Genomic DNA, 125,470 nt, shown 5'->3' with positions numbered 1-125,470 from the left:
GGAGATTTCTTGCATCGCTGGGAATCGGGTTTCCCCCATTGCCCCCAGGGCATTATGCACCCCAGTGCAGCTGTGAGGAGCGCCGGGCCTTCCATCACATTTCCAGCTGTCCTGGGCTGGCAGTGTCCCTTCCTTTCTCCTTGTCTGAGCGTTTCCTGCTGCAGCAGCACTCCGACACGCAATGCCCCATCGCCTGCAGCGGGTGTGTGTCCCATTTCCCAGCAAGGCCAGCACTGGGTCAGGGCCTGGTCGCTGCCTGCTGGCGGAGCTGCTCCTTCCCACGGCTGCAGCTTGGAGATGCTCACTGCTCCCCTGAGCTGCTCCTGTCTGTGCACGGCTGTGTTCTGTGCTTCCAGCTGTGGCCTCGCACTCAGAACCTCGGCAGCAGGTGCCAAATACCAGCTTTCATTTGTCAACTCAGGGAGAAGCAGAATGGGGGTGACGGACCAGGGCTGAGGCTGAGCCCTCGCTGTCCCCTCTGCAGACCTCATTCTTCCACCCTGGGTGCAGCCCAGCAGCCTTTCTCAGGTCTGAAGCACCCAGGGCATGTGGGTCTTGCTTTCTCTCCCCTTTTCCTTAATCCCCTCAGCTCCCTGCAGGACAGCATCCTCCCATTCCAGCCCACATGGCAGCGTTGGCTCCCGACCATCTGATGTCTCCCTCTGACCCAAACTTCTCTGCTCTCTCACAGATAGGAGAGCTGAAAAGCCATCGCCTCCCTCTGCTCCTGCAAGCTGCTGCTCACGTGGCTCCCCGTGCTCCTGGGGGGTCCGGGAGGACATTCTTCCTTGTGTGCACCCTAAAAGCGAGGTCTGCCTCATTAGATTATCGCCGAGAAATCACAGCCAGATGGTCCACCATCAGCTCCTGCAGCTGAAGGAGCCGAGGGACTGCAGGTTCGAGCGGCTCCCCTTTATGTAATGGCACAGAGGCTGCAGGAGATCCGTTCTGTTGCTCTGCCGATGAGCAGTGGATCTTTTTTCCTCCTCATGCTCTGTGATTGGCAGGACCCGCTGCTCAGTGCTGTCCTCAGGCAAAAAGATGGTAAATAAATCACTGATTTTTGTGCTGTGTTCCAGCAGGACGCATCGCTCCGGGAAGGACCTCGGAGGGGCCGGGAACCCGGCGCCATTTCCATGCCCTCCTGACCCCAAAGGCCTCAAAGCACTCAGCGTTCACTGCTGGTGCTTCCACGTCATTTCTGATGCGCTCGGCTCCGCGGCACACAGACAGCAGCCCCAAAAAGCTCCTCTGAGCCGAGCCTCTCTTGTGGCTGGGAGCAAAGCTGCGCTCCTCGGGAGGACCCCAAAGATGGGAGGGTGCTGCAGCCCCGCGTTGTGCCTTCGGTCCGGGCTGCGGGGCGAGGAGCCGGCGTGGCCCGGCTGTGCATCTCCGGTGCCGGCCGTCGGTGCGAGGAGCGGGCAGGGAGAGCCCTCTCGTGGCTGATGCGGGGAGGAGGGCGCTTGGGGGAGAGAACGGCGGCGTGGGAGGGTCGAACCGGGCTGAGGAGTTCCGTGTGGGCCTGGGAGTGTGGCCGGGATGGGCATCCCGGTGAGGGACGGGGGGGCAGGGGACAAGGGGACAAAGGGGACGAATGAGCATCTCAGTGATCCCAGGGGACAAGAGGGCAACAGGGATAAATGGGATCAGGGGAATAAGCATCCACACGACTCCAAGAGATGGGGGACCAGGGAGCAAATGGGGCACAAACTCAAGATGGACAGATGGGACCAGTGGGAGGAGCATTTCAGTGACCCCATGGGACAGGGTACCAGCAGACAAGAGGACAACAGGGATAAACGGGACCAGGGGAATGAGCATCCCAATGACCCCATGGGTCAGGGAACCGGGGACCAAGGGACAAGAGGACGAGGGGATAAATGGGACCAGGGGAATGAGCATCCCAGTGCTGGCCCCAAGGGACAGGGGACCAGGGGACAAACGGGACACAAAGACAAGAGGGACAAATGGGAGCAGGGGAATGAGCACATCAGTGACCCCATGGGACATGGGGACGTGTGGACAAGGGGAAGGAGCATCCACATATTCCCGTAGAACAGAGGAGCAGAAGATAAGGGGAACAAATAGGACCAGGGCATTGAGCATCCCAGTGACACCAGGGGATGAGGGGGACAAGTGGAACCAGAGGAGAGCGCATCCCAATGACCCTATGGGACAAGGAACCACAGGACCAGGGGGACAGATGGGACCAGAGGAGTGAGTTCTGTCTGGCCCTGGAAGTGTGAGGATACGTCAGATGTGAGCGTGCAGCTCTGCCCAGCCTCGTGCTGCTCAGCCAGGCTCACAGAAAGGCAGAACCTCACCGATTTTCCAATTCTTTATTGTAAATAAATCTGTGACACTGCAGGAGGCATTGCGGGGTCCGGGCGGAGGCACCCGCTGACCCCCAGCACGGGTGAAGCAGGCACGCGAGCAGGAGGTGAGGTGTGCTGCGGGGCCCTGGGGTCAGCTCACCCCATCCCTGGGCCATCCCCCAGTCCTGGTGGCACTGCGGGGCCGTACAGCATTAAAATCATTAAGAAAAAAAAAAATATTTTTATATATATATATATATTTATATATATGTTCACGTCCCCAAAACCGGTGACGAGTGTTGGGACGGGGACATGGGGCTCCTGTGGGGACGGCGGTGTCCTCTCGCAGGCACTGCAGCTGTGGGGACATTGTGGTGACAGATTGAGGGACGGGGGGTTGGACCCCCACACACCTCTCCGTGCTGCCCAGCTCCCCACAGCCCATCGCCGTGGCCATGGGGCTGCTGTGTCATATGGGGACGCCACCACAGCTGAGTTTGGGGACGTCCCATCCTGCTGCCATCTCCACCCCATGGTCCTGGGACTGCCACTCGTGGTCACCCCCATGCAGGCAGACCTGGGGACACCTCCTGTCCCACTGCTGACCCCAAAGCAGGAGACACATATGGGGGGACGCTGCCACCCCATCGTGGGTGTGGGGTCCCCGCTGTGCTGTGTGTCATCGTGGGGCTGCGGTGGGCCCTAAGTGCTCCGTGGTGGTGTGGGATGGATGGCCTGGGGTGATGTGGGGCCACAGGGACAGGGGTGACACGTGCCACCCCCTTGTCCTGAGGGTGACACGTAGGACATGTGAAGTGCCAGGGGGACCAGGGGGGCAGAAGAATGAGCATCCCAATGACCCCAGGGGACAAGGGACCAGGGGAACAAGGGGGACAAATGGGACCAGGGGAATGAGCATCCCAGTGACCCCAAGGGACAAGGGACCAGGGAACAAGGGGACATGGGGTGACAATCCCCTGGGCTCACCCTGCCCCCCAGCCCCATAGGGTGGCTCTGATGGTGTCCCCATATTGGGGTTCACCTTTTGGGATGGGGGAGATAATGGATGGGGGATGTCCTTGACCCAAAGCCTGGCACCTGTGGGTGTGGGACCCCACTGGTGGGGACGTGAGATGAGGGGGGACAGAGGTGGCTTCCAGGCCCTGCTCTCGGGGCATGGAGGGGACAACTGGCCTGGTACTGGGGGGTACTGGGGCATACTGGCCTGATACAGGGGGTGCAGCCCCCAGAGCTGGAAGATGTTGACATGGAGTGAGGAGGGGTTCTGACCCCCCCCCCCCTCCCCAGGGCCATGTGGGGTTGGGGGTCCTGTTGTGGCCCCCCCGGGTACATTCATGGCGGTGCAGTGACCCCAACCCCAGAGGGCCCGGGGGTTCCGGACATTCGTGGCGGTGCAGTGGGGTCGGGGGGATCCCCCCGTGCTCTCCTCCCTCCTCGGGTGGACCTGCTCAGGCCCCCCCGGACCTGCAACACAGAAGTGAGGAGCGCTTTAGTGCAGGGGGGTGACACGAGGTATGGGATGGAGGGACACGGGGGACACCAAGCCCCAAAGAGCCCCCCCCCGCCCCACTGGGCTCTTTGGGGTGGGCACAGAGATGGAGACAGCACGGGGGCAGCCGGACAGACAGTGACACGGACAGACGGGCGGCGGTTCCGGCCCGGGGGGGTCACCGCTGCCGCCGGACGGTGATGGTGACGAGGAGACGACGGGGTGGGGGGTTACACTCCCTGCTGCGCCGGGTCGTACCTTCCGCGGCGGATGTTCCTGGGGACAGGGGGGAGAGGACGGCGGTGTCAGTGTCCCCAGTGTCCCTCGGAGCCCCCTGACCCCCAGGGGACAAGGAGGACAAGTAGGACCAAGGCAGTGAGGATCCCCATGAGCTCATGGGACGAAGGAATAAAAAGGACAAAGGGGACAAGGGACATGGGGTCAAGGGGGACAAGTCGGATCGGGGGAATGACATCTCCATGACCACAGGGGACAAGGGACCAGGGGACAATGGGGACAAATGGGACTGGGCAAAAAATGTCCCAATGAGCCTGGGGGGCAAGGAGACATGGTGATGAGGGGCACAAAGGGGATTGGGGGAATGAGCATCCCAGTACCCTGTGGGACAAGGGGACATGGAGACAAGGGGATAAACGGGACCGGGGGATGAGCATCCCGATGACCCCGCTTACTTGAATCCCCATCCTGTGCCACCAAGGACGATGGCAGCCACCAGTACGGCCCCGGCGATGGACCCAATGATGATGTTGGTGCCACTGGGACCTGGGACAGGAGGACAGGGACATGCGTCAGAGCTGACATGGCCATGGGGCGCCGTGGGGAGCGGGAACAGCACCACGTGCCCCCAGCAGACCCTTGTAGCGCTCCGTCTCCCCGGTGGGTTTGGGTTCAGGAATGGGGTCGTAGACGCTGCAGTCCTTCCCCGTCCACTCAGGCTGACAGATGCATTTCCCCTCATTGCTGCACACCTAGGAGGGGATGGCGTCACCCCTTGATGTCACCCCGTGTTGTCACCCTGTGCTGCACAGCCCCGTCCCCACACCTCACCCCGTGCTCAAAGCAGATCTTCCCATCCCCGCTGCCAGGGCAGGAGCTGAAGTTGAAGGCGGTGACCGGAAGGCATTTGTGGTCGAGGCACAGCATGGCAGGGCCGCACGGCGTGCCGTCCTCCACGTAGCTCAGCTCTGAGCCATCCGCCAGCTGCACGTGGCCGCCCCTGCAAGATGGCAGTGGGGTGACATGGGGATGCCATCAGGTCCATGTTCCTATCCCCAAAGGGGTGGCAAGGGGACACCGCCACGTCCATGTCCTCATATCCAGTGGGGTGACGTGGGGACACAACCGGGTCTATGTTCCAATGCTCAGGGTGGTGACACGATGAGAGGGGGACAAAGAGACCCCACTGTGTCCATGTCCCCATGTCCCCATCCCCAAGGGGTGACACACAGACCCACTGCATCTGTGTCCACAAAGGAGTGACACAGGAACCACACTGTGTGCACTGTCCCCATCCTGCAGGGACCCTGCCATGTCCTTGTCCCATCTCCCAGGGAGTGACACGACAAGATGACACAGGGACAAGAGGACCTTCCCATGTCCACGTCCCCAGGGCTGTGACACGGGGGCTCCACCACATCCCCATCCCCAGTGAGATGACATGGGGACACCGCTGAGTCCACTCCCCAAGACGGTGACGCAAGGACCCAACCATGTCCACGTCCCCCAGGGATAACACAGGGACCTTGCTGCCACCTCCTCCCTGTCCCCAGTGGGGTGACACAGAGACCCCGCTGTCCTTATCCTCCAGTCTGTCCATGCCCTTGTCCCCAAGGCGTGACCCAGGACCCCACTGTGCTCACGTCCCCATCCCTAAAAGCACACCACCACGTGCACTTGTCCCCAGTGGGGGTGACGTAGGGACCCTGCTGAGCCCCATTCCCCAAAGGGGTGACACCGTGTCCCCGTCCCCGAGGCGGTGGCACCCACCTGCAGTCCACGTAGCGGTTCTGATGGAAGAAAGTGGTGGTGGCCACCTCCCCGCTCAGCTCACCCAGCCGCGGCGTCCCCGAGATGTTGGCGCACAGCAGGAACCCGCACAGCACGTCCCTGCCAGCAGCAGGGCGGTGACACCGGGTGACGTGGGGAGGGGACGTGGGGTGCTCAGTGGGGTCACTCACTGCTTGTTGCACTGCGTCCACCCCGCGCCCTCGCGCCCGCAGTTGCCCCTCTCGGTGCCCTCCACGTTGAGTTTCTCGTAGCAGAAGCGCTCCGCGGAGCCTGCAGTGAGCGGTGTCACCTGCTGTCCCCGATGCGGGGAGGTGGGTGTGGGGTCTGGGCACTCACCGCGGCCCCATAGCGCGTTGCACTGCCGGTCCCGGGTTTTACAGCGCCCACCATAGCAGCGGCCCTGGGAGTGGTTATAGGGTCGTGATTGGCACCCATGGGAGTGATGATAGGGTCATGGTGGCACCCAGGGGAGTGGTTATAGAGGCATGGTGGCACCCATGGGAACAACGATAGGGTCATGGTTGGCACCCATGGGAGTAGGAACAGGGTCATGGTTGGTACTCATGGAAATAGTGATAGGGTCATGGCTGGTACACATGGGAATGGCTATAGAGTCATGGTGGCACCCTTGAGAATGGCTATCAGGTCATGGTGGCACCAATGGGAGTGAAGATAGGGTCACACTTGGCACCCATGGGAGTGGTTATAGGGTCATGGTGGCACCCATGGGAATAGGAATAGGATTGTGGTTGGTACCCATGGAAACAGTTATAGGATCATGGCTGATACCCGTGGGAGTGGTTATAGAATCATGGCAGCACCCATGGGAATAGGAATAGGGTCATGGCTGGTACCCATGGGAGTGGTTATAGGGTCATGGCTGGTACCCATGGGAGTGGTTATAGAGTCATGGTGGCACCCTTGAGAGTGGTTATAAGGTCATGGTGGCACCCATGGGAATAGGAATAGGGTCATGGTTGGTACCTGTGGGAGTGGTTATAGAGTCATGGTGGCACCCATGGAAGCAGGGGTAGGATCGTGGTAGCACCCATGGGATTAGGAACAGGGTGATGGTTGCAACCCATGGAAACAGTTATAGGGTTATGGGATTGACAATCATGGAAGCATGGCACCCACGAGCACTGCGATCCCATGGATGTGCCATACCTACAGTGCCACTCACCTGCTCATTATCACAGAAGTACCCGTCCAGTTTGTGGAGGTTGGGGGGACACTGGGGGCAGGAGAGGACACTTGGGACCCCGCTGTACCCCAGTGACCCTTTTGTGCCCCCATAATCCTACTGTGTCTCTACTGTGCCCCGATGACCCCACAGTACCACCATAGTCACACTGTGCCTCCAGTGACCACACTGTGTCCCCAGTGACCCCATTATGTCTCTCATGGCCCTACTGTGCCCCAATGACACCACTGTGACTCCCAAAGCCCCACTGCACACCCAGTGACCGCACTGTGCCCCCATGACCCCACTGTGCCCCCAGTGACCCCACAGTGCCTCAATGACCCCTCTCACCTGGCTGGAGTCCCCAGTGCATGTCTCAGGGATATCACACTCATTCACCGCCTCCCGGCAGGACACACCACGTGGTTCATACTGGGGGACAAATCCCACATCAGGACCTGACCCCACAGACCTCCCAGCACCCCACACCGTGCCCCCATAGCACCTTGCATCCCTTACAGCACAGCCCGTCGCTGCACATGGCGTCGTGTGTCAGCGTGCACTTCTTGCAGCAGTTCCCTCCGCTCCTGGCACACTCCTGTGGGGCGGCACGGTGCTCAGTCCCACCCCGGCCCCATAGCTGCCCCCCATGGCCCTGACCCCGCTCACCGTCTGCGATCCGCAGTCGCACTCCTCTCCTGCCTCCACAAACCCGTTGCCGCACTCTGGTGGGTCCAGGAGCTGTGGGGAAGGGCTGTGGGGTTGTCCCTTCCAACCCAACCATGACCCCAAGGGACTTCCCACCTCATTGGTGCCCATTGGCCCCATCGATGCCCCAGGGACTCCCCACCCCATTGATGTTTGTTGGCCCACTGATGCCTCAGAGAATCCCCATCCCACTGATGTGTTGGCCCCACTGATGGTCCAGAGATTCCTCCACCTCATTTATGACTGTTGGCCCCACTGACCCCCCAGGGACTCCTCACCCCATTGATGCACATTGGCCTCGTTGATGACACAGGGACTCCCCACCCCATTGATGTCTGTTGGCCCCATTGATGCCCATTGGCCCCGCTGATGCCCCAGGGACCCACCACCCCACTGATGTCTGTCGACCCCATTGATGCCCGTTGGCCTCATTGACACCTCAGGGACCCTCCACCCCATTGATGCCTATTGGACTGTTGACGCACTAGGGAGCCCCCGCCCCCCTGGTGCCCCATTACCTTTAGGGGTTTGTTGAAGAGGCAGCTGCCACCGCCGTCCTGCAGGAATTGGTTGTACTCATCAATGCTGCAGCGGGAGAACTTCCGTGGGAGGTAGTACCTATGGGGGGACATGGTGACACCGGGTGGCTGCCATCGCCCCACAGGTGGCACCTCCAGGGGTGGCCGTGTGCCACGTGGGGGCAGTGCTCACCTCGTATCCCAGTGACTCCCCTGTGCCCCCATTGACCCCGCTGTATTCCCACAGCCCTGCTGTTCCCCAGTGACAACACTATTCCCCCAATGACCTCACTGTGCCCCTACAACCCTGCTGTGCCACCATAGCCTCACTGTGCCCACTGACCCCGCTGTGCCCCCCACCATCCAGCTGTGCCCTAATGACCCCGATGTGCCTCCCACCATCCAGCTGTGCCCCAATGACCCCCCCGATCCCACAGTGCTCCCAATGACCCCTCTGTGCACACATGGCCCCCCTGTGCTCCCAATGACCCCATCGTGCCCTCCACCACCCCACTGTGGGAGCACCCCATGGGTGGCACCTCCTGGGGTGGCCGTGTGCCACGTGGGGACAGCGCTCACCCCGTGTCCTCCATGATGCAGCCCAGCCACGCATCAGGGCAGCGGCAGTCCCCTATGGGATGGCAGAGCACTGCGGTGCCAGGGAGGGGACATTGTCCCCATGGGTGCCACCCCTGTCCCCATTGCTACCTGCTGATGCGCGGTGCTTGTTCCACATCATGCCCACATTCTGCCCCAACGTCTGCGCCAGTGTCACCGCCATGGCCGCCATGTTGCCATACTGCAATGGGGGCAGTACAGTCATTATGGGATCTCCAGTGGGGACAACGTTGTCACCATGGGGTCCCATGCCCACCATTCATTCTACACCCACATCACCCACCTCGTTGACCCCACCAGCGCGCCCGGCTGAGCAGATACCCCCAACGAAGGCGGTACCGCTGCGGCTGCTCTGGAAGGTGCGTCCCCTACAAGGGATGGGGCAAATGGGGATGTGGGCATGTGGCCATGGGCTGGGCTCCTGACCCCATGCTCACGAGAAGAGGTGGATGGCGTCGCTGTGCTCCTCGCGCCGGTGCCGCATGAACTCGTTGAGTGTCCCCATTGAGTCCTCCTCCATGCGGATGCGGTCCCCTGCAGCCCACGTCTCCATGGCCACCAGCACGATGCGGGTGTTGAGCTGCTCCTTGTAGATCTGCAATAGCATGGCCATGGGGTGCTATGGGGCACAGTGGGGCACGATGTGCCATGCGGATGGCAATGGGGTACACCATTCTATATGGATGGCAGGGGGGCACAGCGTGCCATGGGGATGGCAGTGGGGCACAATGGGGTACAATGGGGCATAACGCACAGTGGGGATGGCAATGGGGCACTGTGTGCCATGAGGATGACGATGGGCTCAGTGTGCCATGGGCACAATGGGGCAAAGTGCACAGTGGGGATGGCCATGGGGCACAACGCGCCATGGGAGCAGCACCACAGACAGCACCACGCTCAGCACCCTATAGATGGACCCAGAGTCCCCACCCCATGGATGGATCCACGCTCACCATGTCAGCCAGGTTGACCACAGACTTGGCGAAGTTGCTGGTGAGCACCACGGATCTGCGGAGCTGTAGGAACTTTGGGGAGCAGGGGGTTGGCGGCTGCCCCACTGCCATCCCTCTGCCCCACATCCCTACCAGCTGATGGTCGTTCACCACGGCCAGCTCAATGTACTTGGTCTCGCTGTGCACTGTGTGCTGCGCCCGACGCACCTGCGGGTGGGGAAGGAGATGGGCAGTGCCCATGGGGATGTATGGGACAAGGAGTGGGGTTTGGGAGTTTCTGGTCCCATTTCATGGCTGTGAGCCCCAAAGCATGCTCCTGCTCCCAGCCCCATGTCTCCAAATCCATGCTGCTGTTACCATCCCCGCTCCCCTGTCGCCAGTCCCGCGTCCTCTGTACCCAACCCCATGACCTTGTCCCCAACACTATATCCCTGTCCCCAGTCCTGTACCCCTCTCCCCAGCATGGTATCCCTATCCCCAGCCTCATGCTCTTGTCACCAACACTGTATCCCTGTCCCCAAACCTGTGTTCTTGTCCCTGTTCCCTAATCCATACCTTTGTCCCCAGCCCTGTGCCCATGTCTCCAGCCCTGTACCCCTGTCCCCAGCCCCATGCCCATGTCCTTCCCATGTTCCCACCACTCACCTGTCTCCGCCGCCGTCGCAGCCTGGCTGAGCTGCCTGATCCAGATTGTCCCACAACACCCAGCATGCAGCCTGCAGGGAATGGGGACAGTGGGATTGGGGCACTGGGCACACTGGGGATGCCGGACAATGCCAAAGCACGGTGCTCACCTGGCAGGGCGCAGCTTGGGGTGCGCTGGATGAGATGTGGCTGGAGACCCTATTGCAGGGAGAGTCACCAAGACCTGTGTCCCCATGTCCCCAAGGCCACGTCCCCCGTAGTGGGAAAACTGAGGCAGGGTGAAGGTCCCCACTCACCTCTGCGTGCTCAGTGCCTGCTTGGGGCTCAATCAGAAATATATCCCGTCCATCTGAGAAGACCCCACTGCAAGGGAAGCCCCAAGAGGTTCTGCCCACAGCCCTGCTCTGTGAGTACAGCTCTGACCCAGGGTTGGGGTTGGTACTCACTGCAGCCCCCGGCAGCTGGAGAGCGCTGCGAAGGAGCGGGGCAACCCACGGACCCGGCCCTGGTAGTAGCAGTGCTCGCCTGTGCCCTAAGAGAGGGGACAGGGCTGAGGCCATGGGGCACTGCTGCATGGTGTGGCATGGCACCACATGGCACCACATGGCACCACATGGCGCAACACGGCATAACACGGCACGACATGGCACGACATGGCAAAACACAACATGGCATAACACGGCATGGCACAGCACAACTTTGTACAACACACCACAATGTGGCACAACACAGAACAACATGGTGTGGCATGGTACAGCATGGCATAACATGGCACAAGATGGTATGGCATGACATAACATGGCACAACGTATCACAACATGGCACAACATGGTATGGCATGACATAACATGGCACAACATATCACAACATGGCACAACATGGTATGGCATGGCACAGCATGGCACAATATGGCACAACGTGGCACAGTATGGCATAACATGGCAGAACACAGCACAACATGGCACAGCACATCATGGCACAACATGGCACGGCATGGTATGGCATGGCACAGGATGGCATGGCACAGTCTCACCGTGCTGCTGCTGTTCTGCCCGACGCCGAGGTGCCGCTCCACATAGTGTGAGGCGAGGAGGTGGCTGTGGGGACAGCAGTGGGGTGAGGACAGTGGGGGCTGCCCTGCCACCCTCTCCCCGCTGTGCGCCGTGCGCTGCACATCGGCCATTGGGAACCCAACCCAAGGGGACACCGAGATCCACCACCTCTGTGCCCCATCCGCATTGAGGAAGGCTCCCACCCGGCCCCATAGCGACGCCCCATGTCAGGGGTCACCCCACACTCACTGGTTGAGCTCCAGGTCCAGGACGAAGGCTGAGCCAAAGGCACGTACCATGAAGCTGACCTGCGCCAGATGCACCCCCTGCATGAGAGTGGGGTTGGCGTTGGGTGCATGGGGCCACCCCAAAGTGTGGCTCGGCGGCACGTGGCACGGCACCGGATCCACCTCCCCAGCCCCGAGTGAGGGCCATTCATTATTCACAAGCCGTGTACCCACACGTGCACCTCCGGAGCTGAGCTTTAATGGGAACCCATTAGGGTGATGGGAACGGGTGATGGGAACGTGGTGCACTTACGGGGCTGCTTCCTGCTCCAGACTCATTCCGGACCCTGGTGTCCAGCTGATGCTTCAGGACCTCTCCACCTGCGCTGTGCCCCACCAGCCTGCTGGGATGGGTGACCTCGGCCAGTGCCTGTCCCTCCAGCCAGCTGGACTGTGGGAGCCTCTGCTGCGGGGTGCTGGTTTGCGGGGTGGCACCTGCGGGGCCTGTGGGCCAGGAGTGGTGGTTGGTGATGGGACCCCTGAGTTGGGTGCCCCAAGGTCAGCAGTTGGGTCCTCCATGGTCAAGAGCTGGGTGCCCCATGGATGGGGGTTGGGTGCCCTCTGGTTAAGGATAGTGTGCCCCATGGACAACGGTTGGGTTCCACATAGACATGGGCTGAGTGCTCCATGGTTAAGGATTGGGTGTCCCACAGACAAGCGTTGGGTGCCCCATGGTTAAGGCCATAGGGCCCTGATGGATGTGGAGGGACCATAATGGGGACACATCCTGGGGGGACCAAGGCGACATGGAGAGGCAGCGCCAGGGATGCATCTGGAGGGACCTGGGGTCGTGGGGACCTGGTAGACATGGTGGGGACTCAATGGGGACATGCTGTAGAGGGGACCTGAGGCCATGGGGACAGAGAAGGGCTTCAATGGGGATGTTTCTGGGAGGACTCAAGGCCATGCTTTGTCCCCAAAGGGACACCTGGGGGACAGAGAGGGGCTGTGATGGGGACATGTCCTGGGTAGACCTGATGCCATGGAGACCAAGGGAACACGAGGGGGCTGCAGTAGGGACATATCCTGTGGGACCCAAGGCCATGCTGCATGCCAAGGAACACCTGGGGGGCATGGAGGAGCTGTGATGGGGACATGTTCTGTGAGGACCCAAAGCCACAGCAACCTTGGGATCTGGGGGACAGGGAGGGGACACGATGTCCTGGAAGGGAGCTGAGGTCACGGGGACCTGGGGCACTGCAATGGGGATCTGTCCTGGGGAACCCAAGGCCATGCTGCATTCCCAAAGGGACACCTGGGGACCCAGGGTACGCAGAGGGGCTGCGATGGGGACGTAAGGCCTGCTATGTACACACAAAGGAGACACCTGGGGACCTGGGGGACATGGAAGGGCTGAAAGGTGGACACGTCCTGGGGGTGCCGAGGTGATGGGAACACGGAGGGGCTGTGATAGGGACATATCCTGGGGGACCCAAGGCCATGCTGCATCACGAAGGGGACACCTGGGGACCGGGGACACGGAGGGGCCCCGGTGAGGACGGGTCCTGTGGGGGTCCCGAGGCCGTGGGGACGCGGAGGGGCCGCGATGGGGCCGCGTCCCGGGGTGGGGGCACAGCATCGTGGCTCTGCGTCCCAGGGGACGCCCAGGGGACACCCGGGGAACACAGACGGTGGGGTGCGGTGCGGTACCGCCGCATCCAAACACCGCAGCGGTGGGGCCGGAGCGTCCGGGGGGGTTTCGGAGGAGACCGGGATGGACCGGAGCGGTTCGGGAGGGGACCGGGGGGACCTACCTGCTCTCGGGGTCAGCGACAGCAGCGCGGCCAGCAGCCACCCCCAGCCCCGCAGCGCGCTCATCGCTCCCGCATCATCCGCCCCTCCGCCCCCCGGGGCCGGGGATGGAGCGGTGCGGAGCGGAGCGGTGCGGAGGGGCCGCCCCCACCACCCGCACAGCGCTGCACCGCACCGTCCCCGTCCGCAGCACCGCCCCTCCCCCTACCCCCCCCTCCTTCCTCTCCCCTCCCCCGGCGGCTGCGGATGCGGCGGTGCAGCGGAGCCGCCCCCGGCGGTAATGGGGTGCCCCACTTTTAGGGGATGCTGCGGGGAAACGCACCATTTTGGGGTGGTTTGGGGGTAAGCGATGGATTCCCGCCGATCCCGCAGCAGTGCGGGGCGCCATGGGAGGAAAACGGGGTGCTGAGCCCGCGCCACGAAATCCAAACGTAAACCCACATTGAAACACATTTGGTGCGGATTGTGTGGGTCAGCCCACCCCCCCCCCAACCCCATATACCTGAGTGACCCCCCCACCCTAAGCCTGCCGAACCCAGGATAGAGGGCAGCCGTGCACCCCCACGGAGCAGAGCACTGCAATCCCCTGCAGTTCCTTTGCTCCCCCCCCAACCCACCCATAAATTCACGCTATTCAGAGTTTGACACATCCCACCCAGCACACCGCTCTCTGCTCTTTCATTTTATTAAAAGTTCACTAAAAACAAAATCAGCTTAGTGGCAGTTTAAAACATCTGTAAGCACACCCACCCCAACCACAACCATATCCCAGGGGGAAGATGCTGAGGGCTGAGGATGGCGAGGTCACAGCCCATCCCACGGATCCCAACAGGAGAGAGGCACTGCAGACCCCAATGGCTTCGAGAAGGGTGCACTACTGCCCTCCTGCTGCTCTGGGGTGATGGAGTGAGCTCAGTGCACTGCTCTGTGTCCTTCTCCCAGGGGCTGGGGCAGAAGGTTGCATCCTATATCACTCCCCAACCGCCAGAGCTCAGGGCAGCAGGCACTAGATGAAGATGTGAGGTGTAGGGCACCACCCAGCTCCCACTGAGGGGCTGGGGAACAGCCAGGAGGCGGTTAGAATTAGTCCAGCTGCCAAAAAAGGTCTGAAATAGGGGGAAAGGCAGCTCCTCTCCCTGCACAGCAGTTTCTGCAGCTCCTGTCTGACTCTGAGTTCTGCCGCAGCACCAGGCAGAGCTGTGAGTCGTACCCACTGTCCCGCAGGCTGGTGTGTGTCCTTTGGAGCAGATCCCTGTCCACAGAGCAGATCCTGCTGTCCTGGGGCAGCGTGGAGAGCAGTGGGACATCCCAGTTTGACTCAGAAGTCATACCAAAGTTATGGGAAGCTGTCGTGCTGTTGTGCTGAGGGGTCTGCAGGAACACAGGGCACCGAGTGGGGTCGGCCCCCAGCTCCACTCGAGGCTTCTTCCCCAATGGGGTGGGCTGAGCAGGGCACAGCGGGCGCTTCCTGCACACCCCTCCTGCCTGCAGAAGTCTGTGGGGTTCAGATGGAGCAGCAGTTGCTGACCTGAATTCAGCAGACAGTCCAGAAGGGCAGCTCCCACTCAGTCCCTCTGCTTCTTTGGGATTACCGACCCCGTTCCTGGGCAGGCAGGAGGAGCACCCCTTGGTGTCGGGGCCAGGATCAGCACTCAGCAGCCCCACAGCCCCCTGCTCACACTGCCGCCTCTCCTCCCCCAGCACTGCTGTCAGCACCTCAGCTCCTGCAGCACGTTGTGCTCGAGGCATTAAGTGTTCATCTGTCAGGCAGGGCAGCGGCACCCTGAAAAGAACCATCCATTAATGATCCATCTCAAGGCCCAGTAACACCCTCCCCGCAGCAAGATGAAGCTTTTTTCTTGCAGTTCAGGAAGCTAGGAGCCCTTCCTTGGGCAATTTCAGACTGGTGGAGCTCAGTGCATGATGACAGACACACAGTGTACCTGGACAGCTGCCCTGTGATGCTGTTGGTGAGCTGCATGATGACACGATCCACCAAGGCGTAATGAGAGTCATCCAGGGCAAAGCATCTGTGCTGTGGGCTCTGCAGGTGCTGGAAGGAGGAAAAGGCCCTTTGGCAATGCTCATCCTTTCACAAGAGGGATATGTGCAGGATCAAATGGTTCTCACAGCTTATAGGGTCCCACATAGCACACAGCCCTCACTGGACAGCCCCACTGCTTGGAAACAGCTTTAGGAAATGTAGGCAATGCTGTCACCCCTGGCTGCTTATAGACAGTGTTCTGTTCCCATAGACACCTGATAATAAGGGGCTGTGCCTGTATCTAACAGCAGCCCACAGCTTTCCCAGCAGTTAGTAAAATGCAGATCCCAAATACATGCTGTCTATCACTGAAGGTTGGGATCTGGAAGCCATGCTGGTGTTCTACAGGAGATAAAACCCTGTTCTTATCTCTTTGATCAGCTCATGTCCCCCAGCTGCTATGGAACAGCTCACCTTACACACCAAGTGGAGGGTTACATCTTGGAGGCTCTCCAAGACCCACAGATGAGCATCTCATGATCACCAAAACCACTTCTGGCCCAAACCAGGAAATCTGAGCAGCTCTAAGGCTTCTGCCTGCAGGGCAGATCCAACCACATCAAGGCCAGATGAATCCCCTCTCCTTCCAAAGGGACTGTACCAACAACGGGCACACCATGATCACCCACTGCATTGTGCAGTCCCCATAACTGCTGGGATGAGCCAGGATGTGGCTATGCCTTTACCTTCTGCAGCTCTTCGAAGGTCTCCTGGCAGCACTCACAGAATCCCCTTTTCTTTTTTGGCACTGCTGTGGACTGGAGGCTCTTCTCCCCATTGCTGCCCTCTGTGCAGCCCTCCACGGCCCTGTAAGGTGACAGCAAAGCTCTTCCCTGCCCTCCAGCAAGCATCCAGCTCTTAGATCTGGAGCCAAGGACACAGCACTGTCTTTGAGCTACAGATACTGAGCCCACAGCAGGTCTCCTCTGACCCCACAAGTGTTTCTGTAAGCTCTGTTAGCCATCAGGATTAAAAGCTTGCACTGAAGTGGCTACAACCTACCTGGCCCTGCAGGAATTGGAGAGATTCTTTGGAGGCTCGAAGGGGCTGCAGCCCTTGGGTGCCAGGAGGTTGAGGCCAGGAAAGCTCTTGAACTGGTGGTGGAAGGGCCGGAATTGCCTGGAAGAAGCAGATCAGAAAGCAATGGTGGCATTATCAGAGCTGTCCCTCCCTCAGATGGGTATTTGATATACTATTTGACCCTGCAGTCACCTTAAATGTTGTCTTCAGAACAATTAATTAGTGCTCTGAGCACTGTTAGAAACACCACAGAGTTCCAATCCCCCCGGGCCAGGTGCTGTAATCAAGTTACAAGTTCTGACCTCCTGTGCTTTAATCTCTTTCCCCATTTCAGAGGGCTCAAGCAGATTAAGTGACCTGCAAGGATCAGATGTGGAATCTGAGCAAGGAAGTAACTGCTGCCAGGTCTCATTGAGCACCTTTTCCCCAATGACAAACAAACCATAAAGATTATTTATCTAAACCCCATTTGCTTTCTCTTGGGAAATGCCATGGAGAACATCACCTTCCTTCAAAGAAGCCACACTCTGCCCTGGGGACAGAATATCTGCCATCCCACAAGTGAGGAGAAACAGTAAAGGGTTCCTCCCCTAGGAGTTCTAACATAGTTTGGCTGTGATATTTGGAAAGATCCCACTTACCTGCTCTGGTCCTCAACCTTCAAAAAAGGGGGCTTCAGTTTTCCTGCTGGAAAGACAGCTGGGTTAGGAGTGACCCTTCGCCAAATTCATAGAATCATTGAATGGTTTGAACTGGAAGAACCCTTGAAGGTCCTCCAGTCCAACTAGGGACCCCACAGGGCCACCCACAGCCCCACCAGGAGTGCAGAGCCCCTCCAGCCTGACCTTCCCTGCCCATTCATTCATTCCCCAACAGAGCTGGGCTGTAGAGCCAAACTCATCAGTACTGCTCACAACTGTGAGCACCACACCTGAAAATCCAGGTTGAGAGCTGGTTAAGAAACAAACTCCAAGGTGTTCCTGCTGGCAACCTGCCTGATCCTCAAACCGACTCCCTCATGCCTCCCTTACTGCCTGAAGGGGGAGGTTTTGCTCCCTTGCAGCTCAGTCGTATTTTCTATGAGGAAGTTTCAGCCTCATTCTTCCAGAATGCTGAACCCACCAGTCCTCAGCAGCACATTCCTCGAGTCTCAGCCCTGAGCTTGCATCACCCCTACGTCACCGAGGCAGCTATTTACGTGCACGATCAATGCTTCTGCGTAAGTGCTGGTGGCAGAGGGCTGAGCGGTGACAGCTGTCATCACACATCCCCAAGAAGAGCTCAAAGTGTGCCATGACCACGAGTTCTGAGCTTGCAGCATGCAATCTGCCTTATCTGACAACTTCTTGTACCCTCCCCCCCCGCAGCACCTTTTCCCCAAGACTGGAAAAATCATACTGAAAGAATCCAGGTTGGATTCTGTTCTATGATGCTCTCCAATAAGCTGAATTAAAGAGTCACAAACCAGCCTGTATCACCAGTGCCAGTCCCAGCACCACACCTCACTCCTGCCTAATTGCAGACGAGAACCTGGCCTTCCCAGCCCCCTCCCTGGTTGGTGCCTCAGCTGCATGTTTCAGCCTAGCAGAAATGAGTGGGTTGTGAGGAACGTGCTCTCCACTGGAGGATGCATTATACTTCAGAACTTTGCTGGAGCCAGCGGGTTGAGCAGTGCCAGCAGCACAGCTGCTAAGAGCCTTGGGATGCTGGGAGTAAAGCTGCAAACTGTTTGTGGGGTTTTAAGAACACTGCCTGTATTCGAAGGCATAGCGCCCTCAGCTGCACACAGACAAGGAGCTGCAAAAACTGCCTTGGTCAGTCACCATATTTTTGTTTGTTGAATTTTCAGGCAGATATTCAAATTCTGAGGTTTCTTCAACTGGCTCTGAGTGTGAACGTGCAGGGAAACAGCTTCCAGGCCTACCTTTGTGAGCTCTTTGTCCAGACATGGGGCACTGTGCCTGGAGGAGAGAATGACACATTCAGTATGGGAGGCAGTGCAGGCAGTGGCAATTTCTGATCCCAGAGCAGCAGTGAGATTACAGCACTCACCCACCATTCCACCGCCTCTGCACTGCAGACTGTACCCCCCTCTTACCCCCCCTCCAATATTTTGGCTGTCAAGTTACCTAGAGGTACTTCAATATGATATCCAAGTTGCTGCTCTCATCTTCTGCCCTACCTTTACATTGACCCCTCCATTAGATGAGAGATTGATTTCTCAGAGCTACTGAGGTGTCCTGAGCACCTCCAGTTGGGCTGAATTTAGGTCACTCACCTCTGTCCTCTGCTTCCGTGCTCCCGAGGCAGCACGCAGCAGCTGCTGAGCATACGACAACATTTCTGTGGGGTGGGCTGTCAAGGAGCTCAGCAAGGCACAGCATCACCACTACACAGTTAATGCACCCAAGAGCGAGCCAAGGAAGAACTGGTGCTCTGAGGAAGGCATCCCATCCCATCTCTTGGCTTTAAGCCTCTGCAGTAGTGGACACTACCAGGAATTGTTCAGCATGTGGACGTTGGGAAGTCCTGACAGATTTGCAACAGTGCTACAGCTCAGAGCTGGCTGCTCAGGGATGGGTGCTCACAGCCTCCGCCGCACATCCAGACGAATGCAGCCACAGCAGTATGTCACTGTCATGGCACACTCAGGAACCTTTTACTCCAGACCTATTATTAGAAGCACAGTTTCATCATCTGTCTGTCCCATTACCCCCTTCGCCATCCATCACCGAGGCAGGAAGCACCTTCCAGCACAGGTCTTCAACCAGCAGCACCTCCTGATTAACCAAGTCCTGCCATTATTACCATCTGTATTTCCAGGTTGATTAGTAAAAATGGTGAATTCAGGCACTGACTGAGCTATTAACATTTCCAATAGTCAGTACTTTACAACATACTCTGCATTTGCTACGGTGAACGTGACAGTAGCATGTTCTATGCATGCAAAGCATCACTAAATACCACATATTCCTCGTAATTCCTCTCATCTTCCATCCCGCACTCACTGTATCCTTTCTGCACAGCCTCTCTCTAAAATAATAATAAATTCACAGATTCCCTGAATTCCAGCATAGCAGAGAAGGATACCATCCACGTGCACAATCTGGACTCCCCACAAGCGAGCGTTGGCGAGGATGCTGCTGCCACTGCAGGTGTCCTGTGAAAACAGAGAGGTTTGGCAGCAACAAACCCAGTTCAATGAGGTTTTCTTGTTGCCCAACTGACAGGTCGAAGTGTAGGAGTTATTAGCATGTGAGCGTCAGGGCATAGAAGGTTCAAACTCATCTCTACCTACCACAAGTCAACAGGAGAACGTAGCTCAAATTTTTAATTTTCACTATTGTGTGAGCTTCCTAAGTGGTCACTGACAAACTCCACTGCTCCAGCAATGTGGCTTTAGCTCTGAAATTTCATGTAATTATGGTTCTGTGTTAACAATTCTCTTCTGTAGAGCAACCAGGTCGCTGGGACAGACCTTAGGAGCAGCTAACAGGGAAGGATGGTGTGGTTCTGTGAAGAAGCACCGCACAGCATTCTGCAGAGCCACCAACTCCATAGAATCATTGGACAGATTTGTACCTTTACCAGCCCCAGTCTGCTCCCCTCAGCAGGAGGGGCTGTGAGAGCACCTGGCACTGGTTCTGCACTGATCAGCAGTCCTTTGAACACTCAGCTCAAGGAAAGCCAGGCCACGTGCTGCTCACCTGATTCTTCATGGCCTTCTGCAGCAGCTCCCTTCCCCTGCTGATCAGGGCCTGCAGAGAAAGCAGCCAAGCATTATGTTCCAGCAAACAGCTCCCGGGCAGCAGCAAGCTGAGGACAACGAGGCTGCCCAGCAACAATGATTTCTAGAGATGCTTGCTCTGCTGAGGAATCTGGCCAAGACTTCATCTCAAAGACAGCAGGACTTGCATTTCCAGGGAACACAAACCGCAGACACCCTTCACATCCACAGTAGGCAGCCAGTCAGCCAAGGCTTGGCTTTTATTGAACAGCTTCAGAGTGAGCCAAGAGGAAGCAGCAACTTAGCTCTGCAACCCCACGTGCCAAGAGGCTGGCAGGGGCTAGAAATGTCCTTGCTAGTCCTTCCTGGGGAGCCAGCTGCTGTGCCCTGCACCTGTGCCTGTCAGCACACAATTACAGCCTGCAATGGTTCTGAAGCAGATTTGTTTTGCTTACATTCCTGTTGTGTTTTTTTTTTTCCTAGACATACTCCTGCATTGGGATGGACTGCCTGTTCTGCTGGAAAGCCAGCAAAGCCCTCAATTTCCTCTGCCATTTGAATAGATACCCTTTGCTGCTAGCTCAAAGCTGTGACATGCACGTTAGAGGGAGAAAAGCAGCACAGACACCAGGAACATTGGTACAAATGAGAATGGAGCAAAAAAAAAGAACACAGTTGCTCAGAGCAGCAACAGACACCTTCCAACACTGGGTGTACTCTATAAATTCCTTGGGATAACGTTTGGGTTGGCCTTAATCTAAATAGCTCTTACAGTGTCTGGTGGCTTCTGCTGAGGTCTGGTGTGGTTCTCTTTGGAGGAGGAAGGTGTTGAGCTCTGGGCTTTTGTATCCTTTGCAGTCACATTGCCCCTTTTCTCAGCCCAAGCCCTGGCTCTGCTTCGCTTAGCTTCTTTTTTGCTGGACACCACATAGCTGACTTCTTTGCTTAGGAAGCTCTCAGTCACCTGTAGCAAAAGACAGAACAGAGCAGCTCAGAAATACTCCATCAACACAAAGACCTTTGCACACAAGGCAGAATATGAAGAAAGGATAGAAACCAAGAAGCACATTTAGGGCACTAACAACAGGCTTAGCAGAAGCTCAGTGGAAAGAGAGAGATATAGGGTATGAAGTACACAGGAAGATACAAATCTGTGCAGCCTGAAGTCACAGCTGCTAAACAAGGCCATCCTGCTGCCCCACAGAACGCAGTGCCACAGTGGCATTGCTCACTGCCCTACAGCAGTGACTTATGCTGCAGGATACAAAGGAGGCTGCAGGAAAAGAGTGCCTCAACGTCTCCCAGTGCAGAGGTTTGGGCTGTGACTGTTGACAAGTGCTGCACCCAAAGCATCTCCATGAAAGGGGAACGAGAACTCTGCTACAAGGACTGCATTTCAGGGGGAAGTGACACAAGATGTCTGATCAGAAGCCAGAGGGACAGTCAAAAGGATAAAATTATTTCCAACTACAGTGGTAGCTGCACAGAGAAATAACCAACCACTGGGAGTCTATCTCAGACTGGGAGACGTGAAGTGAAGAGACTTGGAGAGCATTCCTCAGAGGGTTGCCAGCACATTCAGGCAACGATAGAAGGAAGCCATCAAGTTTAAGCATGAGTATATGGTTGAAGAAAAGGGAAAAAGTGCAAGTCAGCCTAGCTAAGCACCTAGCCAGCCAAAGCAAAATCCTAGGGCAAGGTCAACAGAATGAAAGTGTGAGAGCAACGCAAAGATCTTACATCTGCATGTGCAGGACAAGGGGAAACGGTTTCCAATTCAAACAGAGGAGATTTAGATTGGATATAAGGAAGAGGCTGTTTACAAGGAGGATATAAGGAAGAAGTTTTTTACAGTGAGGGTGGTGAAGCTCTGGCACAGATTGCCCAGAGAGGTGATGGATGTTCTGGAGATGCCCAGGTCAGGCTGGATGGGGCTGTGAGCACTGATGAAGCAGTGGGTGTCCCTGCTCACTGCAGGCAGTGGGACAGGTGGCCTTCAAGGATCCTTTCCAACTCAAACAATTCTATGAAACAGTGATGGACTTAGAATGGATGCTTTGGTGCACATAAGACCTGTGCCACAGAGGAAACAGTAGAAAACAGACAGCAACAGCTCAGCCACAGCAACATGGCTGTTTTGGCACCTCAGGGTCCCTCTGGCACCAGCAGGGCCACGTTCAGGTGGGTCTGGAGACCTCCATGGAGGAACCCTCACACCTCCCTGCTCCCTGTGGAAGGGCTCAGTCACCAGCACTGTAAATCATAGATTCTTTGAAGTTGGAAAAGAGCATTAAGATCACCAAGTCCAACTTCAACCCATCTCTACCATGTCCCCTAACCCATGTCCCCAGTGAACAGCTTAGGTTGGAAGGGACCTCTATGATCATCCAGTCACAATCTCTTGCCATGAACAGCGTTGCTGCCCACCAGCTCAGGCTGCCAGGGCCCATCCAGCCTGGCCATGAATACCTCCAGAGATGGTGCACCTATGGCTTCCCTAGGCAGCCTGCAGCAGCACCTCACCACCCTCTGAGTAAAAAGTTTCTTCCTAACATCTTACCTAGATCTCCCATCTTCCAGCTTAAAGCCATCCCCCCTTGTCTTATCTCTATCAGACTACGTAAAAAGCTGGTGCCATTCAAGTATTGGAAGGCTGCAATGAGATCTCCCCAGAACCTTCTTTTCCCCAAGAGAAACAAGCCCAACTCCCTCAACTTTTCTTCATAGTAGAGATGCTTCAGCCCAGAGCCTCACAAGAGCAGAGGGGGCATTCACCTCCTCCCCCTGCTGCCACCCCTCTGTTGATGCAGCCCACAATACTGTTGGCCTTCCAGGCTGCAGGCACATGCTGCAGGCTCATGTGCACCTTTTCATCCACTGGAATCTCCAAGTGCTTCTCTGCAAGGCAGCTCTCAAGCTCTTCTCCCAGTCTGTACTCTTATCTGGGTTTGCCCCAGTCCAACACCCTGAACTTGGCCCTGTTGAATCTCATGGGTTTCTCACGTGCCCAGTCTTCAATCCTGTCCTGGTCCCTCTGGCTGGTGTACCTTCTTCTGTGGTGTCAGCTGCACCACTCAGCTTGATGCTGTCTGCAAACTGCTGAGAGTACACATGATCCCATTGTCTTTGCCCATTGTCTTTGCCCATTGTCTTTGCTGTTGATAAAGGTGTTGAAGAGCACTGGTTCCAGATGGACCCCTGGAGGGCACCACTCATCACCGCCTCCACTTGGACAAAGCCATTGATAACAGCCCCGTGGCTGCAGCCACCCCCCAACTCTTTATCCTCTGAACAGTGCAGCCTTCAAACCCATCTCTCACCAACAGAAGGATAAAGGTGTGCTGTGGGGCTGTGCCAAAGGCCGTGCACAAGCCAGGTAGGTGACATCAGTTGCCCTTTGTCTGCTGATGCTGGTGCTCCATCAGTGAAGGCCGCAGACACACCAGGCACACTCTGCCTTCGGTGATTCTGTGCTGGCTGTCTCAGATCACCTCCTCGCCCCACAAATGCCTCCAAGTGCCTTCACGTAGGATCTGCTCCATGGCTTCCCAGGCGCAGAGGTGACACCTGCCAGCGCGTGGCTCCACAAGCCTTCCTTTCTCCCTTTCTCATGGCAGTCCCCAGGTGCCACATCTCGAAGTTCCATTACCGAGGGACAGTGACCCCCCCCGCGCAGCCCGTACCATCGCACCGCCGCTACCTCCAAGCACAAATTGCTCCCAGCGCCCAACCTCCCCCTCCCCTTATCCAACCCAGCGCCCCAGGCCCGCCCCTCCCCCACCCCCGAAGGTTCCTACGACCACAGGCGGGAACTCCCCAGTGCCGCCCCTCAGGACCCCCAGCCCCTCCGCAGCGAGGCCGACTCACCCCGCCAAGGTGCCGGATGACCTCCGCCAGCTCCCTCGCCGCCCACCCGCTGGGCACATCCAGGAAGAAGGTCCGCCCGCGGAGAGGCCCACCAGGAGCCGCCATACCGGAGGGAAGCCGCCCCGTGGCGCTCCGCCGCCGTTTAAATTTCCCCCCGACCCGCTCCTAACGGCGCTCACTACGGTGGCCGTGAGGGCCGCGCGCCCCGCCACAAGTTTCACCCTCTCCGGCCGCCGTAGCTTGGCTTTTTGCGCATGCGCCACCGGAAGTTGCTCTGTGCTCGTGCGCCACCGGAAGGGGTGAAGGCGCTGCAAGATGGCGGCGCCCAGCGTGGAGGCGGCGGGGCCGGGCGGTTTCGGTACCTGGCTGGCGGCCCGGCTCGAGGCGCTGGGGTTGGACCGCGCGGTGTACGGGGCGTACATCGCGGGGCTGCTGCGGGAGGAGGAGAGCGAGGAGGAGCGACTGGAGGCGCTGCGCGGGGTGCTGGCGGCCTGCCTGGTGAGGGGCTGGGCCGCGTTCCCCGCGTTGTGTGGGACGGGGCCGCAGCGGGAGGATATAAAGTAATTATGGAGCGTCCGAAGGAGGGCTACGGAGATTCGCCATGGGGAAATCGTGCTGAAGCAAAGTGGTAACTCACGAAGGTGTCACGAATGTGGGGTGGATGGGGGGAGAGCAGTGCAGTGCATGCTGTGCACTTTTAGGTCAAGTATCTGCCACAGCGTCCTCGTAATGGGGCTTAGGGATGGGTGAGCGGGCAGTGGGGAGGGGGGGTGAGAAATGACTGACCGGCAGAACTCAGAGTGCTGACATCAGTGGCACACAGTCTGCTTGGAGGCCGGTGCTGAGCTGTGCTCCCCACGGGTCGGTGCTGGGCAGTCTTGTGCAGCGTCTTCATCAGCGTTGTGGATGAAGGAATGGAATCCATTCTCAGCAAGTTTGGTGATGGTGCAGAGCTGGGAGCAGTGGCAGACATGCTGGAAAGCTGTGCTGCCATATAACAAAACCTGCACAGGCTGAGAGTTGCACAGAGAGGAACGTGATGAGGTTCCTCAGTTCCAGATTCACAGGGATCTTCTAGAGAAGTCCCGTGGAGGGCCACAAAGGTGATTAAGGGTCTGGAGCTGTGTGAGGAAAGGCTGAGAGGCTGGGGACTGTGCAGTCTGGAGAAGAGAAGGCTGAGGCAACAGGCAGAAACTGGAGCACAAGAATTTCCACACTAACACAAAGAAAAAGTTCTTTAGTGAGAGGGTAAAGGAGCTGTTAGGTTGTGGAGTCTCTTTCCCTGGAGATATTCAGGATGTGTCTGGACTCACTCCTGTGCAGCCTACTGTAGGGAAGAGCAATAGGATAAGAGCTGATGGCCTCAAGTTGTGCCAGGGGAGGTTCAGATTGGGTATTTGGAAAAATTATTCTCAGAAAGAGCAGTGGTACATTGGCACAGGCTGCCTAGGGGGTGGGGAAGTCACCATCCCTGGAGGTGTACAAGTACTATGGAGAAGTGACACTAAGGGATGTGGTCAGTGGGCATGGTGGGGGTGGGTTGGGTTGGGTTGGGCCTGGGAATCTGGGAGGTCTTTTCCAACCTTTCTGATTCTTTGGTTCTGAATTAATATTCACAAGTATGGAGTGCTGAGTAGTTAATGCGTACTGGTGTTCATCAGCAGTCTGCTCAGCTGCTGCCACTGGTTTTCTCCCAAATGGTCCATGCAGAAGCATAAAACACAACAGGAATTGGTCATTACAATCAGATTTTTGTTCTTATAACAATAATTCCTTCTGTTAAATGACTGCTCACCATTTAAAAATCATTCTTCCTAAAATACAGAGCACCTGTTCACTACCTTCCATCACTTCACCGCCCTGCAGCTCCAGCAGTGCTGTTGTTTCTAAAAGAAGTATAGCTCTGTCAGTGTAGCCCTGTGGGGGGACCAATAGGAGGAGCAAACACCAAATATTGGCACTGCCATTGGCTGTCTTACATTCTGATCTCTCCTCTTTTCCCTTTAGTGCTGAGATGCCATTTGTGCTGTCACCAGTCTCATATGCATTTGCTTTTAATGCAGTGTGTGTTCAGGGCACTCCCGTGTCTTCCGTCTTTCTCCTGACAGGGCTGACTCTTGCAGCTGAGTTATGCTTCACTCACAAGTTCTAACTTGGTTTGATTATCTACTATTTTTCTAAGATGTTTTTTTTTTGCCTCTTGAACTCTCTGACATTCTTTTATTTCGTGTGCTTTTACTGTTTTTGTAGACACTGCTTATTTCTGTAAGCAGACTTTGAAGCAGTTTTCATTTGGTTAATTTGGGGCTCTTCTTTCTGACTCTTTTCTCTTTGATCTGTATACAAATTCCAGGCTTTCTTTTTGTTTACCTTTGCCATCTTCACTAAAAGAAATTTCATGCAGCCTCTGTGCTCATGTCCACGCTCCTCAGTGCTGACCCTGTCAGGCATTAGTTTCCTGACTTTATTCAAACTCACCCATTTCAAATCAAGTACTGTTTCTGTTCTGCTCTTCATCTCAGACTCTGGGTCACTTTGTTCTTGTGTATTTTCCAATTATTTTTCTTGTGTTTACTAACCTCTAAAATGACAAAATTCCTTGTTCTTTTAGAGAATATTAGGTGAAAATTGTTGTATCCACAGCAACCTGATCTACATCAGCGTTAGGAGCATCTGTTCTTTGGCTCTGTACATGGAAAGTGAGTCTCCCATAGGCTGTGATAGGTCCTTCTCCAGAGTGGGCTGAGCTAGGAGGGTTATTTAGTGAATGCCCTGTGTGCTGTGCTATTACCTCTCTTTGTTTCCCTTTGTGTCGACTTTTGCATTGTGTATTTCTTTTCTGTTGCTTCATTCACATCCATTTGCATGCTGTCATCTTGGTCTTTATTCCTTTCAAAATACGAAGCCCCCATAGTGCCAAGGCTGAGTTATTGTTCCTTCATCATGTTTCAGGAATAACTGGAATGTTTCATTTTTGTTCTTCTCTTGTGATATGCTACACTGGTACACAAATGCTTGATTTGTTTCTTACTGCTCAGATCCTCATTAGCAGGTACAGATGTTTGCCATCATCGTCAGTCTTCTTGCAGTTTGTTTTCCTTCCTGCTTACCATTGTTCCTTTGTCATTCTCTACCCAATTTTCTTCCTCCTGGATACTGAAACGAGGTGTGTAGGAGTGTCTTTCCCAGCCTTCTTTCCTGGCTGAACTTAAAGCTGCTGACCACTTTCCCAGCCCTGATTCCAGTGTGCTCAGTCTTTCAGTGCTCAGGGCAGCCCATCCACCATGGGATTGTAGGGCTTGGGAGAGACCTTTGGAGACCATTGAGTCCATGCTTGCATGCTTGATCTTAGCAGGTTAAGCATCCTGCCCTCTGGGTTTACTCTGCTTAAAAGCAAGGGGTCATCTTAACATGGTGTGTGGCACTGATGTGAGTCACAAACACTTCATTCTTCTGCTGTTTTGCACATCACCTTCTCTGCCACAGCCTCGAGCATCCTGCACGTCCATCCTAATAGTGTCTCCCACTTCACCCAGGGACCCCCTTCCCTGTGCTGTGCTTGTGGTCTCCGTGCTTGGCACTTTGTGTGGTGGTATTACTGTGTGGGTTCTTCTGTCACCTCACTGTTATTTTGTGCTTAGCTGTGGGAGGTTTGGTGGGAGATCTGTGCAGGGGTTTGGTGTGCTGTCTTTGAGATGCCAGTTACATGCCAGGCAGGGTAAGATGGAGAAAGACAGCTGAGGCCAGGCTATGGCATGCCTTCATAGGAAATTCTCTTCTGGGCAGAGGGTATGGAGCAACCTGCAGTCTTCAGAGCTCACATTTGGCATAGATGGGGCAGGCAGAGGTCATGGGCAGTAGAACAGGTCTAGTTGGGTTAACATTGCTTTGCTGCCTAATTTGACCCTTACACACAGTGCTGCTGCTGAAGGAGAGCAGGGAGGCTGTGCTGTTTGTGTAGCAGTCGGGTCTGCCTCTAGTCCTGAGCTGAGCCAACAGTAGGTGCATCTTGTGCATTGTGCTCCCAGATTAACAAAAGCCCCACTGTGCCTTTCATGGTAGATTTCATGTAAAAGCTGTATCACCTGAGCCTGCTGGTGGGTGTTCTGATCCTTTGCAGCTGGTACTTATATCTGATTTGTGCTCATTTATAGCAGACCAACTCTGTTCCAAGACTGAGAAGTCTCTTTTCCCCCACTAGGAAGAAGATCTCTTAAACGATGTTTGCAGGGAAGTAGTCGAGAAGTGGTCTGAATCTCAGGTTGTTGACGCCAAAGAGAAAAAAGAAGGTAGTGTTGCTGCTCACTGTGCCTTTCCATGTGGTATGAGTGCTGTGCAGGGCTGGGCCAAGATGAGAGCTGTGTGTTTGCTCTATTAGGAGTTAAACTCAGCGCTGCTCGTTGTTTGCAGAGCTGACTTGCTTCTCATTGCTGTGGCTTATGTACTGTTTTGTCTTGAAATACGAACAAAGCTGAGTAGTTTCACTTAGGGCTGCTGCTAGTGTTCTGCTGCTCTCTGGGCTCATAATCCTGCAGAGGAAATAAGTTTTAGTTGTTTTTCTTTTTTCCTCTGGAGCACAACAAAATCCCACACTGAGAGATGTGCAGATTTAAGTGCAGCACATGGCTCAGTGATCTTCAGGGCTGCATTGTCACGATGTAACGTCCCATTTGGCTAAAGCCCTTTTTTGTTTGCTTTGCATTTTCTTGTTGGTTTTGGTGCAAACAGAACGCTGTCACTGCCCAGTGTTGTGCTGGAAATAGTTGTCCCCATTGGGCCCTTATTGTGAACCCTGCATTTATGTTGCGCTTCTCTTGACCAAATCTCAGTTACAGCACACAGCTGTTGAGTGTCTTTGCCTTAAAATTCATAGAAGCAATCTGTCCTTGGTCTGACTTTGCCTTTGGCTGAGGACAGGAAAATGTGCTCCTCTGTGTGTTAAAAAATAACCCCCTTTTTGTAGCGAAGGCATGGGAATTGCTGAAGACGCTGCTGGATCCCTCTGGCTCCTACCATTGGTTTTGCACAGTAAATGAGGGATTTTTCTTATTTGGCACAGAAAGATGAGAGCAATGTGTCCTTCTAGCCAGGTTGTTAGAAATGTGACTCTACAGGAGGATACATCCCAAATGAAGTCCCACAGCAGCAGTGTTGGAGCTTAATCTTTAAGGTTCCATTCCAACCTGTTCTGTGATCCTAAGTCAGTACCCATTTGTAATTTCTAGAAAACGCGTATGGGGCGTTCGCTCTTGGTAGAAAGCTGAAGTGTTTGAAACACAAAACCTGAAGGATATCTTCCAGCTTTTAAATGGAGCACAAAAGCAAACCCATGCGGAAACCTGGTGTGGCAGCTGCCAGCAGGGCTCTCACTGCTGGAGTGCTGACTGATGCTCTGACTGTTTTTGGCAGATGAGGTCCAGGCGATCGCCAGCATGATGGAGAAGCAGGCCAGGATCATTGTGAAGCCAAAGGAGATCTCGCAGGAGGAGAAGCAGAGGAAGGCAGCCCTCCTGGCCCAGTATGCCAACGTGACAGATGAAGAGGAATATCCTTTTCGTGTTTGTTTAAAATCACCTTCCTAGCTTTGCAGTGTCTGGTGGAGGAATTGGAGAAACTTGTCCATCTTTTTCCCAGTGAAGGGGCTTCCATGGCAAAAAGCATGGGAGGTCCCAGCTTAGGGAGTTAAACATTGGGTATTATGCTTATCTTGTTCTCAAGCATCAGTGTTTGTTTTCAGCTTCTTCCTCCTGGCCTGGTAGAATTGTTATCTGACCGGTTTTGATCCAAGTGACTACAAGAGCACAAATCCATGAGCAGTGTTCCCAGTTCCTTAATTCTTTCACTGGCGATGATGAACAGGACAGCTCCACTGCGACAGCAGTCAATATTGGATCAGAAAAATGTATCCTTTGAATTCTCTGAGTTGAGAGTTTTGGGAGGATGGCAGCATCTGCTGCGAAATTCCCATTCTTTCTAAGACTGATCCTTTCCTTTTCTCTCCTTCACGCCTTCCTTTCCTCTCCTGTCCTCTCTGAAGCTTCACATAATGTTACTGATACAGATAATTTTCCCAACATCAGTTTAGTTCCGAGTGGTGTCCAGAGAAGCAAATCACGTCAGGAATCATTTTAAGTGAAATTGAAACAAGACTACTGTGGTACACTTAGTTGTGTGTACACTTAGGGCATGGTTGCTGAACCAAAGACCACATATTTTTGTTGGTGTTATTTGGAACATTCGTGCAGCTCTGCAGCTGGCAGTTTCATGTGGAAGCAGGTTTTATCACAGCACAAGCAGAGGTTCTTTTTCCTTTCTACCCTCCTCATTTTACTTCCAGATTGTTTACCTACTTGGTGAGAAAACAGAGAGGGGAGTCAGAAATGTTCCTTGTCTTTGCGCATCACCTTTTGTAGAGCTGGTGACTGAGGGATTTCTCTCCCTGCAGAGCTGGGAGAGAAATGAGCAGCTGAGATCTGTTCTAGGTGGACTGTGGCTGATCCTATAGAGTCAGTGTATGGCCCCAAACCACCACTGAAAAGAGGAAGCTGTGTGTTCAGACCACGTTGTCTGCCCTTAGCTCACTACCAGCCCTGTTCCGAAACACCAATGTGGAGGATGTCCTGAATGCCAGAAAGCTGGAGCGGGAGCTGCTGCGAGATGAGTTCCAGAAGAAGAAGGAGCAAGACAAACTCCAGCGAGAGAAGGACAAGTTAGCCAAGCAGGAGCGGAAGGAGAAGGAGAAGAAAAGAACACAAAAAGGAGAGCGGAAGCGATAGCTGGGGTTTGCTAGTTGGACTTCAAGGGGATACAATCAGTTATGAATATGGTGTGTGTTTAAAAAGCAGCAGAAATTCTGGGCACGTGGCTGGTGACCGGTTCTTTGGAAGCATTTCCTTTATTTTACGTAGCAAAAAAGAAATTTCAAGCACCTCTTAAACTCAAGTTTTGCCATGTGCTTGTGGTGTCAAATGTCCCAGTCATTCTTGTGGCCAGTGTTGTACCAAAGAACAGTGAAGTGATGATGTTTGTGTTTCAAATTGATCAGTTTTACTTCTAACTAGTTAAAGCAAAGCAAGATGTAGGAAAGGGCTTCTGAATGGGCTGCATCCATGGACTGCAGCAACACCATGTTACGACTTGAGAACAGAGCAAAGCCCCTTTTTGACACGCAGTTAAGGACTTGCTGCTATGGAGTGAATGTGAATTTACACTAGCCTTGAAAAACGTATTTGCAAATACATTTATTTGTGCTGCCAAGAACAATGCTACATTTTCATTCTGGCTGAAAGAGCAGGGTTTGGCTCTGCCCTCAGCAAGGGCAAGTGCTGTTCTGCAGCAAGAGAAAGGAAATCATATGAAATATATATGAGCTCCAGCTATGAGACCACTTCACCCACAGACTCTTGGTAAGGGAAAAGCACAGTGATTTGAATGTCAGCTAGAGCAGGAGCAAATCGGTCAGGCCCTTATGCTGTTCTGAAACTTAATGCTGGTGGCTGGAAAATGGTGCTCCGTGATGTTCTGTGTGGGTGAACATCCACTGTTATTTCTACAGCAGCTGTCAGAGAAAATGCTTTAATGCAGGCTGTGACCGGTTTGGATGCTCTGGCTTTATGAGCAGTTGCTCCCATCTGTCCCAGCCCTACTCAGGAGCTGTGTGGAGGGGCTGAAGGCTTCTCTCACCCCACAAGGGCTCATTAGCTGCCATTTTCAGCCTTCTTTATGGCAGCATCACCTGAACTCCCCTCTGTGTGTGGAGGAAGGACTTGTGGTGCTTCCAGGAGCGCAGGGGAACAAGTGCACCTCATCCCTGTGCTGCTTCATGTTCTGGCTGGCTTTTGGCAGGAGGCAGCTCCTGGCCTGGCGGTGGTAACTGCCCCTATTGCCCACTTTCAGCACCAGTCTGATTTAGGGGTAATGCATCCTATTATTTAACGATTTTTGCAAGTGTGAGTATCTGCTTTATCTTTGGACTTGAACAATAAAGATGGCTGGCCAAGAAGCCGGGCTCCTCTGTGTCTGCGATGGCAGTGACAGCCACAGGGCCTGTCCTCAGGCTCCGTGCCCTGTCCCATGCCCTCACTTTCTCTTACCCAGCAGCAATATTTCAGACAGCTGAGCCAGTACTGTTCCTCTCATTCACACTTCTTCCCATGGCCATGTAGGGCAGTATCAGTGTGCTGCAGAGCGTGCTGCTCCAGGCTTTTGGGGCCAGAAGCAAAGCACTGTGGAGTCCTGGTATGAGCACAGCTGCGTGAATCAACAGTATTGAAGGCTCTCCCCTGGCTGTTAGCCTGTTTCAGCACAGTTAATGCTTCCTGGCTCACGCTGTCACAGGTCTACCTTGAAGCCACAGAGCTGTTAGTGAATGCTAATAAATCTTGCTGTTGATGCAGAGAGCTGAGCACTGATGGCAGATAACTTTCAGGAGCGCAGACCCATGGGTCTCTGGTAGGAAGTGCCTGATAGCAAATGTTACTTCTCTCTCCTTGTCCTGGCATTGAGACCAAGGGAGTCTCCAGGCACCCTCCTAAGATTTCTACTGCAGGTACTGAAATCATTGCATGAGCTTTGTATGACAGTACAGAGCTTGTAACTAAGATACACTTTGGATTCACTGCACCGATTCAATTTTGCTATAGTCTAAAGTTACAGTCATTTCCTTTATTAATATAGTATACCCCTGCTTTGTACCTCATATTTCAGTAAGTAAATGAAAATGACAATTCTCTTTACTAGAGAATGCTTTAGGAACTGAGACATGAAGGAAAACAGAACAAATTTTCTTCAACGAAAGCTAATTTATTTCTTACCAGACAGACTAAATTCCATTTGTTTTTAAACACCAACATGTCCTAGTTAACAAATCTTAATGCAGTGACTTGTGGTATGAAATGTGCTTTGTCCTCCTGCCCCCATAAATTCACTCTGGCAGTACTTCTGGCCATACCAGTGATCAAAGTGGTTACTTTCTCCTGCATTCTCACTCAGTGTTTCTCTCATAATCCCTAATGACAATTTATGTGGTGTGATTCCACCTCGTACATAGCAGGATTTCCACAAGTAGGAAGAACACAGACTATGTTTCAAATATCAGTGCATCTAGGCAAGGAAAACTGAATAAGCTTAATCCACACGTTATAAACGCGATGCTGGAAGTGCTAAAACCCCTTATCTCCTAAGTCACATAATACCAACACTTTCTATCAATAAGTTATTTATACTCAGTACAGAGATTGAGATAAGATGTGCAGATAAGCACCAAGTGTTAAGAGCTGTCAAAAACACAGATGTAAACTAATATATCTAAAATAGGACAATCAAATCACAAACCAAACTAGTGAAAGAGTAACTTTAAAAAAAAAAAAACAAGTTTCAGAACATTGTGATGCCTACCCTCCATTCAAAGTTTTCAAGTGAAGGCATTAAAAACAATACTCATTATTTCAGCTGCTGTACAGCTTTTTTAGAGGTTAATACTGTGTGCATGTCACATTTTGATTATGTTTAGGTACTTTAAAACAGGTTCTTTCTTTTCCTGAGGGCATGCCCAAATGATTTGAATACATTTACTTAATTGCAAGAGCAATTTTATCATCATTTAATTTAGTAGAATCTGGTGCATTTCCTTTCACGTGGATTCTAAAATCTCAAATTCATAAATACTAATATGTTAAATATTTAATTTTACATGAATATTGAGTACTTTTAGCATTCTTCCTCCTGTTTACAGGTATTGGTTTGATAAAGAAAACACTTTTATGTCACAATCTCGTCTGAAACCACCTGGACACCACAGTAGACTACAATCTTTAAGACTCGTTATTTTAAAACCCCTTTTCTAAAACAAAACTAAACAAACTTAACAGAAGAATTCTACACCAAGGCTCACTTGCAGACGTCAAATAACGTCTTGGGTGTTCGTTGTTTAATTAGTGCGATTACTTAACATTCATCAGTTAGGCTTCACAATATTATGGTCCTGCCTGTAATTTCAGCAGTTTAAGGAGAAACTGAGAGCCCTTTATGAAAATTCAACCTCTCCTCAAGATACAGCTTTAAATACGAGTATCAGTAGTTTGAACTTTACAAATAATTAGAAAGAATAAACATCATCACCTCTTCATATGCGCACACTGCTACGTTTTCCTTTGCACGTGGTTTCTGCCATCTGATCCGGGCTGCCACAGCCGTTCAGATTTTCGTACGCTTCTCTTCAGGCCGTGCCCTCTCCCGAAGAGCTTTTGCTGTGAGCAGCTGTCTAGCTGCAGGTTTTGGCAGGCTCACCTGCAGGGCACACCACAGACTCGTACGGACGTGACGCGTTGCTGCGCTCATCTCATTGATAGCCAACGCGAGAGCTAAAACATCTGCAAGGGAGAAAGGAGCTTTAATCTTTATTACACAGTTAATCACTGCTGCTGGTAAAAAAGCAGCATCTTTCAGACCTTTTTTAATCTGATTTTGTCTCTTCCTTTAAAAGGTCATAAGAGTTCCATCTGAGAAAGCAGTGTTTTTAGGCCTGAAGACAAGAAGGTGGGTATGTGGAACGTAGGTATTTGTTTTATTAAAAATCCTATTTTGCTCTCATCTAATGTCAGGAGCAACGAAAGCCTTACAGTCACCTCTGTGTTGGAAAATATTCTACAAACTCCCTCCCTGAGCTCATTGCTGGATGGATCTGAGCCCTTCAGATCTACAAACTGGATCTTCTGCCCATCTTGCCTAAGAAATTATTCTGGCAAAAGAGGTGAAGGAGTAGTTCATTTAGCACATTTTATTAGAGCGTACAAGACCACGTTCTGCAAAGATGTGACAAAACCACCATTTCAAGTAAAGAGAGCCAGAGGTGGTACAGTGGTACACTGATTCAACAGCTCAATGTATACAACAATCACTAAATGTGTGAATAATTACTGGATTTCAATTCCAGCCTCTGTGAGGAAACATTTAATACTCTCTTCTAGGCACCAGAATTTTCAGTCAGAACTTTATTTTATTGCAGGTTAACTCCACATTGCATGTTGGACTGCACAGAAAGGGCATGTGTACTTGCTTCCCCTGCCAAACATTTCCACGGGGACTGGAAAAAGTGGAAGACACTGACTTAAGACCTCCTTCCCCAAGCACTCAGGCTCAATAAGCACGACTGCAGTTTCCTTTTACTGCACAAAGCTGGCAACTACTTTCAACCAGCAGCCTTGGGTTCACTGTTCCAGGTGAACACGCACACTGCTCCTAGAGATATGAAGGGTACTCTAGAGATATGAAGGACAGAATTTCAAGGCCTAACTTCATTCCCTCATAATTTCCCTCTTCACCAGCTTGTCTGGCTCTCACTCAATGGCTGATTCCTGCAAAACCTGAGATCTCATTCTTTCCTTCTACAGAAACAGTGAGCACTGATTCCTCTTACAGTTACCAATGCTAAGCAGATGGAAGGAGTGATAGAGAAAGCTGATTTAGGTAACCAGGAAGAATAAGGGAGTAAGTCCATTGTGCAACACAAACATCAACTACCCAAAGAATTCTTCAAGGTAATATTTGTAATGATAATTCCGGAGAAATCAAGGGCAGAATGCAGAACAGGAGAATAGAATTGCCAACCTTTGAGCATTCAAGATTGTGCTTTTCACATCAAGCTCTGTGAAAGAATAGCCCATAGAAACAGTATCACCTCAATCATCTAGAAGAATCTAAGAAACAAGTGACACTCACAGAAATGCACATCTCAAAGCAGAAAGATATAGCTGGTATTTGGGTAACTACCAAGTTAGAAGAGAAAATCTCACCAAAATAAGGAGGAGTTGTTTTCAAGTCTTTGGATGCAGTATTCAAGAGCTGCAGACATTAAAGAGGTCTTTTCTGTCTTCAAAACATCATCTGTAACATCTAGATTATTTTGAGAGATCTTGAACATCTAATCTAAGGCAACAGAGGTATGGTTACAAATGGCTTCGAATGATGCATTGAAAGGCCTGACTATTGGTCTAGGTGACAGATGGCACTCGGGTAAAACCTCTTCCTCATCATCATGATTTCTTGCAGAACTTCCTTCATTAGCTGGTCAAAACCATTTACAAACAACAGCCAGATTTCATGTACAGTTCTGCAACTCCTGCATGTAGTAACAGAATCTTTCAGACTCACATTGCATAACACATGGGGCAGCCCAGATCTACCTGCTACCCAGCAAAGCAAATCTGTGTCCAAACTAAAGAGAGGCAGCTAGGAGAAGATGAGGCCATGGTTCAAGTACAAGTTTTGTTTAAATCAGACCTCCTACAACACAGGACACAACAGTCAGATTCTGCTTTGTAAACAGTCAATATCCTATCAGATGGAATACAAGGGTGCTGTGTGAACAAGGTAGAGCTGAGGGAGACCCTTCCTCAAACAGAACAAAACTCACAAAACTCACATACTGAAAAGGAAGCTCTGGCAAAGAGAGGAGATGCACAGTTTGAGGCGTTTTCCTCAAAGCTCTCCCAAACACACAAGCAAAGGTAGTTGCTAAGTTGAGTATTCTAACATTTGAATGTCTCACCAGTTGCTACAACAGGCTGACACATCTCACAACCAGCCAGTATGGCAGAGGAGAAGCAGATGTAGGAAGCACAGCCCGTCTGGTTCAATTACCAGATCCTGTTGTGCAAGGCCATCTCCTCTTCTCTCCCTAGAGGAGCTGGGCCAGTGAACAGGTCTGAAAACCATGACAGAAAGGTGGTAGTTTTCTTGTCTACTCAGTTCCAAAGAGCTCACTGACCTGGTTAAGGTGTAGCACTAAAGCCAATGCCAATTATTTTTGTGGGCTTAAAGACCAAAAATGTCACATGACCTTCAAGATAAAGAGAAACAAAAATGACTGAAGAAGTGAAAAGGAAAATTGTTAGACTGTATCTTTTGAAGTAATCTTGAGAATTGTACAACTGCATGATGGGAAACACAAAAGGCACAAAATAATAACATCTCACTCAGTTTTGGGAAGAGAGGCAGGAAATGAACAGAGCAATATCAGAATTGTACCAAAGCTTCCAGCATAAAGCCATGGAGCAGAGCATCACAGGTGGCAGGGCTTTACTCTTACTCACATCTGAGGAGCAAAAGAGGAAAAAACCTGCCATTCTGCCTGTGCACTACTGAGAGGTTAAGCTGAACATTCTGCATATTTTTGATACCATTAAGAATAAAGCCATTCTGTACAGTACATCTTTGCATATCTATCCAAAACATTACTTTTTTTCTTTTTTTTCTGGTCAGTCTTCAATAGAAATGCTTAAAAAGTGCATTCATAACTTAAGGACACATTGGTTACTCTTCACAGGTTCAACATCAAGATACAGACAGAGCTACAGAGGTAATGGTTACAGCATTATAAGGGACAGAGAGAACGAGGCAACAGTTTAAAATCATCTCCAATGACAAGCTGCATTACATAATTAATTGAATAAACACAATCAAAACTGATTTAACTCGTCTCATCACCTAGAAAAGATGGTGTGCTTCTCTCAGAGCTGAAAAATAACTTCAGATTATAATTTGTTGTAAAACAAAATGAAACTGTAGCATCAAAACTCAGGCATTTTAACACAGACTTGCAATACATGTAGAATTTCAGCTACTTTATTAAGTATGTCAGCACAGTAATACCTCTGTCATCTTGGCACCTGGGAGCTCCTTGCTTTGGTCGATGGGAAGCATTTACAATCTCATATTTTCTACGCGTCTGCACAACATGAATCACCTCCAGATGTTTATCAAGAGCAGTAGAAATGTTGACATGAAGGGGAGAACTGCGAAGGCGCTCCATTTTTCCCAGTAAAGTTACAACCTAATGAATTATTTGACATGTTACAAGAGTTCAAGCTGTACTCATCTACATTTCCATGTACTCATCTACATTTCCATGAAAAGCAAGCAGATTAGGAAGAAAAGATTAACTGTAACCATTGTTTTGTTTTGAGAGTTGTTCATAAAGTTATAGGTGAAGTAGTTAAAATTCTTACCTGCAATTTTTCTTCTCCAAAAACAAAGCTGTAAAATATCTAGGCATGTACAGAATAGCAAAATGCACAATAACAACATCAAGACACCCAGCTTACCTGTTAATAATGGATATTACAACTCTGGGACAACTTCATAACAGGTGCTTTCCCTGACAACATTCTAAACCAAAATTACTGTTGCTGATATTCCATCAGCACTGCTGCAGCTACCTGGGTGAGAACGAATCCCACAGAGACTGCCCAGTTTTCACCGAGGTGATTTCCTTGTGCCAGTGCAAAGCCAACATCAGCATGGGAGAGCAGCTTAGACTGCCAAAAGCTGCTATAACTACACCCATAGGCTGACTTTCAGGATAGATATTAAGTACAAGCACTCAAAAATCACTGTTTTCTTCAGACAAATAGAAATCCGCACTTTTGCTGCCTTGTTTATCTTACAACAGTTACATTACTAAGAATTTTCCTTTGGTGAGTGATTCCTCAGCTGTGGCTCATAGAGCTCTGGAGAACCTGGCTCCTTGTCTGCAGATACAGAACACAGAATTCCCAAACTGTAATGTTTATTGGACAATGGCTACGCTTGATGACCTATGAGGAAACCTGGTGAATAATAAATTAAAAAACAAACAAACAAACAGGGGCTGGGAGCACAGTGCAAACCAAGTTCTTGATGCTTCCTTACAACAGAAGGACAAGGCTTTCCCAAGAAAAGGAGAAATGCTCAGTTTATCTAACAACAGACTGGGAAACAGAAGCATGTGAGGCAGGACATTTTGTCCAACCCGCCTCAAGTATCCTCAGAGCAGGCTATTGGCCAAGAGAGTTGTTTTGGCAGTAGCACACACAGCAGCAAGGCAGCCTGCTCCTTGACACTGGGCTTTGCAGAGCATTCAGGAAGAGCAAGCTGCTGCTGACAAAATAGTCCTGCCTCCTCTTACATTTTGTGAAAGCCTGGAAAAAACTGCAGGCATTAATAAATTATACAAGTTTCTGTGGCAGCAGCAACCAGACCAGTAAACTCAAAAAGTAACAATCCACATTTATAAAGTACAAAATAATAACAAAAAAATTGAAAGAAGCAGGGTGAATTTCATATAAACAACTGAGGAATCAGTCACTGGGAGAGGAAAGAAAAGTTGCTAAAATTGTTTGGAAATCACTAGCATGGCTTCTGAAGGACAAATTTTAAGGCACAGCAGGATTATGTAAGCAAGTAAAATGAAGTAAGATGAACCTGACAGTCATCTTAAAGTTGTTGATGGTTGGACTTGATAATCCTTGAAGGCCGTTTTTGTATTAAGTTCGGTGCTACAGTGACATCAGAAGAAGTTAGGTTCTCCAAGATCTGGTTTTCAGGTATCATGACCACACCTAATGGGATCCACTGCAGCAAGTCAAATGCCTGCACTCTTTATAACAAGCCAGAGAGAACCAACAGGTATGTAAAAATCAAAATCCACAAGAGTCAAAGCTGGGCTGCCCTGGAACCCAAGGAGAACCACTAAAGGCTCAAATGCTCAACTTCCCACTTCCTCCCTTTTGACTGCCACAGGGCTTGCTCAGTCACTCAGACCCCTCAGTGGGAATAGCAGGAAGCCAGCAGCTTCCCCTATGGTTCAGGGGAAGAACATACTAGTGAATAAGTTTCAGATCCAGCTTTGATGATTGTTTATCATTCAGTGATGTGTGTCCATCAGGGCCTATTGTGTTTTACTTATGAAAACTTTAATGGGTGAGACTGAACATCCAGCCTCAGCACATTCTGCAGTGGCATTCTCCAGTTACAACGGAGCTGGAGATTTACCAGGCACAAAGGAGATGAGAGTCTGTACAGGGTAGATCTTAGTTTAAGTGCTTTTAATAGCTACTGACTGGCACAGTGAAGGAAGCTATTGTCTCTTCTTCAGCTACATTTTGTTCTGGAAGTAAGAGCAACTGTAAATGGGAGTCTCAAATGAGAAATGAAAAATATGCCTGTGAGCACCAAGAGGGTTTTAACTAGATGCTCTGCACTACCAAGAGTTAATCCCACATCCAGCCAGTTCAGCTTTCACTCAAGCCTTTGTACTAGTTTTTCTCCTTGGCTGTCACTGCACTTTTTGATGCTACAAGTCTAGGTTCAACTGCCTACTGTGCTTTTGAGCATCCTTGAAACTACTTTTCAGCTGCTATCTAATAGGCATTTGAGGTTCTTTATTCTGAAGTTTGGTTCTTCACATAGCTAGACAAGATTAAGTCCTCCTTTAAGCACAGTCTTAACAAGGAGGACAGGCATGTCATCTGAAATTAAAGAGGTAATTCTCTTACACTGTTCTTCCAAAGTTCATGAAACAGTAATTGGAAAATGGTACACTAAGACTTCAGCCTATCAATACATTTTCACTAGACTCTCTACTCAGTTGTAGGAAGAAAAGCAGGCAGCTGCAGAAGACTGATCCCAGCAGGCAGTAAGCCAACGTGGCTCCATGGCTTATTTCACCTACGTACGAGATCGGTAAGAAAGACTGAGCCTTAGCACTGCTGCCTTGGAGGTTGAGCTCTGTCTGCAGCATCGGTTCCTCCAAGAACCAGCATCTTTCAGAACAGCAGCCACTGCCTTTCAGCCTCCTGCAGGGACAGGCTCCAGCACCTCTGCTGTTCAGCCCACATTTCTCTTCCTTCTGCAGCACAGGCAGCCTGGCTTTGGTCTCCCAGCCCCAGAAGCAAGCCCACCAATATCTGTGGCAGCACAGATCAGCTCTGCTTGCATTCACCTCCTCCCTCCTCTCCCTTGCAGGATTCTGCACAGGCTGCTGCTTTGCAAAGCAGCACGATGCTGCACACTGGCACCATCATTTGGCCACAAAGCCACACGCAGCCCAAAAGGCACAAGTCTTACAGCTTATGCCTGTTTGGCTTAAAAAAAGCAAATTAACAATGCAGACACTCAAGCTGAAGTTGCATAAAATACACATTCCTCACTAACAAATACAGCTCTGCTATGCAAATATGCATCATAATGTCTTAAAAGCATTAATAAGTATGTTTGTTTCTTTCTCCTCCCCCACAAGTGCTCCCTCTAATATAGTGTCTGCAAAGCTGTAATGAACATTTCTCTGCTGAGCAGGGACACAAGAGGTGCTCAACACAGAACAGCTCAGAATGCAGGGATATCTTAAAGCTGTGCAAGGAATTTGGCTAGATGGTTGGTTTCTGGCATTGCATGTACACCTCTGTACTAGGAAACACTGTCCTGGCATGTACATTTGTAAATGTGAGCCTGAGATACTCAGGGTTCCCTGCTAAGACCTGGGGTGAATCTGGAGCTGTAAAGATTCCAGCAGGTACTGCTGAAATGTTTCCTTCCACAGCCCTGAAGAACAAAACTATCTGGAGAAAAGCTGCTCTGACAAACTTATATATCTTCTACTGTACTCTGTGCAATAAATTCAACAGATTTTTACAATCTTTTTACAACTCACTCTGGCTTGTTCACGTAGCTGATCCACAATTAAGCGATCAACTCTTGATGAGTTTGATGTCAGCCTTGGAACTGGAGCGTTGTTATTACTGGAAACGCTTTTCCCTGGGTAACTCTTAGCAAGAGCTGATTCAGTCTGTAGGAAAACAAAAAGAACATTTCCTTCAGAACATCAGTTGCGAGGCGTGCTTTATTTCAGGTGCAAGAAGATATACAGTTTTTTCCCCTTAGGGTTTTGAATTTTTTAAGTAGATAATGTGATTTTAGTTCCCATGTACATCTCAACTCTTCCTCTTTTGCCTTCTACATCTACGTACAGACATCAATCTCCCCTTCTCAAGTTGAGCCCTGCATCCCTCTAACCACTGTATCCAAAGCAATGACTGGCTTTTGTCAGGCAGTGCTCTGGCAAAAATTTGTTACATCTCAATTAAATTTCTTCCCTGGACTGACACAACAGCTTCCACAAAGACAACAAGCAGAGGGCCAGCTGCCACTATCCCCTGGTAACACTCGATTAAGGTTCCTTCACACAAAATAGTGGTTCCAGATCATTTCTGAGTCTCCATACCACCTAAACTGGTGAAGTCAAGACACATTTTACACATAACAATGGAAACCTGAGGCACTCACTTATGCTAATTAACAAAAAGGGCAATTGGTTTAAACATGGAAACTGCTTCATACAGAGTTGTCTGAAGCTTTTTCTTTTACGTGTTTTGATATTATTATATTTCTTCAGCTTGTTTCTGGGGGAAAAAAAAGGAGCCTGTTGCAGTACATATTAGGCTTTAAACTTCAGGCAAACTGGAGGTGAGAAGGAGAACCCTTTGAGAGAACTAGAGTAGAAGGCATTACTTTAATTCTTCAAGGGACTGAAGTTAAGTCCTAATTTGAAATATAATTAATGGATTTGTTTTGAAAGTTTCCAGATACATTTTTCCTTGTACTGCAATGTAATTACTATTTTTTAGTCACACAATATACCCTTCATCAGGCCCCAGTGCAGAGGCTGAAAACATCACTGAATTTTGGTGTAAGCACAACATTCACTATGCTCCAAATCAGGATATCAACCTACAACAAAACTTCTGTTTTCAGTCTCAAATACATGGGGAAATGCACTCTTCTCTCTCAAATCCCATTATTTCAACTCTTACTAGTGAAAGTTACCCACGTTCTCTAACTGGTCTCACACACCTTTGAGCATGATCAGATCTGTGACATGGAATATTAAGAAATATTTTTACCTCCTTTCTTTCTTTCTCCAAAGCTCTGCACTGTTCATAACACTCTTCTAGTTTAACACGGAGTTCCCTGGCAGTCCCACTGTGCATTTTAACTTGCTTTTGATATCCCAGCGCTGCTACATCACACATCAAATCATTAACATAAGGATAGAAGCAATTTAAGCTCTCACTGGAGAACATGTTGTAAGATTCCATCAGAGGGACAACCAGACGGCCAAAGGGACGAGCTGATCTCGAGGGGATTGCAGCTGAACCAAGCTGATGGTTATGCTTCCAGTCACCCATCACACAGCTGTTGGCAAAGCCTGATGCCTGTACATGAGTTGTGTGATTGACAGCATTATTACCTCCATTTCCCTGCCTGAGATTGAGCTGACCCTGAGATTCCACCGAATCCTGGTACAACCTGTCTGCGTGTTTTTGTCCTTCTATATCATAATGCCCACTCTGTGGCTTCAACTGGAAACAGTGCTTGTTCAGATTTTCAATGGTCCCAAATTGCTGAGCTGAGCTGCCTCTATCTGGTTGCATTAATTTCTTGTCACTTAAAAACTCGATGAGATTTTCTTCTCCAGTCTTTGCCAGTGTTTCCATAAGAGCAGCTGACTGAGCTCGTTCTGAAGTGTTATAACCAAAATCAAGACTTGAAAAAAACAAAGAATTATCTTGACAGTTCTTGTGAGATAAACTACTATTTAAAGGGACATTTGAAGATGATAACTGTAAGAAATCATTAGGGTGACTGGAATTTTTTTGTAAAGTAGATAAATGATTATTCAGTTTCACCATGCTTGGACTCTGAGGTGGGACAGCGGGTTTGGTTTGAAAGTTCATCCAAGCCTGCCTTACATTGGCACCTGCTGACAAGCTTGCTGAGTTTGGTAATAATGGAAGTGGTTTACAGTACTCAGGATTCTGAAGATCAGACTTGGAAAACTGTGGCTTATCCACACCATTTGCACAGTCACTATTCCCTGGACAAGCTGTAAGAGAATTTAGTCCATATTCAAGTTTTTGCCCCAGATCACTGCAGAACGGAGGCTCATTTGCAAATTGCTTTTCTGATAGGAGTCCTGCAGCCTTGGTGAATGTAAAGTTTTGCTGATCTGGAATTGTTTCTATTTTTCTCTGAGTACCTGATTTGAATTGAAATAATTTAGTATAGGGTTCTACATCCAGAGATGATGCTTCAGTCATTTCACTTACTATTTTTTTACTTTCTTGGAAGCTACAATTGATGCTCTTGGTAGGCTTTGCTTTGGTAAAATGAGAATATTCAGCATATCTACCATAATCAGCATTTTCATTGCATCTGTGAAACTGTGAGAGTGTTTCTGCCTGCTTTTGTTGCAGCTGTGCATCTGCTTCTTTGGGACATGCATTCTCTCTTCTGTAGGAGTAAGCATCAGCTCCTGAGTCCTTGATTACTTCCAAATAACCAGCAGGAGGTGTGAAGGTGTTTTTCACACATGGATAGTTCTGACACACAGGTGTTGTCTTAATATTCTCATTAGCCTGCATGTTGCAACAGTTGGCACGATCACTCCTAGAAGTGCACAAACATTGCTCCTCGAGGTCTGTAGCAGGAAATCCGTGATAACATTCCTCTACTTTTTGCTGTGGTGCAAGATTACCACTTTGCAAGTACTGTTTTTCAGCAGCAGATGTTGATTCACTACTATAAAAACTCTGCTGGGAAACAGCTGCAGCAACTGGTCTTCTAGTTTCTGACAACAAGTACTGGTGGTCTGTGATCCTCGTAGCATTCATGGACCACACTGACTTTAAGTTGGAAGAGCAACTCCTTGACAAAAACAAGAAGTACACATTAGTGTTAGATTCAATCTGCAGTGCTCTTCCATTCCCAAATGGGGAAAGAAGTCTTAAAACCCAGTTCACTCCCAACCATTTCTCTTCACTGTGGAAAGAATCACTTACTTTAAACATTATCTACTATTGTCACCTGTTCATCTTCCTATCTCTATCTGTTATAACTTGACTAGAAAGCTGATTCTGGTTTGCCTGAACCAACTGATACACATACAATGCCTTTAAGCTGCAGGTGGTGTCTACGTACCAAATGACGTTCACTCAGTCCTACCAAAGGATTTACCATCATCTCCATATTTGTGATAGAATAGAAGATTAAGACCATCACGACTTAAACTCCCCATAACCCTTCACAGCCATGTCCAAGTTCTCTCTACAAAATGCTTCTGTGCTTCACATTGTTTATTGTTTTAGAATCACCTGCATTTTACACTGGCTTACACTGCTTCCTGCATTTAAATCAACTCACTAAAAACAGGCATGTCCTTTCCTTCTACTAATTACTATGGATTAAGAATAGAACAATCATTACGCAATCAGACCAAGTGAAAAAGTGGAACTGTAGCTGGAAAACATTGCAGCCCAGATTGAGTTTCTGTTTTCAGCACTGTCAAATCTAAACTATCTAAAGCAAAGGAATTAGTAAATCCTTCTTTTGATCAAGACTGACTTTTAGAGCCTCACTTTGGCCACGTTAGCCAGCACATATACAAAAACCAGAACTGTCTGGGGAAGACAAAGGGTGAGTGGCTTGTGAACCACAAGAACTGGGCTCCCTTCCTTATCTAAGAGAACTAGAAGAGTCAGATTCAGGCTATCTAATGGTTCATTTCAGCACTAGAACATAGGAATAATAAATCTGACATTTTGATCTGCAAGTACTACTTAGGTAGCACAAACATCAAGGAATACTCATTCTTCATAGGACTCTTCCCTCGTGTCAATTCAGGAGAGCGCAAAGGAACAAGAGGACTTTTGTGCATTTCTTCTGTGAATTGAAATTAAAAAAGGAACATCAAGTCTGAACGCAATCATGATACTGAAGATACTGATCTACCTGAATACGGCTCTTCCAGACGGCTTATAGATTTATTTCAAAACTTTCAATTAAAAAAAAAAAACAACACTGTAAATACCAGAAAACCAGAAGCTACCATGGTACCGTCACAAGTAAAACATCAGAGTAGGGTGGAGGAAAGGAAACTGCAGAGGAGAAGGACTTGCTAACAGGAGATGTGAAAGTGAATAAGAGAATACAGACTGAGCTCAGCGAGGGCAATTTTTGTCAGCAATAAGAATACCAGAAGTGCTTGCATGACGGCATACTCACCCCTCAGCACAGTATGGCTGTGATTTATCCTGTTCTTCCAAGATGTTAGACACAAGCTCATATAAATCTGCTTCACTGCCATAATCATTCCTTTCAGTTTGAACTCTGAAAACAAATTGCATCCTGGTTGGTTCATTTAAAACAGTTCATTAAGTTAAACAAACAAACAAATCACCTAATCCTTCAACACGAATGATCACCCAGTCAAAACTGACTACCTGGATTTCACATTCATCTGAGGAGCAGCAGACTGCTTGTTGTCATCTCCACACACAGACCACGGTGTGTACAAAAGGGAAGAGTCCACAGGTGCAGAGTATTCTGGTGTTGAGAGGGAAGAGCTGTAGGTCTGAGGTGGGTCTACATTTTCTTCATTCTGCATTTTATACACAATAAAAACATTGATTTCAATATGAAATAATATAAATTGTAATATTAAATTGTCATTTCTTTATTCTGCAAGGTTCTAAATGACTTCACCCGTGGAACAACCGGCTCACCAGAAACAAGCACACCACATATTTTGGGCATAGTGTCACAGGGAACTTCTGCTGACTACTCAGGGTGTATTCCTGAAGGCACTGGGGAAGGGTTTTCATTTCAGACTTCTACCTGTGCAAAAAAGCTATACCTACGAAATGCAAAATGAAAAGATTTAATGATTTTCCTATCACAGTGTTTATGACTGTCAGACTAAGCAGCTCCTGCTCAGCTGCTTTACATAAATGTTTGGACAATACCTCTGTGCCTCAAGACCATCTGTTGGGACACTAAAGCTCCTCTTTCTCAGTTTCCTTAACAATAGTAATTTCTTTCTCACTTTGCTACAAATGTTGATGCTAACAGAAGAACAAAACATACTGAAACACTATCTTCCTCATCACCACATTCTCCTACATCTCTCAAATATGTAGCACTCCACACTGAGTCTTTAAATACTTCTTTAATAAATTCTAATCTCCTCCCTCCCTCCTCATGTCTTTTGTGGGTGTTTTTAATTTTAAACTCAACTCTCAGTCACAACCTCTTGGTTTTGCTGCCATGACTCTTTACTCTTTACTTCCCCCAACTTTTCACTATTCTTGCTCTTCACATAGGCACCTCCAACTGTTACATTCTTCAGTTACTCTTTTCCCAGGTCAGCTCAGTACAGGTAACTTCTATGACTACACTTTCTCTACACACCTCCCTTTATTCTAAACCCATTTCCTTCTGCTTGCCCTAATTACTTCCATGTTTCAGTATGCCAACAGTTAACTCCTTCATGATGTATTCAGCTAAATCTAGCACATCTGGAGCTAGAGCACTAATTTCTCCTCTCCCCTCATTTGCTCATGCTCCCTCTCACCTATTTACCAGCTTTCTACATAAACATCTATCTTCTGTCACTCTTTCTCATAAATGTGAGAAGGTCAATGGACTCATCTACTCTTTCCTTCTTTCCATTGCTGTCAGCCCCCTTTCTGCTGGGATGTTCAGTCACTGGACTGAGAAAAAGCACAAAATGAACAAAGCAGAAGGCTTATCTGAAATTCCTGCACTACAGAGGTTACCAGAAAGAAGGAAAGATGGGGAGAAGGCCCTGCGTCATTCTGCAGCACTCCTCCAATTAAAATCTCTCTCATGGGGGAGTTCTCTTGAAATTTTGAGTACAGCAGCGATGACAGAAAACTTCAAAATCTATCACAACACAGCAGATGGTATTGGGCAAAAAATTACAACAGAGAAAACAAAAGGTGAAATACACAACAGGTGAACAGCCTTAATTGTGACTACATTTAAGTTCCTGTCTTTTCTGATGAACCTTACACTTATAAGTTACAGCATTTGATTTATACATTATCAGCAACAAAATTAGAAATCTTTTTGACCACTTGGTTTACAAACACCCCAAACGCTTACAAAGATATACAAATTTTATATATAACCAACTGAACCTGTGGTTTGTAGCAGCCATGTGAGCCAGACTCTGCCATCACACTGCTGAACACATCTGCCAGCCTGCTGCCAGCCTCTGCACTGCTCCAACAGCAGCTGCTTCCTCTGCACACAACTTTAGGCTACAAAAGATGAGGGGGAAAAAGTGGTAAAAGGACATAATTATACATAAACCTGAAGTGTAGATCTCATTGGTATAAGGAACTTATTTAACTAACTTACCTGTGGATTCTTCCCCCTAAGAAACACCCTTCTCCCCATCATCTACCTGGATGTGCTCAGAAATAATTACCAAGTGGGAAAAGGCAATGAAAACAAAGCAAGAGCTTTGGTTTTTCTTCCCCTTTTCAGAATGCTGAGGCACACAACATAATTAAAATAAAATCAACTAGCTAAAAAAAAAAAAAAAACCAACAACAAAAAAACAAAAACAGCTGAGAAATAAAGCAGTGATATTACTTGTGTAATATTTAAAAGATAACTGTAGCACCTACAGTTACTTAAGTAAGAAAAACCTTTCAACTTCACCAAGTCCAACCACCTGCCTGACCCACCAACCCCATCGCTACACCACATCCCAAAAAGCACCAGGGCTGCAGGCTCCACTTCCTCCTTAGGCAGCCCCTTCAGTGCAGGACCACATACTCCACGAAGAAATCCTTCCTAACACCCAACCTCAACGTCCCCTCGCGCAGCCTGACACCATCTCTGTGCATCCCATCCAGACCAAGGGATGGAACACCTCCCTGTGAGGATAGGCAGAGAGCTGGGGCTGTGCAGCCCAGAGAAGAGAAGGGTCTGGGGAGAGCTGAGAGCGGCCTGTCAGTATCTAAAGGGGAGCTATGAGAAAGAAGGGCACATACTCTCTAGCAGGGTCAGTTGTGATAGGACAAGAGGAAACGGTTTCAAACTAAAAGAGGGCAAATTTAGATTAGATACAGAATCACAGAATGGCCTGGGTTGAAAAGGACCACAATCACCATCTAGTTTCAACCCCCTGCTATATGCAGGTCGCCAACCAGCAGACCAGGCTGCCCAGAGCCACATCCAACCTGGCCTTGAACGCCTCCAGGGATGAGGCATCCACAGCCTCCTTGGGCAACCTGTTCCAGTGCCTCACCACTCTCTGGCTGAAAAACTTCCTCCTCATATCCAACCTAAACCTCCCCTGTCTCAGTTTGAAACCATTCCCCCTTGTCCTATCACTATCCACCCTCATAAACAGCTGCTCCCCCACATGTTTATACGAACCCTTCAAGTACTGGAAGGCCACAGTGAGGTCTCCCCAGAGCCTTCTCTTCTCCAAGCTAAACAAGCCCAGTTCCCTCAACCTTTCCTCACAGGAGAGTTGCTCCTGCCCTCTGATCATCTTAGTGCCCTCCTCTGGATCCCCTCCAAGAGCTCCACGTCCTTCCTGTGCTGAGGGCCCCAGGCCTGGATGCAGTGCTGCAGATGGAGCCTCACAAGAGCTGAGTAGATGAGGACAATCACCTCCCTGTCCCTGGTGGCCACCCCTTTTTCATAATACACAAGGAAAAAGGTTTTTATGGTAAGGGTGGCAAGGATCTGGCACAGAAAGGTGGTGGACAACCCATCCCTGGAAACACTCAAGGTCAGGCTAGATGGGCTCTGAGCACTGACGGTGTCCCAGCTCACTGCAGGGCAGCCGGACCAGATGGCCTTTTAGCAACCCTTCAATTCAGATGATCCTATGACTCTAATCTACGATCCAACGCTTCCAGATCCCTCAGGAGCCCAACACCCCCCACCCTGCATCCTTTCAGGCAGTTGTAGAGAGCAGTACATTCTCCTCTCGGCCTTTTCTCCAGCCCAAACAGCCTCAGTTCCCTCAGCTCCTCGTAGTTCTTCATCGCCTTTTCCACTCTGAAATCATTATTAAACTCAGAACGCCCAGTTCCACAGCTCTGACACCATTCTGAACCAGCCCTCCTCCAAGCAGCCGTCCATCTGTATCTCCACACGATGACAACGTGGCCAACAGGACAATCTCCCCACTTACCAGCACTTATACTGGTATTCTCAGACACACATTACAAGCACGCACAGGAAATTAGGGTGAAAAACAGCTGTTTTTTATACAAATTATGCCACGTTATGCAGTTGTATGGCTTTTCATCTCAAAACAGCAAATAATGAGTAAACACACCAGCAGCAAGAGCCTCGGCCGGCTGTGACCCCCTGCCTCCACACGCAGCCCTTTTCCCACACGGAACCTCAGGCAACTCCCCTGACAGAGACACAGAGACACAGCTCCGCTGGGTGACCGGCAGCCTCAACCGGTCGATGACGTTCTAACAGCAACATTTCCGCAGACCCAACCGCTCCACCCCGCCTCGCAGCCCCCTCAGCCGCTCCCCAGCCCGGTGCGGTGCCCCTCACCTCCATGCTGCCCGCAGACCGCGGCTCACACAGCGCTGCCACCGCCCGCTCTCTTCCCCCCGCGCCGCCCCAACAGCTCTGAGGCGCCGTTACCTCAGAGAGGAGCAACCGCCCGCCCCGCCCCGCGCGCGCAGCGGGATTGGCCGGCTCCTCAGCGAGCCGACCAATGAGAAGCCGACGTACTCCTCACACCTCCCCGCGCCACGTGACCGCCTTTCTTTTCCACGCGGCTCAACGGACGCCGTCGCCGGTCACATGGTAACTGCGCTTTATTTCTATTGGCCTTCGTCCGCCAAGGTGTGGCCAATGAGAAATTACGCTGACACTCAGCCCGCCCTCATCGGCTGGAAAACAGCCAATCAGCAAGCGCGCGGCCGTTGTTCGCCCGGAGATAGCGCCGCGTCTTCAGACGCCTCAGTGCGGCCTCGCGGCTCGGAGCGTGGGGGAGCGCTGCGCTCAGCCGCCTTGATTTATCAGTTCTGTGGGAGACCGGGCTACAAAATGGGGTTGGGTCTGAGGGCACGACTCTGAGGAGTGCTAAGGCCCCGCGGTGTGTTGGGCCCGGAGCAGAGGAAGCTGAGGGAAAAAAGCCTCATGGCGGCCGCAGCTCCTCACAGGGAGCGGAGGGCAGCGCTGAGCCGTGCTGGGCCGTGGGGCAAATGACAGTTCATAAAGCCACGGCTGGTTTAGTACAGCGCTGGGTGTGTGGGGGTCTCTCCACAAAGCACGCGTATCCCAGAGATAAATCACCTCGTTAGCTGACATAGGAACATCACAGAACTACAGAACGGCCAGGGTTGGAAGGGAGCTCAAGGATGATGAATCTCCAACCCCCTGCCATATACAGGGCCACCAACCTCCACATTTCATAGCAGCCCAGGGCCCCATCCAGCCTGGCCTTGAACACCTCCAGGGATGGATGGGGATTCACAGCCCCTCTGGGCAGCTGTTCCAGCACCTCACCGCTCTCGTAGCAAAGAACTTAACGTTCATACAGCATCCACAATCTTCCCACCTGTTTGTGCACCTCCAATCTAATGTTCCACCTGTGAGTCCTGCACAGTTTGCCCATAGGTGGTATTGATGTTGGGGTACAAACGTTGCTCTGACACCCACCTATACGTTGTTCTTTGGCACTTCTCTGCCTAATAGATGCTCTTTGGTGCTTCCCCACACAAAAGGACCAGTTCTCACCTCTCTGGAGCATCAAGGAGTCTATTTGAGTACTAACTAAATTAAGATTTTTGGCATCCTGTCTAGAGCTCCACGAGGCCCTGTTTAAGCCCTGCTGGGACACAGGACCAGGCGCAGCGTGCTTCTCTTTGGCCCTGAATCTGAAGAGAATTGCAGAATTGTAGGCGTTGGAAGGGATCCGTAGAATCATTCAGTCCACCCCCCCGTGCTGAAGCAAGTTGCCTGCAGTAGGTCACACAGGAGGGCATCCCATCCAGACATGTCTTGTATATCTCCAGAGAAGGAGACTGCACAGGATGCCTCTTTGGGCAGGCTGTTCCAGTGCTGTCACCCTCTCTGAGTAAAGAATGTCTTCCTTGTGTTAGTGTGTAAATTCCTGTGTTCCATTTCCTGCCCGTTGCCCCTTGTTCTATTGCTGCACGCCACCGAGAAGATTCCACCCTCATTAAGGGCCCACGCTCTACACACTGCACCCCAGGTTTCCCTTTGCCTTCTTGGGCACAAGGGCACGCTGCTGGCTCATGCTCAACCTCTGCCCACCAGAACCCTCAGGTTCTCCTCTGCAGAGCTCCTCTCCAGCAGCTCAGCCCCCCCACCTGTACTGATGCTTCAGCTGTTCCTCCCCAGGTTCAGGACTCTGCATTTCCTCTTGCTGAACCCCATCAGCTTCCTCTCTGCCCAGCCCTTCAGGTCCTGTTGAATGGCAGCACAGCCTTCTGGTGTTTCAACCACTCTTCCCAGCTTCGTATCGTGAGCAAACTTGCTGAGGGTGGGCAGAGTCTGACTCAGTAGGGTTTGTCTGCCAGCAGCTGGATTTTGCATGATTTACTTCGCATTTTGTGTCTTTGAGACTTCACATTCCCTATCAAGTCTATCAAAATGAGCTGCACACAATGAGGAACCATCTATCAGGAGCCATAAACACATTCAGTTTAGGTAGGAAGAGCTGTTGAAAATGAAGCCTGTCTGGCAGCCTGGTTGTCAGCCGGGTTCTTTGGTGTTACAGAACTGCAGTGTGGGTTGGGTGCGAGTTGCTGAATGGTCCATGGCAGGACTGCCTCTCTACAGATTGCAGAGGTCATATTTCTTGTGCTTGTTTCTGGAAGACTTTTTAAGGCCATAGGGCAGAGAGCTTTGGGAAGCTCAGAGCGGTGAGAAAACTTCCCCTAATTGTGCTGTTTGGGCAGAGTTCGGTGCTGGGGTGCAGAGCGTGGTACTGAACTTGTGCACAAAGCATCCTCCTGAGAGGACCTCCATCTTGCAGGAGCTCCTCGTGCCTTGCCACGTTACCACTGCATTACTACCTGTTCAAGGCAGTTAAATCAGTGTTAATATTTCATGATGTTGTTGAAGCCCTGCTCAGGAAGTTGATGTAACAGGTTGCTAATGCACCGCAGCTCGTGCCCAGAATTGATTTCCAGCCCGTTGAGGGCAGCTTTGGAGACAGTATCGAACCTCACTTTGGAGTCCAATCACTTGCTGCCTTCCTCCTTCAAAGCTAATTCAAGACAGGAGACCACAAGTGGGATTTCATTCTCCCGCAGAACGTTACACTGGGGGATGCGGCGCTTTTCATCTTCAGCGTGAGACAGGCTGCCCAATACCATCTATTCTGAAGAGCAAAGCGTTGCTTCAACCAAATCCCAGGAGGTGGACCCCATAAAAATCCACGTCCAGAAGTCTGGCTGCAAAGAGTCAGTGGGAGCAGACCACGGGGAAACGGGACCTGCATGGGCAGAATATGGCTGCATTCCAAGCAAAGGCTGAGCAATTGGTTTACGTGCCCCAAGGCCTCCCTACCAAAGGATGAGCTTAACTCCAGGGCTTGGCACGTGTTAGGAGACTGGGAGTGCAGCTCTGCGCTTTTAGATCTGCATAGACCTCTAATTTGTAGGCAAACCAAAGCATGATAAGATGCTATTAGCATAGTGTGTTTGAATAGGAAGTTTAACAAGGCTGAGGCAGGGTGTTGGGATGGGGCAGTCCCAGGTAGGAGTCCAGGCTGGAGGAGAATTCAATGAGGGCAGCCCTGCAGAGAAGGACTTAGGGGTTGTGGGTGCCTTGGGGACATTCATGGCCAGGTTGGATGGGGATCTGGGCAGCCTGGTTTGGTGGCTGTCAGCCCTGCATGTGGCATTGGGGTGGAACTGGGTGGTCTTTAGGGTCCTGTCCAACCTGAACCATTCTGCTATTCAGTGATTCTGTGATGTTATGGAGACATTGCTGAAGTCCAGATAGATGTCATCAGGGGCTCTTCCCTTGTCCGCTGGCACACACCATCAAAAAAAGCCCTTAAAAAGCGGGTCCTGAAGGATGGGTCCTGTGATACAGAGCTGTGTTGGGGCAGGTTGTAGGGTTCCCTGTGCTGGGATGTGGGGCAGGTTGTAGGGTTCCCTGTGCTGGGATGTGGGGCAGGTTGTAGGGTTCCCTGTGCTGGGATGTGGGGCAGGTTGTAGGGTTCCCTGTGCTGGGATGTGGTGCAGGTTGAAGGGTTCCCTGTGCTGGGATGTGGGGCAGGTTGTAGGGTTGCCTGTGCTGGGATGTGGGGCAGGTTGTAGGGCTGCTTGAGGTGGGTTTTGGGGTGGGTTTGTCGCTTTCCTGGCTGTTAAAGGAGACTTTGGGCTCTAAAATTCAGGCCTTGGCCCATAGAATGAAGTTTGTCCTGTCCGAGAACGCCATGGATGCCCAAGGGGAGGCTTTGCACCATAAGAATAATGCTTTGGGCCCTAAAATAAGACTTCAGGTGTGAAAAATTAGGCAGCAGGTAAGAAAACAGTGCCTTTGGTTCCCAAGTGCCCTGAAGACAAGGTTTTGGCGCTCAGTAACGGCGCTGTGGGCCATAAAACAGAACCGCCTGACCGCACGCTCAGCCCCGCACCGCACGCGGCCGAGGTCAGCCTCGAACCCGCAGCCTCTCTGTTCCCGTCCGTTCCGCCTCTTTCCGCGCATGCGCAGCACCGCCCCATGGCGCTGCGCTGCGGTGTGAGGCGACAAGATGGCGGGGCGGGTAAGTGAGGGGGGGAGTGGGGGGATGGTTGTTTCTCGTCCTCCTGCCCAGCTGTGGGATGCTTCGCCTCGTTACCTCCGGCTCTGTCCTCTCCCTTCTGCCCCTCGCTAGGCGTTGGGGTGAGATCTCGCAGCCTGAGGGGGAACCGAAGGGTGCTGTGGTGTCCCTTTGGTTGTGGGGAATGGAGATCTGGGGTCTGTGGGGTCCTAGACGAGTGCTGTAGGGTGCTGCGAGGTTCCTTCTGGGTTGTGGGGGATTTTAGGGTCCCCTAAGGGGGCTGTGGGAGCCCTTCTGCTCTGGGGTTGTGGGGCAGGATTTGGGGTTCTGTGAGATGGGATGTGGGGCAGTTTGTAGGGTTCTGTGAGATGGGGTATAGGGCAGTTTGTAGGGTTCCCTGAGATGGATGTGGGGTTTCCTGAAATGAGATATGGGGCAATGGGTTGGGTTCCCCTAGGTGGGATGTGGGGCAGGTTGTAGGGTTCCGTGAGATGGGGTATAGGGCAGTTCTGTAGGGTTCCCTGAGATGGATGTGGGGCAGGTCTATGGGGTTTCCTGAAATGAGATATGGGGCAGTTTGTAGTGTTCCCTGAGATGGGGTATAGGACAGTTCTTAGGGTTCCCTGAGATGGGATGTGGGGCAGTTTTAGGGTTCCCTGAGACCCTGCTGGGATATGGGGCAGACCTGTGGGGTTCCTGCTGGCTCCTCATCCTTGTGGGTACCGAGAGCACTGAATGTGGGTCCAGGTTATGTCGTATTAAAACACACCTTAAGGACTGTGCAGTGGTTTTATCGTGTACTTCCTAAAAAATAATTAAAAAAAAATCCTATTGGTGACTGCTTAGCTAAAATCAGCAAAAAGGCCTTAATGTGTAAAGGAACGTGGGATGGCAGCAGGAGAATGATGCAGAGGTCAGGTGAGCAACCAACAGCACACGGTTCGGTGTCACGTTGGATGCTGGTCTGTATAAATAAGGAGCAGTGTGTGGGAGGATGGAGGTGTGTGATATCCCCATTACAACAGGTGAGCCTGATGCTGGAGCACTGATGCTCTCCCCTGGTTAATGTTATTTAAAGATGCCTGAACCTGGAGAATGCACAGAGAGAGCTGCAGGTGGCTCATGCAGAGACTTCTCTGCCCTGTTCCAGTCAGCATCAAGTAGTTGGTCCAGCACTGTGTTTCAGCTTGTACTGCACCAGAATGGAGAGCTGCATGGAGTGGTGCAGGAAGCAAAGCAGAGCAGCGTGGCTGCAGTTATGCAACAGCTGCAACTTGTATAACCCCACCATCATTTTTCTGTGATTCAGGGACATCAGTTAGGCATGAAGTGCTGTTCCTGTCTGCACAGGGCTGGGAGGCACTGGCCTGTTTGCTTCTCATATCTGTGGTTGGAAATGATTTTGGTTTTACTCCATTGATAGCAGACGTTGGTCTGTCTTGCAGAACTGTACTGTAATCCCTCCAGAAGCACCAGTGACCCGAGCAGGAGATGCTCTGCAGATACCTGTTGAAATCAGCTATCAAAGAGATTGAATGCAGAGTTGTAAGAACTGCAGTGAAGGACAGGCTGTGGTCCCTCACGTTACAGAACTGTGTGCTGATGCATGCTCTGCTGTGCTCATAGCAGTACATCAAAGGGTAGATTTAGGTAGGATGCTTTGTGAGGCTGAGTCTGGGATTTGTGTTTTTGGTCTAAAGCTGTACATTCTAATTTCTCCTCCTTTCAGCTAATGTGTGGTAATCATTCTTCATAGGTGCAGGTGTCATCAGGCAAGTATGGAACCATTTGTCAATTTAGTTCTTTCTTGCAGTGTGGCGTTCATTTTTCTATTGCTTACATTTTTTAGTGCTTTCAAAGAAATAGGATTTTAGCCATGCTTTAGGGGAACAGAAGAAAACTAAATTGAAATGTCTTTGTCTGAGGTCGCTTTTTGCAGCTCCGTACCTGTTTTGCAATATCACTGCAAATACATTTTGCTGCTTCTTACAGAACTTCTGCTTTACAGAAATCCACGATGGATTATTTGGAATTGTTGGCCATCAGAGTGTGTTTGTGGTGTGGGATGTCTGGCCTTGTCACCTTGGATTGATTTGTTGCTTGGCTTAGTGTTGTAGGAACAGCGTCCCCAAACCTTAATAGTTAAAGAGCAGCAGGGAAATGTCAGTGTAACACTAAGAAGAATCTCTGCCCTTTATGGGTGTGGAGGAGGACGTGACCATTGCGGATAAGGAAAAGGCTGAGCTTCTCAATGCCTTCTTTATGTCTGTCTTTAATGGTCAGACCAGCTATCCTCAAGGTTCTCTACTCCCTGACTTGGAAGTCTGGGATGGGGAGCAGAATAAACCCCCATTGGTTCAGGCAGGAACAGTTAGAGAGCTGCTGCTCCACCTGCACTGCCACAGGTGCTGGATGGGATCCACCCGTGGGTGCTGACGAACTGGCAGAGGTTGAGTGGGCAGTGTTGGTGTAGGTGGATGGTTGGAATGATGGTCGTAGTGGTTTTTTCCAACTTTAATGATTCTGTGATTCTGACTACTCTCGACAACCTCAGAACCAGGGGAATGTCACTTCTTTTCTCGCCACGGGCAACCAGGATGACTACTTTTAATAAAGAATTTCCCTTCTCTGCCTGGGGGATGCTGCAAGATCTTCCTATCCTGGGTTCTAGCAGGTCATTTAGGAAAGGATCCTATTTGGGAGATTTGGTTTGGGAAGTGCCCTAAGTTGCAGCTTGGGGTGAGTTCATGCTTTCATGACATCAGCTCTGCCTGAGCCCACAGAAATCCAGTCCTTAGGAAGCAGCTAAATATACATTTTGCTGGAATGCCCATTGGGCAGGACAGGATTTTCAGTCAAATAAAATTATTGATGTTGCTATGGCTAATAGAAAAGCCTTCTTAACAAATCCTGTCATTGTGAGCTGCAGCCATCTGATGCTGCATCTCATTTGAATCCGGGCAGCACTTCAGGCACCCTGACCCTGCTGCAGTGCTGGAACACTCCTCCATGTGTATGTAGGACAGACAGTTCAGAGGGGCCAAGTGTGAGCAGCACAGGAAGATGGAGCACGTTGCTCTGCTCTCCTGGGATGCAATAAAACAATGACCTTCTGCCACAAAATCTGGAGTAAGTTATGCCCTGAAGTTGTATCATTTGATTTTGCTGGTGAGGTGTTGGGTCTGGAACGTGGGCTGCTTATAATTGGGTGCAGCAGCCATTGTCCTGGAATAATTACTGCTGGAATAATTAGTCCTGGAATAATCAGGTGGGGGGAGCTGTGGATAAGCAAGGAATGGCAGCACCTCGAACAAATTCCAGGTGAAGAGGGCATTTTTAACCTTGTCCCTATTGCCTTGAGTATTTGTTCTTAACAAACAATAAGAAATGTGCATCCAGGTCCTCATGTACCTTTTAATCTGGCAAACCTCTCAGTCTTGGATCTGTGTTTCTAACAACAAAGTTATGGATTAGAGTGCATCCAAGTTCCCAAAGCCACGTGCACCCAGTGAAACAGCTTTGGAGTTAGCAAAGTCCCTGCAGAACTGAACGCGTTGGGCTATAAACTTTGCAAACAAAGTGAGAGCAGTCACTGCCCTGCTCAAAGATACGACCTCTCCTTGCTGGGTTTGGCACTTCCGTGGCAATAAAATGGCTTTTGTGGGGGAAATGGGAGTAATTTCTAGATTGTCTCAGCTCCTTATGGAGGTGTGTCCATGCCTTAGCAAAAAGGGGAATGCTAGTCCTGAGATCTTAACTTTCCTCTCTTAACAGGAGAAGAAAATTGCCATTTATGAGCTTCTTAAAGAGGGAGAATGCAGCTCCCCCCACCCAGAACCAGAGCTCCCAGCAGACTGAGGCCACACGGAGCAGACAGAAGGGCCTCCTGAGCTGCAACTTGGAAGCTTCATTTTTTCAGATGTCCAGGAAAACCTTCAGCAAACTGTTAACTACTTTAGTGATTCTTCTTCCGTTTTTAGTTTTAGAGATGCAGCATTTAAGGCTGAGTGTGTTCCCTGGTAAATGTGTGCCTCAGAGGGTCAGGAGATAGCTCACGTGTCTGCATTGCCTTGTCTGCTGGGGAATGCTGCTAATTGGCATCTCTGCAGACTAAAAGTATGCACTAAATTTTGTAAAATTTGAGTGCTGTATCTTCTTCTTTTTTTTTTTTTTTAACTAAAGCTTTAGTTTTTGCTTGTTTGTTGGTTTTTATCTTTATAATTGCAATCTGCAGGAGATTTGCAGTGACTCCTTAGGCTGCGTCTTCCATTAAGGAAGCTGCAGTCATTTGCCTTAACAGTTGCTCAGGGTGTATTTTCAACCAAAACACATTTTGTTCTGCGAGGTGTGATGGGTCACTAATGACACCAACACAGGGTCTTCGTAGAAAGGTAAAAAAAAAAAAAAAAAAAAAAAAAAAACAACCAAAAACCAACAGTTCTGACATTGAAGGATGTCTGCTCCCTTGTAGGCTGTGGTAGAAATGTGGCTGCTGCAGTGATTTCAGGATTGTTAGGTCAGGAAGGTTAGACTGCTGTTCATATCCGAAGCAATAGAGTAAATGTTTACGAATTCTGATTTTGCTGAGATGGTGAATGTGCCCGGAGTGTGTGCTGCCAGCCTTGTTCTGGCTTCAGTGCTCACCCGTAGGGTGTGTGAATCATAGGCTGCTGCAGAAACTGTTTTGAGGGCAACTCGTCGTTATCTCAGCAAGAAAAGAGCAGGATGCCCCACGGAAAGGTTGGTTGATGCTTTGTTTTCAAACATTCCGTGCTCTGATGTGGTCCAGGAGAAGGTGTGCAATAACTCTGGTGACCTGGATTTCTCCTGGTGCAGCCGTGTGTGGTTTGGGTCACAGGAGAATGCTTTCTCTGCAGGCTTTCCTAGGCTGGAAGAGCTGAATTTGTCTCCTTCTCCCAGGCCATTGCTGACCCAGCTCTGCTCAGCTCGTCTTCCTGCACGCTGTGCTGCTGTTTGCCATCTGTGTGCAGCACTCTCCTGCTGCTTGTGCTTCCCGTGCTCGTTTATTCTCACTTCTTTCCTCAGGTTCAGTTGCCACTCGATCCGTTGGTGCAAACTGTACTGAACACAAAGCTTCGTGCGTGTCTGCTTAGCAGAGAGCAAAACCTGCCTCAGCTGTAGGAGCTGTTTGATAATCTCCTGGGTGGGATTAGGAAATGAAATGAGTTAAGCTGTTCCAAATGAAGAGCATCTTTGCCATGCTGTGTAATGTTTTAGCTCCCATATTCAGCAGACAGGTAGCAGTGTGCTTCTATTGTGTGCCACCAACGAATCTTCTGTGGAGTCTGACTAACGGGAGACATGTTTTTCTTCAGCTTCCTCTGTCAGCAGCCGTACAGATCACAAATATTACCCATCTTGTTGTACTTGGTGCTCACCCACGGTGCTATTCTGCAATACTGCAAAGATTTTTAGTATTCGTTCCCTTTTGAAGTGAGTGCAGTGCTTTGCTTTTGCCTTTTGTTAGGATGCTGGTCTTGAAATTCAGGATGAGAAAGTGTGTTTTTATGTGTGGATGAAAAACCCAAATAGCTCTGCTTTTTGGGCTGAGCTCTCCAAAATGCAGGGATGATTCAGTGTTGTGTTGTGTTGTATTGCAGGAAAACAGGAATCCGTGGAACTTTGGAAAGAAAAAAACCTCTCTGATATTTAGGACATTACGGTGGTTTTTTTGTTGTGGAGCTATTTGTTCTTTTACTTTGCAAAATATGCCAGAATCATTGAGCATGGTGCTGTATTTTCATGCCCTGGTGCTGGATTTTCACGTTTTGCATCAGTTCAGTAGCAGAGGAATGGAGACAGCATTGCTGATGTCTCATAAATCCGAGGGTGAGGTCCTACACGTTTGTCTCTCATCATGACATTTACGTCTCCTTTCTCTCTTGGCAAACAGAGGGGCTGCTGGCATGGGTGCAGATTTAGGAGCAGCACTGCAGTGCTGGAGCTGCGTGATGGATTTCTTTTGCTCTAGGAAGGAGACACAGCCTGGAATGTGGAGTCACCTCCACAGAGGTCCTCTGTCCTTGGAGTCTCGTCCTTAGATAAATCAGTGCAACATCTGGAGGCAGAGAGGGCTTCTTTTATTCCTTTAAGCTTAAGGGGCATTTGGAGCCCCAAATGTGGGCAGTGGGATGGCTGGCATGGTGCTGCTGCAGAGGGAACTGCGTTTCCCCACACCTCTATCACGTTGTACAGCTTGCCAGAGGAGCACTTTTGCTGGGTTTGCAGTGCATCCCTTTATATTCTGCATTTGCTTACAGCAAAGCTTGCACGTTCCCAAAAGCACAGAAATAACCCAGAGGAGCAGAGCTCACAGTTCGTGTAGGAAGCAACGTGCCAGGAAGGATTAAAAATGCATTTGAGGACTCGTGCTGTAAAGAGGCTTAATCCAGGAGCTCAGTGTGTGGTTCTGTCCAGAAATATCCTACCTGCTGCATTGCTCTCAGAAACCTGAAGGAGAACTGATCACCTGGTGAATGCTTTTTGGTTTGAAATGTGATGAGCTTTCCCAGACATGCTGTGTATGTTGGAAGTCCACTGAAGTCCTTTATGACAAAAACATTAAATTTCTCACTACTATTCAGATTTGGGTAGATAAAGCCATTTTCAAGGCTGAAACCAGAATGTCACAGGGCAGCTAAGTGTTACAAAATAATGAATGAATCCATTTCCAAACAGGTATGGCTCTAGAGGGATTGCAGTGTTACCCAGAAAGCTGCTCCAGTCCACATGGAGATGAATTCACTGTGGTTCTTTTCTCAAATGGCTCAGAGTTCTGGGGTGTGATGGGCTGAGTGTTGATTGTGATGCTAACTCATGGGAAACCATTCAGATACGTGTGTATAAGAGAAAATCCACTTGGAATTGCCATTATCAATAAGTTGACACGGACAAATGGTTGCTCTGGCTGCAAAATTGTGTCTGACAAAGAAAATAGTTGGGTTTGGTCTCTGGAAATAGCATCCTGCAGGATCATATTTGGCTTGGCTCTGAATTAAAATTTTCAGTCTGTGGCTGGCCATGGGGATATCGTGCCTTCTCCATCATTTTCTCCATTCCTGGAGGCATTCTAGACAGAGCTTTTGGATACAGTCATCTTTTCATCTTTGTTGAGTGGAGGAGCTTGGAGAAACCAATGAAGAAAAGAGGACGTCAGTGACAATGGACTATGCTCTCATGGGACCTAATTTCTGATGGGTTTACAGAAGTTATGAGACATAAAGGGAAAGTATGGCTTTATTTGATGTATTCTCCCATCTCTCTCTTTCACAGCCCATGCAGGCAGCACGATGTCCCACTGATGAGCTGTCATTAACAAACTGTGCTGTGGTGAATGAGGCGGACTTCCCTTCTGGACAGTAAGTGTGTCTTTCAGCTTTTAACCAAAAAGGAGGAGTTTTCACAGCTTGGATACAGTAGGTTAATTAAAAGTTGTGTGTCTTTGGAGTCCAAAACTTTAGATGTGCTTTCTCAGAACTGGAGATACTCACAAATGGTATTTTTTTCTCAGAAGTATTTGCAGCTTGAGAGCTGCTGAAATAATTATGAACACTTTTTAATGAAGGAACTCAGGCCCTTTTTCATCTTTTTTTTTTTTTTTTTTTTTTTGCTGTTGTTCCTGTTATGTAGCTGGGATAATTTTCAGCTAGATTGTTATCATTTAATTGTGTTACTGGGGGCGCCTTCCCACTTTCATATCATATTGGAGTACTGAGCAATGTCATTGTAAGCCACCTCTGCTTCTAGAGATTTTCATGCACGAGAACAACAGGGCAGGACAGCCAGAGTGTGGGCACAGCAGTTTGGGTACTTCAGTTACAAGTCTGTGCAGGTGATGGAAGCTGAATCTGTGCTTGATTTGTCTGAGAAAGACAAAGCTTTTTAAAAATAATTTTATAAATGGGAAGCAGTGTTAAGAAATGATGCTGAATGATATCCTTAGGGCTCAGATAAATTCTGCTGAGGCTGGAGAATGAATGGCTCTGAAGGGGGGTGGAAGGGAGCAGTGTTTCAGGACTTGGCTCTTTTTGTGCAGTGTGTCATCCTAGAGAGCTCCTGCACTGCACCTTTAGTGCCAAAGAAACATCAGAGCCCAAACCACCTCTCCCTCCACCTCCAAACCAGGAAAACATTTAGGATTGGAAGCAGGTGATGTTGTCTGCTTGGATGTGATCTCTTCCTTTCAGTCTGAGAACACTTTCATTGCATTTATTGAAATCTACAGGCAACAGTGTTCTGGGACTTGCTTGAGAGCCATCTATTAGTAGAAATTGGGGCTTACAAAGCAGGCAGCATATGTTTGACTGTGAACAAATGCTATAAATTGTTTTCAAAAGCGTAAGGCTACAGTGTAAATGTCTCAGTATTCAGTTAGCACTGAAAGATGTAGTCATTCTGCTGCATTGCAGATGCACTGAGCAAGACCATCCCTACGATCTGCAGCAATATGCGTGCTGCCAGCAGTTCTGGTTTGTATTGCCCAATTCATGATTGGCTGCAGGGATTTTTTTGGTAACTTTTACAGGTTTCAGCTTTAATGCTTATATTTGGTGCTTATGGTCTAGAGCTGGGACTTCAACTGTAGATTAGTGTGTTTGTTTAGCACTGAGCTGCCACCATAGATCTTTTCATGCTTTATTTTCCATACCCTGTGTGTTGGGGAAGTATGAATCATGATTTTATGAAGTGTGAGTTCATGGGATGCAGTACATTTTTGTGGTCGTGTTGTTGATTTGGTGACGCTGTGATGTGCTTCTGTCCCATGGGTGTCCCCCCTTTTGGCTTATCTGGGCCACACTGAGTGAATAAAATGTCTTGGGCTGCATGTAAAATACATAATACTATGTATCTAAGTAACAAAACTTCAATTTTTTTTTAATTAAAAAAAGAGACCAACAAAAACCATAAAAACTAGTGGGATATTTGACCTTCTTTTTATGAAATGAATGCATCAGGCTGGTTCTATAGAAGTGACTGCAATTCTTAGTGAGTTCTCTACTCATCGGAGGTTTTTTCATGAAGTTTTACTCTTCTTGTGACTTATCCTTTGAGAATAGTTGTTCACAATGTACATACTGCCAAAAAGCAATGACATGAATAAGGCTTGTGGCCATTCTCTCAATTACAGGTTCCAACCTCGTTTCTCGAAGACCCAGTGCCTCAGGGTTCAGAGGCTCATTTTAAGGAACAGGCCTTCCTTTTTATGGCACAAACAATCTCTTAAAGCTTTAAACTCTCTCTTAGTTTCTAGAAAGTGCACTTATAGGAACCACAGGCTCCATTTTACAGGCCGCAGCCTTGTTATTAAGCACCAAACCCTTATTTTCAGAGCCTACTTGGGATCTGAAGATAGTTTTATCACCTGCAGGCTAATTTTTCAGATCTGGAGCCTTATCTTAAGGCCCAAAGTGTTATTTTTAGGGATCAAAGCCTCCTCTTAGGTGTCCATGGTATTCTCTGACAGGATGAACTTCATTTTAGGGGCCTGAATTTAGAGTCCAGAGACTCCTTTAATGATTATCCCCTCAACCACCTTTGTGAAGGCTCAAAGCCTCCTTTCTAGCACCCAAAACCATTTGCCAGGAGACAGAGTGTGATTATTTAGGGCCCAAAGACTCTTTTGGGAATCAAATGCTTATTTTAAGAGATCAAAACACCACTTTGGGATGCAGCCCCTGAGCTGGAGTCTAAAGCTCGATTTTGGAAGATTCAAAGCCTCCTATCAAGGTCCAAACAGCCCTCTGTAGAGCATAAGTTCTCTTTTTTCACTGTGAAGCATACTAATAGTATTTTATTGCCCAAAGCCTCCTGTAGGTCAGATGACAGTTGGACTTGATCTTATTTTTCTATGTAAATCATTCTGTGATTATGAAGCGAGAGACAACTTTCTCTGGTAAAAGAAACCTGACAGAAGTCTAGTAAAGAGACATGATCAAACTTTTGAGTTGAATATCTGATTGCAGCACTCCACATTGCATTTGAAAATTTGCAGGTAGTGTATTTTTTCTTCCCCTTTGGGACTAATTGTTATTACCTATTTTTGCTGCTAATGGGGAGACCATTCACCTTCCCACTCGTGTCACCCCAGTTTAGTTATGTGAGGAGCCTGTGAAAAACATTGCTGAATGATTTGCTTGGGTTTCCAGTCATCCACCAGAGGAGGATGTCCATAACAGCATGAGCAGATGCTTCCTGGATCCTTAATGTGCTTATGGTGTTCCTTGCAAAGACATGTAAGGTACCCTCTTCTGCACAAGGAATATGCTTTTTCTTCAGCAACATAATACTAACCTGTGTATCCATTAGCTTTTATTTATTATAGTTTCTGTTGTGCTCAACCTGGCCAGAAGACTTACTAGCTGATGGTTTCCTGAATCGAGCCTTGAGCCCTTCCCAATAACTGGCATTACAGCAGTACTTTGGTGCTGATAGTTTCAAGCAAGATTTTGCATGGGAATTAGAGCAGCAGTCTCATCAGTCAGACCTTTGGGGAAATATCTGGTGACTCATTGCTCCTTTTGTTTAGGTTCTAAGCAGAAGCAGTTAAAGAAATTGAGGTTTTCCCCTTGTGTCTCCATGAGCTCTCCAAGCTTCCTCCTGGTGAACGTTGGTGTCAGAAAGTGCATTTGATTTTTCCTACTGTTGCCACATTTTGGATATTCTTCTTAATGCTTCAGTTGCTTGAAGCTTGTGGAATTCTTTCTTCTTCTGCTGTCCTTGTGAAGAATCATAGGATTGTTAAGGCTGAACAGACCAGTAAGATCCTTCAGTCTGACCATCAGTCCCTGCCTGTGCCAGCTATCCTTGTGGAATGTCAGGATTTGACCTTTTCTAATCTTATCACTTGACTATAATTTTTTCAGCAAGCTGATTTTTTTCTTTTTTTTTTTTTTTCCGCTCCATCCATTTGACTGCAGTGCCATCATTCTGGAGGAGTTTTCCATGAATGGAATGCTCAAATGTAATACTATAATTTGTTTCTTTGTGGTACTTCCCAGGCAGTCATGCTGCTGCAAGGGTGGTTCCTCCCCAGATGAAGTCTTTGTTGGACTTGATGGGATTTGTGCCAGCCCATGTCTCCAGCCTGCAGAAATGCTGCTGAATGGCATCACAGTCATCACATGAATCACTATCAGCCTGACAATAACAAAGCATTTATTCAGTATTGGCTCCAGGATGGGAGCTGTGACTGGTGGCTGAAGGTGGGATGGTGGGGCCAGGATCTCCCTTTGTCCATCCATGTTGACTACTCTCAGTTGTTTTCTTGTCCTTTAATAGATTTGGCTTCCAAGATTATTTGCTCCATCACCTTCCTAGGCCTACGGTGATGCTGAGCAGCCCTGTGTCTCCTTGGATCCTCCTTGAAGACCAGATTAACATCTACTTGCTTACAGGAAGCAAGGCTCTGTGTTTCTCCTTTGGGCAGGAATAAATGGAAAGGAAGGGCAGACATCTCTGCAGTGGGGTTTTAGGCAGCTCATGGATAATTTGGGGGCAGAACTGGTAAAGAATCAAACCACTTGTCTCCTGACAGAGAAGATAAGTGTTAAAATGTTTCTATATTATCTTCTATGTTACTCCTTCTGTGTTGTCAAGAGCTAATGCTCCTGGAAGGGAGTCTGCCCTGAATGTGTAAGCAGTGACTAGCAATGTTTGGTCATCTTGGCTACACAGGCCATGCATTTCCTCTAGTTTCAGAGGGCTGTATGTTTTTTCTTATATAGCTGGAGCTGTTATGCATCCCCAGTGTAGCCAAAATAGATGTCCGTGTTCATTGCAGGGGAATTGAACTAGATGACCTTTAAGGGTCCCTTCCAACTCAAACGATTCTGTGTGCAGCACATCTGCTGTTCCAATTCAGTAGTCCTATTTCTGGTCTTCAGATCCTGAGCAAGTTCCAAGAGAATCTGTAGGTTGTGAACAGACAGAAGGGGCAGCTGCAGTGTCCCTCTGATTTTATATCTTGGACTGAAATTCCATCTGTTTTACTGCAGTTGAATTTCTGAACAATATACTGAGATTCATTTGTATTATTTTTTTTTTTTATCATCTATCTCATCTGAGGTGTACTCTGTATTGGAGCTGAAGATTGCAGTTTTGATGTTACGTACCTGAGATGTGAAAGTGGTGTTGATTTTATGTCTTTGTGGTTATGGCTTTGTTCTGTATGTCTATATTGTGCAATTCCTGAAGCAGAAAGCTGCTTTTGGGGAAATTTAAATAGTAGTTATGTCTTCCAGTTGGGCTTTGAGATCATGTTATATTCACTGAAGGTGTTGGACATCTGTGTGCCAGCATCATAGCATAGATTTGAAGTGCAGAATTCATTTCAGAGCCCTCTTCATGGAATGACTTGGGTTGGAAGGGACATTAAAAACCATCTAGTTCAACATATGTCTAAAGTCCTCATTTTTTTTTCTGTTACAGGTACAGGCTGGCTTGTTTCTTTTTAATTCTCAAAGCCCTGGGAGCAATGCACGTAGGTATATGTTGGAGTAAAATCCTGTTCTCTCTTCTAGACACGTTGTTGTGAAGACTTCTCCCAACCACAAATATATCTTCACTCTGAGAACACATCCCTCTGTTGTTCCTGGGAACATCGCCTTCAGCTTGCCCCAGGTATAAACCCTTTCAACAAAGAAACCATAAGCAACATCTCTTGTTGGTGAATTTGTAACATTCCCTGGTTTTCCTTTGTTTTAGAGTGTTTTTCTATGTTGTGTTGCGGGAAAGTTCCTTGATTACTATGCTTATTGTTAATATTTCTAGAGGAGATGTGCAATTAAATGCGTAAAATAGATGTAACTATTCACTTTTTCTTAAGTAAGTCAAGCTACTGCATGTTAAATGATGCTTAGAGTAAATAATGGATACAATTAACTTCTCAGTAGAAAAGTGAGACTTCAACTGACTTACACAGTGAGTTTCAACGCATAGAACTGCAGCAACTGAGGTCACTGATCTGTTGGTTTCGTATTTGCCTACTGGTAACCAGTCAAGGAGCAAAGTCTGTGCTGCACACACAAGGCTTTTTTCCTCAACAGATGACTTGGCATAAGCTCCAAAACTACTTTTTGCTTTTTGACGTGTTGTTCATATTTGTCCGGATGAGTGGGTGAGGAGAGTGTGAAGTTACTGTCTGTGCAGTTGAGATTTAAGCTGCCAAGGCTGAAAACCAGATATCAATAGAAGATATTTGTATCACAGGGCTGAAACGGATGCATTCACTGTTCAGTGGTCATTTTTGTAGATTGCAGCAGTTACTGTAGGTCTGGGGGAGCTCTTCTGATAAGGAATGAGGTAGGTATGGTACTTCAGATGAAGGTGGGTTTAGGGTATCTTTTTGCTGGAGAACTGCAGTGTCAGGGGAAAGGAAGGATTCTTCCTGGCCGTGCAGATGAGTAGTGGAAACTGTAAAGAATGAGATTAAATGCGGAAACATGGTTTGTTTTCACTTTCTTGGAAATACCAAATACTTCCTTTTCTGGGCTTTCATTTCTAAAGCTTGATCCCTGTTACGCCAAGGGAATTCTTTCCTTATCTCTAATTTTAGTTTGGATCCATGAAGATATTGATGAGGGAGTTCAGGGGGAGATTTTCATTTTTGAAAAAGGTCATTGTTCCTTCCAGGATGAAAAGCCAAACATAATTGACCACAAAGTAAAGCATTTCAAGTGCAATTTTACCAGAGCCCTGTGTAATGATACTTTTATACTTCTGTGATTCACTTCTCTCTAAGGTTGAGATATTTAAGAGATGGTGAGTATTGCCTAGCCTGAAAAGTGGGCAGTAAATACACAGTAGCCAATCTGTGTCAGAAAATCTGTTCACTGGAAAAACACTGTTTTTGGAATTATTAAGCAATAACTTTTGACATTGTAAAGGTCATAGATTTTCACATCTCGTATTATTGAACTGTATCTTATTTCTCATGCTACACAAAACTTCTTAAAAGAATTTGAAGGAAGTTGATGGGTTTGAAAAATTCTCTTCTTAGTAATTACCTGGACAGGTTTTAATTGCTTCAAGTTTTAATATAACTTCAAGCACTTTGTAACAATTTCCTGCAACTATTGTCCACATGTAAGCTTTTAAAATAATCAGGAAAAACTGTTCTTGCCCATTGCACTACCTCCTCTGTGAATAGTGCTTGACCAAAACGAGCAGAATGGGGGGGGGGGAAGGGGGGGGAAGCAATAAAAATCACCAGACATACACAGGGTGATGACTTTGGTGTCCATGGCAGTGGGGTGATTAGCAAGATGTAGGAAGTTGGACAGAATCACTTCTAAGGTCAGAAATTGAGGTTATTAATAGAACTGATTGACTCACTTGCTGTTAATTTTGGGGTCTTCATCCAGTTTTGCTCTCTTTTTCTTAAGGTTCTCATGGTGGGGAGTTAGGGGCTGTTTTTCTAAATAGCTTCTGAGTAGACACATTCTATTAAAGGACAGGCTTTCTTAAGTTTCTCTCTTATTTTTACAGAGAAAATGGGCTGGACTTTCCATAGGACAAGAGATAGACGGTGAGTCAGACAGCAGCACGATGTATAAGAAATCAGTTCCATGTTTCTGTGCTGAAGTGAAACTGAATTGGAAAATCCCACACTTCAACACTTGAAGTAATATGGAACCCCCCATTTCTGAGATGAACTGCTCTCGTGTTTGCTGGTTTCCTGTCTGCTAACATTCTCAAAACCACTGGGATATTTTGTCCACACGTGAGTGTGAACACTGAGCATGTAGTCTGTCCTTGTGGCTTTGGAGAACATGATTGTCATTGTCTGGGTGTCTCACTGTGTTCATTGCTCAGCTCTTAGACAACCACCTGTAGGAAACGTGAAATCTATATCTTCTTGCTGTCCCTCCCCTTTTGAACAAAATCTTGCCCTGTTAAACAGTATGTTTCTACTCAGGGCTATAATGCCAATTTTGGCAAGAGGTGAAAGATTCTGCATTTTGATGAAGAGAAAGAGTTGCATCTCAAGTTCTTGCAAACTGAAGGTTTTGTACTCCAGTGTTCAAATAAATGGAGCCTATTGAGCCATTACCAGTGTTCAGGGACTGATTTGCATCTCTTTCATTTGCTCTTACTGCCTTTCAACTCTACCTGTGATGCCTGAACAGTTGGCATTAGAGGTGCTGCTCTTTGGTCTGTCTGTAGCTTCTGGAGTATTGCCAAACTCCTGGCAGCAGCTGTTGTTATGGGTAGGTCTCCACTTTCTTTGCAGCACTGATGAAGGTAATGGATCATACCCATTCTTTTGACCATCAGGAATTACCTGTGTGCTCACGAGGGCTGCATCTCATACTTTTCTTTGGTAAGATTGTTGTGATGAAGCCCATTCTTTGGCTGGTCACCTTCCCAGCTGCTTTGGTCTCAGAAGTCTGTGGGGAAGGATCGTTACTTGCAGAAGTCTGAAGTCTTTGTGCATCTTCCTCTGTAGTGACAAGCTGTAGTGGGTGTGTTTGTCTCTATCCACAACAAATGCTTTGTAGTACTAACTTTATTTGGAGAATTACATGCTAATATTTAGCATCATCAGTTGTTAGAGGAGATTTGTGATCATGCTTGTTCTAGATCCTGCTAAAAACTTCATGCTTTGAGAATGTGCATTAAAAAAAAAAAACAGTTGAAGTAATTTCATGCAGAGTGACTAAATGTCATATGACTGCCTGCTGAGAATAAAGGATTTGCAAAGCTATTCTACAGATCAGGAGATATATTCACAAAACGAGTGACTCACCAGGGCTCCCTTTTTGTCTTGTTCCCCTGGTAATGTGAAAGCTCTGCCTTAAATGTCAGTCTAAAATGGAGTTCTGCATGTAGTGGTACAGTGATGTTGAGCCCTGTCAGGCTTCTGAGGCTATGCTAAAGGTTTTCCAGGTGAGCGAATCTTGCAGCTTTGCTTTTGGGCAGAGGATGCTCGATGCTGAGTTCCTCACTGGCACCTAGCAGGTGTCTCAGGATTTGCCTGAAACCATACCATTGCCAGGAGGGTTGGCAGCAAATAAGGCATTCTGTGAGAAATGCATTTCCCTTCCTACTGCTTTACAGTAGCTGTGACTTCTGTATCAGACAAAACTTCTCTAAATTCAAAGCAAACCTAGAATCATAGAATGGCTTAGGTTGGAGGGTCCTGAAAGATTATCTATTTCCAATCTCCTGTTATGAGCAGGATTGCCAGCCACAAGATCAGGCTGCCCTGAGTCCCATCCAAGGCTGGCCATGAAAGGGGTTATCCACGACTTCTCTGGGTAGCCTGTTCCATTGCCTCCCCACACTCTGATTAAATAATTTCTTCCTAACATCTGACCTAAATCTACCTTCTTTTAGCTTAAAGCCATTCTGCCTTGTCTTATCACTATCTGCTGGTGCCAAAAGTACCTCCTATTTGTAAGGTTACTTCTATACTGAAAGGCTGCAGTGGGGTCTCCCCAAAACCTTTTCTTCTCCAAGCTAAACAAGCCCATCTCTCTCAACCTTTTTTTCATAGGAGAGGTGCTTCAGCATCTTCACAGTCCTCCCTGGACCTGCTCCAGCAGCTCTGCATCCTTCCTGTACTGGAGGCCCCAGGCTTGGACACAGTCCTCCAGCTAGGGCCTCACAAGAGCAGAGGGGGCATTCACCTCCTCCCCCTGCTGCTACCCCTCTGTTGATGCAGCCCACAATACTGTTGGCCTTCCAGGCTGCAGGCACATGTTGCAGGCTCATGTGCACCTTTTCATCCACTGGAATCTCCAAGTGCTTCTCTGCAAGGCAGCTCTCAAGCTCTTCTCCCAGTCTGTACTCTTACCTGGGTTTGCCCCAGTCCAACACCCTGAACTTGGCCCTGTTGAATCTCATGGGTTTCTTCTGTGCCCAGTCTTCAATCCTGTCCTGGTCCCTCTGGCTGGTGTACCTTCTTCTGCACCACTCAGCTTGATGCTGTCTGCAGACTGCTGAGAGAACACATGATCCCACTGTCTTTGTCGTTGATAAAGGTATTGAAGAGCTCTGGTTCCAGATGGGCACCACTCATCACCGCCTCCACTTGGACAAAGCCATTGATAACAGCCCCGTGGCTGCAGCCATCCCACCAACTCTTTATCCTCTGAACAGTGCAGCCTTCAAACCCATCTCTCTCCAACAGAAGGGTAAAGGTGTGGTTTGGGGCTGTGCCAAAGGCTGTGCACAAGCCCAGGTAGGTGACATCAGTTGCCCTTTGTCTGCTGATGCTGTCACTCTACCCAAGAAGGCCTCCATCAGGTCAGGCACAGTCTGCCCTTGTGAAGCCATGCTGGCTGTCACTTCATAATGTACTTCATTCTTCTGCTTCTGTCCTTTGCTGTAGTCTGGTTGGTGAGTTACTTGTGCTGCTTGCTTTGTGAGATCCTGTGTTTCCAGTCAGCTGTGTTGAGGCAGTAGCCCTGAAGTTGTGATCTACGCTTTTTATTTTCTGTCTTACTTCCAGCAGCAACAGCCCCAAGTTTTGACATGAGATAGTTCAGACCTGTTGTATTTGATGCTTCATTCTGATCTGTGAAAGCCTGATACAGCACGTGTGGGTTCAAGTGCTGTAATATAGTTTACCATTTCTACTAACCTGTCTGGAGAAGAGCTAGTCAATCTGTTGAAAAAAACAACTATGACCTCTTGCAGGTGGTTTTTCAGGCTTAACATGTTTCCTTTGAGCTTTCTTAAGTCATCCTCCAAAGCTGCAGATATTGTGTGGTGTTTGAGCTGCTTTAAAGGATGTTATTTAAAGGATGTTATTAAAGAAATGCAGGATTTTCAGCAGAGGTATGCTTGTTTTGTTTTTGATGTTGTAATGAAAGAAGGAACTAAGGGAAATAGTTTTCTATTAGAAGTAGGATATTCTATTTCATAAAATATTCAGAATGGAAGAACGTGTGTTGCCAAACTTACAGCATGTTTAATTGGCTGTGCATTCTGAAATGAGTGTTTTCTTTTTTTTCCAGTTTCCCTGTACACTTTTGACAAGTCTAAGCAGTGTATTGGCACAATGACGATTGAGATAGACTTTCTGCAGAAGAAGAACATTGATTCCAACCCATACGACACAGACAAGATGGCTGCTGAGTTCATCCAGCAGTTCAACAGCCAGGCATTCTCTGTAGGGCAGCAGGTGTGCTTTGGCTTCGGTTTTGTATGTTATATCCTAATGACCTTAAGTAAAATGAATGCTTATATAAAGAATAATAATTAGATGTTAGCTGCAGAGAGGAACGAGAAGTAGGAGTTGTTTATTGTGTGACTGTGGTCTTAATGACGTGTTCAACAATCCTGACTTCCACTGAGAGCAGGAGCAGAGTGATTTAGGATGTTCCTTTTCCTTAGCTAAAGAAATTTATCTTTGTAAGGAAAATGGAGGTTTAAGAATCTGCGTTCTCTCTATATCTTGGCCTGATTGGGTGTAAATATAAACATGGGAGCACCTGGAATCTTCTGAGAAGTAGCATATATCTTCCTTGGGTACAAAAGTAAAATGAACGTTGGCTTTAATTAAAGCTCAGTAGCATAGTATGGGATATGAAAAGGACACATTCGGTATGCTCAACCTCTACACAGTGAAAGCATGTGGAATTTGTTGCTTGGGAAGCTTAGTCCTCAAGTCTCTTTTTCTTCCAATCTTAATAGCTCTGTCAAAATCGTTTTTAACATTTAATGACTTCATATCCACTTCTGTTCTTCTTTCCACAGCTTGTGTTCAGTTTTAATGACAAACTTTTTGGCCTGTTGGTAAAGTCCATGGAAGGAATGGATCCCAGCATCCTCAAAGGAGAGTCTGGAGGAAGCAAAAAACAGAAGGTGGGGACAAAGGAATTTACTCCCTGGGTTCTGCAAAGGCTCAAGTGCAGATAAGGTGCTGCTACAATGAGGAATTTAGGTTACTCTCATTTGAAGAAGTTGCTTTATTTCATCTGGCCACTGCTTTTGCCTTGGAGGAGATGTGTGTTCTCAGTTTCCTGTGCTGGTGTAGATGGCAGCTTGGAGTTGCACCTACTGAAGTGCAGAGCTGAATGAAGTACAAGGAGTATCTTTTGGAATTCATATGTTAATTAATGGAAGCCTTCTCTCTTGGACCTTTTAGCCTAGCAGCTATGCCCAATTTTGATTTTCCTTTGGTAGGAAGTACAGATATTTTTTTGTTCTCCTCCTGGACCTTGCCAAAATAGAACATTTAGTTTTGAACTAAACAAATAACTTTAAAAAGCCAACTTATTGTGCTCACCAAAGTCCCACATTCAAATTGTTACTAAAGCTGGTTTTAGAGGAGGTGTTGCTATTTCACATTCCTTCCAATAACTTTTGTAGTGGAGCTCTTTCTGCTCTTTCCTCCTGAGGTCTGCTTGGAGATACCAAAGAAGAATCTGACGCTGATTCTAACAGCTTAACATAACTATTGGACTCCTTCTCTTTTTCAGATTGAGGTGGGTTTGGTTTTTGGAAACAGCCAAGTGGCCTTTGAAAAAGCTGAGAATTCCTCTCTCAATCTAATTGGTAAGTGCCACTTTATGTGAAGAGAGAAATACTGCTCAAAGTTTGCTGCTTTTCAGGCCTCAAAGACTTGTATGCTTAAAGATTGTTTTTCTTCTTATATTAGTTGACCTGATCCATTGAAAACTGCCTTTGGAAATGTCTTAAAATTCTGAGACAGTACTTGACCCCTTAGGAACCTTTCCCAGACCCTTCAGAAAGGAGTTAATATTTATCTGTATGTCTGTGGGAAACCACTGCAATGAGATTACACTGTCCATCTTGCAGACTTTGCTGTTCCTTACAGGGACTGAAAAGAAGTCATTGTGTCACCCCATGCGCAGCTCCACAGCTTGCTGATGTGCTGGATGTGCTGTGGACTTACCACCACAGCATATTTAAAATACACAGGTAGAGATTGGGAAAGAAAAAGTGACCAAGAGACTCTGACAATAGCAAATTGAAGTAGAAGAATAGAGGTTATGCTAACTGCTCTGCACTCAATACAGCAAATATATTAACAAAACTATGAAGTTTTTGTCTTAAGAAGCACTTTCTAAAGCCTTAATAAAACACTTATGTGTAATTTCAGACTTTAGTAGCAAACAAATAAGGGAATAATTGATGTGTCCTCCTCACGTTTTCCTAGAAAGGAGCACATGTAGACTTCTTCCATAGAGCCACCAGTTTGAATGATGGGGACCTGGTCCACAAAGTGAGCAGTGAGGGAATCTTCTGACAATTGGTTCTGTGTGTGCCCTGGGGCCATAGTGGTTTTCCTGCCAAACAGATATGTACTGTTAGTCTGTCTGTTCCTTTTCCTATCTGTGTTACGGACTGGACAGCACTTAGCAGGTGTAGTGTTGCAAATACCTCCCTTGGTGATTAGATGGCTATAGGCATTCCTTGCTGGTATGACTAAATGTCTGTACTGAGCGACATTCTTCCCTTTCTTCTTTATTTTCCTTTTTTACTTTCTCCAGGAAAAAGAAAAAAAACAGGTAGCTTTTGCTGCTCCTCTTCCACAGATAAGAAGTGGCAGAGGAGGAAGGCTGTTGTGAGGGCTCAGTGGACGTGGCCACCTCGGCTGGGTGACTTGCAATTTTTGTAGTAGGTTTGTGCTCAAAGGACAGTTCTGCTTGGCTCTGAGCACTCAGTACTTTGAGGGTTTGGTTCAGAAGTAAAATGTGAGGCTAATAGCTCAGACAGTACAATTTAACTCACTGAGCACTACAGGAGTTGTAGCGGGGCACTTTTGCTGCTATTCTGAAGTATTATCTATCCTCAGTGTGAGGCTGTGAATTTGTGCTCTGTAGTTGTCTGCTGTATTTTGTTTGGACAGCTTGGGGTGAGTGCTAACATCACCCAATTTACTGCATCTGAACAAGCAGTGATATTTTATTTGCTTGGTATTCAAAGCCTTGAAATCATAGAATCAGAGGATGGTTTGAGTTGGAAGGGACCCTAAAAGATCATCTAGTCCAACTGCAGTGAAATGACCTGTGACTTTCCTCCTGGCTTGGGAAGGTGTGGAAAGTGGTCCTGAGGGAGGGTTAATTGATTGGAAATAGGATTCCTTTGCTGTGATCCTGTTTCATTGCCTGCAGACAAGACAAGAGTTGCTTATGCCTCAATTTACTTCTGTCAGATTGCTCCTTTATTTAATCTCCTGACTGATCTGAGGCAGAGCTCCTTAATGTGCTTCGTTAGTCTCTGGAGAATTGTGAAGTTGTGAATAATTAAATTCAGAGTGAGAAGATAAAAATAAAATGTCATTGAGGGCTGCTTCAATAAAGGGCCTTTATTTTCTTCAGCAGATAAGAATTGTGGTCATTAAAAAATAATGCCAATTCTATTTCTTCTACTTTGCATAAAATGATGTGTTATAAAACCAATGGATGGTGGTTTTGTGGAATGTGTGAGAATTTTATTGTGATCAGATGCGGCCAGAAGAGGGGGATATAGGCTAAGTTCAGGATAGGTAACTTAGGATCATGCCTGGCTGAGTGGGCTGATCTAAAACTGCAGTGGGACAATGCAGTGATAAATACAAAGCAATCAGTGAGCCAGATGTTCACTGCTGTCCTGCACAGCTATGTGTTAGTGTAACAGAACAAACACACCTCCAGCCAACAGGTTAGAGCTCTAGTACTCTGAGTTAAAGTGTTGATTCCAGGTACCTTCAGACAAAGATTCACAGCAATCTAATTCAGATAGCACCAAACTTTTATTTGGTGTCCTTATTGGACTTCTAGATGGTTGAATATAGTGGTTAATTGTTCCCAGAGCCACTGTGTAACAAGAGGATACAAAACATTCAAATACAGCAAGGATTAACGAGTATTTTGAGAATATTTGTTTCCTCCCTGGGCTTTTAGTGTTAGTTTCTAATGAGAAGCCATTTGGAAATGTTGATCCAGATATGAGTACTTGCCCATAAATTCCCCTCCAGTTTAAGGTAAGACATGTTTCTGGCTGTTAGTATCTCAGCTGCATTCTTACTGTACCATTTGTGCTTACTGTCAGTCTCCTAAATGCACTGAGCACTCTTAAGCTTATTTTTTAAAGCTCTTCCAACAGTTCTTATCGATGTTTATTTAAAAGGAAACTAAATAGAAGTGGATGAATATTGAAAGGTAGCAGTAAATAACCAGTGCCACTTGAGTTCAGCCTGAATCTCTGCTGGGGGCCTTTGCTTTTCGTTATAATTATTGAATAAAGTGGAATAAAGGCTGAGTAACAAGGTGACAAAGCATGCTCTGATGGGGCTGAGCAGCTAAGAAGGAAAATGGCAGAGGAAATTCAATATAAATAAACATAAAGTGATGTGTGGGAGAGCAGTGCTCCTGAGTTCAGTCAGATATGATTGCTGCTTAGTCCTGAGATGCCAGGTATGAAAATACAAGGAGAGGTTGTGGACTCTCCTTCTGTAGAGATGCTCAAAACCCATTTGGACGCCTACCTGTGTGACCTCTTGTAGGGAACCTGCTTTAGCAGGGGCTTTGTGCTCGATGGTCTCTTCCAGCCCCTGCAATTCTATGTGATTCTGTGAAATGCTGGGTTCCCTGGGTAGAGCCAATTTGGTGCTTGTATTATATTTACTGTAATTCTGCTGTGCCACGAGTTTGAAGTGGTTTATTTTTTTTTCCAGGTAAATCAAAGACCAAAGAGAACCGCCAGTCCATCATCAACCCAGACTGGAATTTTGAGAAAATGGGCATTGGGGGCCTTGACAAAGAGTTCTCAGATATTTTCAGACGAGCTTTTGCTTCTCGAGTTTTTCCACCTGAAATTGTGGAGCAAATGGGTAAGTACAATACTGGCTTGAGAAGACTGGATATCGTGTAAGAGCCTTATGCTATAATATGGCAGTTGCCTGGAGAGCTAATGGACTGACAAAGCCTTTTTTTCTACTGTTGCTCCCAAATGTCTTTCATACTCTTGTTATGGGGGACAGAGAAGTGACTTGGATGTTCAGCACTGCACATGAAATGTCTGAGCAAATGAGATACATGGTTTAACTGAATACTTTTCTGTTGAAACTCAAATGCTGCCTGTTCTCCTGAATGCATCATTTGTTCACAGCTGTGAGACCAAATGCTCCCACTTCTGACTTGCTGGCAGTGGGCTTTCTGTACAAATCAAAGGAAATTCTGTCCTTAATGATGCTGCATTATGTATAGTATCTATTGTCCTGGCCACTGCACTGTGAACTTATATCCTTCTCAAAGTGTTAGCCCAAAAAATAGTATCATTTGTGATCCTAGATTGGTCCAATTGGAAGTACTGGAGAGGATGCAGAGGCCGTGGCATGTCTTGGAGTTGGTGAAATAAAAGTACAGATTCTTAAACAGCCTTTTGGGGTCTGGGGAAGCAGAGGCAGTGCTATTACTTTGTAAACATGTGCTGGCAGGCAGATAAATGGGACTGATTTAATTTTATTAAGCAATGTGCAGCTGCAAATAACTTATTTTTTCCCATAACGTGGCTGAGGATGTTCTAGCTCGTCTTCATTCTCTGAATATAATCTCTGTGGGATCGTATTTAAACTTGGAATTCAGAGCTACATAATTTCTAAATATGTTTATATTTCTCGATCCACCTTCCCTCTTCCCACAAATGGAGCAATCACGATTCTGATTACAAAACAGATTTTCATCAGAAGATACGTCCTGTTTGTGTGTGCCTGTGTGGAGCGTGTACATTTCCAGTGTTTGTAGAATTCATGTTAAAGTAAACTTCTCTGTGAGGAGTGTTAGGTCTATTCTAAGTGATTTAACACTTAGGGAGAAATGTTGGAGAATCCTTGTAGGCTAAATCCAATTAGTGCATGATTCTCTCTCTGCTGCCTAACTTATTTCGTATCGATCTGTTAGGGAAGGCCTCCTAGGGGCTAATCTTGAATTCAAGGTGTGCCATGTTATTTATATAAATACATACATATACCCTTACTTGTGCGTGTTTACACACATACTACACAAAGAAACATTTTTCTGGTAAGGAGCTTGACTCCAAACAGAGCTCTGATGAACCCTAGGGCTAAAGAGCTTATCTGAAATTTGAAATAACAAAACTTTCTGACATTCATTTTCTTTGCCTTAGTTATAACTTGCTCTTAACTATATTTCAGATCTGAAATGTCAATGTGACAGCTGTTCACCTTTGTATATAATTTATTGGGAAAGGAAAAGAAAGAATTTGCTTGCTATCTGGTGCTCTAGCACTCACCCACTTCTGTTTTTTGCTTACAGACTGCAACTTCCATGCCAAATGCAATAAATATTTCTGTCCCGTAACTACACAGAGACAGTATAGACCCTTCAGAAATTGCTTGCAATTTGTGTGTGGTTTATCTAACTTCCAAGGAATGTTCTGGGTTTGGAGCATATAAATCAATGTTAGTTAACCATATCATCCAAGGATGTAAATGCTATTCAGATGCTGCAGTCTCTGGTTTATCCAAGAAAAGAAATCTAAGATCAATTTCAGCTGGTCATCAAACATTTCCATAGCTGCCCTGGAACGGGAGAATTTTATTTTCCCTACCCACGCCTTTCCCATGTTCATATTTACCACCTCTTGTTGGCTTTGGGATTGTATGCCTCTGAAAAGAGCTAATACAATTGAAAGCAAAAAAAAAAAACAAACACAAAAAAACAAAACCCAAAAACCAGCCAACCCAGAAGCTTGTTCTCTGGTTGGTTTGATGTGACACAACTGCACGGACTGTAGCAGCAGGAGGAAGGCAGCAGACTGTGGGGGAGTTTAATCAATTTAAGCTGATTGCTTTTAAGGCTACAGGTTTACAGTCATTTATAGGGATTCTTTAGTATTATGAACATAGTTGATCATAGAATCATAGAGTGGCTTAGGTTGGAAGGGATCTTAAAGATCATCTAGTTCCATCATTGGAGGAATCCTCTTTCCAAAGGAGAGCCAGAATAAAAGGACAACTCAAGAGATGAAGTCTCACAGTAAAGAAATAACAGCTGCTTCTCTTGGAATCTTTGTAAAGGGCAGTATGTACAAGATATTTCATTTAAAGGAAACCTAGTGAAACCCCTAGAACATCCACTTTGACTTTACTGATCTCCTCAGGTCCAGGCACACAGGGGTTCCTGCAGAACCCTTCTGAGTTGAGTTGCTCTCAATAGAGGGGGTTGGCAAGTTCCTGCAGATTCGTTTTTGTAACCCACAAGTGAGGAAAGGTCCTGGGCATTTGCTCATTGATCATCTTAAAAAAGAGAAGATAGACTCTGAAGAAAAGGTTATATGTGTGGGAAGGGTCTTCATTTCAGGGAGGGAGTTTTTGTCCTGCAGCTGAGTGGCAAACACCTGTTTTGTGTGGACACTGCTAAAGACTGACCAGCTTCATTAACATCCTTGGAAACATCAAGTGGTCATTTGGTCTGTTGATGCAAATGTAAGAAGGAAGGTTTCCACAAAGGTTTGCTGCAGCTGATCCACCACGGACTGGTTCTGCATGTTTGGTCAGTCTGCAGAGAAAATGTTGATGGTGATTAAAAGTGTGTATTCAGCATCATTGAGTTGCAGCTCTTTCATTCCTGTTGAGAACTCAAAGGTTGTGGTAATAAACTCAAACTGCAGACCTGCTTATGCCAAGTCATCCTAATTCTAGCTTATGTCCTTCATAAAAGTGATGCTCAATCTCTGGTCTGTATCATAGGGATATCTCCAGCAATATCACCTCTGTGGTAAGATCTATAAAGCAATCTGACCTTCCCTGGTGAGCTCCCAGAAGCCAGGTAGTTGCTTGGCAGAGTCCACAATCTCTTGCACAGAAATAACTGCACGTTCTCTAAACTGAGCAAAATGCTGCTGCCTTGCTTTGTGGTTATTAGGGTCAGGAATTCGGGGCCATGGTGTACTTACTTTTTACCTGGTGTTTGACTCCTGGTGATCTTGTGACATTCAGCTCGAGTAAGCCCATGTAGCCTTTCATCCCTATTAGTTGCTTAGGACTGGCTTTGGATACTCTTTTTTGCTGTGTAAGGCATCCTCTTGTTGAAACTAATGCTTCTCCTTTTTATTTGAGAAAAGTATTATGGAATATTGTAACATTCTTTGTTGTTGTTCTTTTTTTTCTAACTGAAACAGATACTTCACCACATGGATAACTCTTTTCAGTGCCTGTTCTTGAGCTCAGATACTATAAGAGTCTTAAGATCTCATCCAATCTATTTTTAAAATAGGATTTTTTAAAAATAAACATCACTGTCAGAGATGTCTAACCTGTAATTGAGGTGATAATACAAGAACTTCCTAATGCAGCCTATGCCACTGCTTAGAATATCTTTACTCTAAACTTTCCAATTGCTTATTCTCAACCTTGCATCACTTTATCATATAGAATTATTGGAGTTAGAAAGGGTCCTTAGAGGCCATCTGGTCCAACTCTCCTGCAGTGAACATGGACATCTACAGCTAGACCAGGTGCTCAGAGCCCTGTCTAGCTTGACCTTGAATGTCTCCAAGAACAAGGTACCCACTGCTTTCTGGGCAACCTGTGCCAGGGCTTCACTGCCCTTATTGTAACAAAGCCCATCAAAACTGTATCTTTCCAATAAGGAGAGAAGAATGTTCTGGGTACCACGTGAAAAGCCTCACTCAAGTCTTGATAGATGACATTAGTGGCTCTTCCTTTGTCCACTGACAATGTTATGCCATCATAAAAAGCCAGAAGGTTGGTCAGGCAGCACCTGACCTTGGTGAAGCCTTGCTGGGTTCACCTCCCTTTCCTCCACGTGCCTTAGCACAGCTTCCAGGATCTGCTCCATGATTTCCCCTGCCACTGAGGTGAGACTGACAGGTCATTGGTCATTAGCTCCCTGGGTTGTCCTTTCTGCCCTTCTTAAAAATAGATTTTTTTTTGGATAGTTTTTATCTTTTTGAAGGGGACTCTCGTTTGTTCATGTAAGGTGCAGATTTAATAGGTGAACCTGCCCGTCCACTCTATGTCCACTCTATGCTGTGGGAGCTCATCTGGTGCTGCATCTGGATATGGGAGACATGGACCTGCTGGAGTGCACCCAGAGGAGGACCACAAAAATTATCTGAGAGGTGGAACATCTCCCCTGCAAGGACAGGCTGAGGGAGCTGGGGCTGTTTGGCCTGGAGTGGAGGGGCTGCAGGCAGACCTGGTGGTGAGCTGTCAGTACATGGAAGGCGGCTGCAGCAGAGTGTGAGAGTGAGACTTTTTAGCAGGGTCTGTTGTGACTGGACGGGGGAAAAAGGTTTCAAACAGAAAGAGGGGAGACTTAGTTTGAATAGAAGAAAAAAGTTAATTATTAAGGTACGGGTGGTGAAGCGCTGGACAGGTTGCCCAGAGATCTACTGCCTACCCTGTCCCTGAAGGCATTCAAAGTCAGGCTGGATTGGACTCTGAGCACCTTGGTTTAGCTGTAGGTGTCCTGGCTCATTGTGGAGAAGTTGAATTAGATGACCTTTAAAGGTCCCTTCCAACTCAGTTCTGTCATTCTGTTCCATCTTTCAAGCTATCAATAACAATGTATGCTGATGCTTCAGAGTTATTGGTTTGGTGTTTTCTTTGCATCCATTGCTCACTTATCTTTAATTTCATTTGGGTGCTGTTTTTCATATGTGTTTATAAAGCTCAAAGTTACAAAGAGGTCCTGCATATCTTTATGAAGGTCTAAATCTCTCTTCGTCGTTTTTTTTTTTCTCTTTTCCATCTGCGTGACCTCATACCCTTTCCTAAGGGGAAGTTGTCTTTAGATGTATATACTAAATTTCTTCTGTGTGCTGCTCATGTCCTTATTTTCTTCTACCTGGTTAAAAGGACACCATACCAGAGTTCTCTAGGAATTAAGTTAGTGTTAGGTCTATACGACAGAATCAGAAAGTAGTTGAAGTTGGAAGGGATCTCTCAGGGTTTAGTCCAACCCCATGGCTCCTTTTCTTTCCCCTTTATCTTCTTTTCCTTAGTAACAGGAAGAGTGGTGATCATGTTCTTCCCCCCAGTGTCTTACCTATACTGTGTTCTCAGTGACTTTGAGATGCCTTCACATGCTTGGAGTGCTTTTGGGTGAAGTCCAAGTGCAGGTGTAATGTTTAAGTATTCGATGCTCCTGTGAAATGTCTTATTCTTTTCCTATTCTGTACTGAGATCTTCCTTCTTTATCACTGATATGAATGTTGACTGCAACACAATTTAAATCATCGCTCAAGTAAAAAGTATTTTGCAGTTTGAACTTAGCATTGTCTGTGGTTGATCTTTCTTCTCTTTTGAGAGTTGGACCAACAGTTTCCTGTGTCTTCACCTCCTAATGCAATTATAAAATGAATTGGTCTCCTCACATCAAAGATGTGAGACTGGAAGAAAGCAAATGTTAATCCTGTCTTCAAGAAGGCATGGAGGAGGAGCTGGGGTTCTTCTTGCGGTTCCTGGGAAGGTGGAAATGGATGGAGAAATTCATCTTGGAAACCACTTCTAGACATATGGAGGAGATGATAAGGAGTGTTCAGCATGGATGTACAAAGTAAAAATGGTCTTTAACCAAGGTTGGAAAAGATCTCTAAGATAACCAAGTCCAAACATCCACCTACCACCAGTACTGCCCACTAAACCATGTGCCTCAGTACTGCGTCTCTTGATCACTTCCAGAGATAGTGACTCCATCGCCTCCCTGGACAGCCTGTTCCAATGCATCACCACTCTTTTAGGGAAATTTTTTCTAATGGCCAACTTCAACCTCTCCTGGTTCAACTTGAGGCCATTCCTTCTCATCCTGTCACTGTTACCTGGGAGCTAAGGCTGACCCCACCTCCCCACAAACTCCTTTCAGTTGTCCTACAGTTAGGAGATCAGTTCAGAGAATCAGGGGAGGGGTGTGGATATCGTTTATCTCAAATTCAATAAGACTTTCAGTGCTTATAACATCCTGTTATAAGGTAGGCAAACTGCTGTAAGACAGACTAGATAGGTGAGAAGCCCAGTGGATTAAAATCTGACTGAACTGTTGAGCTCAAAGCAGTGCAAAGTCATGCTATAGAGGCTTGTCACTTATGCTGTGTCTCGTGTTCACTGGGGCCATTACTGTTAAACTTATGGCTTGGGCTGGAATGGACCTTAAAGCCCATCCAGTTCCAACCAGAAAGGATGCAGTAGAACTGGAGAGCTTTAGAGCAGGGCATTGGGATGATGGGCTCAGAATAGCTTCTGTATGTGGACTGAATTGTCTTGAAGATCTTCAGTCCTGGAAAGAGATCAGTTTGCTCTTTCAGCACAGGAGATGTGAAATGCAGCTCACAAAAGGCAGACATGTAACAAAGGGAAGAGGTGTTTGTCACCAAAAGTGCCACAAGGGCTTTTGCTTTGTTGATGGCCATGGTCAGCATCAAGTACTGAATTATAAGGATGTCTGCTCTCACTTCTTTTGGTTGCAGTTGTGGTGTTCCATAGCAGGCATTGCCAATGCTTGCTAAGTACAGCATTGCTCTGGCTGGAAACTAGTTTTGGGACATCCCAGTAACCCTGTTAGTTTGACATTTGTTTAATCTGATTGGCTCTGTAGGTAAGTATTCCATAATGTATTTTCTAATTACATCATTCTGACTTTAAGTAGACAGAAGTGATTCAGCTTTACTCCAAAAAGTAGAGAATGCTGATGAGATTTATGGCTCTTAACATCCAGGTAGGATGTGACTGTAAGCATCAGCTGTTGTGTTCAGCAGTCCATCCAAGGACTCTTCATAATCTTTGTCTTAAATTAATGACATTTTTGTAATTCTGTTTGAGAGACAGAGGCATTTGCTCTTTGTTTTTTTGTGTCGTTGTTGTTGCAGAGAAGCCTTCTTTTTGATATGGGTTTGCATGTCCCATCTCTGAATTCAGAGCAGGGACTATTTCCTTTGGTTCTGCTGCTTGTCAGCAGCACATAAATCCTTTAGGAAGATTAACGGGAGGCAGTGATGTAGGCTGAAATAATGCTGGACTTACAGGTTGAGAGGAGGGGGAAATTCCACTCAGGTATGTTTTGGGAAAATCTTGTCCATGGAGCAGGTGAAGTCTGGGAACCCTGATCTTATTGTAACCTGCTTGGAGATGAATGTGCAGAGATAAGCATCTCTCCCTGCATTCAAGATCAGTGCTTTGCTTTCGATGCAGATTCCTGATAGGTGTATCTGAGTGATACAATTACAGCAGAATGCTTTCATTTTAATTAAAAGGGGAATTACACTCCCAGGTAGAAAATCCCTATGATGCTAAAATATTTCTTCTGATCTTTCGAAAAAGTGAATAATGAGAGTTGAACAAATGAATTTCATGCTGTCTCTGGGTAAGTGACATTCTGGTTTAGAACTCCCATTCTTAGTGCTTTTTTTTTTTGTGACTTTTGCCTAATATTTTGTGTGGAAGAGTTCCCGTATTGGTATATTTTAGTTCCTGTTAACATCTCTATTCAGCCTGTAACCACATGTCATTTAATTCATAATTAGAGTATCCCATTACAGGAATGACCTTTGATTTGGGCACCTAATTGTAAGCTGAATGAGTTAGTTGTCTGCACTGCTAATAATTTGTGTTTCTAAGGTTCTCATAATAGTATTGACATTTGGCAACATTGGTGAAATCAGCAAAGTGGAGATAACCTTACTCAGAATTCCTTAGTATCTCACTGTGATTTGAGACCTAACATTTGTAGTTTGTCATCACTTGTCTATTTTAAAAATGCCCAGAGTTGATATTTTTGCTTCTTCTTTTTTGAGGGTGTGCTACAAAGAGATAATGCAGTACAGTGCAGCTTTCCTACCCTGTTGGGATGCTAGCAGGGCTGTGTGCATGTGCCCTGACTTGTTGGTAGCCTTCGGATGGCCTCTCCTGCTTGAGCACTTTGGAGCTTTCTGAGCACCACTGACTTTCTTTCCTTGCTATTTCCCCTAAAAGCATCACTCATCATCAAAACCCTGCTTTGTGCTGCTTGGCTACATAGGTGATCATGTTCCTCTGCAAAACACGTTCACAATGCCTCTCGTGACATTGATTTGACAGGAATAGCTTTTAATTTATCTGAGCCTCATTTGTTCCTGTGCAAAGCTGGTCTTGACTGACAGCATGTGTTTGTGTTTCTTGACTCGTAGATGCCTGAAAGTTGACTGATGGATTCTTCTTAACCAGACCTCTTGATTTTTTTTGCAATATTTTCTTTTCTCTTCCTTTTCATTCTTTACACTTTGTTTTCCATGGAGAAATCCTCCGGGTTTATTACTGTACTTAAGCAGTGCTTCACTATCTGTGTTTGGGATTGTGGTAGGGATGAGAAGCTCCTCACAGTGATGTTCCCTTTAAACGTTAATGCACTAACAACCTGAAAGAGAGAGAGCAGTGCTTGCTGATATTAGAAAATATTTTGTGTTGAGCTGTTTTTCATGTTGAAGTGAGTTCATCACTGTAACATTAAGGAGTGAATGAAATGAAGTCACAGTTGTGCATTGGTAAGAAAAGTACTTGTTCTCTAAATGCATTAAAGTACTTCAAGGTTTCTAAGGTTTTAGATAAATCTAATATTCTTGAAGCAAAACTCTTTTTCATCTTCAAATGTACCAATATTGGATGGAGCAAGAGAAAAAGAGAAGGTGGTACAGGACTCCATATCCTGTAAATCCCCACTTGTGTTCAAAGTGGATGCAGCTTCCTCATGGTCTCTTTCCTTGGGATGTCCTGTAGGGCTGGTGAGTGGGAGTGACTGTGGCATGAGTTGTTGTTCTTTGTCTTTAAAACAAAATCTAAAATCCTGTGAATCTGAGGGAAAACTTTCTTGTTTTCACATGGATCTCTCAGAAGTTGTATACTTCTTGTGCGTGTTACTGACTTTGGATGCATCCAGCTTTAGATCCATTGGGTCTCTCCTCTTCTCCAAGGATAGAATTTAAATGCCAGTGCTCATGCACAGTGATCAGTAGTCCTGTTATTTGATTAAATTAGAGTTTTTTGGATCTCTTTAGTTACAAGTCAAGCTTTTTTGGCCTCTAATGGTTCTAATTGCTCTTAGAAGCCTTTCTCAGTTTCATAGAATCATAGAATGGCTTGAGTAGGAGGGGACCTTAAAGGTCATTGAGCTGCAACCCCGTGCTGTGAGCTGGTTGCCAGCTACCAGGTCAGGCTGCCCAGGGCTCCTTCTAGCCTTATCTTTTGTGCCTTCCTCCATATTTGTCCTAAAAATGTGTATTCAGAACTAGATTCATTGCTCAATGCAGGGGTAAAATGTTAAACATTATTACCTAGTATTCCATGATTTCTGATTCAAGAAGCAGTAATCTCCACTATCTGCATCTACACTGGGAGTGAGCTTCAGCTGGGTAATGTTGACAGTCATCAGCATTATGAAGGATGCTTCATTTCCCTTTATATATGAAAATTAAACTCAACTGAAACCTTCCTGTAAGGGAAGGTTGTCCTGACCTGTGTTATGTGCCCCTGCAGGGAAAGTGAGAAGTCATGGAATCATTATTTTGGAGATCTCCAAGATCACCAAGTCCAGTCCCAGCCCATGCTTATCATACCCACTGACTGTATCCCTCAGTTCCACATCTCCATGGTTCTTGAACACCTCCAGGGACGGTGACTCCACCACTTCCCTGGCTCTTTCCTGTGTAACCCTGCTTTTAATCGTGTTCTCTCTTGTTCTAGGCTGCAAGCATGTAAAAGGCATTCTGCTGTATGGACCTCCAGGCTGTGGTAAAACTCTTATGGCCAGACAGATTGGCAAGATGCTGAATGCCAGAGAACCAAAAGTGGTCAATGGGCCAGAAATCCTCAATAAATACGTGGGCGAGTCTGAGGCCAACATCCGCAAGCTGTTTGCTGATGCAGAAGAGGAACAAAGAAGGGTAATGCAAACATGGATAAATAGCATGGTCAGGATGAATGTGCCTAAAGAATGCCTGGAAAGGAAGTTTGTAATCAGAAAATTGCTGCTTGCATTAAAAGACTGAGTCACAGCTTCACTTTTGATTATAGTTACTCCTTGCAAGTCACTGAATATTAGTGTTCTACAGATTATTTCTGTATTTTTATACACTTAGTGTTGACTCAAAGAAAGAAGAATATCGTAGAACTGGAGAAGGTAGCTGATCTTTCAGGTACCTGTGCTGCAAATGGACAGTTTGTTTAACTTTCATTTTGAGGTAATTCATTAGTGCCCATCCTGCTGTGTTTTATATTACACAGTGTGTCAGCTGTTCAGAAAGTGCTTAAAAATAGGTTTGTAAACATTTTGCTCCTTTTTTTTTTTTTGCTTTTTTCTTGTTTTATTTTGGAGACAGTCCAGTTGGAGTTAGGGCACATAAAATAGGATGGATTTCAAATAAGTTCTCATGACTTCAAGTTTTTGAGTTACAGGGTTTTATATGAATACGTAAGTCTACATTATAACAGTGTTGTTGTGAGTGTAATAATCAATAGACCATTAATTTTTTCTCAGCAGAAAAGTAATGGATAAGAGCAGTTTTGGATCATTAGTTATGGAACTAATGGATAAGAACTCTCCACCTCAAAGCTAGAGAGCATCGATCTCAAAAAGTGTAATTGGAGGCAAAGATTGTTTTTCCCAGATTTGTCCGTTACTTTAGCTGGTTACAGGATGCCCAGTCTTTAGTTTAGAAGCTGTAAAAACCTTTTTTTCCTTTGTGCTATGATAACTCTTCATATCACTTTATCTTGGTAAGAGTTTCTGATAAAGAAAACATGACATCAGGTAAGTTGGAGTTAAATATAGAGAGGTCTTTTCAGAAGACATTAGCCAAGGGTGTTGTATCTTCTAATAGTATTTACAACAGTGCTGCAGATTGTGATAGTGCTTGACATTATTTTATTCTGCACAAGATATATTAATCAATTAGCCAGCTTTACATGGGACCCCCTGCAGATGTAAACAGCCTCCTTCTCTCTGGTTGTTGCAGTATGACTGGAAGCTGTGAGCTTGTTTCCTTTGCAATAACACACCTGTTAAAATAGACATGATTGGCTTGGGGGCGGGGGGGGGTTGGTTCTGATGACAAGTTGTGAGATTATAAAGGTCTCCAAAAGGTTGGTATTGTAATGACTTGTGTCTGGGGCAGATTGCCAGGGACAGCACATTCACCCAGTATTAATGTGGACCCCACTGACCACAATAGATGTTTTAGAGGTGGAGTTTGAAGAGGAAAAGCTTCATAACACGGTCACAAAAAAAAGGTATCCTGTTCTGTTACCAGCTGCAACTGCTTCACCTTGGAGTGAACCTGGAAATTAGCAGTTGTGTTCTGATTGGCACTGAACAAATGGACTCCTTGAAACATGGAGAACTAAGTTACATAGCAAGCTGTGTATTTCTTAGCTTCTTTTTGACCTGAGGTGTTTCCCACATTGGGTACATCCATCCAATATTTCCAGCATTGGGTGCAGTCATCCCAATTGGGTTGGTTGGATGTACCAGCCAATCCATTTTGGAGGACAGCAAGATGTTACTGGGGAGGGATCTGATGCACAGCATGTGATATCCAAATCATTTGGAGAAATCAATGTTTTGTATTTCACTGGCTGATCTTTTGAAGTTATGTTTTGTTAAATGACTTTCAATGGTGACATGTGGCATTCCTGACAAGCTTTTCTCTCCAATAGCTTGGAGCAAACAGTGGTGTTCATATCATCATTTTCGATGAGATTGATGCAATCTGCAAGCAGCGAGGCAGCATGGCGGGGAGCACTGGAGTTCATGATACTGTTGTCAACCAGCTGCTGTCTAAAATTGATGGAGTAGAGCAACTCAATAACATCCTGGTGATTGGTATGGTGGTCTTTCTTGTTATGGGGTCAGGTTGAAATTTGCTGCTCTGTTCATTGCAGAAGCAATGCAGGTTTGGTCTCTATTGCCCTGATTCTAATTTAAGGCATAACTTTTCCCAGTATTTCTGAAAATGAGTCTCTTTTGTCTCTTCTTACCTCTATGGACTGTATTCAGGAATTGAAGTCCTACTTAGTAAACTCAGCTAACGCTCCTTCTGGTTTTAATTTTGGACTTAGGAATGACCAACAGACCTGACCTGATTGATGAAGCTCTGCTGAGACCAGGGAGACTGGAGGTGAAAATGGAGATTGGTAAGCAAGCTGTACAGCTCAGTACATCAGCTCACAAGTACTTAGAATAGCAAAGCAAATATGTGTCATAATGTGAACAAGTAACCAGGATAGTGAGGGTGCTAAACTTGATACAGCTCACCACATAAATTTATAAATTTATTCGGTGAATTAAAACACTGTTTTAGATTTACCAGCTGATAAGCCATTGACCAGATGTCAGAGTCTATCCAGCAGAATTGGGTAGGTGTGAACTGGAAAATGTAATTACCTGTCATTAATTTAAAAGGGTCTTCTGTAGTTGTACACATCTACCTGATACCAGCTCCAGATTAAGTAATAGTTATCTGGTGATTAGGATTCTTCAGGAAATAAAGCACAAATTAGCTTAGAGCCAACGTTATCTGTCCATTTGAAATCAGAATGTTTAATCAGTAATGATTATGATGGAGTACAAAGGATGGCTGTACTTTGGTGCTCACTTCTATTAACAGTTCTCAGAAGGAAGTTTGAATGCACAGAGAATAGGCTGAGACTGATGGAAGGCAGTTCTTCTGTCTTGCACTGAGAAATCCAAAGCAGTGGAGATCCATGTTTAAAGGCTGGAAGCACAGTTTCAGATCTGCAGTTTTTGTAAGAACCCATAAAACATTTTCCTGTTTTCTTCCACAAACACTCAAATGTCATGAAATACTTTGTGTGCTCTGAGCTAGGCATTGAGTATTTTAAAGGTGAAAAAAAATATCTCGAACTGTGGTGAGATTTATTGGAAGGACAGGAAGAGCCATCAATATTACTGAGATGTGTTTCCTTTCAATGACAAAAAATTAGATGAAAACTTAAGTAGAGTTTGGTTATACCAAGAGGATGTTGTGCTACTGACTTACCTTTCTTTCAAGAAAAGGCATTTTCTATATCTTGCATTATGTGCATTTCAGAAGGGACTTGCTAAGGAGGAAACTGGGGAATAATCAGCTACATCTGAGAAAATGAAGGCTGTATGAAAATGACAAGGTGGAAATTGTGCATAGGGGTGCTAGGGCTGACCAGATTGCTGTTCTGTAAGGTGAATTCCTGGTATGGGAGCCTGAGAGCAATGAACTTACAGGAAATTGAACCCTGTGCTGTTTCTTGGTGTAGATTGGGGATGATGCCAAGCAATTTGCCAAGGGCAAATTTTTAAGTATTTAAATTTTAGATTAAATATAAGAGCTTTAAAATATTCTGCTGACGTGAGGGAATTGTTTATAGTGAGAAAGAGCCTTTGGACATAGGGCCACTGAGGAGCAGGGAGGGCTTTTCTGCAGCTGTGCTGAAGCACTGGTTAACATGCACTCTGTATGACATCTCAGGTTTGCCAGATGAGAAGGGTCGATTCCAGATTCTCCATATCCACACAGTACGGATGAGGGAACACCAGCTGCTGGCTGAAGATGTGGACATTGCAGAACTGGCAGTTGAGACAAAAAACTTCAGTGGTGCTGAATTAGAAGGTTTAGTTCGAGCTGCTCAGTCTACTGCAATGAACAGACATATCAAGGTTAGTCCTGTCATCTGTCAATGGGGCAAAACAAAAGAGAAAATAGTTATTTGTGGAGTCTTTTCTTGTATATTCCAAATGGATAGTGGCATCTTAACATAGCTTAGATGGTTTTCATATGGACAGCATCTTTTCACGTCACTCTAAATTACCTCTGTCATCTCCCAACATCTCTGTGACTCTTTCATAGCTCAGTGAGAATGGAAGACAAGAGTCTCTCAGTGTATTGTGGTGAAAATTGAAAGGCTTGATTTAATGGATTGGATACAGGAAACGAGGTGGAAGTGCGAACAGTCATTGATATTGCAGAGGTCTCTGCTGGAGCTTGTGCAGCTCAGTATCTTCATAAATGATCTAGAAATAGAAAACAATGAGATTGCAGGCTTATAACTTTTCTTTGGTCATATTGACTTGTAATCTTTTCAGGTTCCTCCATGCTAGAGGAACATCACCTTGCTTTCCCAATGTTTGCTGTGCATCCTTAACTAGAAAGGAGTTATAAGGACCATGAAATGTCAGGTTATATTAACCCAGATGCAAAACACAGTATTCAGTGGTGTTGAAATACGAGATGATTATTAGTTCATGAAGAAAGATGCTGAAAGATGTAACCTCTCTCGTGGCCAAGAGTTGGTGTGAATTACTGCAGAACAGAGCCTTTAACATCAATTGCACAGCATTGATACATTTATTGTAAGTAAAAAATCTCTTCAGCCTTAAATACAAAGAAAACAGGTCTTATTAATTTAAGCAGGAAAAATAATTTGCTTTCTTTGATATTTGTATCTATTGGAAGCATTGGTTCTTTCTACTTATATTTCTCGTGTAACCAGGAAAAGTTATTGTTTCCCATAATAAAAAGCAGAAAGATGAACGCTTTCTCATTTTCTTGTACTGTCTCAAAAAAAGAAAGGTATTTTCATCCCTTCACAAACAAAGCATTTTCCTTTAAATATTTAACTCCACTTCTAATTGATGCTTTTTCATTGTTTGAATTTTGCTTGATTTTGGAGGCTGATTTTGATATATTCCCTGTTGTGCCAGCATTTTGCAGTGGGAGAGAAGACAGTGGTGACATACAAATATAAAAGAGCTGTCCCCTCCTTGACATCTCAGTAATAGATGCCTGTGTTTTCCAAATGTCAAGCAATCACACCCTGTTTTTCTTTTCAAACACACACACTATTTCTGGGTAATCTTACTGTTTATTCTGAAGGTGTCTTCAGCCAAATGATTTTCATTCTCTCCTGTGAGCAGTGCAAAACTTAAAATATACATCATATGCCTGACCTAGATTTCAGAAGTGTATGTGAAGCTACAAATTGCATTTGGAAATCAAATGGAATTATTCTTCTGAATCATTTAAGCTCTTCTTGTAGATCATCCTTGTTAGAAGGTGATATCTCTGAGATATGTGTTTGAGGGGGAGTGTTATTTGATTCGTCCATGTAGGGAAAGGTGTTAGATGTTGCTATGCCTTCCAAGAAATGCCTTGAAATCCCATTTTTTAACCTTCTGAACAATCAGATGATGTAGGGCTCTTATACTCTCAGGTTAAAACCACGTGCTGATGTAAGATGCAGGTAAGTTTCAATGAAAATTAGGCTTGTTTTGGAATGTAGAGAAATTTGTTGTGGTGTAGTTGGGAAGTGAAGAAATTACCAAAAGCCAAGATGTAGATGAATGAAAATCTTTCACCTCATCACCAAGTTACTTAAAGTAGATTTCTGCCATATCACCTTGCAGTTAGATGGATTGCTTTGCACGGATCAACTTCTGCCCCTCTTGTGACTAATCCTCTTTCTGATATCTGTAACTCCATGCAGGATTCTCAGCAGACTGTACAGATGGGATTAATCTGTAACAGTGAGTGTTTGTGTGACACTTAGTGGGAAAGTTGCTTCATATCCATGTAATTCCTGATTGCTGCCTAAGGCAATCCATGTATTTGCAGATCTAGAAATAATCGCAGAAAATGGAGCTGCTCTCTAGTGTAGAGTGGAGCCACAGTCAGTAATATATCTGAATTTGGGAGTAGCAGAAGGAAAAAGGTGCTGTCTTCAGTTTAGAAGGGAGAGCAGTGTAAGCTGAGCTAATTGTAGTGTGTTTATTCCAATACTGATGGTGCTGCATTGGAATACTCACTGCTTTGGTTGCACTGAGGCAAATGAAGTAAAAAGAAATCTAATATTTACCAATTGCCTTAAAGAGTTCTGTGTGTGGAGAGGAACATGCTTTGTTTGAAGCTGCCAAAGAAGGAGTGGGGAAACGTGGTGTTGGGTTAAACCAAACTTTAATTTGTCTTTCTGAAAAAAGTCACGAAATGAAGGTTTCATCCCCTTTTTATACCAGAATCTGCAGTGAAGTATTTCTGCAGACTCTAAAGGGAGAGAGCAGTTCCTTACTTTAAAGGGAACCTACCTAATTTCTAATCTTGCCTAAGTTTAAATTAGGATTCAACAATCCTTTTGGGTTGCGGCCCAACTGCAGCATTGGATCCTTGCATTGAAGTTGGTAGGAATCTTCTGCAGCTGTGCTGTACTTCACTCTGTTTTATTACCTTCTTTAGGCCAGCAACAAAGTGGAAGTAGACATGGAGAAGGCAGAAAGCTTACGTGTGACAAGAGGAGACTTCTTTGCATCCTTGGAGAATGATATCAAACCAGTGAGTAGGCACTGTGTAATTGGATAATAGAGTCACCCAGAACAGTTAATGATGCAAGAAGCAAATTCCTTTTGTAATTAGGATGTTTAGCCCCATTTTTGAGAATTGTCTTTAAATGACACAGATTCAAAACCCGCGAGCAACTTTCACTGATGAGAATTTGTGCTGAGGATGAGTGTGAAGTAAATATTCCCTCTGTTAAAACAGGCATTTGGAACCAACCAGGAGGACTATGCAAGTTATATCATGAATGGCATTATTAAGTGGGGTGATCCAGTAACAAGGGTGTTGGATGATGGGGAGCTGCTTGTTCAACAAACCAAGAACAGTGACCGTACTCCGCTGGTCAGCGTTCTTCTAGAAGGTAAATTTAAGAATAATATCTATACAAAAACAGACAGAAAGACCCTTATTTAAACTATTCCTATCAGCTGCCCCAGTAATGATCTGTGATTGCACTCCAGATTGTTTAGGATTGGATGTTAAGATGTGTCCTTGGTCTGTAAATTATACTGGTGCGCATTCAGGCAGATCATAAATTATCTTTGTCAATATTTCCTGGGCACTCATGCTGTTTGCTTGCAGACATCATATCTTTAAGAGGCATAAATGTGATTCAAAAAGGTTCTGCAAAAAAGGAAGACATACTTTCTACAGTGGCCCATCCTACAAAATAAGTCATTTTCCTTTGCTAATTTCATGGCAAATCAGGCTGTGTGTGCTCCAATAGTTGCATTAATTTCCTTCATCTGAAGGACTGAATTGCACTGTTTTTTCTGCAAGTAGAAGAAAAGGTCATTTCATTTCTCAGGTATTCTGTGAAAGAAGTAACAAGCATTTTTAAAATATCGTTCATGCTGAGCCTTACCAGGCCCATTTTCTCCCTTAGTTTTTTTCTAATTGTATTTCTTTGTTTCAGGTCCCCCACACAGTGGGAAGACTGCTTTAGCAGCAAAGATAGCTGAGGAATCCAACTTCCCTTTCATCAAGATCTGTTCTCCTGATAAGATGATTGGGTTTTCAGAAACAGCCAAGTGCCAGGCAATGAAGAAGGTACTACTTTTCTGCCCTTTCTTTTGATGACAGTCCAACTCCATCCTGGATGAGAAAGGGACTGTCCTGTGATGATGCTCTCCGTAGGGCCTGAATTCCTATACAGACAGTTGTTATGAAATTGAATGAATGTTTGACACCCAGTGACTCATCCTATCACACTTAAGCACTTTAGCACTTACACAAGGATTGCTCCAAAAGTAATGCTTCCTACTTATTTCCATGGAAACTCCAACATATATGAAGAGCACAATAACACAATTTGACAGAGCACATTCTCAGCTACAAAATACTATTTTTCAACAGTTACCATCTTTTAACTATGCATTTTCGCCAGTAATGTGAAACTCCGTGGCAGAATCACTAATAACACAAATTCTTCTAGCTTCAGGGACTCTAAATTTGCATGTATTTATTTATTCTGGTCAGTTGTAGTTATATTTTCAGGGTGCTTGGTAGGGTAGACCCAAAAGATGGCAAGGATGCATGTCTAAGCTTGTAGCTCACAGGCATTTCACTCATTTGTGTACAAAAAAACTTCTTTTGCTTTGCTCCAATTGAGGAAATTCCATGTGGTCTGTTTGAATGAAGTTTGGGACTCATCTGAAAGGGAAAATGTCGTGGTTCTGTCCCAGCTGGATCTGATGTATAATCATCACTAACAATGAGACAAAACTGATCATGGATGAGCAAGTCTGGAGCTCTATCTCCAAGGATGAAAGAAGGAAGGGCTCAGGGCTGCACATGGAAAGAACAGATCCTGCCTGAATGAACAGTTCTGAGTTGGTAGGGTTTGGTTAAACAGGGGTTTTAACATCTTGGGGCATAGGGCAAATGCAGACAAGTAGAACTCCTTAAATCATTTCAAGTAGCCAGGTGGAAGGAAGGAGATTTAATTTACAGGAGCAAGCCAGCACTTATTTTTCTTCTAGCTGAATTATACTGGATTAGTCATGTAAATGAGGGATGTTACTCTAAGAACAGAGGAGTAGTTCACTGCAAGATTTGCATAGTTGTTAACTTTTTCATTCTCTGTTTATTCCTCTAAATACTGCTGTGCTTACTTAGAAACAGATGGACAGTTCCTATCACAACTATTGTACTTGTGCTGCTGAGATTTAGCAGTCACTCCTTTTGCTGTTTTTCAGATCTTTGATGATGCATACAAGTCCCAGCTCAGCTGCGTCGTTGTGGATGACATTGAGAGACTTCTAGGTGGGTTAGGATGAGGACTGTGTTGTCTGCCATGCAGAAATGTTGAAATACTGCAAACCAAAAATGATCTGGAACTATTTACTTTAGGAACCTCAAACTGCTTTTTTGATACGTCTGCAACTACTTGATGGGCATTAAAATATATTTTTCATTTCAGATTATGTGCCAATTGGACCACGGTTTTCTAATCTGGTGCTGCAAGCCCTTCTTGTGCTGCTGAAGAAGGCTCCCCCTCAGGTAAGGAGGTAATCGAGGAGTGTGATGCCCTATTCCTGCCATAATTCTGACAGTGGAAGGCTTTGTGTCTTGCTGATAGCTGCTGTGCTGCCAGTGGTATTACTGCCATTGTCTCTGATTCAGTCAAGTTAATCCCAGCCCCACTGTTCATTCAGTTAGACATTTCTAGGATAACCACAAAGGATTCAGCTTTAATTATCTCATCATTTAAGCCTGAATCTTATGAAATACTAAAGGAGGAAACAGGTTTAACCTTCACCATGTAAACTCTAAACATGCAAGCAGTCTGCCTTGATTTAAATAAGGAGCAGCTCAGCCCAAATCAATTCCTGGCTCAAGCATGAGCTCCCTCCTTATTTAGAAACTGTTTTCTGAGTCATGTCTGATTGTGAATGTTAGGGTTTTAATTTGTTCTTGATATCATCAGGTGAGTATAGCTCAAGGTTTTACATAGTTTTCTGGCCCTGTCAATTTATACTTTCTGACTTGATGAGGTTCAAGAACACAACAACGATGATGCTTCTGAAGCTTGTACTGAATGAGACAAGCAGGAGTGACTCCCCCTTTTTGTTTGCCATTTTCCCTCTCATTCACTAGAATTCTGCTGTGTGTGAAAGTATCTGCATGAATAAGTAAGATTCTAACAGGAAAAGCTTGAAAGTTTGTGTCAGGGAAAAGTAGAGAAACAGCCTGAATGAAGCCTTTTTGCTTTTTGTGTCATTTTTAATATCCTGGAAGCAATCATGTATACATGAGTATTCTTTTCATTAGGTGGTTTGCTGAAAAGACCTTTCAAATCCAGAACTTTGAATTAAATTCTAATGCCACAGGCCCTGATGTTCCCCTTCTGACTGCCAACCTGGGAGAACAAAGATTTTCTCCCAGACCTGCCCTCACCATGTGAAGCATCTAATATCAGACTTGGATTCTGTTATCCTGTAGCTGGAACAGAAGGGCTGGCTGTGTGCAGCTGCACAACCATTTCTGATTGTTGTAATCTCATGTGCTCATTGACTTATTGCTAGATATTTCCATAGTGCCATTATTCCCGTAGATCAGAAGAGAAAAATAGAACTTGATTTGGCTCAGTAGTCCGAAGTACTTCAAATACTACGTTTTCCATTTTATTATTGTGTCCTCTGAGTGTATTTTGCTGCCTTGCTGCACTTTTGTTGGCACTCGATTCTCCTGAAAGCAGGATGCAGGGCTTGGAGCTTTCAGATATTTGCCAAGTTTATGCATGTTGCTGGAGATTTGTGCTCTGCAATGTTTGAAATGCCCTTGAGGCTGAAGACTTTGAGTTGACAGCCAATATTATGGTGACTTAAGCCATAAATTGTTGGAGGGTAGAGAGTTTTCTGAGGAAATGTCACTCTCTGATTGATGCTTTTTTCTTTTCTTTTTTTTTTTCCTTTTAAGTGTCCACTATTGGCTACTGTAGAAATTAGGACATTGGATCAGATGGGCTTTTAGGGCTGACCTAGTTGGGTAGTTCTGATCATAGGGTTCTTCCTAAAGTATTTTGTTTCCTGTGAGCTCTCCGTGACAATTGTGACATGTGGGGATTTTTATTTATTTTTTTCCATAAATAACCCTGTGCATAAGATGTTGATTCATGCAGGAAAAGGTCAAGAGTTTTCTTCTTACTGTGAAAAAAATTTAATCTGGGCATAGAGACTCTCCAGGCTCTCAAGCTCAAGTGAGAAATCCACAGGGAGGTAAAACCACTGGTTAATCACTGCCCTTCTATGTTTCCCCTGGGATCACCAGTTCCCTCGGGGAGCAATTTATTTGGAGGTGATGGCTGGTTCCAAGGGGTTTGGTTGTAATTTGAGATGCAGATACGTGCTGTAAATGCACATGAGTAGCATTAGTGGTGCTAACTTGCTCCATGAGTCAAACCAATGCCAGCTTCTTGGCATTGAGACCCATCCTGGTCCCTGCCAGAGACCCAACACCCCCAACCAAAGACCCAGACCCCCAACCAGGGACATGGTTTAGATTCATCCCCCATAAATATGGAGCTCACGCTGTCCCAGTGCTGCAAGAAATTCATGTCCAGATGCTAGGGACACAATGCCTGTCCTCTTCTACCAACAGGCAGAGGGGGTCCAAGTATGAGCACAAGTGGTGTGAAAAGCTCAGAAATGGGAACAAGAAAGTGCTGAGGATGGTGGGCAGAAGTGTTCCAGCTGTGCAGCTCTGCCTCTCCAGTGTTGTGGCCCAGATTATGTATTCACACAGTGTTGTCACATCTCATGCAAAGAGTATACTTAATGTGCAGTCAGCTTCCTGCAATCACTGTAGGCTATGTGTGTAAGGAGCATTTCTGGGATGATATCTCATTAATTATGCATTGAGGTGTATGTTAAGTTGGTTGATGAAGGCTGCTTTCTGGCCTCCCCTCTTCCTATTGCGAGTGTATTAACGTGGTGTGCAGAGGGCAAATGCTTGAACCTCCTTGTACTTTTGCAGAAGTTTTGGGAGTAAACACAATTAGGCTTTACAGAAATGAGAAACGTTTCTGGGTGTGCTTTAAATTCATGACTGTGAGTTCCTCTGAGCAGTGCTTAAATAGTGGTATCTGTTACCAGCCCCAAAACACTGCATTTTGTTTAGCATCTTTTTTTTTTAAACCAATTAAAAAGCTTTTCTAAAATGGACTAAGAGAAGAAAATAAACCATGTTCTCTTGGGTCTTTCTTTCAATTGAGTGCAGGAGAAGAGGCTGGGGGGGATAGAAAGCCTGAAAAGGACTGTCGCAGCGGGGAGCCGAGCGGGAGAAAAGGACTTCTCTGAGAACTAAGCAGCAGCAGCTCCGAAAGCCGAAGCTGCTTCATCGACATGCAGAGTCACACAAGGCATGGAGACGCTCACCAGCCCCACAGAGGTTTCACATGTGCTTCCCTGCTGGTTCCTGTGAAAAGCTAACAATCGGCTCAAAGGGTGAAAGACCATTGCAGCATCCCCGCGCTAAGCTGGACATACAATTTGTGCAGTGTTATGAGATGTCGGGCTTAGTGAGATGCTCTTGAACATTCCTATGGATGCCCTTCCACTGCTCCCAGAGGCCCCCAGCCCCTTTCCTCTCCTCTGCATTTTTGCACATTTATGAAAGTTGACGGAGAAAAGGGGAGAGTAATCTCCTTGTTTGATATAATCCCATATGCATTCCTGATTCCACATCACTCAGTGCGGATTGGAAGCAACGTGAGTCAATGGAGATCTTACATTTACACCTGTAAACCTGGGGAACTGCATTTGCTCCCATTACGTGGGAAGAATTGTTGATATCTCAAAACTTAAAAATAAAGAAGGGGTCAAAGAGAAGTGATCAGCTAACGGGTATCCAACAGAGGCACTTTAGTACCCACTGACACTTGTGTTTTGAACTCCTCTTGCCTGGGGCTGGTGAAATGCACTGAAATTAGGTAATTTGAGACTCTGCTGACATGTTGAGACTTCATTTGCTTGTAGCAGTCTATTACATTCTTGTATGATCTAGTTTGGTCATCAGAGCAATCATCTGGTGCCCGCTAGGAAGCGAAAATGAAGTTGGGAGAATCAATCTCATATTGCTTGAAAATGCCATCACTTAAAATGACTTCAGTTTATGAACTCGGAATCCCATAGCTGTCTAATTATGTCCTTTATTCATATAAATTCAGCGTAGCAGAGAGAGGGTCTGGAGTTATCCCACTTCTAAAAGGCAGCGGGGCAAGTTATGTCCCTCACTGAGGCTTTCCTGATCGATGGGCCTTGGGATCCTAACTGGGCACTTTCATTACCTGAAAATGGGCAGGAGGAAGCCAGACTTAGATGCCTGCCTGCATCTCATCTGTGTTGATGGAGGAGCTATTCCTAAAACTGCCCCAATAATGTCTGAAATCAAATGATCTCAAGCTGCTGGAAAGCCAAGTTCCTTCTTACTTTGTGTTACTCTGGTTGCACCTGATTTTTGGAAGTTCACTTCTGTCCTGATCTTCTGTAGCCTTTGCAATGGCTATTGTAGAAATTAAGGATCAAAACACTTAAGATATCTGGAATCAGGGACACTTCAGCAGCACATCTTAACATCAAGAATAAGTCCAGTGATACCTTGTGGTGTATTGCAGGGCAATGGGATGAAGTCAGCCTTTTCAGTTTGACTTCATGGCTTTGTGCTTCTGTGGTGCCTGGGGCAAAATGTTTCTGACTTGTAGGTTTTGCAGTTTGCTGTGCAAGTTGCCTGAAACCTTGAAAAGTACAGGGGACTCCCGACAATTTTTGTGTTAGTAATTGGTACAGCAGAGATTACACTTGTTTTATAGTAACCTTTTCCAGTGGTTGAAGTTCAGAGGTAGCAAATTGAAGAAAGCTTTTGAAGAGAGCAAGGAAAAAAGAATGCTTTGTGTGGAGCAGTTAGAAACTTTTAAGCGCTATTTTGCAGAGGAGCCTGTTCTGATGAGTTTTCTACCATTCAGTGGTTCAGGGTCTTGAGTGTGGATAATGTAGTCAACATAAAGTCAACACAGAGTCAGCGATGGGTCAGCATAGAATTGTTGAAGTTGGAAGGGACCTCTAAAGGCCATCCTGCATTGAACAGGGACACCTACAGCTTGGTCAGGTGCTCAGAGCCTGACCTTCGATGTCACACAGGGCTCTGTGATTTTTTGTTATGAGAAACAGCAGTTTGCACCCTCACCTCCTCCTCTGCATTGTCTGTGATTTTATGGACCTCTCTGTTACCCTTCTTGGCCCTGTCATTTATCAAGAGTCTTTTAGGGAAGTTATTCCATATTTCTCTGCATCTTCGTTGCTTTCCTCTGACTCCTCCAGCTCAGTGCTGTATTTGACATAAGTGCTTGAAATGACAAGTGTCTTTAAAGTAAGAGCATAAAAGCACTCTAATTTCATGCAGTAGAATAATTATTTCTGTTTTTCCCTTCTCCCATTCCCAGTGTTTGTATTTTGAGTAATGCTTAGCACTGGGCTAATGTTTTCACAGAACTGGCCACAATGAGTGATTCCACTGGCTTTCCTAAGTGGTCATAAGTCCCTCAGAGTCATTCTTGTGTGTGTAGTAATTGTCTGCTGACCTGATTTACAGCAAGTTTGGGATTCATCTGAATAAATGTGGCTGTCAGCAGTTTGGTTTTCTACAGCTGAGCTAGAAAATGGGTTGCTGTGGGAGTTCAGAGTAGAGGTAGCTTTGGGTGGAGGTAAGTGTCATCTGGGCTTCGTTAGCAAAGAAGGGAGTACTGATAATGAGGTCACATGTGGACACCTAAAGTTGGAGTCGGTGAAACTTACCTAATTATATTTCTGTAGTGTTTATATCTTTTCCTGGTGAGATCTTTCAGGCTCTAATGAGCCCTCAAAATAGATTCCATTTTTATTATAACCAAGCATGCTCTTTGTCTGTGTGGAAGTTGCTCAGGTCGCATCATTCAAGGAGTTACTTTGCAGGTTGTTATTCCCTATTCTTATCTACTACCAAAAACATTGTATGTCCTTGGGTGGTAACTCCAGAGCAAGTGCTGGAGCACTCCATAGCATTTGTTATCAAGCGTCTGTGTCTCACAATCAGATGAGAGTTTTGGTGTCCCTGGAGAACTCCCTTCACATTCTTTGTCTGTAAGCATTGATTGAACTTTTGGGCAGCACAGTGAGAAGGGTACTTGGCCAGCTGGGTATCTTCCTGGCCCATGGGCTTTGTGTGTGCTGAACTGGAAAAGGGACAGATCACAGCTGATGAGTCCAACACATCTTTCCATCAGCCAACATCAATCAAGTGTTTGAATCTGCATAGTAAAATTCAAACAGCGTTCCAGTGGCATTTGTAAGATGGTCCAGCAGTTGATTTTCGTTGGCAGTTGATGTTTTTCTTTTGTCCTTAACTCTATAAACCCTGCTGCTGCACTTCTGGAACGTGATCCTAGATGTGTATGATTGATGCTGACAACTTCACTTGCTGAGAGGTGTAATCTTGCTATTTTTTAGTGTTTTTACACGTTCATTTTCTGTTTCTCATTTGTAGTTAGCTGAAGCACTCCCAGGATGCTTCCTCTCTTGTTTCTCCTTTCTTGACACTTGCTCTGTTGTGTGGACAGGGTCGCAAGCTCCTGATCATTGGAACCACCAGTCGCAAAGATGTCCTGCAGGAAATGGAAATGTTGAATGCCTTCAGCACCACGATCCACGTACCCAACATTGCAACAGGGGAACAGCTGATGGAAGCTTTGGAGGTGACAAAAAAATTAAAGGATGACAAATAACCTGAAAATTTGCTGGAAATGAATGGTTTTGCAGTAGATCTGCATTTTGGAAAATTGTCCAACTTAACTACAACTTCTCTGAATTACTTGTTCATATGTAAATTAATGAAAAATGAGAGAACAGCAGATTTAGGAAAGAAGTTTGTGTAGTGGATTGAAAGATCCCACTTTTCATACCTTGGAAATGAATATAGTTGGGGTACCTAAAGTGGAGGATGCCAAGCTTTCATTAATTGGAATAACGTCAAATGAAGGGGTTTTGGTGCCAAAGAAATCATAGATTCTTCACAAATTCGTGCTCTAAATTGTTTCCTGTCTATGCTGTAGTGGAAATCCTAGAGAACACTGAAGGATGTTTTGCCTTGTCTGGATATATTGCAACAAATTGTGCTTCTAAGCTAGAAAATGCATTCTAGCTTCTCATTCACTTTGCCCTGAGTTAAATAACATTGTTCCTACTGGCAGTGTTCTGATTTCTTTCTTTCTTTTTCAGCTCCTGGGTAACTTTAAAGATAAGGAACGCAGCACCATTGCACAGAACGTCAAAGGGAAGTCTGTTTGGATCGGTATCAAGAAGCTGCTGATGCTGATAGAAATGTCACTACAAGTAAGAATTTTTCTGATCCAGGCAGGACTGGAGTAAATGTAGCAGTCTCAAAGGTTCCCAGTTGTCTGCAGACTCCTACTTTGAGAGTCTTTTAATAGATTTAATTGAGAAAAGAGCTTCAGTGAGAGGAAATTCTCTGAACAAAGGAATCGCCAGGTCTTGGTCTGGGGAGAGATCTTTAAAACCACAGTGCCCATGGGCTGTTTAGAGCTGCACTTCAGAGACAAGCGTCTGGCAATGGGAGGGATTGGATTAACTCACTTTTCATGGAATTTCTTCTTTACAGTCAGCATGTTAAGATTGCAGATAGCAATCGCTTAGGATTTTTATTACTTTTTTGAAAAGAAAAGGTGCCTGTGCAGGTGTATGTGCTCCTTCCCTGAAGAAGATAAATCTGTCAGGCTGTTCAGCTGCTCTCCTCTTTATTTTCCACTTTCAGCACTTTAAAGAAAATAATTGCAGAGGGCAGAAATATGCAGTTCTTAACCCTCCCCCGCACCCATCACCCATGCCTGCAAGCAGCCATCAAGCTGCTGCTCGACAGTATGTGCATGCTGAAAATGAGAGGGTGTAGCGTGCAGCCCTAATCCTCTGCACTGACATTTCAGCGCCCTTCTGAGTCCTCCCCCCTCCCAACACGCTCTCCTTTCACATCAAATGGATTTAGTGCAGCTGAGTGAACTGTCCTTAGATCTTCCTAGGAGAGGCTGAGCATAAGCTAAGAGGCATGTAGTTCAGCAGCATATAAGTCATGTATCCCTCTGTTCACTATTCACAATTCTGTTAAAACTTGCACAGCACTGAGGATATGCTCTGACTGGATGTCACCTCGGGGAATAAAGTCATTTATCTAGATTACTTTTTCTTCTTCTTCCTTGGCTTTTAATTCCATACCTACAGGCAAGTCGGTAAGTCATTGCTCACATGTATTAAATGTATTTAAGGGGTGCAGGCCTTCGGGGACTCTGCTGCAGCCCATTTCAGTTCACCTCGACAATGGGTTCCTTCTTCTGATGCAGGATGTTTTCTGTTGCTGCTCTGACCTGAAATGTTGGTTCTTGTCAAAACTGAAGGTTTTGTAAATTGTAAATTATGGGTGAAAGTGCTCACCCAGGCTTATCCATGGCATGGCACCATGGGTGCACAGCTATGATGGTGTGATAGGGAGTCTTCAAGCTGCTGTACATTGTGCAAAGTGGAATTGTGCATTTTTTGACATGATAACCATCACTGTAGACAAGTCTGTGACCAGTCAGGCTGGGAGAAGCTGAGCAGAGCTGTGTCCCTGTTTGTGCCATTCCTAACTCTGAGCATCAGCATGGATGTCTGATGAACCACCTGTGTTACTGCACATAGATGGCTGGTAGCAATGTGACTTACAGCCTTCACCCAAACTGAATGTAATAACGTATGGAAGCTAAATGTTCCATTGCAAAATATCAGAACTGTTTGCATGGTTCCATCTACAGAATTGCTATAAATACAGGAAAGCAATGCAGGCTGTCATTAAAGAGAAGAATATTGCTGTAGTATCTAATTTGATTTGCTTTACAGGAGAGTGGAGTTATATCAAATGAGATATTCTGATCCTTTTTATTTTCCACCAAGTAGAACAGAGCTTTTTAGAAAAAGCTTCAATCAGAAATATGAAATTCTTAAAAATTCCAAGGGATGAACAATGTTTCCCAAAATGCAGGTGATTAGATCCCATGGTGAATGAATTCTCTGCAAGAAAACCATGCACCCAACTTCCTTCTCTGCAGTCCCTCAGTCTGTGTTTTGTTTTACTGGATGAGTAAACCCAACATGTTTTTTTTGTAGCTATTCTTACCCTGTTTAGGGTTTAAATGATTTTAGTTTGTTTTCAATTTAAGTCTTGCTCAACTTCTTTCAGTATCAGAATCCTTTCATGGAGTATCATGAACCACCACATTGCTTTGATGCTTTGGCTTGCTTTGTCACCACGTGTACAAACCTTGTAAACCCACACTTTCTGGCAGTCTGATTTCCCTCAAGCTATGTTTATTGCTATTCCTGCCCTTTAATGTTGAACTGTTCTCGTTCAGTGTCTTATACTTTGGTCATCTTGTTTATACTGTGAGTCCTGGCATGATGTTGAGTTCTTGTTAAAAGAAGCATTTGATGAATGGATACACTCATGATTTGCCATGTGAATCCAGTTAATTTTGCAGTGTTCTTGGCTGCAGGAGATGGACCACCTCACAGTGCTGTCAGGTACTACCCTCACATCCAGGGTGGATCTGGATGGATCTCGAGCACCTGATCGAGCATTACATGTCTGTTCATTGCAGGGGAGTTGGACCAGATGACATTTAAGGGCCATTTCCAACTCAAATGATTCTGTGATTCACCTTGGCCCAACACTGCAACCCCATCCTGGATATGTGAGCCACCTTTTCCTCTTGCAAGGGACTGGTCCTTATTTTCCCTGCCCATCTTGTTGCTCTTGGATTTAATTGTCAGCTTTTGCTCCTTCTCTCAGTAGGAACCCGACAGAGCCAGGCAGCTTTCCAGAAAGCCCTTTTTTGAACCTCCACTATTTCCTGATTTGGTAACTTCTGTTTAGCGTAAATAAAACTTACATTGCAGACAAACAGCTTTGATTATTTTAACATACTAGGGAATTTATTTTAAGAGTCGTCTTAAAATACTGTGTATATTATACTAAGTAATACACCCAGAGTTTAGGTTTTATGATAGGTTTACAGGAGTATCCAAGGACATGCACGTCTTGCTGGGTTCTCTCTTCTCTGGACTGAAGTTCCTTTTTCTCCTAAGGACTCCCAGGCTTGTCCTGGGGCTGGTACTGCCTTATGTAGAGAGAAACAGCCAATTTCTTCCTGGTGGTGGGAACTGTGTCACAGAATTGGTCTCAGGTCTGTTCTCTTAGAAAGTCTCTCACCTAATTTGATAGAAGCATTTCTCCTTTCACAGATTGCCTGAAGTTTTACTCAAGAGTCCTGAATCTGTTTCTCCTTTGCACTCTTCTTTCAGAACAGATCAGCCTTCTCCTTTTTCATCCACATTTTGTGAATAAACTATTTGCTTTAATCTTTTGGCTAAGAAATTGCAGGTACCTGCTGTTCCTCCCAGAAGACTCTGTAGAAGCTGTGTCACTATGGATGATGGGCAGTTTTACCAGTGCCACTTTCTTGTTTCTAAGCAAAAAGAATTGGGAAGGGCCGGCACCTTTGATTTAGAAAATGGAATACTGGCATTGGCAAGCGTGAATGTCAGCTGATTGCCTTAGTGCACATTTCCTGCTAAAGAAGAGATTCACAGCTCCTTTGTTGTCATATTGAGGTTGTGATGAGTTTTGAGTGTTCATCTGACTTTTCTGTGCTACCCTGAAGTTGCACTGAGGTCCTGGCAACAGGACCATCTTCTTTGCAAGTACGTAATGCTCTTGGCAGGTAGATAATACCCTCTGCAAGTCGTCGAGATAAGTAGTCTTGGAAAGAGCCAGGCCCTTTGACCGTTCTGTTTGAGATGTTTTCTCCCAGCTTTGCACTTTCTGTTGGTGGTTAGAAACCATGTCTTGCATCATCCCAGTGTTCGTGGTTCCTTGGATTAATTGCAAATGTGAAAGATTCTTGCTTCACTCAGTAAATGGGTTGTTTTTTTGGCTTCTTGGCTCTACACTCCTGTTTTGTGCATTTGACTGTTGGGCACTGGCATGCCCAGCAGTGTAAACATTGGTGGTGGTTGTATGGATGTTGCCTTTGATCCTCAGCAGGGCTTCTCTTTGGAGTGCAGGTGTCTAAGTAGAGAGTTGCTGTTCCTCCAGTTGTCAAAACTGCAGTTCTCTGATCGGCTTTATTTGTAGAGTACTGAAAATCTTCCAATCCCAGAATCATTCTGCTTGGAAAGGACTTCAAGATACCACCTAATACAGCTATCAAGATGAAAGCAGGGTCAACACTGAATTTAGACCTTCAGAGATTGTATATGTTGATGATAACAGACATCTCACCATCCTCTGTGTCATCAGTGTTCTATGGGAACCAGGCTCTTCTGGCTCCAATACGAATGCAAAATTATTATTATTATTATTTTGAAGTATTTCTAGCATTGTCTGCTTCCTAGCGTTCATTTGTCCATCTGTTTTAGTTTTCTCATGGATAATCCATCTCTGAGTTTGGATCATAAGTGAGAAGTCAAGTCTGAGGTCTTGGTGTGCTGCTCTTGAGTTACTTCTCTGAAGTCCTTTCAGAAGTAGACATCTTTACAGCCAATATCTACAAAAACGTTGTAGGTCTTACCTGACAGGATCAGGGATTCCTCTCAGTTGCACTTTGCTACTCATGGTCAAAGATCAGATGTATTTTGTCCTTTCTCTCAAATCCATTTGGGTCTTGAATATCTCCAAGGATCGATGCTCTGTAGCCTCTCTGGGCTGTACCTAACACTGTTGGATCACCCTAAAAGAAAAAAACTTTCTCTTACATTTACTTGTAATTTTCTGTATTTCAGTTTGTGCCTCTGACATCTTGTTCTGTCAGTAGGCACCACTAAGAAGATCCTCTTTTTTTCTTTACTTCCTCACTACTTGTTTTTATACACTTTGAAAGCATTCACCTTCAGGATCCCAGTGCTGGGTCTTTCTTTCTCCTTGTTCCCATGGCTTCTCCTTGGATGACAGATGCTCAAGTCATCTTTGTGGCCCTTTAAACTCTCTCCAGTGTGTATTACACATTTCAGGCACTGCTCCAGGTAGTTATGTTGCCTTTCATTTCTTACAGAACCCTGAACAGTACCAGTATTCCATTGCATGTTAAGAACTCATCATCATAGCTCATTGATCCTGAGTTCCTTCAAATCATCTTTTTTTCAGTGTTTTATAATAAATCAGCAGTTATTATTGAGATATTGACCCTTCTGAGATGTTCTAACATGATAGGAAGTTGCACAATTTTAGCTTTCCTTAGCACAAATTCTCAGCTGTTTCTTTCCTGCCTGCATCACTGGTAGTGCTGCTGTTGTTTTAGGATTTATTCACCCTGGGGTAAGTCCCAGTTTTACCTTCTAGCAGAGCCACCTGCTTGTTTGTCACCAAGTGGATAGAAGGATTGGAATGTTACTAGTCAACTTCATAGTGCCATTAACTGCTTTCAGGATGAAACCACTGTATTGTCAGCAATGTATTAAAGATACAACGGGTTGCTGAAGATACAAACAAAATGTACAAATAGAATCAGAACATGGAGTTTCTGGACCAAATGACTTCTTGCAGAACAACAGAGATACTCAGAGAACCAAACTTCCAGTTTGTGGCATTATTTTCATATTGTGCTACCTGGGAGGCTGCATCATGTACTAAAGAAGACCTGTTTTGTTTGTGTTTAGATGGATCCTGAGTATCGGGTGAAAAAATTCTTGGCTCTTCTGAGAGAAGAAGGAACGTAAGTACTCTTATTTTAAAGCATTGGTTAAAATTCTGTTCTCTGGTCAGAAATAAGGCTGCTGCTTCCATAAGGGGAACCTGCATGAGGGTGTATTTGGTGTCATTGTTGACCCCTCCTGTACACAGGGGTTTTCAGATGAGTTTTCCATGCAGGTTATGGGTGGGGGAAGTTCTTGAAGACTTTGAGAACCTGCATGCCTGAGTTCTCAGATGTTGGACCACAGCTGAAGTTAAATGAAAAGTGAGTCTGCTAGAGCTGAAATCCATTTATTTACGTAAAGAGTGGAACGTTGATTTCTTTTTTTTTTTCCCTGTCTAAGAGAAGGATGCCCTGCCCTTTCCTCTGTAGGTATCACAGGGAATAGTTGAGCACAGTGGCATCTGCTAGAAGATGACTTTCTAATGCACGTTGGGCAGCAGTGCTTGTCCTGCCTGCCTTTGTGTGGGTCCCTGTGTGTGCTTGATGCTTTCATACCTATGCATGCTTTTTAATGGATTTGGTTTCTTTTCCAAGAGTTCCCTAGACTGAAGGTGGACCAAGTGCAAGATCAGCAGCTGGAAAAGTGACCAACCTGGAGAATACACACTGGGATCCTTACTCTTCTGTGTTCAACACACTGGACAAAGTGAAATGCTCCCCTTTTTCCAAGAACCCAATGTGGAATTTGCATGTTTAGTGCAATACAGTATCTTTATTCTTTGTCTTTAATATACAGATATCATGTGGAAGTGTCTTCTAGAACACTGTGCTTCTGTCTCTGTGCAGGCGAGGCTGCATTCTTATTTGATTTTAGCATGGGGGAAATGTTCTGTAAGTTTTGAAGCTAATGCTCACTTATGTCCAGCATCCAGTTACTACAGTAGGAAAGAAAATGTGACTTCTAGTAAATCCTGTGGTGAAGGCTTATTAAAGTACTCCTCTGTGTTCTGATTTGATGAATGCTTTCTTGTTCGGTTATGTCATCCTATGCCTCACTGAACACTGAGCAGGGCTGCTAACCCAGAGTCAGTGACCACAGCAATGAAACTCCAGGATTTCCAAAATGCAGATACCCATTTTCTTTTATGCCCAGGTATTTTCTGGCTAATGATAATAAGGACTGGAAGAAGGCAGGGAAGTTTGTTGATCAGAACAGAGGAAAAAACTTCGGAATCCAGTATTTGAAACTTGTTCTTAATTCAAAAACAGGCTTAGTGGTGCTGATTCCAGCCTGAAAGCTCTGCATTAGTACGCTGTATATGACGGTTTTGGCATTAGTTGGCCTCACTACATCCTATTTTTCTGCCACATTACCAAAGGATGAAATTCCTCCTTGGAGATGAAGCCAAGCTCTGTGGATGCACGAGGTGTGCACTGCCATGTTTTTGCACTCAAACTAAGGAATGTATTGAACTTTGCTATGTGGTCTTTCCCCAATAGTCACTTTGCATCAATGAGGTGCTGTTATGATGACTGCAGGAGGATACTCCCCTCTGGTTCCTTGGCTCCACATGTTTAATAAGGTTCATGGAACATACCTCAATTTGGTGGGGCATGGAATCAAAGCCATTTATGAGGTGTTAGTCAGTGTAGCTTCCTTGACTTGACAGGACATGCTGTTAAGGGCTAGCAGCTTGTATCCAGTGAGGTGTTCCCAGGGAAGGAGGGTGCTTTGCATATTTTCAGGCCCAAAGGTGAAGGTACTGCAGTCCTTATTGCGTACTTAGGGCAATCAGAGTGTTTTAGTCACTGCACTCTGGTTTCTTTTCCTTTGGCAGTGCTGTTGTATTGTGATGACATTGCGAGTCCCAGTGGTTATTATTCCCTCTCATTTTGTGTATGATCTTGTGACTTTGTTTGTTCCATTCTTTCCTCTGCCAGTCCTTGTGACAGCAACACTCGTTAACTTATTTCAGAGTAAATGATGTAAACCTTATTGTGTCTATGTCCAGAGCTATATTGATGAATAAATATCTTGTTCAATTGCACATTAATGGATTCAATAAAAAAGCACAACTGGGAGACATCTGTGTCTTTGATGTTAGTCAAACAGAGCTGTCTGTCTAGAGTGCTTGAAGGTGAGTTGCTTATCTCCCTTGCGTAAAGGAGAAAGGCTGTAGCAAGATGGGGTCAGTCTATTTAGGGACATGGGTTAGTGGGCATGGTGGTAACAGTTCAGTGGTTGAACTTGGTCTTAGTGGCCTTTTCCCACCTTAATGTTCTAAGATTCTAAGATAGGAAAGTGATTCCCAGGCTGCTGGTAGCCAGAGAGATGCTAGACAGTTTGTACTGAACATGAATGGGACAAATAGATCCCAAAATCTGGATAGCTTGACCACAGGTAGACCACAGGTAGTGCTAGAGCTGGCCAGGAAGGCCATTGTAGCCCACCCAGTCCATTCCAGCTTTATGGCACTGCCTGGGAAGCCTCAGTTGTGTGTGTGTGTGTGTGAATGGGTGCTGCATCACTCCTCAAGAAGTCCAAGTTGGAAAACCTGAGCAAAATGATGGGTTCAACCTCTTCCGTGAGCCTCCATTCAAGGAGTTTCCTGCAGGTGGCGAAAGAGAATGACTTGCTGTGCCTGGGCAGGGGTGGTTTTGTAGTGAAAACTGGATTGCATTGAGCTGTATTGGCCAGATTCTTCATCCCTTTCCTTATCCTGTTAGAAAGTAGCTTTCCTGGGGTAGCTTTTCTGGGAGTAAAAAGATGTGTGGGATCCAGATTAATCTCGTGGTGTATGCACACTGTGAGGTGGCACTCTATGGCTGACTGCTGAGATTTTTGTTGATAACCTCATGTATGGGCTGCTTTTTACCATCACTGTCTTACTTTTGTGTGACTGTCACTGAGCATAATGGAGAAGAGCCACCATTCCCATAGATATCATTCAGCAGAACTTAAAGGATTTTGAGGCAAATGACACACTCTGGGAATTGCAAGTTTTTTTTTTTGTTTTTTTTTTTTTACCTTCTTTTTAATGACGTACCACAAAAAAATGCAAGTTGAAATATATTTTTCTCCAAATATATATATTTATATAATATATAATCTTAGTTAACTCAAGTATATACATTGTATAATAAATAATGCTTATAAAAAGAGAAATTTTCTGAATATAAAATAAAAAAACAATCAACTTCTACAACTTTATACAAAACTTTGGATACAGCAGATTGATGGAAAAAGATCTTCCATTCAGTGCTAGAATACCTGACTACGGTAAAATAATTACAAGGCAATAAATGTTCTATTTAATATTAAATACCTTTTCTTGATTAAAAACAAAAAGAACAATGAAACGACAAAAAAAAAAAAAAAAAAAAGAACAAAAGGAATTTTGTTGAAAGTCAGGTACTTGGACTCTTTCCAGACACAGAGTTTTAATATATACGTTAAATAGGATGCAGATCAGATGGCTGATTGCTGAGACGTGGAGGTTTCGTAGAGCTCTCCTGTGGTCTTTGTTTTACAAAACAAATGCTTTCAAATCCGGTAGCTGCTTGCTGTGCTCTGCAGAAGAGGGGCTGTGAATTTTGGTCTGGTTCACTCCAGACATGGGTTTGAGTATTGTGCTCCCTGTACGAGGGGTCTTTCACCCATTTTATTGCTCTTTCAGGAGAACGTGCTTCTCTTTCCCACGGGCAAAGAAATGAATGAGTAGAAAATGCAGCTTCGACGTTTTAGACGTTTTTTTGCAACTTCTGTCAAACCACTGGCACGTGATAATTGGCACTGGAATCTGTTGTGTTGTCCTTGCTGTGGAGGAGCCGCCAGGAAGGGTCAATACACCACGTTAACGCGGCCCCGAGCTTGGAGGGATGTGGCCAAGGAGCGCTGGTGGGGCCAAGAGCACTCGGATTTCTTTATGCCATCCTCTGAAGTGTGAGGCCACCGTGCTGGGGCTGGGAGCCCCGTGCCCTGCTCTGGATCAGCCTCCCAGCAGCTGGAGACCTACAGCATTTACTTGCAGGTATGGACGTCGTAGACACGTATGCACTCCTGGCAGCTCACGTAGCAGCACCAGTGGAAGATGCAGTGGCACTTCTCCTTCCTCTTTTCAGTCCTGGTGTTGTGGCCCCGGCCGCAGCACAGCAGGTCGCAGCCATCGATCCCATGGGAGGTGACGTTGCATGTTCTGTCCCTCGTCCCGAAGGAGCCCGTCTCTGGGTTGGGCTCACAAAAATTCGGGGAGTTCTCATAGTAAACCAAATCCCGCTCTGTTGGTGGCTTGAAAAGAGCATACTTAGCCCGAAGAGTCTCTACCCAACCCCGGGATTCCCTGTGCTTCTCCACCACCATCTCGGAGGCGCTGTCGTATTTATCCTTCAGGTAATCGCCGATCGCCCGAAAGTCGGGCTGTGCCCACCAGCAAGTCTTGACTTCGCAGCTTCCCGACAGCCCGTGGCATTTGCACTTCAGGTGCATGTGGTCCAGAATGGTCTGCCCAGGAGAGAAAAACCAGTCAATGGGGGATTGTGCGCCTTGGGTTCTCTTTATTTTAAAAGGTTAACTGGGATCCTACAGTGGGCACTTGACACCACGACGTGCCAGATAAACCTTAAGGGCAGAAAGTGTTTCTCCTCCTCTTTATTGGTACAGATTACACAGAATATTTGAGACTAACTGGTTGTCCAAGCCTAAAATATAGCAATTACCTTCTTTTTCCCCAGCCTCCCCTGAAAGGTATCATTAGTTTATCTAGGAAGGCAGCTATTCGTGTCCCACCCTAGAGTCTCAGCTGACACAAAATGGGTTAAGAAATGATGGCTTTTTTTAATGGCTTTCCTTACTTTAATGCTGGAGTGAAATAGTCGTTAGATAGGGCTAGATTGCTCAGTCTTTGCATGTATGAAGTAGTACTGCTCTGTGAATAGCTGCATCTATTGGTTAGTTGATGTTTTCATTCATAATTACATGGAGGAGCTCATTGCCCTCTACAGCTGCCTGAAGGGAAGCTGTGGCGGGGTGAGGTTGGCCTCTGCTCCAGGTAACAGCAAAAGGACGAGGGGGAATGGCCTCAAATTGTGCCAGGGGAGGTTCCTGCTCAATTTTAGGAGAAAACTCTCCAAAAGAGTGGTGATGCATTGACGCAGGCTGCCCAAGAGGTGGTGGAGTCATCGTCCCTGGAAGTGTTAAAGAGCTGTGAAGATGGGTGCCTAACAGATACGGCTCAGTGGGCAGCGTTGGTGGTAGGCAGTTAGACTAGGCAGTCTTAGTGGCCCTTTCCACAACCTTAATGGTTCTATGATCCCAAGTCTTTTTCAACTGGATTCAGACATCTGAGCTGAGCTTTGTCTGGAAAGCGTAGCCTAGTGCATGGAATCATTAAGGCTGGAAAAGATCTCCAAGATCCACAAACCCAACCCTGCCCACCCCCACTGTGCCCACTGCCCACCTCCCTCAGTGCCACATCCCCACATCTCTTGAGCACCTTCAGGGGCAGTGACTCCACACCTCCCTGTGCAGCTGTGCCAATGAGAAGAAATATTTCCTAATACATCCTGATCCTGATTACGGTTGTGAGTGGGAGCTTTGGTGGGAGGCATAAACACCTCTGTTGGGGTACATTTCACTGGATATCTGTGATGGAGAGCTGCTCTAATCACCTGTGTATCTATCCACAGAATTTTAAGGGTTGGAAGGGACCTCTGGAGCTCCCACAGACCAGGTTCTGTGCATCAGGGCCTCAATGAAGCTGGTTCATGGGCTGCCCATGCAGCTTGGTGCCTGTGGAGCACTCACCGTCCTCCCAGCCTCGTTGTTGTGCCTGTTCATGGCTGAGCGCGCATCCGGACGATTCTCTCGAGCATCTGCAAATTCCCGTGACACCAACACCCCGAAGTCAGCATCCTCGCTGCATCCACCCCATTTCCAGCCCTCTCCTGGAGGCCCTTTGTGGTGGGAGTCGCAGCCGCAGATGGTGGAGGTGCCCTCGGCGCAGGAGCGGGTCACAGCAAAGGCAACGCCGGCTGACGCGATGGCGTGGACAAACGCAGACTCTCGTGTGGCTGGGAAGGAGCAGAACCCATGTGGTTACGTGCCAAGTAGTGCTTTGTTCCTTCCCAACCTCCTTCAAAATCTCAGTAAGACACGAAGTGTTATTTTACTTCTTTTTCTCTGAACTGCCCTTCGAAACACCTGGGTAAAAGTGTAGCTTAAGGAAAGAGCAACCAACACAGAACTTGACCTAGGGGGAGGTGTCCCTGCTCATGGCAGTGCTGAAAGTAGACAATCTTGAAGGCCTCTTCCAATTCAAATCAGTCGAGGATTCTGTAGCTACATTCCATAATTTCTGGTCTGGAAACCCAAAGAGGACACAGGGATTCCACCCAAGGAGAGATGAATTATAGAACGGTAGAATCATTAAGATTGGAAAGACATCATCCTCTCCAACCATCAACCCAAGTAGGATCATAGAATTGTAGAACTGTAGAATCATTGGAGCCGGGGGGACCCTTGAAGGTCCTCTAGTCCAACTCCCCTGCAGTGAACAGAGACACCTACAAGTAAGTAAGTGCTATGCATAAGAAATGGGGAAAGGCTTCAGATGACACAGGGTAGAGCATGGCAGAGCAAAGCCTAGGAGCTATTAATTACAGTTGGGTGTGTCTAAACTAAACCAAGTTACTTCACAGCAATGGGTGCTGTTAGCCATCAAATTAACCTTGCAGTTGCTCTTTAATTAGTAAATAATCCTGTAGGGAATCAAAGCAGGTGAAACTTCAGTGTGATAAAGCAGACAAAGCTCTAGTCTGTGGCTGTTGGCATGCCCCAGGTGCTCAGTTGCAGTGAGTGGATTTTGATAGGCTCCACGGAGAAATTCCTGACAGCACTGAATGCTGAAGATGGGGATAAATAAGTTGCCCAGTAGGGCTGGTTGGACTGGAGCGAGGGATGAGAGTGTGTGGACCTACAAAAAGATGAAGGTGCAATGGGTTTGCTGAGCTGGAGCATCTCTGTCCTTCACCTCTTCCACCCATGGCCATGGCCTTCAGGACCTCCCCTTCTCTAGTCAATTTTGTGACCCAGAAATGATGGATACTTTGAATGGCAGCAGCCAAAGTGCCATAATGGGTGGCTCCTTAGCACACTCAAATCAGCATCTGGCATGAAACCATCAAGATAGATTTTCTTGTCCTACTACTACCAGACGAATCTCAGGAGATGTTAGAAGCACCAAAACCCAATGCTATTTTGGAATACAGCTCTGTTGAACTTCTCTTTGGCTGCTCTCGGTTGAAATTTTTTTTGAGCATTTTTTTTTGCAAAGAAAAAAATCCTGAGCTCTTCAGTCCATCAAGACTTGGCCATGGAGAATGAAATGCAGGACTGATTTCCCTGCATCCCTTGTGCAACGTGGGTAGGGGTCAGTATGGAGAATGAATGCAGAGAACTGGGAGGGGCCACCAGCTGTCATTGAAGACCATGACATAGCTTTAGGATGGAAAAGGGGATGGCCTTGTATACTCTTGAGCTAGGAAATAAATGGTGGCTTCCCTATCATGAGGCCCTTGAATTTAATGTCACCTCACGTTGGTGCCAGGGTTGTCCCAAAGTGCTCTCTCTGGATGGGTGGAAGGGCCTGTCTCCCTGGGTGCTGGAAGAGCTGAAGGTGAAATTGGGCTGCCCTGGATCACTGAACCATGGGATGGTAGAATATCCCAAACTGGAAGGGACCCACAAAGATCAGAGTCCAACTCCTGGCTCAACCCAAACCCTATGGCTAGGAGCAGTGCTGTGTTGTTCACTTTCTTTAATTCAAACTCTTCTCTCCTCACCCTCACTGGCTCCAATATCCCAGCAGAGACCCTGCCTCCATCTACTGAGGGAGAGACCAGTGGGGGCTGTGTGGCCACAGGTTGAAAATCACTGCTCCAACCCCAGTTTTTCAGCCCGACAAAAGCTATTTGGGTGGGCCGTGGTCTACAGCAGATCAAATTAGATGGGCTGGTGAGCCGTCCTGGCCCCAAACCAGGACGGAGGGGGAGGACACGAGCCCCTCTCCTTGCCGACATGCCATCGTGTTCCATCACGGGGTTGAAGAGCAGCGGGCATGGGATGAAGGGCGCGTTCTGTAGGGCTCGCCCTAAGGAGCGTCGTGCTGGCGCTGGGGTTCCTGCACATGGGCCCCTCGGCACCCACCCTGGCTCACGCCCGACCCCGGCCCATGGCAGCCCCTTGTTCGGGCAGGGAATGAGCTGCCAACACAACAGCATCGCCTGGAAATTCTCCCCTTGGGTCCGGGCGAGGAGCCGGGAGAGTTTCCCAGAGATGAAATGAGGGAGCAGAGTTCCCAGAACCAGGGGAGGGGCTGGCGAGGGAGGATTAGAGCGATCTTGACAGTGCACCACTGCGACTGTCTCCCAGCCGGGCCCGTTACCTGCTGGGACACTCAATTTGCCATTGTTCCCGCGGTGTCACACTGTATTACCAGCATAATGCTGAATGTTTCCGCCGGCCAGCGTACCCACGGCACAGAGCACTGGCATTCCCCAGGAGCACCTCGTAGCAACGAGGCAATGTTCCCCTGTCCTGCCGTCACCCTCCAATCCCGCCAGCCGGGCTGGGAAATCCCTATTGATGGCTCTCCCCAGCCCCCCGCCACCGGATCAGAATGGCTAAAGGGCGTGTGAATGGTGCAGCAATTTGAAACGACCGCAGTGCTGGGATGGTATCGCTCGCCCTGCCTCACAGTAGGGGAGGAAGCTTAGCTCTTTCTCATCGGTATAAGCTTATTTTTCTCTCTCCCTCTCTCTTTTCCCTCCCCCTCCCTTTAAGCTGTTGAGTTTATATCAAGACAGCCCCTGATCCCACACACCCCTGTTTAGATGCAAATGACTGCGAGTGTCATGGCTGAGAAAAGCCATGGGTTATCTTGGTGCGGTCTGCCTTTTCACTGCTCATGTCAGGGGCTTAGCCAAGCACAAGGACCCCAATGGCAGCCCAGGCCCAGCTGCCTTTCCTGCACCTGGCTCTGCCACAGTGAGCAGCGGGGTCGGTGCCACCAAGAATGGGCTGGAGCTGCCCAGGGGCTGAGGAGCACCTTGGTGACACCTGGGGAGGGAGAGCAAGCACTGCCCTGAAGGATGAGGGAGAAGCACCAACCCCTGCTGCTCATGGCATGGAATTGTAGGGTCATTAAGGCTGGATGGGGCCTCCAAGGTCATCAGGTCTGACCGTTCACTGAGCAGTGCCGGGTCTAAATCACAGAATCATTAAGTTTGGACAAGACTTCCAAGGTCGTTGAGTCCAGCCTCAACCCATCCCCGCCGTGACCACTCACAGAATCATTAGGGTTGGAAAAGACCTCTAAGATCACCAAGTTGAATCCCAACCCATCACCACCACGACCATTCATGGAACTACAAGGGTTGGACAAGACCTCCAAGGCCGTCGAGTCCAACCGTTAACCTCTAAAGCACGTCCCTACACATCTCTTAAATACCCCCACGGCTGGGGACTCTGTCCAACCTCAAACTCCCCTGGCTCAACTTGAGGCCATTTCTTCTTGTCCAATTGCTTGCTATTTGGAAGAAGAGACGTACCCCATCTCACTATGACCTCACTGAGGTTGTTGTAGGGAGCAGTAAGCTCTCCCTGAGCCTCCTGCTGGCTCAGCCTTGGCTTTGCTATAGGACTTGGCTGGAAGAGACATCATCTTTTCATAAAAGCTGACCTTGTTTTAAGAAGAAAAGGGAGGGAGGAGAGGGGAAAGCAGGTTTTTCCTTCCTCCTTGTCCTAAAGCTGCCCCAGACTGAACACCTGCAGTATAAATCACGTCTGAGGATTTGCTTGTAAAAACATGATCTTAACCCAGATTCTGGGGTTGTGTTGTGTTGGTTTTTCTTTTTCTTTTTTCTTTTTTTTTTTCCTTTTTTCTTTCTTTTTTTTTTTTTGTAGGAAAAGAAGACATGCAAAAAAGAAAACCTGTAGAAAGCTGATCAGTGGCCTTAGGAAATGAAAGGCTCACCAGCTACAGCAAAACCCTCACGAGCTGGAATTTTGGGTAGGGCCGTGGCCCATGGATGGAAACCAGGTTGATCTGGGCAGAGCTCTCCATGGGTCGGTGTTCAGCAGCCCATCATGGGAGCATTTCCATTGATAAGTCATAGTTTGATCAGGAAAAGTCTACACCAAACGTGCTCGATGATTTTTCTCCATCTGTCAGAATGATTTCAGAGCTACAGGTGATATTTTACTTTGTCAGCTCAGAGTGTGTGGAGATGTTGAGGCACGTCTGCATGTGGGGCTTTGCTCCAGTCCCCACAGCTGAAAGAATCTTAAAATATTCTTCATAATTTCAAAGTTCAGTTTACTCATTAAGGGGAGGATAGTTCACGTCCAAATTTTTAGTGCTTTAATGATGACAGAAGTGGTGGTGAGAGATTTTTTCAGTGCCTGAGTGCTGTAATAGTTCTTTCATAATGTGCTTAAAAGTTTTTACAATAGTTTTAAGGAAAGTTAAAACCTTCTGATCTTGTAAGTGTTGACGTTTAGGACATGTATTTATTAGGCAACAAGTTACAGTGTAAAAAGGCTTTGTGACAAATTATTTGATTGCAAATACAGCAGTTACCTCAAAATTATCCTGACAGAGCACAAAGGAATTGAATCTTATGGTCACTATTAGCACTGAAGTGGGACAGGATGGGCTGGAATGGGAAGAGGTGGGATGCGATGGGATGGGATTGAAAGGGATGGGATGAGATGGGATGGAATAGGATGAGATGAGATGAAATGGGATGGGATGGGATGGGTGAGGAGGAGATGGGCTGTGTTGGGATGGGATGGAAAGGGATGGGATGGAATAGGATGAGTTGGGGTGTGTTGGGGTGGGATAGGATGGGGTATGATGGGATATAACGGAAGTTTTACCTACGGTATGTTTCTGTTTTATGGGAGTGCTATTTAATCTGAGGTCTTGGTTTCCTAACTGGATATCACGCGAGATGTGGAACCTGACACCAAAGTCCTCCAGCAGTCTCATCTCAGACCACATCTGGCTGCAGGCTAGTGTTTCAGGTACACCCCACATCTCACTTTTCACAGTGTAATGCCCAGGGTGTTGGGATTTCCATCCTTTTTGTGCAAGCTTCCAGAATACCTGGTTGATGGATCTAGAAAGATCCATCAGGGCATTCAGTAGGAAAAGATGAAGAGGAGCAGGAATGAAGAGGAGGTGTTTGGAAAACCAAGTGGAGATGAGACGCCAGGGCTCTGCCTGCCTCCCAAGCCCCTGACTTTGCTCTTTACCTTTGTCCAGGACGGGCCCGAAGATGGCCAGGCTGTCATCGATGGTGGTGCAGTTCCAGCGACGCCCTCGGAACTGGTGCTGGCACTCCTGGATGCCCAGCTTCACCCCCTCGGCCACGCTGGGCATGATCTCGATGTAGTTGCGGCAGAAGCGGAGCTGTTTGGGGACGAGGCCGGGGATGGAGCCGCAGAGGATGGGCTGAGACCCCAGGGAGCTGTACTGCTGGCCGAGAGCGAGGGACCTGCAAAGGAGAGAGGGCAGTGTGAGGGGTGAGAAATAAGCTGGCACTTGTGCTAGGGGTTGAGTTTTGGGAAGAAAAAACGCACTGGAACACGAAACTGGTGGAGTCACCATCCCTGGATATGGTCAAGAAGTGTGGAGATGTGGCACTGAGGGACGTGGTCTGTGGGCATAGTGGGGCTGGGTTGGGGTTTGACTTGGGGATCTCAGAGGTCTTTTCCAGCCTTCATGATTCTGTGATTCTATGACCGTATGAATGGGCACAGTGGGTACGGGTTGGTGGTTGGACTTGGTGATCTTGGAGGTCTTTTCCAACCTTAATGATTCAGTGATTCTGTGAATCTGGGATCCTGATACCCAGCTCAAATGCCAAGACTGCACAGGAGCAGTGGTGCTCTAGAAGTCTCAGCCAGTTCCCATCATTTCTCCAGATCTCAAGCGAACAGATGAGTGTCCTCAAAAGAGCAGGGGGAGAAATTACAACGAAAAGGGGCTCATTTGTCTCCATCCACCCCAAGCCCCCAGGCTCAGGGTGCTGCAGCTCTGCTCTGACCTCCTGGGACCCACGGACTGATGGTTCCTGTGCAGCCCCTGAGACACAAAGATGGAACAAAATCTGTTCCAAACCTGGATCTGAGATGCCAGGGGCACATTCTGGTGGGCTTTTGTATGAGCATGTGTATGAGCATGGTGCACTACAGAAGGAGCATGAGTGCCTATGGCAAACACATAGGAAATCCCTTTTTTCTTTCTCCGCTTAATCCCTTAAATCTCTCAGGAGTCCCGACACTGTCTGTCAGGCCAGTGACTCCTTTTGTTCCAATAGCCCTGGAGTTAGCAGAGTTAGGATCCAGCTGACCTCCATGTCTTCCATTGGCCGGGGATGAGGTTTAGGAACCCTGGGAGGAAATGGTCTTGTGCAGACCAGATGGGATCATTCTTCCTACATCCTTCTCCTTTTTCCCCTTCCCTTCCCTTCCCTTCCCTTCCCTTCCCTTCCCTTCCCTTCCCTTCCCTTCCCTTCCCTTCCCTTCCCTTCCCTTCCCTTCCCTTCCCTTCCCTTCCCTTCCCTTCCCTTCCCTTCCCTTCCCTTCCCTTCCCTTCCCTTCCCTTCCCTTCCCTTCCCTTCCCTTCCCTATCTTTCCCCCTCTTTTTCCTTGTTTTCTGCTCTTCTCCTCTTCTTTCCCCTTTTCTCCTCTTTTCTTCTCTTTCCTCCTCTTTCCCCCTCTTTTTCCCTCCTTGTTTTCCCTTCTTTTCTCCTGTTTTCCACTATTTTCCCCTATTTTCCAAACAAACTCATCTTCCATTTGGGCTGAAGTTTGGAAAAATTCATGATATTGAAAGAAATTTGACCTAAAACTCTTTGAAAAGAACAGGATTTGGCCAGTTTAGAGCTGTGCTAAAGCATATTATGTCAAGTAGAATATGAATATTTTTTAATTCTCATAATTTGCTGACAACAGCCCTTTGTGAACACAAATTTTTGGGTTTGTCTAAAGATCAAGAGCAGCATGAGGGATATTTTTGCAAGTAAAAACATGCAATATATATGCACATATGAGCTTGAGAAACGCCAGGTCTCAACTGAATAGGCAGAAAGACAACAAAATTAGAATAAGGAATAATGCAGTTTGCTAGTGAAATGCCTAATATAAGTGAATCTCATGCCTTTGCTCATAAATCACCCACTATTTAATCTCTACTGGATGTGCCTTGAGTTTTGATCTTTTCTGTAGGGCGTCCAGAAACCCTTCTTAAACCCTTATAAATGCAAATGTTCACCCAGATTCACTCCCAAAACTTTGGCTGGGTGTAAGTAGGGAAAGAACCATCTGAGAGCTCTCCCACAGGGACAATTCAAGGTGTTCCAATCCCCTTTGGTCCCCAGAGATGTGGCATTCTGGGAAGTTTGCCACTGATGCAGGGGCAACCCAGCATTGCTGGCACGTTGGTTGAACCTGAACTGCTGCACTGCTAAATTCTCTCATCTTCACATCTGTTGGGAAGGGAAGGAGAGAAGGAAGTGCCCTTCCACAGCTCTGCATCAAACAGGTCCAGAGCTCTGAATGTTGGATGCTTGACCTCAGCTGCGATACCAACTCCAGGGTTGTCCAGACTCCCAGGAGAGGAGAAGACGTGAGCTCCATGTCTGCATGGGTCCATGTCCATGGGTACTCCAACCAATTTCCTAAGGACTGAACAAGCCTTGTGCCAGAGTACTACCCTTCTGCTTGTAGGGTGACGGGTCTGAAAATGCTGGGTTGCCAGACATTGTAGCAGAAAAAAAAAATAGGATGTCTATATAAGGCAGATTTATGTACTAAAAAGGGTCAATTCAGGCAATGTGGACAAAGCACCAGATGGACAGCAGAGGAGGCAAGAAGAGACTTGCACTGTGGCAGTCTGCAAGAAGCTGAATTGCTTGAAGTATCTAATCCTAAGGAGACAGGAATAATAAGAATGGCAATGGATGTAGAAAATGGCAAGAAGGGGAATCCAGAGAAGGAACAACCGGGATGGTTGGATGTTGGATGGGGTCCACAGAGATGCAAACTTTGGAGTCCGTGGGCAATGTCGTGGTGACAGAACCCTAATTCTGGGGCAGAGCCATCTCCTTCTGCAGTTGCTCCTGAGTATGCAGTCCATGCTGGTCCCAGCAATGCCAAGCAATAGCTACACTTACTGCTTATCTCGCATGTGATGCTCTCTTCCATCACACATGCTGGCCATTAAATAATCTGTGGGGATAGCAAATAGCCCAGTGTGACAGTGGTGCCATCTGATGCCATTGTGGCACTGAATGACTTCTGCTTGTGGATGTGGTGGGATGGATTGGGGTTGGACTTGGTGATCTTGGAGATCTTTTCCAACCCTAATGTTCTATGATTCCATGCCTGGTTTGGATCCAGGCAGTGGTTGCTCTCAATATCTACACAGCACATCACTTACTGCGCCATCCCAATATGGACTCAGCACATCAAAGGGAAATTACTGTCCCCTCTTCTTGGTGCTGGTGACACCAGACCAGAAACTCTGTCTTCTAGTGGGCAGTGCCCAATAGATGTGATCATCAGAGACTGAGAGCATGTGGTGCAGCAGGAGAGGTTGAGAGAACTGGGCTGGAGCAGAGGAGGCTGAGGACTGTCTAAAGACTGCCTACAACTCCATGCGATGAAGTTGTAAATTTGATGGAGTCAAGCTCTTGGAAGCTCAATTGGCTTTAGGAAAAATTCTGCTTGCTGGAAGATCTGACCCTGGGCCAGGTTGCCATCAAAATGGAGATCTCCATTGAGGGTGTTTGTAGGGTTCAGTTGGACCCCATTGCCTGGGATGATGCTGGGGATGGCACTGCCTCAGGGGCAGATTGGGCTGTAGAACCCAGAGGTCCCTTCCCATTGGCACAGTTGTTGGGAGAATTGTAGAGGCAGCAAATCCCCACAACCCAACAGCTGTATGAAGGCACAGGGCGATGAATACCTCTAAAAGTAATTCCAACAGGGTCTTGCTGCTGTCCATCCTAAGGATGGTTTTGTATTCCCGTTGCCATCATTGAGCTCTGGCCAAGTGTGTGCTGTCTCATCCAGTCAAGAGCACATGAAGCTGCAGAAAATAGAGTGTTTTAAGCCTCCTCCTTGTTGTAAATCGGATGTTAAACATGGAGAGGGGACAAAAGAGCAATAGCAGTGAGCTGAGGCAGTGGCTTATGTTGACAGTTTGATTGGTCTATTGGAAAGACTTCTGAGAGATTATTGAGTTAAAGTGAGGGGAGCGGTGAGATTAAGACTTTCTGTGCAGCAGAAGAGGGCGAGACAATGGCTGGTGAGTGGGAATTCAGAGCAGCAAAAGGCAAAGCACGAGTGTAGAAGAAAAAGGCAGATGTTCAACACTTGCTGCAGATTCTCTAACACTGGATGTCTTCAAATCCAGTCTATGATTTTCTGTTTGAGCCAATACAAATGAATTTCTCACCCTTAGGGTAAAAAGATCAAATGCAGTTGTTGCCAAGAGGATTTTTTTTTTATGTCCTCTGGGTTAAAAGTCAGCTCAGTAATTGGAAACAATATGATAACTACTGACCACGTATGAACCCCAGTGCCCCTAGTGCAGGGGATGGAGAAAGGATGCTGTATTCCCAAAATGACCTTGCTAAAAATCCTCCCCCAACGCGTGCTTGATGATATGTGAGACTGAAGTGTTTCCCTTAAATTCAAACCAAGGAAAGTTCATTTGTTTCCTGTGGATTTTTTTTTTTTTTTTTTGCCCAGCAATTCTTCTTAGAGACAGAGAAATCTGTCTTCCTGGACAGTGGAATGCCAGAAGGACAGAAGAGGATGAGGAGAAAATTGGCAAGTGGAAAAGCAAGAATTACCAAGGTTGGAAGAAGATGGTCTCCTCAGGAAGACGTGTTTTCTAATCATATAATAATTTAAGTTGAAAAAGATTTCCCAGATCATCAGTTCCACCTGTCAACTCATCCCCACCATGCCCACTCATAGAACCATAGAACATTAAGCTTGGAAAAAACACTAAGCTAATTTATTCCAACCATGCTAATGATAAACCCAACTCTCAAAATTTAAAGTATATAAATATAATTCCTTTCTTAATCTCCTTTTATGCCCCATATTGGACATTCTTGAAAATACTGTGTCATTCCATGTATGCTACCCAATTTCCTAAGGATTTTGAATAGGTACTATTGCAGATTTCTCTGGGTTAACTGGCATTTATGTTTGGGAATGCTTTCTGCTCACCCTCAGACTACTGTAGAACTCCAAGGTGAAGCTGGCCCAGGGTCTACCCATTGGCTGGCCTTGAACATGGTCAGCATTGCATCTTGCAAACTTGGAACAGACTGGCACACCAGCTTCAGTAGTTATTTTTGGAAAACTACAGCACAGTATATAGAAAATTATGGAGAAAATCCTCTTCAAGCCAAGTCCAAACACATCACAGACAAACATATGGCTGGGAACTGCCAACGTGGATTTACCAACACCAAATTCAAAAGAATATTCTCAGCAGACTGAGAAATGTATGGTGGTTATGGGTACATGGTTGGACTGGATGGTCTTAGTGGTCTTTCCAACCATAATGATTCTGTGATGGTGGGAACTGCCTGAGGCTTAGAAAAAGCCAAAGAAAGTCCTATTTCTGGGTTGAGATAGTCCATACAACTGGACAGCTTGGGCTTGATAGGACACAGTTTTGCTTCGGTGTGTATTGTGGTGGGCAAAAAAATCCATTATGGACACCTCCA

The 125,470-nt window shown here is 46.5% G+C and overlaps 6 protein-coding genes and 1 pseudogene across 9 annotated transcripts; 2 read left to right on the top strand and 5 right to left on the bottom strand.

Annotated features, from left to right (window-relative positions):
* Window positions 1-3,807: 3,807 nt before the first annotated feature.
* On the bottom strand, window positions 3,808-13,762 carry ADAM11 (ADAM metallopeptidase domain 11). 2 transcript variants are annotated; one of them, XM_031601047.2, is made up of 26 exons: window positions 13,572-13,762; window positions 12,071-12,261; window positions 11,780-11,856; window positions 11,512-11,575; window positions 10,925-11,010; window positions 10,775-10,841; window positions 10,628-10,676; window positions 10,479-10,549; window positions 9,966-10,040; window positions 9,834-9,905; window positions 9,318-9,475; window positions 9,164-9,248; window positions 8,971-9,061; window positions 8,842-8,893; window positions 8,263-8,362; window positions 7,706-7,777; window positions 7,542-7,634; window positions 7,388-7,468; window positions 7,037-7,087; window positions 6,190-6,253; window positions 6,024-6,123; window positions 5,833-5,952; window positions 4,894-5,062; window positions 4,700-4,814; window positions 4,518-4,608; window positions 3,809-4,101 (listed from the first exon to the last, which is right to left on the bottom strand). In XM_031601047.2, exons 1-26 carry the CDS (start codon window positions 13,633-13,635, stop codon window positions 4,056-4,058), a joined length of 2,304 nt encoding a protein of 767 aa, XP_031456907.1. In that variant the 5' UTR covers window positions 13,636-13,762; the 3' UTR covers window positions 3,809-4,055. The 2 variants fall into 2 exon arrangements, with proteins under 2 accessions (XP_031456908.1, XP_031456907.1); XM_031601048.2 differs by lacking the exon at window positions 7,037-7,087 and having other exon boundaries at window positions 3,808-4,101.
* A 443-nt stretch (window positions 13,763-14,205) lies between these two features.
* DBF4B (DBF4B-CDC7 kinase regulatory subunit) lies at window positions 14,206-24,443 on the bottom strand. The gene is made up of 11 exons (XM_031601051.2): window positions 24,228-24,443; window positions 21,133-21,324; window positions 20,341-20,391; window positions 19,724-19,793; window positions 18,912-18,976; window positions 18,558-18,594; window positions 17,275-17,320; window positions 16,616-16,732; window positions 16,300-16,420; window positions 15,513-15,622; window positions 14,206-15,352 (listed from the first exon to the last, which is right to left on the bottom strand). Exons 1-11 carry the CDS (start codon window positions 24,330-24,332, stop codon window positions 14,653-14,655), a joined length of 1,614 nt encoding a protein of 537 aa, XP_031456911.1. The 5' UTR covers window positions 24,333-24,443; the 3' UTR covers window positions 14,206-14,652.
* A 50-nt stretch (window positions 24,444-24,493) lies between these two features.
* On the top strand, window positions 24,494-32,917 carry CCDC43 (coiled-coil domain containing 43). Its single transcript, XM_031601054.2, has 5 exons — window positions 24,494-24,725; window positions 28,429-28,516; window positions 29,637-29,772; window positions 30,071-30,129; window positions 30,816-32,917. The coding sequence occupies exons 1-5, from the start codon at window positions 24,543-24,545 to the stop codon at window positions 31,001-31,003; spliced, it is 654 nt and encodes a 217-aa protein (XP_031456914.1). The 5' UTR covers window positions 24,494-24,542; the 3' UTR covers window positions 31,004-32,917.
* Window positions 32,918-33,008: 91 nt separating this feature from the next.
* On the bottom strand, window positions 33,009-50,563 carry MEIOC (meiosis specific with coiled-coil domain). The gene is given in 9 exon segments (XM_031601049.2): window positions 33,009-34,436; window positions 34,439-34,597; window positions 37,878-38,058; window positions 41,695-41,829; window positions 42,944-44,747; window positions 46,104-46,208; window positions 46,322-46,479; window positions 48,041-48,163; window positions 50,442-50,563. Coding segments are annotated over 9 exon segments (2,757 nt in total). The 5' UTR covers window positions 50,448-50,563; the 3' UTR covers window positions 33,009-34,350.
* A 3,860-nt stretch (window positions 50,564-54,423) lies between these two features.
* NSF (N-ethylmaleimide sensitive factor, vesicle fusing ATPase) lies at window positions 54,424-110,651 on the top strand. 3 transcript variants are annotated; one of them, XM_031601056.2, is made up of 21 exons: window positions 54,424-54,642; window positions 61,933-62,018; window positions 67,179-67,278; window positions 69,145-69,184; window positions 72,621-72,787; window positions 73,363-73,470; window positions 74,088-74,163; window positions 77,291-77,446; window positions 87,311-87,510; window positions 89,282-89,447; window positions 89,684-89,758; window positions 91,090-91,277; window positions 93,847-93,942; window positions 94,150-94,306; window positions 94,862-94,995; window positions 96,144-96,210; window positions 96,368-96,447; window positions 102,539-102,673; window positions 103,197-103,310; window positions 108,678-108,733; window positions 109,252-110,651. In XM_031601056.2, exons 1-21 carry the CDS (start codon window positions 54,631-54,633, stop codon window positions 109,262-109,264), a joined length of 2,226 nt encoding a protein of 741 aa, XP_031456916.1. In that variant the 5' UTR covers window positions 54,424-54,630; the 3' UTR covers window positions 109,265-110,651. The 3 variants fall into 3 exon arrangements, with proteins under 3 accessions (XP_031456916.1, XP_089981438.1, XP_089981437.1); XM_090125312.1 differs by lacking the exon at window positions 54,424-54,642 and adding an exon at window positions 54,649-54,761; XM_090125311.1 differs by lacking the exon at window positions 54,424-54,642 and adding an exon at window positions 59,088-59,379 and having other exon boundaries at window positions 109,250-110,651.
* On the bottom strand, window positions 77,466-81,437 carry LOC116233780 (oxysterols receptor LXR-alpha-like; annotated as a pseudogene).
* A 2,025-nt stretch (window positions 110,652-112,676) lies between the features above and the next one.
* On the bottom strand, window positions 112,677-120,111 carry WNT3 (Wnt family member 3). Its single transcript, XM_031600870.2, has 3 exons — window positions 119,970-120,111; window positions 114,459-114,724; window positions 112,677-113,156 (listed from the first exon to the last, which is right to left on the bottom strand). Exons 1-3 carry the CDS (start codon window positions 120,094-120,096, stop codon window positions 112,677-112,679), a joined length of 873 nt encoding a protein of 290 aa, XP_031456730.2. The 5' UTR covers window positions 120,097-120,111.
* Between the last annotated feature and the right edge of the window lie 5,359 nt (window positions 120,112-125,470).

Source organism: Phasianus colchicus, chromosome 26 (assembly GCF_987193195.1).
Source record: "Phasianus colchicus chromosome 26, bPhaCol1.hap1.1, whole genome shotgun sequence".
NCBI classification, from domain to species: Eukaryota; Metazoa; Chordata; class Aves; order Galliformes; family Phasianidae; genus Phasianus; species Phasianus colchicus.
The sequence above is the reverse complement of the archived record's forward strand: the minus strand, read 5'-3'. Positions and strand labels throughout refer to the sequence as shown.

Excerpts from the sequence above, each read along its gene's own strand:
- DBF4B (XM_031601051.2), bottom strand. The coding sequence starts at position 24,332 with ATGGCGGCTCCTGGTGGGCCTCTCCGCGGGCGGACCTTCTTCCTGGAT. Across the intron at positions 17,321-18,557 it reads TGGACAAAGAGCTCACAAAG|CAGGAAAACTGAAGCCCCCT; the intron begins GTAGGCCTGGAA and ends CTGTCTTTCCAG. Across the intron at positions 15,623-16,299 it reads CCTTCGAAGAGCTGCAGAAG|CACCTGCAGAGCCCACAGCA; the intron begins GTAAAGGCATAG and ends TCCTCCTTCCAG.
- ADAM11 (XM_031601047.2), bottom strand. The coding sequence starts at position 13,635 with ATGAGCGCGCTGCGGGGCTGGGGGTGGCTGCTGGCCGCGCTGCTGTCG. Across the intron at positions 9,249-9,317 it reads GACGCCATCCACCTCTTCTC|GGGACGCACCTTCCAGAGCA; the intron begins GTGAGCATGGGG and ends CATCCCTTGTAG. Across the intron at positions 4,609-4,699 it reads GGAGACGGAGCGCTACAAGG|GTCCCAGTGGCACCAACATC; the intron begins GTCTGCTGGGGG and ends CTCCTGTCCCAG.
- NSF (XM_031601056.2), top strand. Across the intron at positions 93,943-94,149 it reads TGGAGAATGATATCAAACCA|GCATTTGGAACCAACCAGGA; the intron begins GTGAGTAGGCAC and ends CTGTTAAAACAG. Across the intron at positions 102,674-103,196 it reads AGCTGATGGAAGCTTTGGAG|CTCCTGGGTAACTTTAAAGA; the intron begins GTGACAAAAAAA and ends TTTCTTTTTCAG.
- WNT3 (XM_031600870.2), bottom strand. The coding sequence starts at position 120,096 with ATGCCCAGCGTGGCCGAGGGGGTGAAGCTGGGCATCCAGGAGTGCCAG. Across the intron at positions 114,725-119,969 it reads CGGGCCCGTCCTGGACAAAG|CCACACGAGAGTCTGCGTTT; the intron begins GTAAAGAGCAAA and ends GCTCCTTCCCAG. Across the intron at positions 113,157-114,458 it reads ACAACGAGGCTGGGAGGACG|ACCATTCTGGACCACATGCA; the intron begins GTGAGTGCTCCA and ends TCTCCTGGGCAG.
- CCDC43 (XM_031601054.2), top strand. The coding sequence starts at position 24,543 with ATGGCGGCGCCCAGCGTGGAGGCGGCGGGGCCGGGCGGTTTCGGTACC. Across the intron at positions 28,517-29,636 it reads CGCCAAAGAGAAAAAAGAAG|ATGAGGTCCAGGCGATCGCC; the intron begins GTAGTGTTGCTG and ends TGTTTTTGGCAG. Across the intron at positions 29,773-30,070 it reads AACGTGACAGATGAAGAGGA|TGGCGATGATGAACAGGACA; the intron begins ATATCCTTTTCG and ends TAATTCTTTCAC.